The 144,179-nt window shown below is 37.8% G+C and overlaps 5 protein-coding genes and 1 long non-coding RNA gene across 6 annotated transcripts; all 6 read right to left on the bottom strand.

Annotated features, from left to right (window-relative positions):
- Positions 1–8,142: 8,142 nt before the first annotated feature.
- Positions 8,143–18,014, bottom strand: LOC104249683 (putative F-box/LRR-repeat protein 9). The gene is made up of 4 exons (XM_009806159.2): positions 17,680–18,014; positions 10,694–11,110; positions 8,557–9,220; positions 8,143–8,409 (listed from the first exon to the last, which is right to left on the bottom strand). The coding sequence occupies exons 2-3, from the start codon at positions 11,047–11,049 to the stop codon at positions 8,608–8,610; spliced, it is 969 nt and encodes a 322-aa protein (XP_009804461.1). The 5' UTR covers positions 11,050–11,110; positions 17,680–18,014; the 3' UTR covers positions 8,143–8,409; positions 8,557–8,607.
- Positions 18,015–63,387: 45,373 nt separating this feature from the next.
- Positions 63,388–63,933, bottom strand: LOC138882805 (uncharacterized). Its single transcript, XM_070163438.1, has one exon. It carries the CDS (start codon positions 63,931–63,933, stop codon positions 63,388–63,390), a length of 546 nt encoding a protein of 181 aa, XP_070019539.1.
- Positions 63,934–69,538: 5,605 nt separating this feature from the next.
- Positions 69,539–86,982, bottom strand: LOC104227056 (putative F-box/LRR-repeat protein 9). Its single transcript, XM_070165281.1, is given in 3 exon segments — positions 69,539–70,275; positions 70,278–70,543; positions 86,572–86,982. Coding segments are annotated over 3 exon segments (915 nt in total). The 5' UTR covers positions 86,928–86,982; the 3' UTR covers positions 69,539–69,982.
- A 14,440-nt stretch (positions 86,983–101,422) lies between these two features.
- Positions 101,423–119,383, bottom strand: LOC104227055 (uncharacterized). Its single transcript, XR_011404539.1, has 3 exons — positions 119,073–119,383; positions 103,332–103,388; positions 101,423–101,881 (listed from the first exon to the last, which is right to left on the bottom strand). It is a non-coding gene; the product is annotated as an uncharacterized lncRNA (long non-coding RNA).
- Positions 111,667–113,753, bottom strand: LOC104227054 (uncharacterized). Its single transcript, XM_009779186.2, has 3 exons — positions 112,913–113,753; positions 112,676–112,846; positions 111,667–112,609 (listed from the first exon to the last, which is right to left on the bottom strand). The coding sequence occupies exons 1-3, from the start codon at positions 113,069–113,071 to the stop codon at positions 112,520–112,522; spliced, it is 420 nt and encodes a 139-aa protein (XP_009777488.2). The 5' UTR covers positions 113,072–113,753; the 3' UTR covers positions 111,667–112,519.
- Positions 119,384–127,407: 8,024 nt separating the features above from the next.
- Positions 127,408–127,926, bottom strand: LOC104227057 (putative F-box/LRR-repeat protein 22). The gene has a single exon (XM_009779190.2). It carries the CDS (start codon positions 127,924–127,926, stop codon positions 127,408–127,410), a length of 519 nt encoding a protein of 172 aa, XP_009777492.2.
- Between the last annotated feature and the right edge of the window lie 16,253 nt (positions 127,927–144,179).

The following is a 144,179-nucleotide window of genomic DNA, read 5'->3' as shown; positions in this document are numbered from 1 at the left end:
TAGGCTCATTCGATACGAGGGATAAGAAGTAATTAATTTCGAGATTAAATTTAAGAAGAATTTATTATATATTTAGTTGAAAGAAAATTACAATTTAATTAATTTCAGAATTAATTATTTCGAGATTAAAATATTTTTTATCCCCATAAAAAGGTAAAATAATTAATACAACAACAACGACCCAGTATAATCCCACAAGTGGGGTCTGGGGAGGGTAATATGTACGCAGACCTTACCCCTACCCCGATGGGTAGAGAGGCAATTTCCAGGAGACCCTCGGCTCAAAAAAACAACAGGAGCCGATATATTAGTACCATAAAAATGCATAATAAAATAACAGCAATATAAGAGATATGAAATACAGAATACGAAATACGAAATAGATGACTGGTATAGTAAAAACTAGCAGGTAAAGCCCTGCATCAATAGACGACCAATGACATTCTTAGTCTAACTCCTAGCTGGCTAGTCTCACCCTATTGTGTTGTAGAAATATTTACAACTTTCCCCTAACCTATAACCTTAATGCTCGACCTCCATAATTCCATGTCAAGGGCCATGTCCTCAGTAATCCTAAGTCGCGTCATGTCCTGTCTGATCACCTCTCCCCAATACTTCTTAGGTCGCCCTCTACCTCCTCGCGTGCCCACTACAACCAGTCGCTCACATCTCCTCACCGGTGCATCAGTGCTCCTCCTCTGAATGTGCCCGAACCATCTGAGTCTTACTTCCCGCATCTTGTCCTCCATGGGGGCCACGCCCACCTTCTTTCGAATATTTTTATTCTTAATCTTATCCATCCTTGTATGCCCGCACATCCACCTCAACATCCTCATCTCTGCTACTTTCATCTTCTGGATGTGTGAGTTCTTTACCGGCCAACATTCAGTTCCATATAACATTGCAGGCCTAACCACTGCTCTATAACACTTACCTTTTAGTAACGGTGGCACTTTCTTGTCACACAAGACTCCCGACGCTAACCTCCACTTCATCCACCCCACCCCTATACGGTGTGTGACATCCTCGTCAATCTCCCCGATCCCCTGAATAACCGATCCAAGGTACTTGAAACTACCCCTCTTGGGAATGACTTGAGAGTCAAGCCTCACTTCAACTCCCGCTTCCGTCGGCTCAACTCCAAATTTGCACTCGAGGTATTCCGTCTTCGTCCTGCTCAACTTGAAACCTTTAGACTCAAGAGCATGTCTCCAAATCTCTAGCCTCTCGTTGACGCCGCCTCGTGTCTCGTCAATTAGAATAATGTCATCAGCAAATAGCATGCACCATGGCACCTCCCCTTGAATATGATGAGTCAGTGCATCCATCACCAGGGCAAATAGGAATGGGCTGAGCGCAGACCCTTGGTGCAACCCCGTAATAACTGGAAAGTGTTCAGAGTCGCCTCCTACTGTCCTAACCCGAGTCTTAGCTCCAGCATACATGTCTTTAATCACCCTAATATAGTCAACCGGGACCCCTTTATCCTCTAAGCAGCTCCATAAGACCTCCCTAGGAACCCTATCGTACGCTTTCTCCAGATCAATAAACACCATGTGGAGATCCTTCTTCCTATCCCTGTACTGTTCCACCATCCTCCTAATAAGGTGGATAGCTTCTGTGGTAGATCGCCCCAGCATGAACCCGAACTGGTTGTCTGAAATAAACACCGTCCTTCACACTCTCATTTCTACCATTCTCTCCCAAACTTTCATGGTATGACTTAGTAATTTGATGCCCCTATAGTTGTTACAACTCTGGACATCCCCTTTGTTCTTATACAATGGGACCATTGTACTCCACCTCCACTCTTCAGGCATCCTATTAGTCTTGAATATAACACTAAACAATGCAGTAAGCCATTCCAAGCTTGCTCTACCCACACGCCTCCATAGTTCAACCGGAATTTCGTCTGGCCCGGTAGCTCTGCCCCTTCTCATCTTATGCATTGCCTCCATGACTTCATCGATCTCAATGTCCCTACAATTACTTAATACATAAATAACTAATTTTGGGATAAATTTTTTCCAATCAAACGACCCCTTAGGTAATTGAGAGGAATATTTGAACGGGTTTAGTGGCTTAGAAATATGGCATTAGGTGTTGGTATATTCCTAAACGGAGAGGAATGCCAAGTTAAAATAGCACGGTATAGCCAATTTTCGGACTGGCCATTCAAAAATAGCCATCGTTTACGAAGTCAATGAAAAATAGCCACTATTTTGCTGCAACAGAGATCGGTCCCACATAATATACGAGAGTTCGGTGCATATGTGTACGAACTCCGACATATTATGTTGGACCGGTATACTTTGCTGACTCCTGTATAATATACGGGAGACTGGAGCACCGGTGCTCCAAACTCCAGTATATTATACTGGACATTTATACTTGCTGGAACTCCAGTATATTATGCTGGAGTTCTAGTGTACTTATGCGGGAACTCCAACATATTATGCTGGAGTTCCAGCATAGTTATCCTGAAACTCCCGTATAATATGCTGGGTTCAAACATACTTATGCTGGAACTCCAGTATAATATACGGGCGTATTTTCCGGATTTTGAACAGTGTTTTCGCTCAGATTTATCTTTACATGAAAAGTGGCTAAATTTCAATTATTTTTGAAACTGAGTTATTTTTGAATGACCAGTTATAAATCTGGCTATTTTTAAATTTCTCCCGAATGCCAATGTCTAACGGGAACCTCCCTAGTAGTGAAACAATATTCCACTAAACAATATGGTTTTGAAAATCAAGAGGAAAAATTGAAGGACAAAAAAGAGAGGTAATTAAGGAATTTTAATCCATATACAATATTATTGCTTAGGCAAGTGCCTTGAAAATCCACGTTATAGGTTTCCAAACTCCTTTTAGGTTTAGAGGTCCTTTTTTTGTTAATAAATAAAATTATTGTAATTTAAAACTTTCAAGGCAGTAGGATACAGTGAAAGAAATTGAAATTTGAAGTCCACCAAATTCTCAAATGCCACTTTTTCTTTAAATAATTCTCCTCCATACGTCTCAAATCTAACCAAACAGTACTTAACGGGTCAAATAAAATCATAAAAATTAGTTCCAAATAATAAAGCTTCAACCTTTAATCAAATCTCAAAAATTAACAAAAAAATTTCACCAAATTCTTTTTACAAAGATAAGAAAATAAATGAACGAAAATTACAACGAGGAAAAAAGAAAGAAAAGAACGATTACAAAAGGGGATATTTCATAATTATACAAACTTTAAAAAGTACTGTAAATTCTCATTAGAAAAGTTTCGAACACTTTATACTTCCTTTTAGGTTTAGGAATCTTTTTTTTTGTTGTTGTAAAAATAGCACGGTATAGCCAGTTTACAGACTGGTCATTCAAAAATAGCCAGCATTTACCAAGTCAATAAAAAATAGCCACTATTTTGCTGTAACAGAGACCGATCCAGCATAATATACTGGAGTTCGGTGCACCTGTGTATACCTGTGTATGAACTCCAGCATATTATGCTGGATCGGTATACTTTGCTGGCTCCAGTATATTATGTTGGACCGGTATACTTGCAGGAACTCCAGTATATTATGCTGGAGTTCTAGTATACTTATACTGGATCCAACATACTTATTCTGGAACTTCAGTATAATATGCTGGAGTTCAAGTATACTTATGCTGGAACTCCAGCATAATATACTAGCGTATTTTCCGGATTTTGAACAGTGTTTCGCTCAGATTTATCTTTATATGAAAAGTGGCTAAATTTTGATTACTTTTGAAACAGGGCTATATTTGAACGACCAGTTGTAAATCTGGCTATTTTTTAATTTCTCCCTTTTTTTGGTTATTAAAATTTTGAGAAAACTATCCTCTATAGCCCCTCAAAATTTTAATAGCTCATATTTTTTTTAACTCACACGAAATGGCCCTCCGACCCAAACTTATTGCATCTAATAGCCCAAAATATCTATTTTGTATATTTTTTGTATAGTAACAGTCTGTTTTATATATTTTTTGTATATTGATAGTCTATTTTGTATTGTGACAGTCTATTTTATATAATGATAGTCTATTGTATATAAATTGTATAGTGACGTCTATTTAGTATATTTTTGTATAGTGACAGTCTATTTTGTATAGTGACATTCTTATTTGTATATTTTTTGTATAATGACAGTTTATTTTTGTATAATGACAGGCTATTGTATAAATTTTGTATAGTGACAGTCTATTTTGTATAATTTTTAGTGATAAATTTGTAATATATCAATATTCAAATCTATTTTCACATAAAGAAATACATAAATATCCACATAAATATATACTAATGGCGGGCCTGAACTTATGATTCCCATCAAAATCAACTAATAACATACATGTGGAAATGGAAATTTATTTGGTGAAAACCAAAGTATTTCCCTAGCAAAGAAAGTTAGCCCAGAAAAAAATGAAGCAATAATAGAGAGCTTCGGATTTTTATTCAAAGGGTGGTTGCCCCTCTCTCTTTAGCCAATGATTTTCCTTTTCCACTTTTAAAACAAAACCAACGGCCCTTGAATTCCTGGAAATACGTACTAATAACAAATGAGTTGATTTGTTCCTTCAGTTTGGTTTGGAGTTGCTCTTGCTCTGTTAAATCGTTATATTATGCTTATTGCATTAATTGCTAAATCTCTTGTAATTAGATCAAAACTGTTCCATTATTGATTTCATAATCTAACGTAAAAAACAAAAGAAGTAAAAAAAAATCCAAAGGAAAATCAATAAAATGCACATGTCTCTAAAGTATGGATTCCAATATCATTTCGCAATGCTGCATGACTAAAAATTCCAGAAAAACAACCATGTGATTATAAAGTATGGATTTATGTTAAAACCAAAGTAAAGATTAGACCAAATATATAAAACGCTACAGTTAAAAATTAGGGGGTTTTAACAGGTTGTAAGCGGCGAAACTGAGAAATAAGCATAAAGCATTACTTTTGGACTAGCCACTAGAATTACTTTTGGGCTATAAAAGGTGTATTGTAATTTGGAATTTTTACACCCTATAGAAAACCTTAGTACCATACTTATTTTTAAATAAATACCATTTTAAAATATTACATCCTATAAATACCTTTTATCTTTTATAGCAAAAAATCTAAATATAGTTACATCCTACAATTAAGGCACCATATATGCTAAATATTATTTTTCTCTCTCCCCTTTTGTATTTTCTCTCATATAATTACCGCGTATCTGCAAACCCCAATACAATCTCTCTCTATTTGCATACAACCAGATGCTCTTCTCCCACAAACCCTAGTTTCTTAACTCTTCTCCCACTCAAATTCTCAATTTTCAATCCTTAAACTATCAGAATCATCAATTACATATATGTGGAAGAGTCCAATGCAGTGAGTGTGACATATCTCTTTGCATCTGTTATCAAAGAAAAGGAGGAGAAGGAGAGAGATTGAGTACGGGGAAGTATCAAAGAAATTGACTCCGAGGCGAAAGGCTTCACGGACGGCGGCAAATGCGTCTTGTTCGGAGACATCCCCGAAGACTTTGCCAAGAGGATAACATGGAAAGATTCCTTTTCACGTACCTTTTCAATTTTTGTAGATGTGTTAGGGGGCTGACCAGCCGGAATTAATGGCTGGCCGCCGGTCGGCGAAGCCATAGGGCTGTTTCTCTCTCTAGATCGCCCAAATCGCCTGTTTGTATTCAGTTGTATTCGAATGTATTCTTCAACTGTATTCACTTGTATTCAGGTTTAATCAGTTGTATTAAACTATTTTATTCAGCAATAGTTAGTTGTATTCAAGTGTTTTATACAACTGTATTCAGTTGTAGTTAGTTATATTCAACTATTTTATTCAGCAGAAGTTAGTTGTATTTTGTTGCATTCAAGAGTTTATTCAGCTGTATTCAGTTGTATTTTTGTTGTAATCAAGTGTTTTATTCAGATGAATTAAGGTGTATTTTGTTGTATTCAACTGTATTATTCATATGTATTTCTCTTTATTCAGCTATAATCTTATTATGTATCTTTCAAATACAGATTAATGAGGGATCGTTTTAGTTCGTTGAGTTAAATTAGGAGAATATCATGTGATTTTATTTCCTTCCGTTTTTAGCGCAAATACGTCACTGTATTTAATGTTAATGTCGCTTGAATACAGCTAAATACATGTCAAACTTAGCTGGAATTCCAGATTTTATGCCTATATTTTTGGTTGTATTAATGAATACAACAGCTTAAATACATGAAATACATTGTATAAAAACATAAAAGATATCTATAACACGTAATATAGCAAATGGTATCTATAAATGACTAATTAGACAAAAAAGATGATGCTTTATGAAAAATTCTCTTGTAATTTTGGGTTACCGGATGTTATATATTTGGCCCGAGTAGCTATAAATGATATTTGCTCGGGGAAAAAGCTCTTTTTTCCTCTGACCCCCCCCCCCCCTTTTCCAATCTGTATGAATGAGTATCTTTTTATGTCTGCTGTATATGTGTGTTTGAGTTTGAATCCTCATGTGTATGGACGGGTAACTTTATTATTAAAAGAGAGGTGAATTGTGAGGAATTTGGTATAAAAGAATGGAGTAAAAAACAATTTTTTTTTTCATCAAGTAAAAACAAAATAATTCTGGTCTGTCGAGGTTAGAAGAAACTTTGGAATCTGAAAATTGAAAGAGGAATAACTGATGGGAGTATAAATGGAGGAGAATTATTAGGGAGACGGATTTCTGGGAGATTTTAAAGAAAAATGGAGCGGGGAATGGGTCATTCGCCAGCCACGGATTTTGCTTCACACATGATCAAATTACGGATTGGCAAATGGTGCGGGCGGTGCGGTTGCGGGGCAAACCCGCATAAACCCGCCCCGCCCCACATTTTTTTTTTTTAAAAGAAAATATTTTATAATTTGAGAATATTATCAAAAGACACCATATTTCAATGCATTATAATTTATATATTCTTCTTTTTAGAGAAATTTTATACAATTTTTTCTTTATTTTGCTTCTTTCGTTGGTATTAATGTACAAGTATTCTTCGTTTTGGATTGTAATGTATAAAGTTGTGTTTGAGAAACTTGCATCTTTTGACAAACCATCCACCCTTTCTTTTCCCATAATAAAACCATTAAAATCCATTACTGCATCAATGTAAACGTGAACTAACCATTCAAAAATCTTAAAAAAAAACAAGGCAACGAATTGTAAACATGTATTAATATTGTTTGCAATTGTACTAATTGCAAACACAGCGAATTGCAACGACTTTGTGTTTGGACTTTTAGGTTTTATTATGAGCGTTTTACCTTTTAATTCAAAAAATTAAAATTTCGACCCACACCCACCCCGCATCATTTAAAAAAAAAAATATTAGAACCGCCCCCGCCCCCGCAAATGCTGAAACCTGCCCCGCCCTGCATCCACACCATTGCCATCCCTAGATCAAATGTATAGACTTACACACGCCAAAAAGATAAAAATTCATGGAGTAATATAAAGATTGTTCAAATATTAATAAGACATAAATAAAGGTAAAATAATCAAAAATATAATTATTTTCTTGAGGGACGTGTAAACCAAAAACATAACAGATAATTTGAGACAAAGGGAATAAATTAATAGGGTGCAAGGTTAGGGGGATCTCAGGGATTGGTGTCTGGAGTCGCTGGTAGAGGGTTAGTGTCCGGAGTCGGAGGGTCAAAAGCTGCGGTTCAAGGTCCGGGGTTCGACGGTTCCAGGGAATCAAGGTTTGTCCCTTGACGAATAACCACTTGGTGACCCTGGTGTGTTGCAATTTGGACCTAAGTAATTGGATATCCATGCAAGCATTACAAACAAAACGTGACACTTGAGTTGGGATTCATCAACTGTGTTTATTGTAATTTCCATTCCATTGTCAAGCTAGAAACTACAATCTCCATAGTTTTTAGCGTTTTCTTTGTTTGACCATCCGTTCAACTTTGCAAACAATATGCCATTTTTAGACATCTAAAAGAACCCAATGCAATGGAAGAGTTCACGACAGACTTGAAATCAGTTTCAACCTTGATTAGGAAGAAATAACTAATGCCAGTAATTTGCTTAGCCAGTACTTAATTGGAACATTGAAAAACATAATTATGTGCAAGCTCAACCGGCGGACAAGAACGAAATTACTCTGAACATGTACAGCAGAAGTAGCTTCGATACCCAAGCTCCAAAAAGTAGATACACAGCAAACTTGAATAAGAAGGGGAACAAAAGAAGGGCAAAAGTTATCTATTAGGCCACCTCAAATGCAAAAGGTAGAGGATTAGTTTGGTCATTCTAATTACAATCAAGCAGCAAACTATGTATAAAACTAAACATATCACCTGTTACTGTTGCAAAAAGATGCCATGCATATAACCCAAAAGCAACCAAAAACCTGCAAAATACAAAATGCAACCACCAACAATGTTCTGTATCAAATAGCCATTTTATGATCTCCACTTCTCTTTCTATATCCTGTGGTGAGCAGAACAAAAGAAAAGAAAGATGAAAGAAAGCAGGTATTAAAAGATTTCGTCCTTACCATCAGTAATTTTTGGTTTGAACATGACATCAATAAAAGTAACTGGAGTCATCAATTAAAGTAATCTTCTTCTTCATCAAAGTAACCATAATCATACTCTTGATAGTCTCTGAGGCCAAGGACGTGACTATAATCATAAGCAATATCGGCGAACACAGATTTGTAGCCATCATCAAAAGCCCAGTAATGCCCAAGTCCAGAATCAAATTCATAATCATGAGTGGAATCATGAGGGAGTTTTAAATCTACAATCTGTTGCCTACATCTTCTTCCTAAATCCGCTTCAAGATTTAGATTATAACAGCGCCGCAAGTCAAGCAATTCAAGGTGTGGACAGCCATCAAGAATGGCCTGCAATCCTACATTTGTGAAGGTATTCTCAAGAAGCGAAAGGTGCTGCAATTTAGGCATACTTCTGGCAATAGCTAGAGCTTGATAATCGCCGTGAGATGATGGAAGTCCAAATATAACGGATACACTGTCATTCAATATAAATGACTTGAGCAGAGGGCAATAGCAACCAACACTTTCTATATCATCTTGAGTAATCACGGTGGAGTGGAAGTGCAACTCCTCCAACAACGGGAAATTCTTGGCAACTGCAGCCAAACCTCCAGCTAAGTTATAACACTTGACAAGTCGGAGATGTCTGAGCTGACTTGATCTGTTAGAAAGAATAACAAATTGATTACATTAAGAGAACTCCTTTTTCAAGGGTGGCAACAAAAACAAATGAGCAATTACAAAAACACCCACAAGGTAAAAAAAAAATTGATTACTCCCTCCGTTTCAATTTATGTGTCTTAGTTTGACTGGGCACAGAGTTTAAGAAAGTAAAAGAGACTTTTAAATCTTGTGGTCCTAAGCTAAAGATGTGTGTAGTGTACCAAAATGTCCTTGAATCTTGTATCTTAAATATGCCATGTGAAAAGTTGCAGTGAAAGAGTTACTAAACATAGAAAGAGGCATTCTCTTTGAAACAGAACAAAAAAGAAAGTAAGACACCTAAATTAGAATGGAGGGAGTACTATAATATCGGCCTGGATTTAAGAATTTCTCATTCAGATATTCAGGCATTTCTATCTTACAAAAAGAGTACACTTTTGGACAGAATAGAGGAAACATGCATGTTAAATTGCAACTATATTAACAGTCCTATGAATCCAAATGTCAAAACCATTCTTGGATAGAGAAGAGCATTGGAAGATCTTGCTAGTTACCTGAGACTGGTTAGTAGGCTAAATTATCTTATAGGAGTAACTAAACCAGATTTCATTTGCACTAATCGTGGCCAATAAGTACAGTGGAACATGGTACTTGCACATTCTTAGGTAATATCAAATAGTTTAACAACAAGGATTATCATATAAAAATATAGGTAAGTTTCATAACATACCCATTTAGAGGACTCACTTTCATGATATACTCAAGTTTTGAAATTACATTAAATATCTCAAAAGTATTACACTCTATACCTCCAAATCTTACCACACAGGTGCGAATGTAGCCTTTTGGCTACAGATTCAACTGAATCCATAACTTTCGACATGCAGTATGAATTTATATGTAAAAACCTACTAAAATCACAATAAGTATTAGATTTGAACCCATAATTTTAATAGTACATTGCGTTCAATGCTAAAAATCTTAAAATCTATACCCATTTAATTAAAATCCTGGATCTGCTTCTGTTCTCACATATTCTGAAACATAGCACAATATTCTAATTTGGAATACAATCCAAATCGAACATGCCACATTATTCTAATTTAGAAAACAATATTCAAACTAAACATACTACAATATTCTAATTTGGAATATAGTATCCAAACCAAACATACCACAATATTCTAATGAGGAGTATAATATCCAAATTAAACATATGACAAATTTGAAATATAGTATTTAAACCAAATGTAACTTAGAAATATCTAACTCCACGTACCTTTATATGGGAGTATTGTGCTTTTTGTGTACATATATCAAGATAATTACTCGTTAGTTCAATTGATTAAGAAATCGTTAATTAAATTTTCAATGTAATCAATTGATCACATTAATTGCCCAGAGGTGAGAAGCCAAGACAATCAACCCATTTAACAGTTTAAAAAACAATTTTAGGCCAACAAATACGAACCTCTGAGCAATGTAGTCGAGCAAATCTTTGCTACCAAAATTGTCGATGTTAATTTTGAGTAACTGGCCCTGGCTACGCTCCACAGCAATCCGACATATCTGCTCCAAAACCCTAGTCGTCTTGAAACTAGGATCGTCATATTTCAAATCAATAACACGCCACATAGCGGGGTCATGGCACACCTTCCACCACGTACTACAAACTCTCTCTGCATTCTCCAGTATCTCTACCGTTCCCAGCCGCTGCAGAATGTTTGCCGTGATTTCCATCGGAAGCTCCACCCACGGCGGTGATGACGATGGCGGTGTAATTGAGGATGAACATGATGGTTTCACGACTTTCTGTCCTCTCGGCATTTTGCTTTTTCTTCCCAAATATTAGTGTTTTGTTTTTTGTGGATAGAGAGAGGGAGTGCGCCTTCAAAGTGAAAGCGCCAGCAAATTCAGTCCTCCAGATACAGAGCCTTTTTATAGGGAGCGCAGATAGAGGGAGTACAATCCATGTGCAAGTGCAGAATACACACGAAGTTTTCTCATAGATTAACATAATTAAATAATTTATAACCCTTTATAAGATATTTGGAGTCCGTCAACAACAATAATAATAAACCCAAAATAATTTTATAAGTCGTATTTAGGAAAGGTGTGATATAACTTAATACAAATTAAGAAGATGAATCAATATTGGAATTAACGATAATAAAATAAATGCAAACCACAAAATTGAGCAACCTTAGCTTCTGAGTTTGATCACCCTAAAGTGTCTCAACTAGTGTTTGAACTGAACAATATGATAATAACTAGAAATGATCAGTATATTGCTTTCTTTTTGTGTATTACGATGTGTCTTACAAATAATCAAAACTCCCTTTATATAGTGGGAGTGTTCTACTTTTGGCATAATTCTATACAAGGTAAAAAATCTCATGATTTGCTAGTTAATCGACCTCTTCTTGATACGTGCCGAGAATTTTGTCGTGATCCTCGATCGATTGCAGATACTTTGCCTTTTCGTTATTTGGCTCGGTAAGTTTCCCTCGATCTTACTCGGTCTCGATCTTGCTCGATCTCGATCTTGCTCATTCCCTGGGTCACGAGCTCGACGATCTAATTTTGCGCCTTGGTTCGATATAACCCAAGCTCGATTTTTGTCCTGCCATGTTTCAGCCTCGATTGGTCAAACAATGAACGAACCCGGTTTCCACCGTATACAGAAGGTAGTGTGTACACAGACCTTATCCTTATCTTCAAGAGGCAGAGATGTTTTTTTCAATAGACTCTCGATTTTCAAGGACAACAACAAGCACGCGAATAAGAAAAATGAAGCAAAAATACAAAACTAATATTAGGTACTACAATCAGAAAGCCGAAACAAAAGCAACAACCAGTAATAACAGAAGACAAGGAATACGAAAATACACAAATGACACTTAGTCATGTACTGAAGTTGATGTTGCAGACAAAGACAACGCTCAGCTACCTAACCCTTTACCTTTATTCTCAACTCTCATACCTTCTTATCCATGGTCATGTCCTTAGTAAGTTGGAGCAATGTCATATCTTGCTTAATCACCCATCTTCAATACTTTTCTGGACTGCCTCTACCTTTCCTTATTAGATTATTTAGTGCCAATCTCTCATACTTTTTGATTGGTGTATTTGTATCTTTGCCCTTTGTATGTCCGAATTATCTAAGTCTCGACTCCCGTGTCCGCGAGGGATAAACAACGGTGGGATTCTAGAATGTTGAGTACTTAATGGTTAAGCATTGAAATTGATACATTAGCATCTTGGAAATTGGTAGCCGCCATTATCATTTGCATTAACTTTTCTAAAAACATCTAATGATTATATTTCATGATTAAAAATCAAGGGATTATATTGGTGGTTTGAACAAATACAAAATATATTTTGAAAGAAACCTTTAGATAATTGAGAGAGTATTGGAACAGGTTTAGTGGCTTAGAAATATGGCATTAGGGATTCGTATATTCCTAGCGGAGATGAATGCCAATGTCTAACAAGAACCTCCCTAGTAGTGAAAAATATGGTTTTGAAAATCAAGAGGAAAAATTACAGATTTGGATAGGATCTGCTCCAGTTATAAAAAAACAGATTTGGATTGGAGCCACGTATTCGTGTGAAATTTTAAATGCTTAGATCTCATTTCTTCTATCCCCCTCTTAAAACTCCTTTTTCTTCCAAATGAAAGGTAAACACGGAGCTCCACCGAATGAGTGATGAAAAGCTTCTTCGACAGATTTTTTCTTAGTCCAATATTTGAGCTGCCGTTTTTGAGATGGGTAACCCAGCTTTGTGGAAAGCAAAACTAAAATTAAAAGACATTTCAGTTATAACAAAAAAGAACACATCTTTGTGAGAATTTTTTATGGAAATAATATAGGTGTCTTCATGAATTGAAAATCTCAATGTTATGATATATAGATGTGGATACAAGGAGGAGAAGGATACAGATAATTGAGCGAAGCCAGGCTACAACGTTGTCTGGTGACTAAAAAGGATGCACATAGTGACTTCTGTATTTTTCTTCCAAGTGAGAGAAAGGAGTTTTATGAGAAGCAGAGGATCTAAGCCTTTAGAGGGACATGTGGCTATAATCCAAACCTGTATTGATACATATCGGAGCATTTATTATCGGAGCACATCCTGACCCTTTAATCTATATATATATATAGGACTACAATATTATTTACTTCATTTGACCGGGCACAGAATTTAAGAAAAAATGAAGACTTTTGGAATTTGTGATCTTAAACAAGTTAAAAAGGGACTCAGAGTATTTATGTGGTTATAAAAGCTTCTCGTTAAGGATAGAGTTGTAAGTTTATACTAAATTGTTTCCAAATTTAAAAATGATTCATTCTTTTTGGAACGGACAAAAAAGGAAATAGGTTCAGGAACGGAGGAAGTATCGCTTAGGCAAGTAGGACATGTGCCTTGAAAATCCACGTTTCGAAACTCCTTTAAGGTTTAGGGGTCCTTTTTTGTCAATAAATAAACGAAAAGGACTATATATGTTCATGTACTATCATATATATATATATTTGGGACATCTCTTTTTTACTATGATTGCCATTTATCTTTTTTCTCATTCTTTTTAGCTTTTTTTGTGCTCAAAAATATTTTCCCATTCAATGGACTTTTTACTATTAAATGTATTGCAATTAATATTGATTATATTACAACTCCTAAAGGTACGTGACTTATCTTTGTAATTACTCAATGTTTACCACCCTATTTAGTACCTACCATTATTTTAACCTTTAAGACCATGTTCTTCTCTAATTTAATGAAAATAAATATGCCACTCAAGCGTCCGTCTCCTTCAAATAGTCCATTTGCTCTCTACTAATGTTGCCATTCCTTTTGGCGTCAGGTACTTTTGGATTTTTTTTTTGCTCTTTAACTTTTTGTAATATTTTGTCCTATAGAAGATTGTTACTTTGAATGTAATATCATTTATCCTACTTTGATGTATTGATTTCCTGATAATAATTATTTTCGCATGTCGTTTTTTCTCTTCTATTTTTCTGATTTGGTGGATATAATTCTTTTGTCATGTTTTTATTTTTAGTGATCCATTGATATGTTATTTTTAGCAGATTATTATAATTTTTAATTGATATTGTTCTCTTCCTTTTTTTGGTTTCATTCTGTTTTTTGTATATAGAAGTAGAATATCTTATTTTGGTTTCTAATAGATTTGAGTTTTCTTGAAGTGAAAGCAAGTATCAAGGTATTAAATTTCAGATTTCAATTGTAATATATTTCTTTTTGAAAATTTATACATCTTATTTTCTCTATTTTAGAGTATATAAATAGCCTGGATACATTAATATCTTTAATGTATTTTATTAGATAGTATAAGAATATTTGTTTGTTAGTTGCTAAGATTGAGAACTATATCAATCTATATACAAATGTTGTTTAAGATAAGTTTTATCAGAAAATACTTAAATTTATTGAAGTATAGTTTCATCGCATAAGAAGAGTTTGGTGATTGTTTCCCATTTAGCATTTTATACCCTTCGGTGCTCTTTTTTTATTCCAATTTATAAGATTGTACTATAGTAATATTTTAGGTATATATCGGTGTTTATTTTTTCTTTAGTATATAATAACGATAATTATTTTCCTTTCTTTTACTAGTTTTTTTAAAAGGATTTTCTTAAATTGCAATGCTTTCGCTCTCAACTACTGATTAAAGAAAGATGAAGAAACTTCATTTGTGACATCCTATTCAAATGTTTGCGAGAGGAGTTGCATTTTAAATAAAGTAAATGTCAATGTGTCCTCGCTATAATCAATAGTATAATCTGTAGAACTTTGGCCTTATGAGACATTACAAATAGAGATTAAAAATTATTATTGAAAATTAGGATTTGGACGCACATATTATGAGTAGAAAACTACATGGATTATGATAATTCAAACTTATCAAAGGAGTAATTTTTTTCTAAATTAGACACTTGACCAAAAGAAGTGAAGTTGTAAAAGTTTATCTGAATAGGTTTTAATTGATACTCTATTTCACAAACATAAGTATTCTGCTAGAACTTTAGTATCCATATTTTTTTTTAATATTTGATATCTTTTACGATCGTGCAAAGCGCGGACATATATACTAGTTAGTTATATATGTTTTAATTGATAGGCTATTTCACAAACATAAGTATTCTGCTAGAACATATATACTAGTTAGTTAGTTATATACTATTCGACACTTTTTACCCTTATCATTACCTATTTAAAAATATTTACCCCTCAATCTAACAAACATGGACCCCCAGCCGTCCTGTTACACGTGGCTTTATCTTAAGCCCCCACCCCTTTTTTTATTTTTGATTTTGTAAAGCCCCATCTTAATATTTATTACCCAAATTAATAACCCACCCCAAGACCCCATCCTAAAGGTTATTAAACACTTGCCGCCGCCACTACCTCCATGACCACCAGCATCTCCACAAAAAAATTTCTCTCTTTCACCATCTCTTCTATTTTCATTCCTCCAGCAACCTTCTTGCTCTCCCACAATGAAACTTAAGACCTCTCATCACCTTCAACATGGACTATCACCCGAAAATTTGTAATTTCGCCAGAAAATTTTATTTTTATGTACTCTAATTCTAACTTCTTAGAAAACACAGAATATCAACAACTACTAACCAAATTATAAGCGGACTCATTTCGTTCCGAAATAAACCCATACCGAAGTGATCAAATCAAATTCGTGTCTCCATTAAAATAATTATATATTTGTTCGCCCAAGAGGTATTATAGAAAGGGAAAGAAAATAGAGGTTGGCGTATAAGAACAAGTTGTATAGAACTTTGAACATTTGTGGGATTTTAAAAACTTTGTTTTATTTCTGAAAAATCAAGTAGGCAAGTAGCTAAATAAAGCACCAAGGAGGAAGATAAGATCGATTGAGAAGCTACCATATTTTGTGCATTATATATTTTCCTCTGTTGAGCATTGAGTATAAATGAATGGAGTGGAGGAATATGAGAACCCCAAGTACTGTGGTCCTTGGGGTGGGTTATTAATTTGGGTAATAAATATTAAGATGGGGCTTTACAAAATCAAAAATAAAAAAAGGAGTGGGGGCTTAAGATGAAGCCACGTGTAACAGGAAGGCTGTTAGCTTGAGGGGTAAATATATTATATTTAAATGGGCAATGGTAGAGGCAGAAAGTATCGAGCAGTATAACTAGGACTATATATAACTAATTTTTAATAGTATAGGGACATGTATAGCCCTTTTCCGATAAATAAAATTGTTGTAATTTAAAACTTTCAAGGCATTAATTTCATGTCGCGAGATATTTGTATGAATTAAGTCTAAAGGATTTGAATTTCTTTCAACCGACCTATAAAGATGTTTAGCAGGCTTAGATTATGCATATTCTCATTAAACAGCGAAAGAAATTGAAATTTGAAGCCCACGCAAATTCTCAAATGCCACTTTTTCTTTGAATTCTTCTCTATACATCTCAAATCTAACCAAATAATACTTAACGGGTCAAACAAACTAATAAAAATTAATTCCAAATACTAAAATTTCAACCTTTAATCAAACTCAAAAGTCGCCAAAATTTTTTGGTGAAGATAAGAAAATAAATGAACGAAAATTACAAAGAGAAAAAAACGATTAAAAAGGGAATATTTCATAATTATACAAACTTTAAAAAAGTACTCAGTCATCCCTCTCACAGGGGATGAATGATTTCAAGAAAGTTTTTGAAGGTCACTAAAAATTACCCGAATCTTAATGTTTAAAATTGTTTTGGGAATTTTACAGGAATATAAAAGAAAATAAGAGCAATTTCACAACCGTGAAAGAAAAAAGGTTGGACTTTTCACCTCTAAAGATCAACGACATCCACCATCTAACACCAGTAGTTTGGTAGATCATCCACTGGGATGTGTTGCTTTTTTGAGATGAAAAATTCACCTTTTTACTTTCACAGTAGTAAAATTGCTCTACTTCCTTCTATATTCCTGTAAAATTACCAAATCAATTTTAAACAGTAAAATTTGGTTGATTTTGCAAACGCAACCCATTTAAAATGTTTCAAAATTTGAGCGAATGTATTGCCCATCTTTTGGATAAAAAAAATTCCTTTTTTAAGAGTTAAGTGACCTTCCAAAACATTCTTGAAACCATTCATCCCCTATAAGAAGCAGCATTGATTTTTGGTTTGAAATGTGTTTTTGAGATATTTTTCAGGTGATTGAGTGGTGACTTAAACAAGTAGAAAACTAAAGAAAGTGAGAGATGAGAGAAGAATAAGGATGCGTTTACTAGATCACCCATCCCCTTTTATTCAAACTTTAAACAAACTGGGTAAATGGAAAATTGATCTACCGTTGTGACTGTAATATCACTTTATCAATTAGTACATGGAACAGAGAAGATGAAATATAAAGAAGAAATTAAGAAAATAAAGTACAGCAAGACCTTACCGTTGTGACAGTAGAACTGATTTGGTGTAAATGACGCAACTACAGTATTATGTTTTCCGGCTTCTTCTTTTCTTCGTTTTTTGCTTTACTTATTTCATTAAGGATCAAGGATCATAACCAATGGAAGTGGTGCAATGAATGGAACTGTTATTTCCTTAATCAGAGGTTTCGGGTTCGAGCCCTAGATATGAAAAATTTCTTGGTAGAGAGCACTTTCCCCGAATGGAGCCCTACACGACGCAAAATACGGATATAATCGGACTCCAATGCGGATACCGAACACCGAATCAAAACCAAAAACTAAGGATGAAGGATCTTTACCCAAAAAAAAAGGGATGAAGGATCTATGCCAAAATATTTTATATGTAGATATAGGTAGCTTTAAACTCTTTTAGTTTACCTAAAAGCTGAAAATTGGTCATTGGGTACTGTTGATGTTGTCCTTTTGCGTTTTGCCTGCACGAGAAACTCATATAAGAGCTGTACTACAGAGTATAGGTAATCTTATATATAGTCCTATGTGTATTTAATATTAATAATACATGTGGGCATATAAATTTTATTAAAATTAAATTCGTAAAATAATTTGGACTATATTTTAAATTCAAGATACATTGGTCCAAATATATGTTATGAGCTAATATAATTGAATTAATTATATAAGTCCAATATAAATGGATTAAATAAATAAGTCTTAATCCATTGGCCTAACCTATTTAATCGGGCTAAAGTAATGAGCCCACTTCATTAAGCCCAAATTGTCATCTTCCTAGAGGCCCAGTTTCGTGCCACGTGTCAAATGATGTGGCGCGCCAAGTCAAGAGGAAGAGCCAATAGGACCATGCGCGCCACGTGTGCAAGTGACATGTTCTGGCCAATCAAATGCAGCCATGTCATGCTTCAATTTGATTGGTCGGAAAGAGTTTGTTCTTATCACAACTTCTCCCTTCCACAACTATAAATAGGGGTCTTCATAACTCAGAAAAGACACCAGAAGTTATAACAAGAAGCAAGAAAGAGCTCGTGGATCAAACGCTGCAAATTCCTCCACAAGTTTCAAGCTTCAAGTTCAATTTCAAGAAATCAAGTTCAAGCTCAAGAACGAAGAACAAATCAAGTTCAAGCTCAAGAACGAAGAACAAATCAAGTTCAAGCTCAAGAACGAAGACCAAATCAAGTTCAAGTCCAAGCAATCAAACTAAAGCTCAAGAACAAGATCATCGTTCGTGGCAACAAACATAGATTCAAGATCAAGTTCAAAGGCTCTTGAATATATTTACCATTGAAAAGAAGAATCAGAGGATTCATAGAGATTGTACACTCAAATATTTAAAATTAAATACTACGATTGTTGCGATATTTTCGGTCTTGATTTTATTTTCTTGACGCAAATTTATTATCTACAAATTCTGGCACGCCCAGTGGGACAATCTCTACCTCTCATCTCAAATTTTCAATCACCAAAGAACATTGAAATGGCTTCAAAGAAAATCAACTCCGATTCAACTTCCGCCAAGGCTGCTAACTCCAGGTTCTATGCTGATGTGGAAAGCATCCTCGATGTTACCTTTGGAAGCTTCGGACCAGTTACGAGGAGCAAAGAAAGTTCTCTAGGACAACAAACACCCCAAGTGCCGTCTGCATCAACCCCTATTTTCAGATCTTCATCCTCAAAAGGAGCAAGATCTTCCACAAACGCATCTGAAGGAGGAAGCGATGTTGCTGAAAAGATCAAGAAAACTCTTGCTCTGCTTGACCTCTCCGAATCCAAGCACTCTACTGTGAAGGAAGATGGTGATACTTCAAGTGATGGATCCTCCCCACTTACACCACATAGCGTGAGCCAATCAAGGATCAATCTGTGTGAAAATCCATGCTACTCTCCGTCGTCCACGACAATCATGCAAGCCATGGTGACAAACACTTCATCTATGGAGGAGCAATTGGCAAACTTGACGGAAGCAACCGCTGGCTTGACCAAATGCATGCAAAATCGAGAGGCTAGAATTGACAAGCTAACAGACAGGGTAGGAATCTTGATGGAAGAAGAATCCACCCATACACCCAGCAAGCTCCCAGAAGTTCTAGAGAATGACTCTCCCCCAAGACATGCAGCATCCACTAAGGCTATCCCTGTCTCATCTGAAGGGATGATTCCAATCGATCAACTGAAGGAGTTCATCGAATGAACCATTAAGAACAAATATGAAGTTGCTGCCAAATCTTCCCTTACATATGCAAAGTCGTACACTGCAAGGGTCGATATGTTGAAGATGCCTGCTGGCTATCAACCTCCGAAGTTTCAACAGTTTGACGGTAAAGGTAAGCCAAAGCAACATGTTACGCACTTTGTGGAGACATGCAACATTGCTGGAACTTATGGAGATTACCTCATCAAGCAGTTTGTCCGCTCGCTAAAAGAAAATGCTTTTGACTGGTACACAGACCTCGAGGCTAGATCTATCGATAGCTGGGGTCAACTAGAGCAAGAGTTCCTCAATCGCTTTTATAGTACGAGATGTACTGTGAGTATGATAGAACTTACAAATACTCGTCAACGAACGGGAGAACCAGTTATCGACTTTATCAATTGTTGGAAGAATGCAAGCCTCAACTACAAAGACAGGTTTAGTGAAACTTCAGGCATAGAGATGTGCATCCAAGGCATGCATTGGGGATTGCGCTACATCTTGCAAGGTATCAAGCCTGGCATATTTGAAGAACTTGCAACTCGTACCCATGACATGGAATTGAGCATTGGCCTCCGCTGGAAATGAAAGGCTGCCCATCTATGAACCTCGCAAAGGGAATGACAAGCAAGAAGTCAGGAAGTGGGGCAAGTTCGTACCTAAGTCTGAAAGCAAAGAAGCTATGAATATCAACTCGTCACCTGTGAAGTTCACGACGAAGGTGAGCAAGAAACAGAGTATGAAATCCACTTATTTTCAAGATAAGCCAAGTGGAAAGTTGACTCTAAAAGAAATGCAAGAGAAGGAATACCCATTTCTGGATTCTGACGTGCCAGCCATTTTCAAAGAACTCCTCGAGTTAAATCTTATTGAGCTTCCGGAGATGAAGCGACCAAATAAAGCTGGAAAAACAAATGACCCAAATTACTGCAAATATCACCGACTTGTAAGCCACCCTCTGGAGAAGTGCTTTGTTTTCAAGGACAAAGTCATGGACTTGGCTCGCGAAAAGAAGATCGTGCTTGAAGATGAGAAAGCAAGCGCAAACCAAGTATCTATCACCTTTGGCTCATTTAGTCTGGATGAATTATGCGGTTTTAAAGAAAGCAAAGATGAAGGATTACTGGAGAGCGACAAAGCTGAAGTCAATAAACCTGATGATGATAAAGGTTGGACATTAGTGACTCGTCGTAGGCACCACAAAAGGAGCCCACGAAAAGGATCAATAGAACAACCAACAAGGAAGATGATGGTAAAAGGACCAACGAAAAAGAATCCAGTTAGGCATTTGAAGAAATCAAAAGTGGAGATGCACCATCCTCAAAAGTCGCAAAATTTAGTGACCTTGGAGGAGTTTTTATTCCCTTGAGGGCATTGACGCCTCTTGTTGCCATGCTGACAAAGGGGAAGAAAAGAGTGATGACCTACCGTTGGCACCATCTTCGGAAAAACCCGTCGAGTCCACTCCTCAAGAAGTTAATGCTTGTGAGGAAAAGGTCACATTCACAAATGACGATCTTTTTCTAGGTGACACTCCTCATAACCGCCCATTGTACCTGGTTGGCTATATGCGCGATGAAAGGGTAAATCAGATTTTGGTTAATGGAGGATCCTCAGTGAACATTTTGCCAATCCACACTGTGAAAGAACTTGGTATTCCTATGAACGAACTCTCAGAAAGTCGTATGATGATCCAAGGATTCAACCAAGGGGGCAAAGAGCCATAGGCGCGATCAGGCTGGGAATCACTATTGAAGATATGCAATCAAGTGCATGGTTGCATGTGATCGATGCGAAGACTTCATACAATGTTTTGCTTGGGAGGACTTCTATACACGAGAATAAAGTAGTTCCATCTACCTACCATCAATGTTTAAAATACTACGAGGGTGAAGTCGAGAAGACAGTAGTTGCTGATGATGAGCCATTCACCGAGGTTGAGTCACACTTCGCCGATGCAAAGTTCTACTTGAAGAACCGCGTTGTGAAGGAGCTGAAAGCTGATGATGGCATGAAAATCAAGAATAAAGAGCCCTCAACTAAAAGAGAAGATGTGACTACTGGTGAAGCCAAAGCTGTTAGTAAGGAGGTACAACTCAATGCGAATAAATCTTATAGAGGGAATATTACGTCTTATGGAAAGAAAGTAAGTCCGGCGCTCCAATATGTCCCTAAAAGGAAGAAAGACAAAAGCGAACCATCTAATCGCCAAGCTAACATGCTAAAGGAGTTAACTCTTTCGGTTAAACGAATTGAGGTAGTAAAGTCATCCTCAATTCCGCTTTCAGGGTTTGTAGCCAAAATCGTTTGTAGAATGTGGCACTCCCTACAAAGCGAACAAATGAAGGTTTTGACCCTAACGCTTACAAGCTATTTGAAAAAGCTGGATACAATCCCAATGAGCTATCAAAGTTAGGGAAGCTCCCATCAGAAGATGCAACGAGGCAACCACGTGAAGGTTTGAGATACAAGCAACCGTCACCAGTGCGCATCTTAATAAGAAGGGCGAGCAGCAATTATATCACTGTAGAAGATGAATTAGCCGCTTCTAACAAGCCTTCTATCTTTGATCGACTTGGAAAATCACATGTGAGGACCTTTGTGTTTGAAATATTGGGTCCACTAAAGAAAGGGAACAAGTTCCGGAGAAACTTTCAAAGCATAAGAATACCCGCTTCACCCAAAATCCAGGAGATCTCTAAGGATTTCCAAAATTTGGTTCCTTCTAGAATGATGCGACAAACAAAGCTTGTGGTTCCATGTAAAAAAATACTGAAGGTAAAGGCATATACTCTGGTCTATACTAAGAAACGTGATGAAGTGAAGAAAGTGTGGGTTCTTTGTATCATGTTACTGTACAAGTCGAGAATGGCATTCCATCTTCAATGAAAGATAATATGGAATTGGAGGATGTTTTGCCGTGTTATCACATATCCTTCAATGATGGGGACCCTCAAGAAGATGAAGATGCAAAAGATGCTCCACCTGAACTTGAAGAAGGAGTGAAGATGACAGTTGATGCCTTAAAAGAAGTTAACCTTGGCACCGATGAAGAACCAAGACCCACCTACCTAAGTGCTTTACTAGAAGCTAATGAAGAGAGAACTTATATTGAGTTACTCAAAGAGTTCAGGGATGTCTTTGCTTGGAGTTACAAAGAGATGCCTGGATTGGACCCAAAAGTAGCAGTCCATCACCTTGCATTCAAAAATGGTGCTCGCCCTGTTAAACAAGCTCAAAGGCGTTTTAGGCCGAACTTGGTTCCCCTGATTGAAACTGAAGTTAACAAACTCATTGAAGCTGGATTTATTCGGGAAGTTAAATACCCAACATGGGTTTCAAGTATTGTTCCTGTAAGGAAGAAGAATGGCCAGATTTGAGTATGCGTTGACTTCAGGGACCTCAATAATGCATGTCCCAAAGATGAATTCCCGCTTCCTATTCCAGAGCTGATGATCGATGCTACTACTAGTTACAAGGCAATGTCTTTCATGGACGGTTTGTCGGGCTATAACCAAATTCGCATGGCACCAAAAGATGAAGAGCTTACTGCGTTCCACACCCCAAGGGTATTTATTGCTACAAGGTAATGCTTTTTGGCTTGAAGAATGCTGGTGCTATTTACCAAAGGGCTATGTAAAATATTTTCGACGATCTTCTCCACAAGAATGTCAAATTCTATGTTGACGACTTGGAGGTGAAATCAAGAGAGAAGGGCGACCACATAAAAGACTTGAGGATGGTGTTTGAATTGCTCCGGAGGTACCAACTTAGGATGAATCCGTTGAAATGTGCCTTTGGAGTTACTTCTAGAAAGTTCCTTGGTTTCATTGTCCGACATCGAGGGATCGAAAGTGATCAAGCCAAAGTGGATGCCATTTTGAAAATGCCTGAGCCTCGAGATATCTATGAATTGAAAAGTCTACAAGGAAAGATAAGATACCTTAGAAGATTCATATCAAACCTGGCTGGGAGGTGCCAACCATTTAGTCACCTCATGAAGAAAGGCATTCCTTTCAAGTGGGACCAAGCTTGTAACAATGCCTTTGAAAGTATCAAAACCTACTTGATGAAGCCTCCAGTTTTAGCAGCACCTATACCTGGAAAGCCATTGATACTATACATTGCGGCGCAGGAAAGCTCTGTTGGAGCACTGTTGGCCCAAGAAAATAGTGAGGGGAAAGAAAACTCTCTTTACTACTTGAGCAGGATGATGACACCTAACGAGTTGAATTATTCGCCAATTGAAAAGTTGTGTTTGGCGCTAGTCTTCTCAATTCAAAAGTTGAAGCACTACTTTCAGGCTCATGTTGTCTGTTTTGTTTCTAAAGCAAATCCCATCAAGTTCGTGATGTCAAAACCTGTTCTTATGATAGACTAGCGAGATGGTACCTCCAAATTCAACAATTCGAGATTTTGTACATCCCTCAGAAGGCTGTAACAGACTTCTTGGCAGATCATCCGATACCTGATGACTGGGAGCTAACTGATGAACTACCTGATGAGGACGCAATGGTCGTTGAAGTTCAACCTCCATGGAAGATGTACTTTAATGGTGCTGCGCATCGTGGGGGAGCTGGCGTAGTATTTGTCATTCCCCAAGGTGAAGTCTTCCCCTACTCCTTCACTTTGACACAACTTTGTTCCAACAATGTTGCTGAGTATCAAACATTAATACTTGGGCTCGAAATGGCCGTTGATTTGAAGTAATTGCAATTGCAAGTCATTGGTGACTCCCAGTTAGTGGTCAATCAGTTTTTGGGTATTTATGAGGTTAAAAAGCCTGAACTACGCCCATATCATGATTACGCTAAAAAGTTGATGAGGTGGCTCGGTGATATGACTATTCAGCATGTGCCAAGGAAAGAAAATAAGAGGGATGATGCTTTAGCTGCTCTAACTTCATCATTATCCCTGCCTGACCAAGCGCAAGTTACCGTCTGTCATAAATGGGTAGTACCGCCGCCAAATGAGGCTGAAGGTGAAGAAGACGAACTCAAGCATCTTGTTGCTGTTTCTGAAGTTGAGAAAGAAGAATGGCGACAACCCATTATTGACTACTTATGCTATGGGATACTTCCAGAAAATTCGAGGAGAAGGACTGAAATCCGTCATCGTGCACCTCACTTCCTTTACTACAAGGATACTCTATACGAAGGTCATTCGAGGGAGTACTCTTACGATGCCTAGGAGAAGAAGAAGCTCTCTAAGCTTTTCAAGAGGCACATTCTGGGGTATGTGGGTCACACCAGTCCGGACCAAAGCTCCACTTCCATATAAAAAGGATGGGATATTATTGGCTAACGATGGTAAAAGATTACTTGGACTACGCTCGAAGATGCAAGGCTTGTCAATTCCATGCGAATTTTATTCATCAACCTCCTAAAGTGTTGCACCCAACTATTGCATCCTGGCCATTTGACGCTTGGGGATTGGATGTTGTTGGACCACTGCCAAAGTCCTTTGGTGGGCACCTATACATCTTGGCTGCAACTGACTACTTCTCGAAATAGGCTGAAGCTATTGCTCTTAAAGAAGTAAAGAAGGAAAATGTTGCAAGTTTCATCCGAGTAAACATTATTTATCGCTTTGTCATTCCTCGTTACATAATAACGGATAATGGAAAGCCATTCGATAATAGGTTGATGGACAATATTTGTGATCTCTTTGGCTTCAAGTAACGTAACTCTTCGATGTACAATGTTGCCGCCAATTATCTAGCTGAGGCATTCAACAAGACTCTATGCAACTTGTTAAAGAAAATCGTCTCCAAATCCAAATGAGATTGGAATGACCGTGTGGAAGAAGCTCTATGGGCATATAGGACGACTCACCGCACGCTAACACAAGCGACTCCTTATTCACTCATTTATGGAGTCGAAGCTGTCTTGCCACTTGAGCGTCAAATATCTTCATTGCGACTGGCTATTCAAGAAGGGATCACTGATGAAGAATGTGAGCACGTAATTTTTGCCCTACAAGAACTACTCCCACAAAAGTTCAAAATAAAATAGTTGTGTGTTGCTTGTGATTTATTTGTATTTGTCTGTGCATGTTTATTCTATTTTTACTACTGAAAAATACAAAAATATATGCGTTGCATTTGCATTTACAATTTAGGATTAATTAACCAATGATTTGTTTTACGAAAATGAAAATCATAAAAAATAATGTACTTTGCATTTTTTAGCATTTAATGTTGAATTGTGTGATTTTATTGTTAATTGGCATTTAATTATATGTGACAAATGTTATTAGAAGATAATTAGTATTTTTAATAAGTTAACTTGGTTTATAATTTTAGAAAATAATTTAGAAAGTAAAATGAATGAAAAGAACAATAACTAGGAAGGAAAATCGGATTGGGCTCAAATCCCTGGCCCAATGGCATGTCCCAAACCCGGTCCAGGCAGCTCTTCTCACATTATGGTGAAACGACGTAGTATAGGGACCAAACTACGTCGTTTCAATGGCAAAAATCTCAGCCATTCAACCAAGCCACGTCCAACGGTCATAGATCAATACCCGTATCCAAGAACCGAACTCGACCCGTTTATCTCGAACCAAACCCACCTCAGTACTTAACCAAAACGACCCTGTTTGACCCCCTAACCTAATCTGGACCGTCGATCTTCACTAATCCAACAGATCACATTAATCCTCTCAATCTAATATACCAAAATACCCCAGACCCATTACCCCCTCTCATTTCCAAACCCCCCTGTTCAGTCATCTCTTTCAGAGAGACCAAACGACCGAAAACCCTAATAGCCGCCACCATACTCCATCGCCTGAAACCCGGCGGACAGTGCTCCGTTCACCCCCAAATTCAGACCCCAGCTTCCCTACGACCCCCTAAACCTAACCCTTCTAACCATTCCCCTCGAATCCTGATCAGGGCCTTCGAATCTTCAATCAAAGATCAACCAAAAAACCCTAACTAATCCAATCGATTCCAGGATAACACCCAACGTCCACATGACTTCTCTCGTCCCTAAACCACCCCTAGTTCCCCTCGAATCAAACCGTAGTTTGTCGAATCTCAATTCGAATGAACGAACGTTGAGTTCTCAGATCAAGAGCCTGTATTGAAAATTCGAGGCCGAAATAGGTTTTATTCGTGTGTTCTCGTTTGAGAACTCGTGATTAAGACCTATTCCGACCAAAATCAAAAGATGCCGGATTTGGTTCAAACCGAGCTGGTCGTTCATCTTAGGTATTTCCCATTTCCATTTGGAGTTTGTTATTTAGCTTTCATTTTCCTTATTTTTGGTTTTCTCTGTTCTCCGTTTCATCTCATTTTTTATGCGTCTTTTCGGATTAATTTCCTGTCACGTCAATTTGCTTTGGTTTGGTAATTTGTGTTGACTCGTTAATTTTAGTCAATTATTGAAGCTAGGCAGTTTGTCAATTTGTTAGAACATTTCCGATTTTGCAATCGATAAATTAAGTTTGCTCGTTTGCTAAAATTAAGGATTAGTTCATCACAATGTTTGAATCGCTTAGTCGGTCGTCTCATTGTTTTGAATTGCTTGGTCAGTTGAAATGCTTTGAAAATACATGAACTTTGTTTTGGTTGTCACCTGAACCAACTGTGTCATTCCATGTAAGGGTGTTCTGAATCATTAAAATCCTAGGCCTTTATTTTGTTGCTATTTGATTCAACCTGGTTCAAGCTTAAGTTGTTGTTGAGTTTGATGATTTGAATCCTACTGTTTAGGGTCTGAAATGAATCTGACATTGGTTTGAATTCAGTGTTGGTATGATAATATTAATTAGATAGTAGTGAGTTATAAGGTTGCATTCAGAACTTAGGAGAATTGGTTATAGCTGCAGTCACAGGTACTTCAGGGGTATTTTGGGGGTTTAAAAGTTTGGCAAATGGTCTTGCTAAGTGGGCTGTCAGTAAAGCACTTAATTAACATTAAACTAATGCATTTGTTTAGTGCTAATGGGGAACAAAACATAATAGTGTGGGGAGGCTTAAAAAGACTTGATTAAAATATAGCATTGCCCATACACCTTTAAAACTAAACAATAAAATTAGACACTTAGTAGTGGTTGTCAGGGAATATGATGGGAGACACACATTTCTTAATTCTGCCTAGTGTGAAAACAGGCTAGAAAAGGGGTCTATCTTAGGGTATAAATATGGTCATTCGAGATAGAAGGGGGGGGGGGATTTTTGGACATCAGAAATTCAGAGTTTAAGGGTAAAATACAAGCTGAGTTTTTACCCTAAAGAGTTCAATAGGTTGAGAGCTAAATACTGAAAAGTGAGGTCTTCTTTACTAATGAAAATCAGGATCAGTTTGTTACTGTTTAATTGAGGTTCTGAGTGTCTTTTTTTGAGAATCTGAAGAACAGAAATCAGAAAATCTACTCTCCTGTCTCATTTCTGAATACATTCTGTTCCTGTCTGTGAATTGCTTGGTATTTTCTGGTTTCACTCCTGGGTTTTGGACTGCTTGTGCTGGGTGTTATTTCTGCTGGTTGTTGCTCTGCTCTTTGCTGTGGTGTTGCTGTATTGTATACTACTGCTGCTGCTGACCTGCCTTTCTTCTTCTTCTTCTTCTTCTTCTTCTTTTTCTTCTTCTTCTTCTTCTGCTATTCTCGATTCCAGGTACACTACTTTGAATCATCTTGGTGTATGCTCATTAAAGCTGAAATGAAATGGCCAGAGGATTTATTGTTCAAACTATAGAATGCTTGTATTCTATTTGATATTAGTTATGTGTTTCCTGTTATATGAATAGTAGATATATGTATAATTAGGACTGCTTTTAAATCAATGATTGGCAATTAGGTGATGTATGATGTCAGACTACTGAACTGAATCCTTCAAATGGCAGTTCAGTTCAGTATCTGTGTTTAATTGGAACAAATTGTTAGATTGCTAAACTATTAGGTGTGTGTCTGTATGAATTTCATAGTTAAATAATTTCAGTTTTGTTAGTTCATATTATCAGAATAAGGTAGTTCAAAATCACATTCAACTTGAGTTGGGTTATGTATTAGATATTGACCACAACATATAATAATTTGCAAATTAGCACTCACTGTTTAGTTTACATAAATCAAAATAAGTCACTATATATTGAACCAGCTTGGACTACACTTAGGACTATCTTAGGCAGTTTTGAACAATTTTCCTCATACATGCGGCCATTTGAATTGGTAAATAGTTAATATTGAGAATCGTTTCGATTTAGTTGATTGGTAAAGTATAACTTTGAACTCACGAAAACGGGAATAGAAATAAATTGAAGTTTGTGATTTTGAGTCCTGTTAATAACAAAGATTCGCAAGTATTAGGCAAACATAATTAGCCAGTAATTTCGTAGAGTCAGTAGGTCTGCCATATTTGAAGTTTGATTTGATGTAGTAAAGCTAAGGTCATTAATTCAACAGGCATGAGTTGAGTTCGAACAAGGCATGTTAGAGTTCCTTTAAATGTAATAGATTTCTCCAAGTGTCGATCAAGTTTTAACAAACTTTCGCAAGCATTAGTAATTAAGGTTGGTTTTCATTTCAAATAGTTGTAAACAATTAATTCTGGCGGTTCAATTCATCTAGTAAGGTGGGTCTAAATTGGTAGAGAGTAATTAGTTTCGTTTTGATATTATTGTTTGTCAATTCTGTATTCTATTTATAATTTTTTTTTGTAATATTCACTTATAGAATAAGATACGAAACAATCTCCCTTTGTACAAGCTCGATTGCAATTTTCCATTTGCATTTGTCTTAAACTAATAACTAATAAGTTACGTCCTTTTTTTAGCATGTAATTAATTTGGAGATTTTATTTTATTTTAGAGACGAACTTAATAGAAAAATGTAGTCACTTTAGGGTTGTCCTTTTAAAATAAATGAGATGAGCCTCGCCAAATAAAACGCACAAATTGCGGGGCCCTCAATAGATGGTTATCTTAAATGTTTAGATTTCGAGATAGGCCGTATAGCGAATTTCACGGCCTTTTCTCAAAAATAATAACGTGTTGGCATCTTTAGGCGTGTATTTAGTAATGTTATTTCCCTAAACTCAGGTACACATTTATGTGACCTAAATCCAAATCTCAACGAAGTCGAAATGTGTCAATAACCACAGGTGCATTGATGTGACGTGGTTCAAGACCCGTTTTCACGACGTTGCAAGTCTTTTTTTAATAATAATAATAATAAAAACGGCTAAAAGTTAAAATTTGTACATAAGTTCATTATTGTATAAAATCAGATAATTAAGCCAGATATTACAGTTGAGCGACCGTGCCAGAACCACGAAACTCGGGAATGCCTAACACCTTCTCCCGGGTTAACAGAATTCCTTATCTGGATTTCTGGTTCGCGGACTGTAATACAGAGTCAATCTTTTCTTCGATTCGGGATTCAACCGGTGACTTGGGACACCATAAATATTCCAAGTGGCGACTCTGAATTAAATAATAAATCCTGTTTCGATTGTCCTTTAATTGGAAAAACTCCCCCTATGCCCCTTGCGGGCGCAGGTAAAAAGGAGGTGTGACAGCTCTGGCGACTCTGCTGGGGAACGGACCCAGAATCTCTGGTTTAGGGTTCAAGAATTCGAGCCTGGAATAATTGTTATTATTTGGCTTCATTTATTATTTGATCTTATTACATGTTTTGGCCTAAATGTGCAAAATGTTGCTTTTATCGCTTTGATATTATCTGAACTATATATAAACTGCTACGAAACCCTTTTCTTCTCACCTCCGGGGATGTGCTTATTGGTTGACTTTGCATAAAACGACCACTTGTATTTATTTTTGGATTTTTGACCGGTTGACTCACCCAGCCTCTAAATCTTCGTTTCCGGAAGTGCTGAAAGGCCGCGTTCGGAACCGGATCTTTCTTCTAATTTGTGAAAAATTAAAAATAGCCAATTGGTTGAGTCAAATAAATTTTATTTTTTTGCTTAATCACCTTAATAAATGTGCAGGATGAGCACGATGCAAAATGAACCTTTTTCAATAATGACTAAAATCCCTTTCAAGTTGCGGCTATGGTGGGATGATTTAGGTAGTGAAGGGCAAGATGAGGTCAAGAAATATCTAAAAGGTTTTACGAGTTTATTGGAAATCCAGCCTTGGGGGGATATCATAAGAGCTTTGGTCACCTGCTAGGACCCGACACACAATGTCTTCCACTTCTCCGATTTTGAACTCACCCCGACTTTGGAGGAAATAGCCGGGTATATCGGAAATGCTGAAGTTTCGTTGAGGCAAAAATACCTGGTTGCTCCAAGAGCTGTCACTGTGCATCGGTTTTTAGATTCGTTAAAGATACCCAGGACGGTCCATAACCCAGATTTGGCCGCAGGTTTTTGTAATCCGCGCTTCATATACGACAGATACAATCATGTCAGAGGATTCAACAACCTGGGTAACAAGCTATGCAGCAAAAGTAACCATCAGAAATGGGACGAGCATAGACGAGCGGCTTTTATGATAACCTTTTTGGGCCTTTTGGTATTTCCAAGGAAAGACGGAAACATTGATCTGAAAGGGTAGTCAGTACCTTGCTCACTCAAGATGAAAGCACTCTTGCGCCTATGATAGTATCTGATATCTTCCGAGCTCTCACAACCTGCAAAGCTAGAGAGAACTTTTTTGAGGGGTGTAACTTGTTGCTACAAATATGGATGACTGAGCATCTCTGCCACCGTTCCCAGCTCTTGAGATATGGTTCCTCGAAGAAAACTTGCATAGAAGAGTTCTACACAAGAATCAAGGGGATCAATCTACCCGAGGGAGTTACGACATGGACATCATTCTTTCGGACCCTCACCGTCAGCCAAATACAATGGACACTAGGATGATTGCCTGTGACGAGGTCATCCATATGCCGGCAGCTAGGACCCACTTTCTATTGATGGGGCTCAAGAGCATTCAGCCTTATGCGCCATATCGAGTTTTAAGACAACTCAGGAGATGCCAAACAGTGCCATATGAGGAAGATCTTAGTGCTCAAGTAATTGAGATTAGCCCTGACGGACAGTTCCCTGAAGCAAGAGTCCGTCAGATCTGGAGTGAATGCCAATATTTAAAAGCAGATACATGCGTGCAGGATCGGGCCAAAGGCGAAGTGGCGCCAGGATACCATGCTTGGTACAGGAGAGAACTTGAGCACGAAAAGCCGGCTAAAAGACCCCATCTCCAGGAATTCGTCAAGGCGTCGCAAGAATAATGGGATTGGTTGGCTAAAGAGCAAGAGTACAGGGTTACAATAGGCAAGTTGGAAAAGCAAGTTATAGATTTGAAATTTGAGAAAGATTTGTATATCGCTGCAGATGAGGGAGAAAAGAGAAAACTAGCTCAGGAAAACGAGGTCCTCAAAGCTCAAATACAGGAAATGAAAATAGCTACCAGAAACCTGAAGAGAAGCCGGGCTGACGAAAGGCTCATAAATGGTCTAAAGAAGAAAGTCCTCGAGTATCAAGAAGACCTGGAAAAATCTAAAGCTGGTCTAGCGAGAATCCAGGTGAAATGGATAAAGAAGGCAGAAGAACGAGCACGATCTATGCAACAAATGAAGAGGGACAATGAAAGGAACATCGCTATATTGAGAGGAACAATATCCACTCTCAAAGAGTGGATCTTCAGACAAGCCCGAGATGCCAGAGCAGATAGAAAGCACCACTATGATCTAATGGCCCGAATGGAGAAACAGATGAATGAGTTTCAGGATCAGCTCCTTTACAACGCTCAAATGCTGGGGACGCAGAATCAACAAATAGAGCGATTGCTTATGGAAAGGGACAGAATCAAGGGAAGAATCGACGATATGGGGCACTACATCACCATAAAGTGCCTAGATTGTGAGGATATGCCCCGTACCGCCCTCTTTGCTTCAATAATGATTTGTGTCCACCAGATCATGGAAGATTTGAAAGATCTGCAAAGGGGCCTTGCACCAAAGCCCGCGGCGAGGCCGAACGACGCCCCGCGGGCGCCAAAATTCAAAACTCTGAAACATTCATAGTTTGAGTCTGTATTTTCCTTGTCTTCAGAGTCTGTTGTCTGTCGGAGTTTGTATTTCCCTTTTTGGCATAAAATCTGTAGTCTGTATCAAGTCTGTCAATTTTCTTTCAAAAATGTTTTGCCTTGTAATAAAACGTTTTGCTAGTAAAGGTTGAAAAATCCAAAAAATGGTGTCTTTATTTTTTGTACTTGAGGCAGAACTACGCGCGGTATGATTCATGTGGGGACGTGATAAGTAGGCAATCCACATAAGATTCGACTACCACTAAAAGAAAAAGAGAAAAGGCAAAGTGAATAAAAGAAAGGAAAAGAAAGAAATAAAAAGAGAGATAAAGAAAGTTTCAGAAACACTTAAACGAGGCACAAACAAAGTAAGCCGGAATGACGCATGCGGTCGAAGCAAAGACATGTTAGAAATGGTTAAACTGCCTAGGAACATTGCATCCCCCAACGTGAAATTGCAATATGTGTTAAACTCTAACGCTAACAAGTTTGTTGTTTTTCTAGAGATTTCGAACCAGTTAGTTTGTTAGAACGTTCTGGCAGATTACCATTACCAAACAAGATCCAAAGGGCCCATACTAAAAAGCATGACTAGTTCAGACCAAAGTGTCGAGGATGAAAGGACGGAGAATCAAATGCTGAAGGAGGAAATGGATAAGATGAGACAGGAGATGAAAGAAATGCAGCTGGCCTTAGCTAGGGTACAAAAAGTGCCTAACCCTCCCGTTACTCCCACTCTTCCACCAGGACACACGTCGGAATACCCTCCCCCCGGCCCTTCGACAAGCTTCCCCAGTTACCAATACTATCAGGGAAGAAATGCTTATGATCCCAAGCTTCGCAACCCAATCAGAATCCTCCTCCACCAAATGTTCCTGTTTTCGTGGCACCCCCACCAGCCACGCTGCAAAGATCATCCAGCGAGCCGTTGTTTCAGGCTCACGATAACCAATATTACCCCCTGAACCAACCTTCAAAGCACCCAAGCCTCATACTTATAATACTCACTTCGGGATCCCGGTAGAGACTGAAAAGCCGGCTAAGAGCCCAAAGCAAGACAAAGTGCTTCGAAAGTTTAAAAGCCTGGAGCAGTTCTTCAGGAATATCCATGGGTTAGGCAACCAAGTCAGTGTGGCCTACATAGATCTGTGCCCATTCCCCGACATTCAATTGCCGGCAGGGTTCAAGATGCCAAAGTTTGATCTATACGAGTGGCACAGTGATCTAATGGCACAGCTGCGAGGTTTTGCAGTAAGATAAGAGGGGCCAGGGGAAAAGACGAGCTGTTGATAGCTCATTTTGGTCAAAGTCTAAGCGGGTCTGCACTGGAATGGTACACAAGACAGGATCCTAGCAGGTGGTACACCTGAGATGATCTGGCACAAGCCTTTGCAGGCCACTTCCAGTACAACCTTGAGATCGTCCCTGACCGTCTCACATTGCTAAAACTTAAGAAGAAGCCCGGGGAAAGCTTCCGAGAATTTGGGTTCCGCTGGAGAGAGCAGGCGGCAAGAGTCGATCCTCCGATGAGAATGGGGGAAATGGTGGACTACTTTCTGCAGACTCTGGAGCCAACTTACTTCGGTCACCTAGTGACGTCGGTTGGCAAATCTTTCAACGAAGTAGTAAAAATGGGCGGTATGATTGAAGAGGGACTTAAGTCCAACAAAATCCTGAGCTATTCGGTGATTAAAGCAACCACTCAGTCCATCTAGAGCGGCACGGGAGGAGCGCTCGGAAAGAAGAAAAGGGAAGATGTCGCAACAGTCGAGACAGGTACTTGGTCCAGATCTAGAGGTCCCCCCCTCACTACCAACCTAGACCCCATCACTCAAATTACCCACACATTCCATACGGCCCTCCACAGCCCTACTACCCACCACAAGAGCCACATTTCTCTGTCCATCACGCCCAATCTTACACCCAGCCCCCGGCTCGCCCGCAATGGCGTGCGCTGGCTCCCCAAAATACATATCCACCTCCACAGAACACATATCCACCTCCACAAAACACATATCCACCTCCACAAAACACATATCCACCACCAAGGGCCTACAGGAATCCTTCGGGACCAGGTTTCCGTGGGAATCAGACTTTCAGGAATGAAAGGGGTGCAGAGGCAGAGAACATTCACTCCGCTGGGAGAAACCTATACTACTCTATTCCACAAATTGAGGCAGTTAGGCCTATTGAGTCCTGTGGAGCCCAAATTGCCAAATCACCTTCCTAAAAATCTGGACCACTCGGTAAGCTGTGAATATTATTCGGGGGCTCCCGGGCATGAAGACTGCCGTACAAGATCTTATTGACACAAATAGGATCGAGGTCCAGGAGCCAGAGACACCTAACATTAATCAGAACCCGTTGCCAGAACACCATGAAGCCCACATGATCGAACTAGTGCATGAAGTAGGGAAGCTCAAGAAGCCCTCACAAACGGTAATGATGATCCGTGCCAGTCCGAAAGAAAAGTTGATCAGTGGAAAAGCGGTAGTACAGTCGGAAAGGGTAGAAGGCAAGCCAGTGGTGGTGATAGGGAAGAGTTCGTCTGATGTTTCCAAGAATCCAGAGCCGGTCAAAGTAACGGTGCAAGGGATATCAAGCAAGCCAGTAGCCGTGAAGGGGGCATGCACAGGACCAGCTGTTATCAGGCCAGTAATGCAGTTGCCGATAATCAGCGAGAAAGCTGTGCCATGGAGCTACAGTCAGGTAATGGTAATGCATAAGGGGAAGGAGTTGTGGAGGAAATATGTGAGGCACAAGGGTTAACTCGTTGGGGAAGGTGTTTTGCTCCCATAGAGTTAAGAAGGGCCAATCCAGTAGCGACAAAGAATCCAGTTACCGAGGGAGAGGCGGAAGATTTTTTAAAGAAAATGAAGGCGCAAGATTACTCCATTGTGGAGCAGTTGAGGAAGACCCCGGCACAGATCTCATTGTTATCGTTGTTGATCCATTCAGATGAGCATCGCCAGGTATTGATGAAAATTTTGAACGAAGCCCATGTTCCGGATAAGATCTTTGTGAATCATCTGGAGAAAATAGCAAACAAGATTTTCGAGGTCAACAAGGTTACTTTTTCAGACGACGAGTTGCCCGTGGAGGGTACAGAACATAATAGAGCCCTTTTATTTGACTGTGAAGTGTGAAGACTCGGTAGTCACTCGAGTACTGATTGATAATGGGTCAAGTGCCAATATTTGTCCTTTGACCACATTGAACAAACTGAAGGTCGATGGTGACAGGATTCACAAGAACAACATTTATGTTCAAGGGTTTGATGGTGGTGGTACAAATACAGTGTGTGACATCATACTTGAATTAACAATTGGTCCAGTCGAGTTCAACATGGAGTTTCAAGTGTTAGATGTGGCAGTTTCATATAATCTTCTGTTGGGGCAACCCTGGATCCACGCCACCAAAGCAGTGCCTTCTACATTACATCAGATGGTCAAATTTGAATGGGATAGGCAAGAGATCGTAGTACATGGGGAAGACAATGCAAGCGCCGTAAGTGATGCCATCGTACCCTTCATAGAGACTGATGATGATAAGGGACCGTGGGTTTACCAGGTTTTCGATACGGTTTTAGTGGACAAAGTTCCCGAAGGTGAAAGCATCCCACTTCCCAAAATAGCAGCTGCAACTGTCATGGTAGCCTCGGAGATGTTGAAGAACGGGTTTGTGCCAGGCAAAGGTTTAGGGGCTGATCTTCAGGGTATTGTTCAGCCGGTTTCTTTGCCCAAAAATCTGGATACCTTTGGGTTGGGGTTCAAGCCTACAGCGGCGGATGTGAGATAGGCCCGCAAGTTGAAGAAAAGAGTCTAGGTCCTTCCCAAGCCAATCCCGCGCCTATCCAGATCATTTGTCAGAGCAGGTATCAGAAAGTTATCGGTCCCGAAAGTTCTCGGACCATTGATTGGGCCAGATGGAGATTTGAATGAGGGCTTGGAAAGGATGTTCGCCGATATCAACATGATAGAAGCTGGAGAAGGGTCCAGTAGGCTAGATGTACAGTTTGTGGGGCCTAGGGCAAATATCAACAATTGGATGGCTACTCCCCTTCCTACCCGGAGGGAGTCTTGGTAGTGGGCTCTGATTTTTCTTTCTTGTCTTTTTGGATTATTCCAGGGTTGTAATCCAGTTTTGTTTTGTATTCGGCAAAGTGTGAAACTCTATTATCCCGTATTTTAATAAAGTGAAAGCTTTTTTCTTCTTATTTTGTTCTAATGTTGTTTTCTTCTTTTCTCTTTCTGAACAGTTCTCTTTATATTGGTTCTAATGACATGGTATGCACAACGGATCTTCAACCCAGTCTAAAAAATCAATCTGATTCCGAACTAATTGTACAAGAGGTCGATTATGATGATGAATCGGAATACGATGAGGACGAAGCCTTCGAAGAGATAAACAGAGAGTTAAGCCAGTTTGAAGAGAAATCCAAGCCCAACTTAAATGACACAGAAGCCATCAATTTAGGGGATGCAGATGATATCAGGGAAACTAAAATAAGCATCCACATTGCACCGAATATCAGGGAAGAACTAATCAAAGCACTTATTGAGTTCAAAGACGTTTTTGCATGGTCGTATGATGACATGCCGGGGTTAAGCACGGATTTAGTGGTTCACAAATTGCCCATTAACCCGGTATGCCCTCCCGTCAAGCAGAAATTGAGGAAGTTCAAAACAGACATGAGTGTGAAGATTAAAGAGGAAGTAACCAAGCAGCTGCAAGCAAAGGTTATTCGGGTCACTCGATATCCTGATTGGTTGGCTAATGTGGTGCCAGTGCCGAAGAAAGATGGGAAGATCAGGGTGTGTGTCGATTACCGCAATCTGAACAGGGCAAGCCCAAAGGATAACTTTCCATTACCCAACATCCATATCTTGATCAATAATTGTGCCAAACGTGAGTGCCATTTGGTTTGAAGAAGATGCGGAAAAGATGGCTTTCATTACGCCGTGGGGAACTTATTGCTACCGGGTAATGCCATTTGGTTTGAAGAATGCTGGGGCAACGTACATGAGAGCAATGACTACTGTGTTTCATGACATGATACACAAAGAGATTGAGGTATACGTGGACGATGTGATCATAAAATCCAAGCATCAGGAAGACCACGTAGCAGACCTAAGGAAGTTTTTCCAAAGACTTCGAAGGTACGATATTAAGCTCAACCCGGCCAAATGTGCATTTGGTGTTCCATCTAGAAAGCTGTTAGGATTCATCGTCAGTCGGCGATGCATTGAGTTGGACCCGTCAAAGATCAAATCCATCCAAGATTTGCCACCGCCGAAGAACAAGACAGAAGTAATGAGTCTGTTGGGAAGGTTGAATTATATCAGCAGGTTTATTGCTCAACTCACAGCAACTTGTGAACCCATTTTTCGGCTACTGAAGAAAGATGTTGCGGTAGAATGGACAGCAGAATGTCAGGAAGCATTTGACCAAATCAAAGGATATTTATCAAATCCACCTGTGTTGGTTCCACCTGAGCCAGGAAGACTGTTAATTCTTTATCTAACGGTCCTGGAGATTCGTTTAGTTGCGTACTGGGGCAACACGACATTACAGGAAGGAAAGAGCAAGCCATCTATTATCTTAGCAAGAAGTTCACGGCTTATGAGGTTAAGTACACTTACCTGGAAAGGACATGTTGTGCCCTAACTTGGGTAGCACAGAAGTTGAAACATTATTTGTCATCCTACACTACCTACCTCATTTCGCGTTTGGATCCGTTGAAGTATATCTTTCAAAAGCCTATGCCGACAGGAAGACTTGCAAAATGGCAGATTTTGCTCACAGAGTTTGACATAATCTATGTGACTCGGACTGCGATGAAAGCCCAAGCATTGACCGATCATTTGGCCGAGAACCCGATCGATGAAGAGTATGAGCCACTGAGGACTTATTTTCCTGATGAAGAGGTGATGCATATTGATGAACTAGAGCAGGCCGAAAAACCAAGCTGGAAACTTTTCTTTGATGGGGCTGCTAACATGAAAGGAGTCGGAATAAGAGTTGTGCTTATTTCTGAAATAGGGCATCACTATCCTGTTACGGCTCAGCTTCATTTTTATTGTACCAACAATATGGATGAGTACGAAGCATGTATTTTGGGTTTAAGGTTAGCTGCAGACATGGATGTCCAGGAAGTCTTGGTCTTGGGAGACTCGGACCTTCTGGTACATCAAATTCAAGGAGAATGGGAAACGCGGGATCTGAAGCTCGTACCATACCGACAATGCTTACATGATCTTTGCCAACGGTTTAGAACAATGGAGTTCAGGCATATTCCAAGGGTCCATAATGAGGTCGCCGATGCTTTGGCTACCCTAGCATCAATGCTGCACCATCCAGACAAAGCTTATGTCGATCCTTTAAATATTCAAGTCCGAGATCAACATGCTTATTGTAACATGGTTGAAGAAGAATTGGATGGCGAACCATGGTTTCATGATATCAAGGAATACATCAGAATGGGGATATACCCAATGCAAGCCACGGGGGATAAAAAGAGGACAATTCGACGGTTGGCAAGTGGATTTTTCTTGAGTGGAGGAGTTTTGTATAAAAGAACACCAGACCTGGGATTGTTAAGATGCATAGATGCTAGACAGGCTATGGCTTTCATGTCCGAAGTACATTCAGGAGTCTGCGGACCACATATGAGCGGATATGTGCTGGCAAAGAAAATTTCCGAGCTGGTTATTATTGGCTCCCCATGGAGCGAGATTGTATTGGTTTTGTGCGTAAATGTCATCAGTTCCAGATACACGGAGATTTGATTCATTCTCCACCATCGGAATTGCACACAATGTCAGCACCATGGCCCTTTGTCGCTTGGGGCATGGATATCATTGGACAAATTGAGCCGGACGCATCCAACGGGCATAGGTTCATTCTGGTAGCCATTGATTATTTCACCAAATGGGTTGAGGCCAAAACTTTCAAGTCTGTGACCAAGAAAGCAGTGGTCGATTTTGTTCACTCAAATGTCATCTGTCGATTTGGAATCCCAAAGGTGATCATCACGGATAATGGTGCTAATCTTAACAGCAATTTGATGAAAGAGGTATGTCAACAGTTTAAGATTACACACCGCAATTCCACCCCATATCGTCCCAAGGCGAATGGAGCAGTTGATGCAGCCAACAAAAACATAAAGAAGATACTTCGGAAGATGGTAGAAGGTTCGAGGCAATGGCATGAAAAATTACCATTTGCATTGTTGGGTTATCGCACTACTGTCCGTACTTCAGTAGGGGCAACTCCTTATTTGTTGGTATATGGAACTGAAGCAGTAATACCGGCGGAAGTAAAATCATGTCCCTTCAGATTGTCGTGGAAGCTGAGATTGATGATGATGAGTGGGTCAAAACTCGTCTGGAGCAGTTGAACTTGATTGATGAAAAACGATTGGCAGCTGTGTGTCATGGCCAGTTATATCAAAAGAGAATGGCAAGAGCATACAACAAAAAGGTGAGTCCCCGAAAGTTTGAAGTGGGCCAGCAAGTGCTTAAACGCATCCTCCAACATCAGGCTGAGGCAAAGGGCAAGTTCGCCCCGAATTGGCAAGGGCCATTCATTGTAACCAGAGTGTTGTCCAATGGCACTTTATGTTTAACAGATATCGAAGGGAAATGCGTCGACATGGCTATCAATTCTGACGCAGTTAAGAGATATTATGTATGATTTCTTTTAATTATAATTGTTGTTTGTTTGCATTTGGCATGGTACCGGAGAATGAAATGACGGAGGCAATTTGTTCTTCCATCCAAACACTTCAACCTTTGCTTCCCCTTTTGAGCCTTATTTATTCTTTCATACCCCTCTTTTGGAATAAGTAATGAAAATGAAAGGAAAAGAGAAGAGAAAAATAATGATAATAAAGACAAAAGAAAAGTCACAAGGAAAACAAAGGAATTGGGAACTACGTTTGACCTGATTCCTCAAAAAGGATACGTAGGCGCCTCATAGCTCGGTCATAGTGTAACAAAAATAAAAATCCCCAAGCAAAAACTGGGGAAGAAGTTGTGTTTGTAATTTTGGGAAGGAAGTTTGATTCCAAGAGTTGTAATGTTTTACCCATCAAAATTATTTGAATCTTTTGATACCCCTTTTCTTTTAGCCATACACAAAAACCCATATTGATGTCCAAAAAGACCTCCCGATCAGTATCCGGGAAGTGCCAAGTCATGCAAATGGAAGTCGGGAATAACACTCTGATCCCCAGCAGAGAAGAGGATCATAAGCTGGAAATGAATTGATAGCCGAAAGAATCCCCAGCAGGGAGAGTCATATCGGTAACACTCCAATCCCTAGCTGAAAAAAATAAAATAAAATGAGAAAGTCTTATCGGTGAAAACCTCCACGGGCACCATAAGGTGCGGAAGTTGAGAGAAATAAAATGAGAGAGTCTTATCGCTGAAAACCTTCACAGGCACCATAAGGCGACAAGAGTTGAGGGAAATGAGAGAGTTTTATTAGTGAAAACCCCTCGAATGGCACTATGAGGCGACAAGGGGTCAAAAGAGGCAAACAAGATAAGATTGACGGAAAGGATCCGTCGAGGCATCAAGCAGTGCAAAGATGTTGAGTCGACAAAAGAATTGGGCGCTTACATATCCCCAACAAAGTAAGGCCATCAGAAAGATTGATTGATATAAATAGACTGGGTTGGTTAATCCAAAATGCATGACGTGATCATTGGGATCAGTTGTACCATTCAGATAAGTTCTTTTCCCTTTTTCTTCTCCCCAACATTTTTCAGAAAACTATTCTTCTCTTATTTTCTTGAATTCATCATTTTTTTATTTTTTAAAGACTTTATCTCCCCAGCAGTTTGTTTTTGAAAAGGATTTTCAGAGCTTATTACCAGTTGCCAAGATGGTGCAAAAACACAATGTGGATAGGACGGGCCAAAGATAATGCAATGGAACGAGAAAGACGTTTGTTGCAAGACCAAATGATGGATTGGTCTAGGATTTCAGGGAGAGTATGGAGAAAAATGGGAAGCAACAATTGGTGAACAAAGAATCATCAAGAAACAAGAGCATCCCTGGCAGATTATCGACCAAGTTCCAAGAGGGTCGGACAACATGGAGCAGGGAAAGAAGAGGGGGAAAACCATCCCCAGCAGGTATATTATTGCCAGCAGGAATATCGTCCCCAACAAATAATCTCATCCCTAGCAAGCTTTGGTAATGTAATGGAACACAAAGCTGGGAAAGGAGAAAGAGAAAACCATCCCCAACAGGAGTGGCACGACCATTCACCACGTTTTAAACTAACAAAATTTTTCTTTGATTTGAAAAAGGACAAGAAATGTTATAGATGATGAAAAGACATCATGATACAAGAAAGATTGTCAAACTGGGGCAGAAAATTTTCTTTCATTTTGAAAATTTTCTGGAGGTCCGGTACCCATTTGGGGAAGAAAGCAAGATAACACAAGTTTGGGGAAAAATGATATCCCCAGCAGTTTTCGGAAGAAGGCCAAACAAGTTTTAAAGGAAGCAATTTCGGAAGGAAGATAACACAAGGCTTAAGGGAAGCAGTTTCAGAGGAAGGAAAACACCAGCTTTAAGGGAAGTACTTTTTGAGGGAGGAGAATAACATATTTTTGAATGAAACACCGGTGTTATCCCCAGCAGTCTTCAAAGGAATGAAACACCAGTTTTGAGGGAAGCAGTTCTGAAAGAAGATAAGTTAGAAGGAAAATGGTTCAGGAGGCAGGAAGGGACAACGGCAATAGAACGCATTTTTAAGTCGTGTTGGAAGTCATGAGCCCGCCTGGAGAATGAAGGTGTTATATTTTAAGAAGTTGTTGAAGTCAGGAGCCCGCCTGGAGAATAGAGGTATTATATTTTAAAAAGTAGCAGAAGTCAGGAGCCCGCCTGGAGAATGGAGGTGTTATATTTTTAAGAAGTTATTGAAGTCAGGAGCCCGCCTGGAGAATAAAGGTGTTATATTTTAAAAAGTAGCAGAAGTCAGGAGCCCGCCTGGAGAATGGAGGTGTTATATTTTTAAGAAGTTATTGAAGTCAGGAGCCCGCCTGGAGAATAGAGGTGTTATATTTTAAAAAAGTAGCAGAAGTCAGGAGCCCGCCTGGAGAATGGAGGTGTTATATTTTTAAGAAGTTGTTGATGAGGTCAGGAGCCCGCCTGGAGAATGGAGGCTGTTAAATTTTAAGTTGTTGTTGAAGTCAGGAGCCCACCTAGAGAATGGAGGCTGCTTTATCTTTAAATTGCTGTTGAAGTCAGGAGCCCGCCTGGAGAATGGAGGCTGTATTATCTTTAAAAGTCAAGTTGGAGTCGGGAGCCCGCCTGTAGAACAGAGGAGTACATTTCAAAACGAAGTCAGGAGCCCGCCTGTAGAACAGAGGACTACACTCAATTTCAAGTTAGAAGTCAGCAAAGCGGAGGGTTACAACAAAATATCCCCAGCATAAATTCCGCTGCAGAAAACAAAAGGAAGACTACAAGAGCAAGATAGATAAGATGTTGTAATCCCTAGTTTAGTCTAGCTTCTTGTTTTCTTTTAGCACAGTGTAATAAGGAAGTCGGAAAGCAGTAGTAACAGCATGCAGCAGTAGTAACAACAAAATTGCAGTCCCATGGTAGTCCCAGCTACCAAAACTTCCTGAACTACATTGACCTGATTCCCTTTTCGCCAGGGATATGTAGGAAACCTTCGAAGCAGAGGTTCGGTCAAATCTTTAAAAAAAAATGCTTCACGCGGAGTAGCCGAACGGGAAAAAATCGCTCGTATCCGCTCACTTTATCTTTGCACGAAAACTCTTCATGTTTCCGGACAAAGAGGGACAGCTGTGAGCACGTGATTTTTGCCCTACAAGAACTACTCCCACAAAAGTTCAAAATAAAATAGTTGTGTGTTGCTGGTGATTTATTTGTATTTGTCTGTGCATATTTATTCTATTTTTACTACTGAAAAATACAAAAATATATGTGTTGCATTTGCATTTACAATTTAGGATTAATTAACCACTTATTTGTTTTACGAAAATGAAAATCATAAAAAATAATACTTTGCATTTTTTAGCATTTAATGTTGAATTGTGTGATTTTATTGTTAATTGGCATTTAATTATATGTGATAAATGTTATTAGAAGATAATTAGTATTTTTAATAAGTTAACTTGGTTTATAATTTTAGAAAATAATTTAGAAAGCAAAATGAGTGAAAAGAACAAAAACTAGGAAGGAATATCGGATTGGGCTCAAATCCCTAGCCCAATGGCATGTCCCAAACCCGGTCCAGGCAGCTCCTCTCACAGGATGGTGAAACGACGTAGTACAGGGACCAAACTACGTCGTTTCAATGGCAAAAATCTCAACCATTCAACCAAGCCACATCCAACGGTCACAGATCAATACCCCTATCCAAGAACCGAACCCGACCCGTTTATCCTGAACCAAACCCGCCTCAGTACTTGACCAAAACGACCCCGTTTGACCCCCTAACCTAATCTGGACCGTCGATCTTCACTGATCCAACGGAGCACATTAATCCCCTCAATTTAATATACCAAAATACCCCAGACCCATTACCCCCTCTCATTTCCAAACACCCCCCCTGTTCAGTCGTCTCTTCAGAGAGACCAAATGACCAAAAACCCTAATAGCCGCCACCATACTCCATCGCCTGAAACCCGGCGGATAGTGCTCCGTTCACCCCCAAATTCACACCCCAACTTCCCCACGACCCCCTAAACCTATCCCCTCTAACCATTCCCCTCGAATCCTGATCAGGGCCTTCGAATCTTCAATCAAAGATCGACCAAAAAACCCTAACTAATCCAATCAATTCTAGGCTAACACCCAACGTCCACATGACTTCCCTCATCCCTAAACCACCCCTAGTTCCCCTTGAATCAAACCGTAGTTTGTCGAATCTCAATTCGAATGAACGAACGTTGAGTTCTCAGATCAAGAGCCTGTATTGAAGATTCGAGGCCGAAATAGGTTTTATTCGTGTGTTCTCGTTTGAGAACTTGTGATTAAGACCTATTCCGACCAAAATCAAAAGATGCCGAATTTGGTTCAAGCCGAGCTGGTCGTTCATCTTAGGTATTTCCCATTTCCATTTGGAGTTTGTTATTTAGCTTTCATTTTCCTCAGTTTTAGTCTTCTCTGTTCTCCGTTTCATCTCATTTTTTTATGTGTCTTTTCGGATTAATTTCCTCTCACGTCAATTTGCTTTGGTTTGGTAATTGGTGTTGACTCGTTAATTTTAGTCAATTATTGAAGCTAGACAGTTTGTCGATTTGTTAGAACATTTCCGATTTTGCAATCGATAAATTAAGTTTGCCCGTTTGCTAAAATTAAGGATTAGTTCATCACAATGTTTGAATCGCTTAGTCGGTCGTCACATTATTTTGAATTGCTTGGTCAGTTGAAATGCTTTGAAAATACATGAACTTTGTTTTGGTTGTCACCTGAACCTACTGTGTCATTCCCTGTAAGGGTGTTCTGAATCATTAAAATCCTGGGCCTTTATTTTGTTGCTATTTGATTCAACCTGGTTCAAGCTTAAGCTGTTGTTGAGTTTGATGAATTGAATCCTACTGTTTAGGGTCTGAAATGAATCTAATATTAGTTTGAATTCAGTGTTGGTATGATAATGTTAATTAGATAGTAGTGAGTTATAAGGTTGCATTCAGAACTTAGGAGAATTGGTTATAGCTGCAGTCACAGGGTCTTCAGGGGTATTTTGGGGGTTTAAAAGTTTGGCAAATGGTCTTGCTAAGTGGGCTGTCAGTAAAGCACTTAATTAACATTAAACTAATGCATTTGTTTAGTGCTAATGGGGAAAAAACATAATGGTGTGGGGAGGCTTAAAAAGACTTGATTAAAATATAGCATTGCCCATACACCTTTAAAACTAAACAATAAAATTAGACACTTAGTAGTGGCTGTCAGGGAATATGATGGGAGACACACATTTCTTAATTCTGCCTAGTGTGAAAACAGGCTGGAAAAGGGGTCTATCTTAGGGTATAAATAGGATCATTCGAGACAGAAAGGGGGGGGGTTGGACATCAGAAATTCAGAGTTTAAGGGTGAAATACAAGTTGAGTTTTTACCCTAAAGAGTTCAATAGGTTGAGAGCTAAATACTGAAAAAGTGAGGTCTTCTTTACAACTGAAAATCAGGATCAGTTTGTTACTGTTTAATTGAGGTTCTGAGTGTCTTTATTTGAGAATCTGAAGAACAGAAATCAAAAAATCTACTCTCCTGTCTCATTTTTGAATACATTCTGTTCCTGTCTGTGAATTGCTTGGCATTTTCTGGTTTCACTCCTGGGTTTTGGACTGCTTGTGCTGGGTGTTATTTCTACTGGTTGTTGCTCTGCTCTTTGCTGTGGTGTTGCTATATTGTATACTACTGCTGCTGCTGACCTGCCTTTCTTCTTCTTCTTCTGCTATTCTCGATTCCAGGTACACTACTTTGAATCATCTTGGTGTATGCTCATTGAAGCTGAAATGAAATGGCCAGAGGATTTATTGTTCAAACTATAGAATGCTTGTATTCTATTTGATATTAGTTATGTGTTTCCTGTTATATGAATGGTAGATATATGTATAATTAGGACTGCTTTTAAATCACTGATTGGCAATTAGGTGATGTATGATGTCGGACTACTGAACTGAATCCTTCAAATGGCAGTTCAGTTCAGTATGTGTGTTTAATTGGAACAAACTTGTTAGATTGCTAAACTATTAGGTGTGTGTCTGTATGAATTTCATAGTTAAATAATTTCAGTTTTGTTAGTTCATATTATCAGAATAAGGTAGTTCAAAATCACATTCAACTTGAGTTGGGTTATGTATTAGATATTGACCACAACATATAATAATTTGCAAATTAGCACTCACTGTTTAGTTTACATAAATCAAAATAAGTCACTAGATATTGAACCAGCTTGGACTACACTTAGGACTATCTTAGGCAGTTTTGAACAGTTTTCCTCATACCTGTGGCCATCTGAATTGGTAAATAGTTAATATTGAGAATCGTTTCGATTTACTTGATTGGTAAAGTATAACTTTGAACTCACGAAAACGGGAATAGAAATAAATTGAAGTTTGTGATTTTGAGTCCTGTTAGTAACAAAGATTCGCAAGTATTAGGCAAACATAATTAGCCAGTAATTTCGTAGAGTCAGTAGGTCTGCCATATTTGAAGTTTGATTCGATGTAGTAAAGCTAAGGTCATTAATTCAATAGGCATGAGTTGAGTTCGAACAAGGCGTGTTAGAGTTCCTTTAAATGTAATAGATTTCTCCAAGTGTCGATCAAGTTTTAACAAACTTTCGCAAGCATTAGTAATTAAGGTTGGTTTTCATTTCAAATAGTTGTAAACAATTAATTCTGGCGGTTCAATTCATCTAGTAAGCTGGGTCTAAATTGGTAGAGAGTAATTAGTTTCGTTTTGATATTATTGTTTGTCAATTCTGTATTCTATTTATAATTTCATTTTTTTTGTAATATTCACTTATAGAATAATATACGAAACAATCTCCCTTTGTACAAGCTCGATTGCAATTTTCCATTTGCATTTGTCTTAAACTAATAACTAATAAGTTACGTCATTTTTTTAGCATGTAATTAATTTGGAGATTTTCTTTTATTTTAGAGACGAACTTAATAGAAAAATGTAGTCACTTTAGGGTTGTCCTTTTAAAATAAATGAGATGAGGCTCACTAAATAAAACGCACAAATTGTGGGGCTCTCAATAGATGGTTATCTTAAATGTTTAGATTTCGAGATAGGCCGTATAGCGAATTTCACGGCTTTTTCTCAAAAATAATAACGCATTGGCATCTTTAGGCGTGTATTTAATAATGTTATCTCCCTAAACTCGGGTACACATTTATGTGACCCAAATCCAAATCTCAACGAAGTTGAAATGTGTCAATAACCACGGGTGCATTGATGTGACGTGGTTCAAGACCCGTTTTCACGATGTTGCAAGTCTTTTTTTAAAAATAATAATAATAAAAGCGACTAAAAGTTAAAATTTTCACATAAATTCATAATTGTATAAAATCAGATAATTAAGCCAGATTGACAGTTGAGCGACCGTGCCAGAACCACGAAACTCGGGAATGCCTAACACCTTCTCCCTGGTTAACAGAATTCCTTATCCGGATTTCTGGTTCGCGGACTGTAATACAGAGTCAATCTTTTCTTCGATTCGGGATTCAACCGGTGACTTGGGACACCATAAATCTCCCAAGTGGCGACTCTGAATTAAATAATAAATCCCGTTTCGATTGTCCTTTAATTGGAAAAACTCCTCCTGCGCCCCTTGTGGGCGCAGGTGAAAAGGAGGTGTGACAAAGAAAATGCTCGACTTTGATTAGAAGAGTTGGAAGCTCTTGATGAAAAGAGATTGGAAGCTCAACAGAGTCTTGAATGTTATCAAGCTCGATTATCTCGCGCCTTCAATAGAGTTTGCCCGAGATCCTTTAAAGTAGGAGATCAAGTCCTTGTCGTACGAAGACCCATAATTACTTCCCATAAACCTGTAGGGAAGTTCACTTCAAAATGGGATGGGACATATATCGTACAAGAAGCTTACTCAAGTGGGGCTTACAAACTGGTTGATGCAGATGGTATGAGAATCGGCCCTATCAATGGCAAATTTTTGAAAAAGTATTTTCCTTGAAGTTGCAACGCTCTTTGACGTAAGAGCCTAAACTACAAGTCATGATGCTCCTTGACGCATGAGCCTAAACTGCATGTTGCCACACTCCTGGCCCGCAAGAGTATAAACTGTGTACGACCCAAAAAAGGTCCGCTAGGTTGAAAATCTCAAAAAAGGCGGCCTAGGCAAAAGTTAGGACGTAACCCAGTCTGAACTACGGTATGACTTGATCCTTTTTACCGAGGTACGTAGGCAGCTTAGAGTTTCATTCTAAGTTCAGTCGCATAAGTTCAAAGATACATATTGCCCCAATTGTTGTTCGAATGAAGTATGAAAGAATGTAAGATCAAGCTGAAATGCCACCCTCCTACTGAACTTTGACCTCATTTGATTTAAAGGGGGCAACCCTCCATAGTAAATTGATATATTCGATGGGCCGATTTTAGGAGGATGTCAAATATTTGCATTGAAGTCCAGGGATTCTCAATGTCTTCAGGTTCGCCAAACCTTCAAGTTTGTTGGTCTCCAAGTCCGCCCTCTGCCTTAAAAAAGGAAGAGAAGAGAGACATCAAAAAGAAACACAAGTATAAGGAAATGATTGCTTGGCACAACGTTTCAAGTTCAGTGAGACTTGAACTCAAGATATTTATGAGAATATGGCTCTTAAATTTTGATTGATGGCAAGTAAGACGTCTTCCGATCTCAAGGCTTCCATACCAAGATATGAATTTTTGTGAGACTGCACAAACCTGGAATTGATGGTGGGGTGCAATATAAAGTTGATTTCAAAATATTATGTTGGACGATTCTGAAGTTGTTTGATTGAGAATTTTGGATATGTTCTAAATCTGGAAGTCTAGTTTTCTTGAAATCAACAAAGTTGAAGTATTCAAGTCCGTCGGTCTTCAAGTTGAAGTCTTCAAATCAGTTGATCTTCAAGTTGAAATATTTAGGCCCTCCAAGTCTCAAAAGTTGAAGTCTTCAAGTCCGTCGGTCTTCAAGTTGAAGTCTTCAAATTCGCTGATCTTCAAGTTGAAATATTTAGGCCCTCCAAGTCTCAAAGTTGAAGTCTTCAAGTTCGTCGGTCTTCAAGTTTCAGTCTTCAAATTCGTCGGTCTTAAAGTTGAATTGTTTAAGACCTCTAAATCTTCGAGTTGAAATCTGCAAAGTCCGCCGAATCTTCAATGTTTTCCAAGTGTTCAAGTCGATGTCGTCTTCAAGTTGAAGCTTTATAACTTTCCAACCTTAAAGTGGACATATAGGTCCCTTTGCACCTTAAGTTGGCCTCGCCGATAGTCGAGCCATATTGAGAGTAATCTCTCCGATAGTCAAGCCACAATGAGAGTAATCTCTCCGATAGTTGGGCCATTTTGAGAGTAATCTCTCCAATAGTCAAGCCACATTCTATGAACATTTGAGAGTAATCTCTCCAATAGTCAAGCCACATTCTGTGGACATTTTGAGAGTAATCTCTCCAATAGTCAAGCCACATTCTGTGGACGTTTTGAGAGTAATCTCTCCGATAGTCAAGCCACATTCTGTGGACATTTTGAGAGTAATCTCTCCGATAGTCAAGTCACATTCTGTGGACATATAAGTCTTCCAATCTTAAGGTGGACATATAAGTCCCTTTGCACCTTAAGGTGGCCTCTTTGCGGGTTTGTCCTTAAAAGGAACTATAACTTTTCAATCTTAAGGTGGACATATGAGTCCCTTTGCACCTTAAGTTGTCCTCGCCGATAGTCGAGCCACATTGAGAGTAATCTCTCTGATAGTCAGACCACATTGAGAGTAATCTCTCCGATAGTCGGGCCGTTTTGAGAGTAATCTCTCTGATATTTGGGCAGGGATGAGTATACATCCCCTCATACCCTAAGAACGCCTTTTTCATGTGTAGATCATCTTGTTGAACAAGAACATATCTTTCTCGTTTGACCTACAAAAAAAAAAGACAACAAAACAAGAAAAGCACAAGAAAAGAAGAAAAAATTTCCTTCGCGTTAATGCTTCCGAGTCACAAAAAATAGACTCAAGTGGCTTGAAGATACTTCAAATTGATGCTCAATAAATACGAGCATATGTATTTATATAGATCTTCATAGATGATTTACTTTAGCATATTGACGATGTGGGAATCACAGAATCAGTTCCCGAAAAGAATTTGGACTGCTAAGGCAACGGTGTAATTTCATGGAATTACCTAGTTGGCTCTAATCTTATGACTACTTAGCTTCTTCGAGTTCAAGTGGGAATAAAAAACTAATATACGACAAAGTTCAAGTTAACTGAAGCTCATGATTTACTATTTTCTAGTCATATGGGAATATGCAAATATGATGTTTGTATGCTATGTGTACGTGGGTTCCTCTGTGTTACTTTTCCATGAGAACAAATATTTGGTATAAGGTACTAATGTGAGGAAAAGTTCCAAATTAAATAAAAGAAGCTTGGCCTACGTGCTTAACTAGTCCACGTGATTAATATGTATTGTGAAATACAAATATATTTTACATTACTTGAATATGTTTCCAGGAGTATTCATACTAAAATAAATATTTTGCTAATACTTCAAGCCTCGTCTTTTGGAGTTGGATACGCTTAAACCCGTTAAGTCTTGAAGTAGAGGGCATTTGTGGGCATATAAATTTTATTAAAATTAAATCCGTAAAATAATTTGGACTATATTTTAAATTCAAGATACATTGGTCCAAATATATGTTATGGGCTAATATAATTGAATTAATTATATAAGTCTAATATAAATGGATTAAATAAATAAGTCTTAATTCATTGGGCTAGCCCATTTAATTGGGCTAAAGTGATGAGCCCACTTCATTAAGCCCAAATTGTCATCTTCCTAGAGGCCCAGTTCCGTGCCACGTGTCAAATGATGTGGCGCGCCAAGTCAAGCGGAAGAGCCAATAGGACCATGTCATGTGTCAAAATGACAAGGCATGTCCAGTCACACTAAAAGGCCAATGAAATCGCGCCACGTATGCAAGTGACATGTTCTGGCCAATCAAATGCAGTCATGTCATACTTCAATTTGATTGGTCGGAAAGAGTTTATTCTTATCACAACTCCTCTCGTCCACAACTATAAATTGGGGTCTTCATAACTCAGAAAAGACACCATAAGTTATAACAAGAAGCAAGAAAGAGCTCGTGGATCAAACGCTGCAAATTCCTCCACAAGTTTCTAGCTTCAAGTTCAATTTCAAGAAATCAAGTTCAAGCTCAAGAACGAAGACCAAATCAAGTTCAAGTCCAAGCAATCAAACTCAAGCTCAAGAACAAGATCATCGTTCGTGGCAACAAACATAGATTCAAGATCAAGTTCAAAGGCCCTTGAATTTATTTACCATTGAAAAGAAGAATCAGATGATTCATAGCGATTGTACACTCAAATATTCGAAATTAAATACTACGATTGTTGCGATATTTTCGGTCTTGATTTTATTTTCTCGACGCAAATTTATTATCTACAATATGATAGGTGAAAGCACTAATAATATTATACGATATATACTAAAGGAAAGCTAACGACGAAAGTAGTAGGAAATTCTACTGACAATGGTCTTTTTATTATATAAAGAACTGTTATAGACAAAAAGAATGATAATATTAATATGACAATAGTAGCTATAGTACTAATTAGTAGATAGTAATAGTATTAACAGACACAAAGCAACAATATAAAGTTCTCAAATTTGTAGCAAAGTATGAAGTAGATGTAGGTAAATTCTTAGTAATGGCGTCAAAAATTTGACGAGGCTAATGTATATAGCATTTTCTTGCTCATGATTTGTCAAGTTATACTATAGATATCGTTCTATAGAGATTGAAATATCTGTGTTACAAACTTGTAATATTTGAACTACTATTAGAGAGAATCAAATTGATAAAAAGTGAGTGAGATCTAAAATTTGTTAATTACTTAACAAAAAAAAACGGCTTTCAGAAAATTTATAATTTAAAAGAGTTAGGAATTGTTGAATTCACTTGATAACATATTATAATAAAATCTCAATTTCTACATGTGTTTTCCTAAAGAATAATTACTTCTTACTAACAAAATTATATTTAGCTCTCTAAGAAGTAATCAATTAATAACACCGTGAAGTTATGCAATTAATTGAGTTACAATTAATGAAAATTAAATTAAAATATTTTTCTTGCTTGAGTTGCGCTAAAAGGTAGTAAAAATTCATGAGAATATTTTTATAAATAATCAATAACATTGTCTATAATAATTCCTCCGTAGGAATTAAAACCGAGACAAACAAGCTTATGGACTTGAAATAATAGTTTATTACAAATTACTCTCACTTTACCATTTTATTCATTGGTTATTATGTATTAATTTTGCTCCATGAAAATAATAAAATTAATATAAAAATAACCTAGAGATAAAATATATAAAAGTGATAATAATGATTTAATTAAAAATCATTATAACAACACAATACAAAATGTAATAAGAAAGTTTTAAGTCAATGATGTATTAAAATTGAGATAATATTTTATATATATATATATATATATATATATATATATATATATATATATATATATATATATATATATATATATATATATATATCAAGCTTCATCAATTATTCCTACAAAAGATAGTTACTCCATTATAAAGTAAGAAAAATTAATTTAGAAATAAAAAGTAGTTATGAAGAAATATTATTCTTCTAAAATGATAATTACTAAGACTTGGAAATATTAAAAGCAAAAGAGAGAAAGAGACCAAAAATAGTTTTTTTCCATGTTAAAAAGACTCGATGCATTTAGTCATTTACTAACATTAGTTTCTATTTATAGAAATTGTGCGGGCAAAAGTGAATTGACATTGCAACTTTAAGTCTTGGTGTTGTCACTTTAAGGTTGCATCCACTCTTGATTTTCATATGCATTGTTGAATCCTTTTTGTTGTTCTTTTTCCTTCTTATTTTACTTGTTGTCATTCATCAATTTATTTTTTTCCCTGCAAAACTTATTAGAAAATATAGGAGAATTGAATATATTTATTCAAGCATTTATTTAAAAAGATTTATTTATGTGTATAAAAATACATAAATAATTTATATTCATCAAAACATAAACATAACATTCAACTGACAGAAGAAACATCTTCATTGAACCGTTGAACAACAACATAAGGCTTCAATATAAAATAAAATACAAAAACCAAGTCAAACTAATACTAACATCATCCCCCCATGGAAAGAACACAACAAATTAGCTATTTTTCCAGCATCAATCACAACTGAAGACTCTAAGTCAACCACATTCTTCATCTTTCAAAGCCTCTATCCCTCCGCGATAAATTGGCAGAGTTCATTATTTAAATGGTCACTCAACTATCTCAAATTATCTCCTAAAATTACTTTCTTTTTCGTTTGTAACAACAAAATCACTGAACTATGCCTATTGCACTCAGAAGGTCACTCAACTATATTTTTTAAATTTTGGATTGTCAAATACCTATTTTACCCTCTAAATTATAAACATTTATCTTCTTTTTAATTTTTAAAACTTTTTAATATTATGATTTTTCCCTTTTTAATTTACATTATGGACCTATAGAATAAATAAATATTATTTATAAATTAAAAAAAATAAAAAGTATTTAAGCATATATAATGCTGGAATAACAAAATAATGAGCATAATATTAAAATTAATTAGAACAATTTGTTAGTAATAATAGTTTTAGTATTAACAACAAAAATTCAAAAATTTATTTATCACAATTCAGAATGAAAGAAAATAAAGGTTATAAAAATTTCATGCACGTAACATAAAAATAATTATTTAAATAAAGGTATTTTTATAATATACATTATATATTCTTAAAAATTATGCTCAGTTATATTATATATATTCCATGCACGACTTAACATAGCATATTTTACCATATACAGATAGTCTCCTGCTTCCCAGTGACATCACTTTGTATCGTCAGAAAGTTGGTAGAAACATAATAATATATTTGAGCATAATTTTCAAGAATAAATAATGTATATTATAAAAATATATTTATTTAAATAATTATTTTTATATTACGCGCATGTAATATATATTTTACAACCTTTATTTTTTTTTTTTCATTTTGAATTGTGTAAATAAATTTTTGATTTTTTTTTGTTAATACTGAAAAGTTTAAAAAAAATAAAAAGAAGATAAATGTTTAAAATTTAGAGGGTAAAGTAGGTATTTGACAATCCAAAATTTAGAAAATAGTTGAGTGACCTTCTGAGTACAATAAGCATAGTTCAGTGACTTTGTTGTTACAAACAAAATAAAAGTGACTTTAGGAGATAAGTTGGAATAGTTGAGTGACAATTTGAATAATTGCAATGCTTTGTTTTTTTCACGATTAGTTATTTTCTTTTGGAAAGCATTCCTTTCACGAATAAAAGCTTTGTTTTCCTTCTTTAAATTGCATATGAGACTTACAAATATGGGAGAAAGCTCTTCGTGCAAATGCCATTCCCAATAGGAATGTTTTCATCCTGCAAACACGAAATGAAACAACTTTACACCCAAAATCAAACAAAAAAGAGAAAACCCCATAAAAAAACATCCCCCGACATCATAAATGATTGAGACATTGTCTTCGACAATATACAAAATAAATTGAGAAAGATAATCGAAAATTAAACCCTACATTTGAACCTACCTCGGAATTGAAAAAAGTGATTGAAATTAATGAGGCAACTGGCTGTTTAATTTTGCCAAAAGGAGAGGATTTCGGGAAAAAAGGGTCATGTAATTTCTGAATGGGAGTGATGAGTTAACATAACAGCTCTTTTTTACAAGAGTTAACAGGGGGTGTGATATAAAAAAAGAGTGGGGGATGTGGTGGGGTATGAGAAAAAGAAGGGGATATTTCTTAATACCACGTGAATTTGAAAAAAAGGAAAAAATAAATTTTACTATTTAAAATATTCGAAAAATATATCCGTTAGTAGACAAGTGTAGGGATGATCTCAATTAGTCATGATAGGACCAATTATGCTACCAACTTTAGATGGAGGATATAATTGGTCTATTTCGTATAGTACACGGACAATTTTGGCCTTTTTCTGGAAAAAAAATGAAGTCCAAAAAATGCACGAGTTTAAATAAAAGAAATTAGCTTTATTTAAAATTTCAAATGCCACATGCATAGTATTTAAAAACAAAATTAGAGAAATTTTCAGATGTTTTAGTGATTATTAGCTTGCTATAACTATCATTTACTAAATTACTTCCTATAGCTATGTTTTTAGTTGTTATAGACTGTATTCGATATATTTTTGCCAGAAAAAAGAGGAGTCCAGCTAAGCAGAGGATATATTAGACTGTATTCGCGAGATGTATTCATGAATACAGTAATGGAATTTGCGAAAAAAAATATCTTCAGCTGTTTAAAAACGGTAAATGAATCAATTAACGCGATAGACTCCTAATATAACTCAATTATAACACACAAAATTTATTTCCAGTTAAATAAAAGATTCTCAACCGAAAAACACCCCAAAAACAGAGCAATCTTCAGAGATTCAATCCATCCTTTCTTTTTTTAGTGGTATATTTACAAAATTATTTTTTAGCGGTATCTTTACAAATAGATTTATATATTGAAATTATATAATTACATTGAATACAGTTAAATACATAAAAATACATTGAGTACATGAAGTATAGCAAGTCATCGATAGTGCAAAAACATATGAATACATACTGCAAATACATTTGAATACATATATACATCTGAATACATAAATTATATTAATTAAAAAATATATGAATACATTCATGGAATACAATGAGACAGTGAATACAATGAAATACATGGAATACAGTGAGATACATTGAAATACAATAAAAAAAGACAGTGAATACAATAAAATACATGGAATACAACGAGATACATTGAAATACAATGAAAAAAAAGGTAACAGACTCTTCAAGTTCCTCAACCCCAAACTCCGTCCCCAATCCACCGATATCCAGGCCGCCGCCATGTGGGGCGTCGCCGCCGGTTAAATGAAGACAGTTGTTGAAGAAACACCAATTTAAAGGATCAAATGAGAATTAGAGACAGAACTTCTTCATATCTCACAAGGCAAACATGAACAATTAATGCAAAATCTAAGAAAAATTGAGAATGTGTAACACAACTGTATGAAAGAAATCGCCAGCCGGAGAAGGGGGTTAGGTGTTACACAACAAGGAAGGGGGGAAGTGGTTGTCGACCGGATCTGTCGTTGGCGGAACACAGCCCCTGCTAGGGTTTCTAAAAGCAAGGGAGGAAAAAATCGGGGAAAAAGAGAATAAAGAGGAAAAAGAAAGGAGGAGAGAGGGAGAGAGAAAAATAATACACAACTTATTTAATGGCTTAAAGGTAGGAAGTGGTCATAAATAGATATTTTGCTATAAAAATTAAAAGGTAGCTATAAGAGATAATTTTTTAAAATGATATTTATTTATAATAAATAAGGTATCAACCTTTGCTATATGAGATAAAATTTCCAAAAAATTACTCGAAAAAATTGCACGGGCACCCTATTTGGTCGCCCCCATTTAACCTATACCCATTTTTTTTTTAAACTTTTAACTTGTACCCGCTTTTTAAATAACTTCAGCCTCTTTCTCCTCCTCTTTCTCCTCCTTCATTTTCTCTTTCTTCTTCTTACGCTAATAAAACATCTGATAGCGTCATCTTGTCAATCTAAGCAGGGTGCCCTTGAGTTTAAAACTGAGATTGAGATTCTCTCTAGGTTTCATCACAAAAATATTGTCAGCCTTTTAGGCTTTTGTTTCGCGCAACGTGAATAGATGCTGGTCTATGAATATATACCAAATGGCTCCTTGAAAGAGAGTTTTTCTGGTATGTGAACTCCTATTGACTGTTGTTATGAAGCTGTAGGTTCACTACACAGAGGGTTACATGACCCATGACTAATGTCAGTTTTTGTAGGAAAGTCTGGTATTAAGTTGAGAACTGGGCCAAAAGAATCTAGGTAAAAATTATGTGAAAAGAGTATCATTTGGGTTAGTAAACATACAATGAACTAAATAACTTCAGCTCTATAGCTGAAGTTTCCCAGTTATAAAGACAAAAACTTCAGCTCTAGAGCTGAAGTTTTTGTCTTTGTAACTGGGAAACTTAGCCATAATTGCTGGTTTAATTATGGAAATTATACCACCTTGGGCAGTTCTTGCTATAGGTGCAATCTTGAACTTTTTTGGTTACTTCATGATATGGTTGGCTGTAACGGGACGATTTTCAAAACCCCATGTTTGGCAAATGTGTTTGTATATATGCATTGGTGCAAATTCTCAGTCATTTGCAAATACTGGTGCAACTGTTACTTGTGTCAAGAATTTCCCTAGTAGTCGAGGCATCGTGTTAGGACTATTAAAAGGTGCAGTTGGCCTAAGTGGCGCGATTATGAAACAATTGTACCCGCTCCAGAGCTGAAGTTTTTATATTATACCTGGCGAACTTCAGCTCTATAGCTGAAGTTTCCCGGTTACAAAACAAAAACTTCAGCTCTAGAGCTGAACTTCAGGCCCGGCTACTAAAATGCTGAAGTTTTGCGTGATTGCCTTTGCTACTTCAGCCCCGTATGCTGAAGTTATGCAAAAAAGCGGGTACAGTTGCAAATGTTTTTTGCAAAGCGGGAATAAGTTAAAACATGACACAAAAAGCGAGTATAGATGCAAAAGCCCCAAATTACTTCTGTCAGCTCGCCCAATATTGAAACCAAATTAGACTCATCTTTTACCTTAGCCCAATATTAAAGTCTCGTAAAAATTTTCTTTTTTTTTCTTCTTCCTTCTTCTCCTCTTTGTGGACGACTCTGCACCCAAAATTCTTTGCCATTAATGTTCGATTTGGTTTGTTGTTTTGAATCTCGATAATGCGAGTCCAAAACTAGAGTTGAATTTTTTTCATTACGATCTTAAACATCTTAAAGTCAAAAGCATCAATTTTCCTTTTTGAAAAAAATAATTGAAAAAGCACTTTCTGTTATAAAATATAACCCAGAATAATAATATAGAACAAGCAAAAACAAACTAAGAGATATAGAGAGAAAGAGAGGAAGAAAGATTCTTATTTCTTCTTCAATTGTGTATATTTTCCTATCTATTACAAGGCCTTTATATAGACATTAAAAGTGAATAAAATATGTCATGGAATATGTCATTGAACATACAAAATATGTCATTGAATATGTCATTAAGCATTTGAGATGAAGATCATGGAAGAAGAGTAGACATCCACCATAATGTGATATTTATCATAACACTCCCTCTTGGATGTCCAAAGATAATGTGCCTCGTTAAAACCTTACTAGGAAAAAACCCTATGGGAAAAAAAATCCTAGTGAAGGAAAAAGAGTACACATGATTAGAAATCCGCCTTTTTATTGCCTCGTTAAAAACCTTGCAAGGAAAACTCAGTGGGACAAAACCTTGTAACGGAAAAGAATACAACGCGTATTAACCCCCGCTGATGAGAGCATCAACTCACATCCTTGAGCCTTCGCATCCCAATTTTGTACACCAGTTTTTTGAAGGTTGATGTTGGTAGAGATTTGGTGAACAAATCAGCCATATTATCACTTGAACGAATCTGTTGCACATTGATACCACCATTCTTTTGAAGATCATGTGTAAAAAATAACTTTGGTGAAATGTGCTTTGTCCTATCTCCTTTTATGAATCCTCCCTTCAATTGGGCTATGCATGCTGCATTGTCTTCATACAAAATTGTGGGTAGTTTTTCACACTTCAAACCACATTTGTCTCGGATAAGATGTATTATAGACCTCAACCAAATACATTCTCGACTTGCTTCATGAATAGCAATTATCTCAGCATGATTAGAAGAAGTAGCCACGATTGATTGCTTAGTCGATCGCCAAGATATGGCAGTGCCGCCACATGTAAACACATAACCTGTTTGAGATCGAGCCTTATGCGGGTCAGATAAATACCCAGCATCGGCATAACCAACAAGATCGGGATTGCAATCATTGCCATAAAATAAGCCCATATCGGTAGTCCCTTTTAGATATCGCAATATGTGTTTGATCCCATTCCAGTGTCTCCTTGTAGGAGCAGAGCTATATCTTGCTAAGACATTAACCGAAAAAGTTATGTCAGGCCTTGTAGTGTTAGCAAGATACATTAGTGCACCAATTGCACTAAGATATGGTACTTCAGGACCAAGAAGCTCTTCATTCTTTTCTTGAGGTCGAAATGGGTCCTTATTCACATCAAGTGATCGAACAATCATCGGAGCACTTAATGGATGTGCTCCATCCATGTAAAACCGTTTCAATACCTTTTTAATGTAGGCAAATTGATGAACAAAAATCCCATTTGTCAAATGTTCAATTTGCAAACCGAGACATAATTTTGTCTTTACGAGATCTTTCATCTCGAATTCCTTCTTTAAATAATCTATTGCCTTTTAAAGTTCTGTAGGAGTTCCAATAAGGTTTATGTCATCGACATATACGGCAAGTACAACAAATTCTGATGTTGTTTTCTTTATAAAAACACATGGACAAATGACATCATTTATATAACCCTCCTTTAATAAATACTCACAAAGACGGTTATACCACATTCTTCCTGATTGCTTTAGACCATATAAAGATCTTTGCAATTTGATTGAAAATATTTCCCGGGACTTTGAATTTTGTGCGTTAGGCATTTTAAATCCCTCGGGAATTTTCATGTATATCTCATTATCAAGTGAGCCGTAAAGGTAGGCTGTAACTACACCCATTAAATGCATGTCAAGCTTTTCATGGACATCAAAACTAATGAGATAACGGAATGTTATAGCATCCATAACAGGAGAATATATCTCTTCATAATCGACACCAGGTCTTTGTGAAAATCCTTGTACAACAAGGTGTGCCTTATATCTTTGTACCTCATTTTTCTCATTCCTTTTGCGTACAAAGACCCATTTATAGCCAACAGGCTTAACACCATTAGGTGTTTGGGCTACAGGCCCAAAAACTTCACGTTTTGCAAGTGAACTTAACTCTAATTGGATTGCTTCTTGCCATTTTGGCCAATCAAGTATTTGTCGACATTCTCCAACAGAATGAGGTTCAAGATCCTCACTTTCTTGCATAATGCTAGATGCAACATTATATGCAAAGATGTAATCCACCACTATATCCATTCGATTCAAATTTGTCTCAATATCGATTGGATTTATTGATAGTTCCTTATTTTCTTAAGTCTCAGGCTCATTGATTTCCTCATGAATCTCAGGATTGGTTAAATCGTGAATTTCATTATGAGACTCTTTCGTAGTGTCATCTTGATCATTTATTTCCTTTTTCTAGGATTTCGATCCTTAGAACCTAATAGTCTGCCACGTTTTAGGCGTGCTTTGACTCATTAGCTATAACACTAGAAGATTGTCCAATAGGGACATCAATACGAATTGGAACATTCTCTGCAGGGATATGTGATATTGTTATCCTTTTCAGATCCGTAAATGCATCTGGCATTTGATTTGCTATTTTCTGCAAATGGATAATCTTTTGCACCTCTGTGTCACAAATAGAGGCACGTGGATCAAGATGAGACAATGATGTATTTTTCCACAAAATTTCACGTTTGGTTTCACTAATTTCTCCCCCTAATTTTGGGAAAAATGCCTCGTCGAATCGACAATCTGCAAAACGAGCAGTGAACAAATCTCCCGTTAATGTTTCAAGGTAGCGAATAATGGAGGGCGATTCAAACCCAACATATATTCCTAACCATCTTTGGGGACCCATCTTGGTACGATATGGGGGTGCTACAGGCACATATACAGCGCATCTAAAAATTCTTAGATGAGATATATTAGGTTTATGACCCAAAACTAATTGCAACGGGGAATATTTGTGATAATTTGTCGGTCTGAGACGAATTAGCATTGCTTCATGCAAAATGGCGTGACCCCAAACAGAAGTGGGCAACTTCGTTTTCATGAGTAACGGTTTTGCTATCAATTGCAGACGTTTAATTAAAGACTCTACAAGGCCATTTTGAGTGTGAACATGAGCTACAGGATGTTCCACTTTTATCCCAATTGATAAGCAATAATCATTAAATGCTTGGGATGAAAACTCAGCAGCATTATCAAGTCTAATAGACTTAATTGGATTATCGGAAAATTGTTCCCGTAATCGGATTATTTGCGCCATTAATTTTGCAAACACGAGGTTGCAAGATGACAATAGGCATACATGAGACCATCTAGAAGATGCATCTATTAAGACCATAAAATATCTAAACAACCCACTAGGTGGGTGAATAGGTCCACAAATGTCTCATTGTATACGTTCTAAAATCGCAGGGGACTCAATCCCAACCTTTGTTTGTTATGGTCTTATAATTAACTTGCCTTGATAACAAGAAGTGCAAGAAAATTCATTATTTAAAAGAATTTTCAAATTCTTTAATGGATACCCATTTGAGTTTTCTATGATTCGTCTCATCATAATTGATTCAGGATGGCCCAATCGATCATGCCAAAGTACAAAAGTATTGGAAGCAGTAACATTTTGGTTTAAGGTAGAATGTGCCTCAATTGCACTAATTTTTGTCCAATACAGGCCACAAGATAAAGATGAGAACTTCTCAATAATTCTTTTCTAGCCAGAGACATTCTTGGTAACGACGAGATATTTCATATTATTCTCATCTATTGTCTCAATATGAAATTCATTTCTGCTGATATCTTTAAAACTCAACAAGATCCTCTTGGACTTGGAGGAGAACATTGCATTCTCTATGATAATTATTGTTCCCATATGCAGAGTTATAGTAGCTCTTCCAGAGCCTTCAATTAGATTACTACTACCAGAAATTGTAGTAATATCTGTCTTACACATACTTAAATGAGAGAAATATTTCTTCTCTTTGAATATTGTATGTGTCGTACATGAATCAATTAAGCAAATATTTTTACAATTGAACTTTGATCCAAGTTTGCTTTGAAAGATATCCATATTTGCTTCCCGTAGTTTGACATACAAAAGAAGTATATGAATAAATATTAGTATTTTTAGAGAAAAATGGAAAAGAAATAAAGTTAAACCAATAATTCATATCAGCCTTTAATGCATTTTCTAGAAAATTCTAATTATTATACAAATAATTACGCAAAAAATAATACAAGTACACATATGACTAATACAACTACAACAAACATGTATAAATTATTTGCATTTTTCTACATATTGTATGAAAAATAATTGATCCGTGTAAGAAAAGAACATACTCATAAAAAAAATTGAGAGTGAAGTAACAAAAGTTGTTTCAGGGTGCTTGTAAGCCTTTTCTTAAAGAGAATTAAAGCAACGTAGAGGAAAGTTAAAATTGTTAAAAGATCACTGAGACTAGAATACTAATTAATAGGATATTACTCCTTGTTTGTGAAATTTATAAAATTTCGAAAATAAAAATATTCTTAAGAACTACATAAGAAGAATTATAAAGTGCAATAAAAATTACGAGATGTTTATTCATTACATACTACGAGTAGGAAAGCATAAAAATTAAATTGCTCAATCATCTCTAACCACAGATCCATCACCGATCAAGTGGTTTATTTTTTCATTAGGGTGCTCAAAAAATCTGTCACATCCAAGTGGGTGATGTCAAATTCATTGTCATAGACAAGATTGACTTCAGGGCCTTTATTCTTCAGAGATGCTTGATAAAGCTCAACCAAATATTTTGGTATGCGACAATTTTTTGCCCAATGCCCTTTTCCATCGCAACGATAGCATTTAGTTTCTGAACCCTCTGCGTTTCACTTCTCATCTTTCCCTTTCCATTTTTGGAAGTTATTTTTCGGTGGAGGATGATTAACACCATGAAATTTTCTTCCTTGGATATGGCCACGACCACGACCACGAATATGACCACGACCACGACCACGACCACGATTAACATAATGGGAATACACCTCATCCTCTTTAGGCAATGGTGTAGATCCAATGGGTCGATTTTCGTGATTTCTCATAAGCAATTCATTGTTTCGTTCAGTTACAAGTAGAACAGAAATCAACTGAGAGTACTTTGTGAAGCCTTTCTCTCGGTACTGCTGTTGCAAGACCATATTGGAGGCATGAAACGTTGTAAACGTTTTTTCAAGCATATCATAGTCACTGATATTATCTCCACAGAGTTTCAATTTAGAAGTAATTCTAAACATAGCAGAATTATATTCAGAAACAGACTTAAAATCTTGGAGCCTAAGATGAGCCCAATCATATCGTGCTTGTGGAAGAGTGACCAACTTTAAGTTGTCATATCTTTCCTTTAAACTATTCCACAAAACAAGTGGATCTTTCATTGTGAGATATTCAATTTTCAACCCTTCATCAAGGTGATGGCGCAAGAAAATCAAGGCCTTAACACAGTCTTGGGTAGATGATTTATCTTTATCTTTAATGGCGTCTCCAAGACCCATTGCATCTAAATGGATTTCAGCATCCAATACCCATGTCATATAGTTCTTGCCCGAAATTTCAAGGGCAACGAACTTTCTTTTCATAATATCAGGCATAATTTAAAAAATACAAATTTGAGAAAAATTATACCTTAATTTTCTCAAAGATCTTCTTGAGATGGTATAGTCTCATGCTGATAACGTGTTATAAAATATAACCCAAAATAACAATATAGAACAAGCAAAAACAAACTAAGCGATATAGAGAGAAAGAGAGGAAGAGAGATTCTTATTTCTTCTTCAATTGTGTATATTTTCCTATCTATTATAAGGCCTTTATATAGGCATAAAAAATGAAGAAAATATGTCATGAAATATGTCATTGAACATACAAAATATGTCATTAAATATGTCATTAAGCATTTGAGATGAAGATCATGCAAGAAGAGTAAACATCCACCATAATGTGATATTTATCATAACACTTTCTGACATTTTGAAGTGCTTGACCAAAAATTAGAGTATTTTTGAGCAGCAACAAAAACTATTTTCTATTGTTGGAGAGTAGCTACAAATCCAACAGCAGAACCAAAAGCAAAAGATTAAGTTTTTTAAGACAACAATATCCATACCAAAATAGTTAGTGCTATGTTTTAGCAAACTATATTTCATTAATTCAACCCATATAAATAAAGCCTTTCCCCCTTTCTTTTTTTGTTTGTGTTTTAACTGTACTTAAATTAATGAAAAACCTTGACATATATTTTTACATCTAAATAAACAAAACACATAAGTAAATTCATTTTAATAAGAATATTTAAAATTATTTCTCCATTTAAATAATACTAATTGTAAAATAAATCTTAATAATGTCCTTTTCGTAATTTGACACTTCAAAACACTTCATGAAAAGATTGGCATATTTTTATCAAATACTAAATAGAAAAGCGCTTTCTAAATGAATTTTTCAAATACAAAGCGCTTCTCTCCAAAGTACTTCTATGAAAAACTATTCTGATAAAAGTGCTTCTTAAAATATGCAGTATTTAAGAATTTGGCCAAACAGACGAGTAAATCCTAAAACTCTTAAGTAAATGCTAGGATTGAAGCATAAAAGCATGTCAAGAGATACAAGATGAGGACAACAATCAACAATAGCTTGAAGACCTTCATCGGTCATAGTGTCCCCCCAGTGAGCAATGAGCCGAAGTTGGTGAAATAGCTAAAGCCGCATCTATTTTTTGGGTAGTAATAAGATATTTTATTAAAGAGAACAAGCACTAAGGTAGTGCTTCAAAACATAGTTGAAGTTGTGCAATCCACCCGTTATATCTAACAAGGCATCTCTATCCTGCACAAAAACTAGTTGCACCAAAAAGTTAGCAAGTAAATAGTTCTAAACTTAAGGCTAAAAAAAGGCAGCCCGATGCAGTAAGCTCTCACTATGCGCGGGGTTCAGGGAAGGGCCGAACCACAAGGGTCTATATTACGCAACTTAAGGCTAAGAAAGTTTATCTTTTTACCTTCAAAAATTATCTTCCTCCCTTTGAACCAGACAGCCCACTATAAGGCTTCGGATATAGTACTCCAAATTTTGAGGGACTTTTTTGGTAATCCGACCCTGTTCCAGAACATAAGAAAATCTTGAGTGGAGACAAGGCATAGTCCAGCTAATGCCAAATATAGCATTATTGTACCAGATTTTCTTCCAAGGTCAAGGACTAATGTTGTCAGTAAAAGACGGCATTTTGTAGCATGATTTCACTGAAAAAGGATTGTTTGGATGTCCTCGTCGTGTTCTGAACTCCATTTCTGGATGGTCTAAGGAGATGTTTCGCATAAATAACAAATCACAAGTCCTAGGCACTTCCCAACCATTCAAATTCCTTCTAAGAGAGATTCCAACCTTGAGCAGTGAAAAATCAGCGATCACTGCATTGTGAAGGGAGGAGATGCTGCAGATTATTCGGGAACCAACCATGCATCCTCCCAAAATCTGATTTTTCTACCATTACCGAGGAGAAAATCAGAATTTTCAGAGAATTTACATCCAAGAGACGGATATGCTTCCATATTCCTCTACCATGTGGGGCATTAGAACCATCGCTGAACCATGGATTTTCCAAAGTAAACTTTTCGACCAGTAATCTCCTCCAAAAAAGCATTTTCTTCCTGGTTGAATCTCCAGTGCCATTTCAGCAATAGGCTTTCATTATGGCGCTTCAATTCTTAATTCCAAGACCCGACTCCACTTTCTTGTGACATTGTTCCATCTAGCTAAGACAGATGGAATTATTTTGTTTGTTGCCACTCCATAAGAAATCTTTTTTCAACGTGTCCAGACGCTTCAATATTGCAGATGGAGCAGAGAAGAGAGGGCACGTTTCTCATCTATGTTATAACTTGAGTTATTTAATTCAGAAGACTTCAGTTGTGTGCAGGAGCGTCCAACAGATCCAACACCTTCTGTTGTGATACTGTGTCTCAGACTCAACTCTTCTAACAATGGGAACTTTTGAACTACTTCAATCAAGCCTTCACGTACCATTTCGTTGCAAAATGCAATACTGAGTCATTTCAATTTTCCTATTCTTGTGAAAAAAAAGCAGAAATGAATTAATGGTAGACTGAAGCACAATTACTGGATTGCCTAATACAGAAGATTAGTGCAAGTATACCATAGGATAAAACAATTTGCTACCTTACTTTATCAATCATAAACATAAAAAGAGATAAGACAATAAGCAATCTCTGCTGACAGTTATAGCAAAAAAGTACTATCTTTTTGGTGTTCTATTATCTTACTTTCTGCTGTAGGGAGTGGAGGAAGGGACGCCAGGGAACGGAACTTTAGAGGCAACACAAACAAAAAGAGTAAAAAAAAATGCCACAATAAGGAACTCAGAAAGAGAATAGAGAGGCCTAATATACATCTTCCAACTCTTTTTTAGAGCAATCTCCAGCATAGGAACTTCCAGAGAACAATGATTCTTTGATGGGAGGTAGCGGTTGGTTGCTAGCTATCTCATAGACTAATCATTTATCTTCTTTCATTTATCCTACTAAAGGTCCGATTAATATTTACACTATAAACAACTTTCAGACAATGTTTAGACTCTTGCCTATGGCGAAGCACCATAGGAATACAAAGTGCTTTACAACTAAACGACTGTTGTAGCCATGGGCAGCAGGTGAATACATATTACATATTCCAGAGTATACTGAAAAGATGATAACACAACAACCAGACATCAGCAGCTCCAAGAGCAGCATAATCGATGCTCAATTAAGCTTATTTCAGGCGGAATATCAACATTAAAAGAAAAACACAGACTTATCTCCCTTTAATACACTCAATCTTTCAACAGGCAGACGATCAGAGACTTGGAACCTCCCTACCACTGCTTGAAAGCTAACGGTTTCATGTTATATTTCACTCACCGATGGAAGTTCTTTCCACCTTTTTTCACAGTACTATTTTGCCCGTGGCCAACCAGGACATCCGTGCTAACCCTTTGGTGAGAAAAAAAAAATGTAGACAAGTTATCAAAAAAAAGCAAAAAGAAGAATAAGTGACCCCCCCCCCCCACCCACCCACCCACCCACCCAAAAGAACACAATGACAGTGGTATCACAAACTGAGGAAAGCAAGAATACCTCTCTGCTAGGTACGCAATCAACTTGTCCATAACAAAGGACTTGGCTGCGATCAACGACATGGCGGCAGATTTCCTCCAAGTCTTAAGGCGTGTCAGAGAGGTTCCACATGTCAATGACTAGCTACATGGGAAGATCCTTGCACACTTACCCCAAGTATGCACACTTTCTCTGTGGTCTCCAGTATTTATATAACACCCAGCCTGTGTAATATGTTAGCCCATGTAACTTCTGGTAGTTTCAACCATGGCAGCTTTTCCACCATCACCCGATTCTCGTTTTTACCATGTCTCCTTTTCCTTTTCCTTTTCTTTTTCCCTTCCAACTTATTTTCTCGGGAAAGTGAGGAAGAATTTGGATATGAGCGCGAAAAAAATTGACATTCTGGCCAAACTTGTTACACATTTGGCAAGGAAAAAAATAAATTCCATAAATTGCAAGAGTTTAAGCAAAAGAAATTAACCTAATTTAAAATGAAATGCCAAAAGTTTAAAATTTAAAACCATTGCTACAATGGAAGAAGGAGCTCCGGCCAAGCTTTACAAATCTGGCCGAAAAAAGTGATCCCGGAAATGTTTGAGTCTTAAACAAGAAAAAAATTTATTGAACTTTAAGAAAATTCCACGTGCATAGAAATTATATGTGTTTGGCGTGTGGAAAGCACCACTCGCTAAATTTCGGCGCAAGGTAATATAGATGCCAAAAAGAGAAATTCAGAAAGGTGATACAAACACATCATAGTTTAGGCGTGCAAGTTGCACACCAAATCAATTTTAGGGAGATTTTTATGCATTATCCCTAACTTGGAGTTGGACATGATATTAAAGTTTACACCAAAAAAAAAAAGGAAAGAAAGACAATTCATGTATTTCATGTGTGGTGTTATACACCAATATTTGACCCGATGGTCTCCCGAAAACAGCCTCTCTATCCCTCCGGGTAGGGGTAAGGTCTGCGTACACTCTATCCTCCCCAAACCCCACTAGTGGGATTCTACTGGGTGGTTGTTATTGTTGTTGTGTTATACACCATTCGCTAAGTAATGCACAACCAAGTTACTGGAACTCTTATGTACTGGAACCTACTGGAAAAGAATTTTCTCAAGCTAGTGAAACTTTACTGAACGAAGTTAATACTACAACATTTAAAAGGAAAAACTTGAAGAAAGAAAAGGAAGGAGAAGAATATCTCAAATAAGCTCGAGTAATCTTTCTTCATTTTAAAATATACAGATTTCAATATCGAATATAGAAGAATAACCAGAGTAAAAATGTCGGTCATTCTATTCCAGAGGTCTATTTTGGAAAACAATATATTTCAGAGGTCTATCACACAACAACAATTTAGAAAGAGAAGAAGTCTTAGAAGTCCTTTAACTTCGAAGTAAAAATCCTGCAAAATTCAAGATTTACTTAAAATCAATTTTTTGTTTTCAAGATCTTAAAGCCTCACCTCATGCTCTCTTCAGAAATAAAAAAAAAAGTCCAGAGGTTCAAAGAGAAGACCTGGAAATTGTACACCCAAGCGGATTTCTTTTTGCTTGTTCTCAATATGTTCTTTGTTTTCGGCCATCCATTCAAGGAGAAGTTCCACTTGACAAACGATATGCCGTTTTTAGACATCTAACAGAACCAAATGCAACGGAAGAGACTAACTGTAAATATGAGGTATCAACCAACAAATTATCATCAAACTTTTACAAAGAAGTTCACTAAAAGATATAAGTCAGATTCAACCATGATTACGAAGAAACAAGTAATGCCAATAATTTGATTGGAAGTTGAAAAGCATAATTAGGTTAATTTGAGTCACACTGAACCAGCAGCCAAGCTTACCACTATCTCAAAAGACATTAAGAAAAGAAGAAGATATTACTCTGAACAAGCACAACAGAAGTAGCTTTTATACACAAGCTCAAGAAAAGTAGATACAAGATACATAGCTTAGGGCGTTCCAAGACCCTTTGAGGTATGAACAAAAGAAGGGCAAAACCACAAAAGATTGTCTAGAGGTCGTAGACGTCACCTCAAATGCAAAAGGAAGAGGATTGCTTTGGTCATTCTAATTACAATCAGCTGCAAACTATGAACAAATCTAAACACTTCACCTGTCACCGTTGCAAAAAAATGCCATATCACCCAAAAGCAACCAAAAAACTGCAAAAATGCAACCACCATTTAAGTTCTGTATCAAAGAACGATGAATAATATTTGGTTCTTACCATCAGTAATTTCTGGTTTGAATATGACCTTCATAAGGGACAACATTTCGCCAAGATACTTGCTGCTAAATGGATTTAGTCGTAGTAGTCATTAAAATCGTCATAGACCCGATGGAACTCACCATCAGAAGACGAAGATTCAGTAATTCCACATGGGCAGTCTGAATCAGGAGACAAATAATCATAAATCTCAGCATTGAATTCATAACCGTAAGTGGAATCATGAGGGTCCTTTAGATCTACAATCTGTTCTTTACATCTTCTTCCTAAATCCCCTTCAAGATCTATATTGTAACAGTGGCGTAAGTCGAGCGATTCAAGGTGTGGACAGCCATCAAGAATGGCATGCAGGCCTTCATTTGTCAAGACATGGAAAGGTGCCGCAGTTCAGGCATATTTCTGGCAACAGCTAGAGCTTCATCATTGCATTCATATCCTTGAAATCCATGGGCATTCAATGTAAATGACTTAAGCCGGGGGCAAGCATGACCAATAACTTTTATAAGATCTTTATTAATGCCGGAAAAGTATATCTGCAACTCCTCCAACAGAGGGAAGTTCTTAGCAGCTGCAGCCAAACATCCATCTAAGATATAATAGCACCCGACAAGTTTGAGATGTCTAAGCTGGCTTGATCTGTTCAAAAGGGTCCCAATTTGACTACTTTAAGAGAACTTTTATTTAATGGAGGAAACAAAAAGTAATGAGAAATTATAAGAAGACTAAAAGGTAAACAACAGCCAAGCTCACTGAAAAGCAGACAAGTGGGTGTCGGACACACCAATAGCAGCAAATTAGTTCACACTATACATTACTCCCCTGTTCCAATTTACGTGAACATGTTGTTGGGAATATAGTAGATATGCCCTAGATCCAATATCATATTTGATGATTTGAACATATTTTTGTGAACGTTATTTGATATAAAATATATATGTCATTTGATATTCTTTTATCATTGTTATTAATTGCTTGATTAATTTGATAAGGTCCTTGATTAAATTTTGAGACTTGACATTGTGATGGATCATGATAATGAGAGTAAAGTTTCTTATAATTTAATCTAAATTTGTTCTTGATCGTGGGATTATTAATTTGGACATTAGTAATCCGGTTAGATCAATATTTATGTGATCGTCTTTATGAGATAAAAATTAATTGATCTCATTAACTAAATTACATAGATAGATGATGCATATAGAGATATGATCATTGAACCGACTCATTGGATAATTCCTAATGGTTAGAATTAAAATAAACTGTCAATAGGATATTCTCTTGAAGAATGTGATGTAAAAGTTTCCTTTGACCTGAGATCGTCATAGTAATTGACAAGTTATTTATTGTGCTTTGATACCAGACACCTATGGCCCTAGGGCGATAGTTGAAAGGATATTAGGTATGATTAAATGCTTGTAGAATTAGTGATTGATCAAGATAGAATCTGTTTGGTAATGAGTTTAAGCTTCATGTCGTCATGAATTATAAACGACCAAACTAAGACCTTGGCCAGGGCAATTGAATGAAAGAAGAAATGTGTTTCTTAGGTCATTCAATGGTCGATTATATTTGACATGAACACATAGTTGGTCGCCTATTAGGATTTGATAGTTGAACCATATCCTAGGGTGATCCAGAGCTATAAGGACAGAAGGAATTACTACATTATTCTTCTACTGGTTCTTGAGAGTAAATTGTATACTTCATGCTATCCGGTCGTTAAGGAGTGTTGCTAGACGCCACCCTTGATTAGTATATTGATGTGATCAATTTACTACCGGTTTAGTATTGAACCTATGGGGTCGCACACTAACGAGTATTCTGATCTTTGCTAAAGGATTAATTAACTTATTATTTGATAATTAAATTAAGGAATTTAATTAGTCAAATAGATTTAGTTATTAGTCCAAATAAAATATTATTATATTTTTTGCTAGCACAGAGGATATAATTAATATTATGAACAAATTGAAGTTTTCTATTTGGAATAGAAAATTAAATTATATCTCTTGATTGGAATATATATGTGATATATATTTAGTACTCATAATTAATACTATGCATTTATATATGGGATGTATAAAAGTATTAATAAAGACTATTTGATCCAATTTTGAATTGGACATGGAATGTCCATAAAGGAATTCCTGCGGCATATTTTATGGTAATTGAAGACTAATGAATCGAGTTGGATTCACGTCTAAAGTCCGTAAAAAGGACTGACGACAACCTCAATCCAATTTGCAATTGGATTGATATAATATTTTATTAGGAAAATATTTTGCCAATGCACTTAAACAATAGGTCACGACCTTTAGTCTTTTCTTAACCAATAGGAAAAGGATTACTAAAGGTGATATATAAATATCAGTATATATGTGACGAGGAAGTGCAAAAAAAAACATAAGGCATCCATGAGCCGCACAATCGAGAGAGATATGTTTGACACAGAAAATTGTTTACTTGTCCTATTACTACTACGCCGAAGTTTTTGAGAAAAATTTCAGCTTCTTTTTCATTCAATTTGTTCGCGGTTTCATTGATCAAAGAGTTGATAGCAAGAATCGGTCTAGGTGTGGATACGCATAGAGTCTTTGCACTATCGAAGAATTTTGAAACGAGACTATCTTCACCAGGTACGCCTCAGATCCAATCTTTGACATGTAAATAAATTTTAAACACGAAAAGATCTGTCTAGGATTGTTATTGTCTTCCGCTGCGTGTTACGAACACCTATACGCAATCCTTCAGTGGCATCAGAGCCAGGTTTCTCGTGTCTAAAATTTATTTAAAAATATTTTAAGATAATATTTGAAGAGTTCAAACCATAATACATATGTTTTATGCAATAGTCAAATTGTTTGAATGCATATGGATTGATATAATTTTATTGTGAATAAAATATATATATACATATAAGTTAAACTATTGAGATAGTTCGTAACTTGAATTTGAAATTTATGTATTAGATACGACGGGAATCTATAATAGGTTAAATGATTCTATTGTTATTTTTAATTGTTATTAGTTGATGAGATGTTAATTATTAATGATATTCTGGCATGAATTACTTTTTTGTGATATATGTGATATATAGATTAAACATGTTAGAAGAATGTTGAATTTTGTTTTTATCTCACGTGCTAGTTCGTTACATAATTTTGAATTATTTATTACATGTGATGTAAATTAATTTAAAACTAAGCATGTAGACAACTTGAACTAAATTCACATGCTATAAAAGATTTGATCTAATTCATGTTATTAAAAATTGTTTTAGTAACAATTCTCTCTTACTAAAATTTGAGTTCTTAAATAATAAAATATAAGATATTTTATTATAGAGCTATCCATCAAAGTAAATAATTTTACTTATTTCTTGTTTATAAGGAGCGGCTTGACTACTAGGAGACTTATAGTCCGAGAATATGTTAAAATTATTTATTGCATTAGATGCATGGATTGCAAGAATTATTCAATTTTTTACTAGACGCCTGGACTACCCGAGGAGTATAAAATTTAATAAATTCTTTGCTATCATGATGGTTGAACTCAATTATACCAATAGGATCGACCTGACTACCAGGGGACTATTTGACATAGAGCTAAATAAGGAAATTGTATGGGGATACAATTGGTAAGAGTACCTGCCTTTAAAATATATGTGAGAAACGACTTGACTTCCAAGGGGCTCATACATATTATTAAAGGATTCTTTTACTCCACTAACAGAATAAGGATTTCGTAAACTATAATGAGGGTAAATAGTTTAAAATAATTAGTGGAAATATCATTTAGATAAAAGTCCATGTCTTTATGATACATGTAAATATGTTCTTATATTATTGCCTTTTCTTTTCTATATTTTAGATTTCTCAATATGTCTATTATATCACTGCGTGAAATACTTGAGACCAACAAGTTGGTAGGACCAAACTTTGATGACTGTTATAGAAATTTGAGAATTGTTCTCATGCATGAAAAGCTCATTGATGTGATCGATAAGCCCGCAAAGCTAATCCCACCAGAGAATGATGTTCAAAGCACCAAGGTTTATCAGAAACACTTGGAAGAATGTCTTGCTATTAAACACATCATTTTTGCTTCTATGAGTTATGAACTCCAGAGGAAGCATCAGAATATGGATCCAACTGCAATCATTGAATATCTAAAGAAGATGGTTGATACACAGTTGGACATTGAAAACTAACACTTCAGTTGGACCCCTTGTCAAATCATATGATTGTTCTTACTAAGAAGATGAGAAGTTGGGGTACAAGCTTGGTAAAGAGCTTTCTGAAGATTTGATCTTGCAGTCAGTATATGATGCTGTATGTTTTCACTGTAAGAAGAAAGGGCATTGGAAGAGAAACAGCAAGGAGTATCTTGCAACTCTAAAGGACAAGAAACAAGGTGAGACATTAATGAAAAATGTTTTCAAGGTTTCTTTAGCTACTACTAATTCTTCACTGTGGGTATTAGATACTGGCAGTGGCTATAACATCTGCAATATGTTGCACGGGTTCAAGATAAATAGGAGACTAAAGAAAGGGGAAGTTAATCTACAAGTTGGAAATGGTGCAAAAGTTGCGGCCGTAGCTGTAGGATCAATTTCTTTAATAATGCCTACGGGCAAAGTACTTATGTTGGATGATTGTTATTACGGTCCTAAATTTGTTTCGAACATAACTTCAGCTTCTATGTTAGACAAACGTGGTTTTCGCATTAATATAGACAATGGTATTTGCTCTATTTATTATAGTGATAATTTATATGTGAATGACTATCTCCAACATGATGTTTATGTCTTACCTAATGTGAATGCTAATTCGATTATGCATGTTTCAAGTCTTCAGAGGAAAAGAGATGATCAAGTAAATTATACATACATTTGGCATTGTACGCTTGGTCATATTGAAGAGAAAAGAATTAACAAGTTGTACAAGGAAGGATACCTTGACAAGTATGATTTTGAATCATATTCAACTTGTTAATCTTGTCTCAAAGGAAAAATGACCAAATCTCCATTTAATGGAAGTGGAGAAAGAGCTTCTGAATTATTGGGACTAATTCATACAAATATTTGTGGGCCTATAAAAATTCAAGCTAGAGGTGGATATTCTTACTTCATCACCTTCCCTGATGATATGTCAAGATATGGATTTGTATATTTTATGAAACACAAGTCTGAGTTCCGTAGTGAAGTTGAGAAGCAGACTGGTAAAAGTATCAAAGTACTAAGGTCTGATATAGGTGGAGAATATCTTAGTGAAGATTTTAGATATCTCAAAGAGAATGGAATTCTCTCACAGTGGACACCTCCAGGAACACCACAACACAATGGTGTGTCTGAAAGGAGAACTCGAACCTTATTAGATATGGTGAGATCTATGATGGGGTTCACTGATCTTCCAAAAAAATTTATGGGGATATGCTTTGGAAGCAGCAACATACTTACTTAATAAAGTTCCCACTAAGTCAGTCTCTACAACACCATATGAGATATGGAAAGAATGTAAACCTAACCTTTTTTTGATAAGGTAAATTGTATTAATCAAAGGTAGGGGAAAACTCCCTTATACAAGATTTATACAACAAAGTAGAGAATCTACATCATAATATGATTCTCTATGAAAGACGCCCAATCTTCCACACAAGTAGGGCCTATATGGGTACACCAAAAAGCAATCAAAGAAAAAAGCCTACTCTTAAGATCTGAGAAAGGAGACTTAACCCCTTCAAAAGCTCTCCTATTTCTCTCTCCCCAAACTATCCACATGAGAGCTAGCGGTGCAACTTCCACGCCTTTCGTTTTCTTCTTCTTCGTAGACCGGCCCAACTGTATAGCATTTCCTTTATAGAGCTTGGCATCACCCATTGAACACCAAAAAGATTCAGAATTGCCCTCCACAAGGCCGATGACACAGGGCAGTGCAACAAAAGATGATTGACTTCTTCCCCCGAGCTTTTACACATGTAGCACCAACTAACAAGTGTAATTCCTCTCTTTTGCAGATTTTTCGCAGTTAAAATCACACCCCTCACCGCTAGCCATGCAAAAAAACACACCTTTGTGGGTGCTTTAGGAACCCATACCGATGAGTAAGGGAAAGTTGTCTCCCCTCTCACCAACATACTCTGGTAGAACGACTTTATGGAAAACAAACCATCGGCACGCAATCCCCATTTCCAAGAATCACTAGAGGGTCGGGGCAAGTCTTGCCCGTACAGAAGTGTCAACAAGTCTTGGAGTTTTGCAATCTCCCAATCTTGCATGTTTCTTTTAAATGATAGGTCCCAACTCCCCCCCCCCCTTCATGCTCCTTACGAATCTGATGAACCATTAACTCCTTCTGGTTTAAAACTCTGAAGACGTGTGGGAAAGAGGCGCTCAGAGTATTCTCTCCACACCACCTCTGATGCCAAAAGCTTATTCTCCTTCCATCGCCCACCATGTAAGTTATGTTGCCATTGAATACTTCCCAATTCTTCATGATGCTCCTCCACATGCCACAACTGAAAGGTGCTGTGATTGCCTTGGTCCTCCAACCCCCTTTTGTGTAGTCATATTTTTCTGCGATGACCTCCATCCATAGAGCGTGGTCTTCCACACCGAATCTCCACATCCACTTCCCCGGCAGAGCTCGGTTGAATACCCTGAGATCTTTTACTCAGTGACTGACTGCCAATTCACAAGGTGAAACTTTCTAGTTCCATCAGTCGCATCCCATAGGAAATTCCTTTGAAGCCGCTCCAGTTTTGCTGTGATGCTCGCAGGGGCTTGCAACAGGGACAAGTAGTAGGTGGGAATACTCGATAAGGTGCTTTTAATAAACACTTCCTTACCGCCTTTTGACAAGTACCATTTCTGCCAACCTGCTAATCTTTTTTTTACCCTTTCAATCACTGGATTCCAGACTATAGTATCTTTATGCGAAGATCCCAAAGGAAGTCCCAGGTAGGTAGTAGGAAGTGAGCCAACCTTGCAACCAAGGACACGGGACATAACATCGATGTAGTTCACCTCTCCCACCGGAAAAATCTCACACTTGCCGAGGTTGATTTTCAGTGCGGATACAATCTGAAACCACTGTAGTATGTACTTCAAGTGTGTCAACTGATCCATATCTGCATCACAGAAAACCAGGGTGTCATCTGCAAAGAGCAAGTGGGAGACTCTTCTGCCACTATTAGCCCCGATTGGAGCTGAGAAACCTCTCAAGAATCCTCCTGCTGCCGCACGATCCATCATTCTACTCAGAGCATCCATCACTAGAATGAATAGCATTGGGGATAGAGGGTCGCCTTGCCTGAGACCCCTGGAGCTGCTAAAGAAGCCACACGGGCTACCATTTACTAGGACCGAGAATCTGACTGATGAAATGCAGTACTTGATCCATCCTCTCCATCTTGCCCCAAACCCCATCCATAACATAATGAAATCCAGTAACTCCCAGTTGACGTGGTCAAACGCCTTCTCAACATCCAGCTTGCAGAGTAAGTCGGGTTCTCTATTTTTTCTTCTTGAGTCGACAAGTTCGTTCGCCACCAAAGCGGCGTCAAGGATCTGCCTACCTTCCACAAAAGCATTCTGGGATGGCAAAACAATAGTGTCAAGAACCTTTTTGAGTCTGTTGGATAACACTTTGGAAATAATCTTGTAAATGCTCCCCACAAGACTAATAGGCCTGTAGTCTCTGATAGAAGATGCACCTTCTTTTTTAGGCACGATGGTAATAAAAGAAGCATTGATACTTCGCTTGAAGACACTGTTCTCGTGAAAGTATTCAATTGTTTCCAACAACTCCCCCTTAATAATGTCCCAACAGAATTGGAAAAAGGACATGGAGAAACCATCAGGTCCGGGTGTCTTATCACCATCACAACTCGACACCGCCTCGTGCACCTCCTCCTCCTCGAAAGCCCTTTCTAACCATACACTGTCTCCCTCCCCTATGTGGTTGAAATCTATTCCCCCCCAAAGTAGGCCTCCAACTTTCTTCTTCTTTGTATAAATTCTCATAAAACCCCACTATCGCCTCCTTCACCTCCTCCTCACCCTCAGTCCTCACCCCATCCACATCTAAAGAGTCTATGTCCCTATGAAAAAACTTGGTGTTCGAGTCCCCTCCTTTAACTAGAGTGCCCTCGATTTTTGCCGCCAACTAGTCTCCTGAGCTATTGCTAAATCAACTACCTCTTTTTTCACCTCCCCCAGCCTTGCCTTCTCGGATTCATCTAACTCCCTCGCCCCTTCCACTCTCTCTAATTCCCCCAATTCATGCATGACCTCCCTCATTCTAACCTCTACCCTCCCATAGACCTCCTTATTCCACCTAATGGTATCTCTCTTAAGCAACTTAAGTTTCTTTGAAAGACGGAATGAAGGTGTCCCTGTTACCTCGTAGCTTGTCCACCATTCTTTCACTTTGTCGCCAAATCCTGGCACTTTCAACCACATGTTCTCAAAACGGAAAGGAGCGCGCACCCCTCTCCCTTTCCGTCCATCAAGCATGATGGGCAAATGATCCGAAGTCAGCCTCGGTAAAGGAAGCTGAAGCGCATTCGGCAGCAGCTCATCTCAGGATGTCGATATAAGAAATCTATCAAGTCTAGACCTTGAGTTTGATTCCTCCGCCCTGGCCCAAGTAAACCTTTCCCTTGATAGAGGAAGATCGATGAGAAACTGATCATTAATGAAGTCAGAGAACTCCTCCATGGCCCTTGAAATCATACTAACCCTAATCTCTCCTCCGGGAATTTGATAGTGTTAAAGTCTCCCCCTAAAACCCATGGAATATCCCATTCCCCCATAACATTCACCAGTTCCTCCCAGAAGACCGTCTTGGACCCTTCTCCCACTGGGCCATACACTCCCCCAAATCCCCACTCTACCCCACTCCCTCTATCTTTGACAAGAGCTGCTAGAGAAAATACCCCTTCCTCCCAGAAGACCGCCTTGGACCCTTCTCCCACTGGGCCATACACTCCCCCAAATCCCCACTCTACCCCACTCCCTCTATCTTTGACAAGAGCTGCTAGAGAAAATACCCCTTTCTTAATCTCATTTACCTCCAGACTTCTATCACCACGCATAAGAAGGATGCCCCCGGCACTTCCCACTGCTGGGACATAGTCATAATTTACCCAACTACCTCCCCAGACACTCCTCACAATTGCATCTGACAGAACTTTCATTTTGGTCTCCTGAAAACAAACTAGGTTGGCACCCCACTCTCTAACTCCCACTTTGATGATGACCCTTTTGTTTGGGTCATTCATTCCCCTCACATTCCATAAAAGGATCTTAACTTCCATAAGCAACAATATCCCCTTCTTCCCCACCCCCCATAGCCGAACTTCCTTCCCCCCTGTCGCACACCCGGCCCCTTCTCTGATACACCACTACATCCCCTAAATTTTTTTGCCTACCCCCTTGACTCGACTCACCATGAAAGAAAGACTGTTGCTCAATCTCCCTCAACAGTTCTAACACCCTATCCTCCTTTCCTTCAAAAGAAACTCCCAAATTTTTTCCAAAGTTTAATAGTTTCTCCTCCATCCAGAATGACAAATCCCCTCCACTACGTGACGAAATTAGACATGCATCTCCTATAAGTGCCCCTTCCTTGCTCCCGCCTGAGGAATACAAGACCATAGCATTGCTGACAGTAGTACCCTTAGGTGTCGGGATATTCACACTAGTTTCTTGAGAGACGCTGACCTCTGAAGTTAACACCCCACTTCTGTAGGAAGAAACGTCAGCAAGTATCTGTGGCTAAGGAGGGCATGGAACCCTAGGTATCACTTTGGCTGTAATTGCAATTCTAGCACAGTTGGCAGCAATCTCCTCAGACGAGGAGGATGAGGGGGTGATGAAACTGGGTCCATCAGAGATGGTAGGCCGATGAGTAGCAGCACTTCCTTTAGCCTGTGCTACCTCTGGAGCATCCGCTGTCGAGGAGGGGCGTATTCCACTGGAGCCCGTAGAAGAAATGCCATTGTGGGAACCAGCATTGGCAGCAGAAGAAGGAACATTTGTTCCCAAATTATTAGGAGTCTTATCATCCACGGCATTAGATAATTTGGGCCCCTAAGGATCGATTCTAATAGTATTAGGAAAAGTTGCTGGGCCCTTTTGTGAAAGCACGGACTTATACTTGTTGAAAGCTTGCCCGACCCTGTTATGCTTAGGGGAGGACCGACCCATTCTGCCTTTCCATCTGTCGTGCCTGATCCAGGGGCATTCACGTCTTCTATTCCTGATAAAGTTTTGTCTTCTCCTCCCAAATTCAGACCCCTCGTTTCTTCTCACTCTTATTTGTGGTTTTGTCGTTGCCCAATGATCCGGTGAGCTTCTTCCTCCCTTCAATGATTAATTTTCCCTACCCTCCCTTCTATTTGGCATTCCCTTTTCTTCCGCCACTACCACAGGCATAAAGATAGGGCGAAATTCAGGGCTCAACCAAACTCTGTAACTCAAGTAGCCATCTTCCACTACGATGGAGACCGGGATTCTGCCCCCATTTCTCACCACAATCCTCACTCGAGATAGATCGTGTAGGCTACAAGTAACATCGATGAAGCCCCCACGGATTTCCCCAATTCTTGAAAAGGTCAAGACACCAAAGATGCACAAGGAGACCAACCATGTTGACCACCAAGGTTTTGCTTGCGAAACGAGGATCGAGACACCCGTCGTGCTCCACCCATCTGTCTAACTTTAGGAAGTTCCCATCGAACAATCTGTTTCCTCTGATAAGAATTTCTGAAGCTTGAGACTCGTCAATGAAGCAAAACAAGTATTGAGTGTTCCCCAGTTGCGATATTTTCAGCCCGTTCTTGACGTTCCAAGCCTCTGCTGTCCAGTTCCTAACAGCCTCCGGGGAGCCAACCCATTTGGAGAAAGACCCGATTAGACAAGAATCCAAGAAGCCCTTGCGCCTGAGAGTGTGGTCCCCAGCAGCGTAAAATGTGGCTCCTGCCCCACGTCTAACTTTCGGTGACATCTGCCCCCTAATTCTAGGGCTGGCCAGGAAACAGCTTTGATGAGACATATTTTCCAATTTTCTGGATTCTAGAGAGAAAAAGGAATTTCTCTCTGAATAATCCATCCTATCTAGGTGCGCCTACCCCAAACTAGGAGGCTATCTGAAAAAGGTAAAATGAAATCCGGCCAGAGGTGACTCACCCGTCGCCGGAAAATAGTGAAAGAGTTTGGAATTTGGAGGTCGGAGTAAAGGCTGGCAAAGAGGTTTACAGAAGAAAAATATTGAAATCTGGCCGAAAAAAGCCACTTCCGTCGCAGGAAAAAAGAAAGAGGTCAAAAAAAGGAGGTGGTGGAAGAGGAGCGGTCGAAACAGCCTCACGAAGAGGTTGTCTGAAGAGAAGAAAGTGAAAGGAGGCCTGTTGTGGCCTCACGCGCCGGCGCATGAGAGGAAGCTCGCCGGAGCTCGCGTGGCTGACTGTACGCCGGTGAGATTTCTGGGGAAAGTTTGCGGCAGGGTGATATCTCTGGTGGTGGTGGTGAAAAGCTAGGATTCATGGTTCTCGAGCGCCTCGGGGAGAGTGCCTGGGAGCATTCTCAGACCAACTTGAGTTTATTTCAAAAAATTTAAGCCTAACCTTAAACATATTAATGTTTGGGGTTGTCCAGCTTATGTTAAGAGATTACAGTCTGATAAACTTGACTCAAGATCTGATAAGTGTAGGTTCACTGGGTATCTCAAGGAAACAATGAGATATTATTTCTATCACCCTTCTGACCATAAATTGTTGGTGGCCAGAGGAGCATCCTTTTTGGAAAGAGAATTTCTTTTAGAAGGAAATTATAATGGAGAAATAGAACTTGATGAAGTTCAAGAAACTGATGAATCAACACAATATAAAGATCATAAGACGCAAGTTGAAGAACCTTTATTGGATGTTTTGAAGTTGCAAAGGAAGTTGCCATCTTCAACGGTTGAAGTTCAAGAACTAAATGAAGTGCAAGAACAGGTTAATGAACTAGTTCCAAACCAAATTGAACAACAACCAAATCCAGCACAACGTGAACAGGTTGTACAAGTACCTCTTAGAAGGTCTACAAAAGAACGTCATGTACCAACTAGATTAAATTTAATGGTACAAGATGATGTATCAAATGAGGTTAATCATAATGATGATGACCCTAAGACCTATGAAGAGGCTATACTAAGTTCTGATTATGAGAAGTGGCAAAAGGCCATGGAATCCGAAATGGAATCCATGAAGGAAAATAAAGTATGGACTTTAGTTGAACCTTCAAAGGATATAAAACCTATAGGTTGTAAATGGGTTTTTAAAAAAAAGATTGGAGCAGACGGAAAGGTGGAGACCTACAAAGCCCGTCTTGTTGCCAAGGGATATCGTCAGAAAGAAGGAGTCGACTATGACGAGACTTTCTCTCCCGTGGCAATGCTCAAATCAATTCAGATTTTGCTTGCTATAGCAGCATACTATGATTATGAAATATAGCAAATGGATGTGAAAACAACTTTCCTTAATGGTGAGCTAGAAGAGGATGTGTGCATGACACAACCTGAAGGTTTCACATCTTCGTCTGATCATAATAAAATTTGCAAGCTATAAAGATCCATTTATGGACTAAAGCAAGCTTCTCGAAGTTGGAATATTCGCTTTAACAAGATAATTGAAAAGTTCAATTTTGTTAGATGCGAAGAAGAACCTTGTGTGTACAAAAGGTTAGTGGAAGTACAATTATATTCTTAGTGTTGTATGTTGATGATATATTGCTCATAGGGAATAACATACCGGCATTGCAAAGTACCAAGATTTGGCTATCTGAACAGTTCTCAATGAAAGACTTGGGAGAAGCAGCTTATATATTAGGAATAAAGATCTATAGAGATAGATCTAGGAAGCTGCTTGGACTTTCCCAGTCCTTGTACATTGATACCATTTTAAAGAGGTATAATATGGATAATTCCAAAAGAGACTATCTACCGATAGGCACTGGAATTACTCTCGGTAGGGAGGATTTTCCTAAAACACCGGAAGAGAGAACGGACGAGTAGGATCCCATACGCTAGTGCAGTGGGAGCTATCATGTATACCATGACATGTACACATCCTGATATGGCTTATGCACTTAGAGTGACTAGCCGATATCAAGCAAATCCTGGTGAGGAACATTGGAAGGTGGTGAAGACCATTCTTAAGTACTTAAGGACTAAAGACCAATTCCTCATCTATAGAGATACTGAGTTGAAACTTGAAGGTTATACTGATGCAAGTTTCTCTTCAGATAGAGATGATAGCAAATCTATTTCTGGTTATGTATTCACCTTAAATGGTGGTGCAGTGAGTTGGAAAAGTTCCAAACAAGCTACAGTAGCTGATTCAGTGACTGAAGCAGAATATATAGTAGCTAGTGAAGCTAAGGAAGCTGTGTGGATGAAAAAGTTCTTAACTAAACTTGGTGTGGTTCCTTCAATAGAAGGTACGGTTCCACTGTTGTGTGACAACACTGGAGCCATTGCTCAAGCAAAAGAACCAAGATCACACCAAAAGTCCAAACACTTTCTGTGAAGGTATCACTTGATAAGAGAAATCATTGAACGTGGAGACGTCTAGATTCAAAAGGTTAATGGAAAGGAAAATTCTCCATACCTATTCACTAAAGCTCTTGGCGCAAAGTAGTTTGACAAGCACAAGTGGAAATTGTGAATGAAGTACAAAAGCGATTAGCTCTAGTGCAAGTGGGAAATTGTTGGAAATATAGTAAATATGCCCTAGATCCAATATCATATTTGATGATGTGAACATATTTTTGTGAACGTTATTTGATATAAAATATATATGACATTTGATATTCTTTTACCATTGTTATTAATTGCTTGATTAATTTGATAAGGTCCTTGATTAAATTTTGAGACTTGACATTGTGATGGAGATCATAATAATGAGAGTAAAGTTTCTTATAATTTATTCCAAAATTTGTTCTTGATCGTAGGATTATTAATTTGGACATTAGTAATCCGGTTAGATCAATATTTATGTGATCGTCTTTAAGGGATAAAGATTAGTTGATCTCATTAACTAAATTACATAGATAGATGATGCATATAGAGATATGATCATTGAGTCGACTCATTGGATAATTCCTAATGGTTAGAATTACCATAAACTGTCAATAGGATATTCTCTTGAAGAATGTGATGTAAGAGTTACCTTTGACCTGAGATCGTCATAGTAATTGACAAGTTATTTATTGTGCTTTGATACCAGACACCTATGGCCCTAGGGCGATAGTTGAAAGGATATTGAGTACGATTAAATGCTTGTAGAATTGGTGATTGATCAAGATGGAATCTGTCAACTCTTGGTAATGAGTTTAAGCTCCATGTCGTCATGAATTATAAACGACCAAACTAAGACCTTGGCCAGGACAATTGAATGAAAGAAGAAATGAGTTTCTTAGGTCACTCAATGGTCGATTATATTTGACATGAACACATAGTTGGTCGCCTATTAGGATTTGACAGTTGAACCATATCCTAAGGTGATCCAGAGCTATAAGGACAGAAGGAATTACTACATTATTTTCTACTGGTTCTTGAGAGTAAATTGTATACTTCATGTTATCCGGTCGTTAAGGAGTGTTGTTAGACGCCACCCTTGATTAGTATATTGATGTGATCAATTTACTACCGGTTTAGTATTGAACCTATGGGGTCGTCACTTACGAGTGTTCTGATCTTTGCTAAAGGATTAATTAACTTATTATTTGATAATTAAATTAAGGAATTTAATTAGTCAAATAGATTTAGTTATTAGTCCAAATAAAATATTATTATATTTTTTGCTAGCACAGAGGATATAATTAATATTATGAACAAATTGAAGTTTTCTATTTGGAATAGAAAATTAAATTATATCTCTTGATTGGAATATATATGTGATATATATTTAGTACTCATAATTAATACTATGCATTTATATATGGGATGTATAAAAGTATTAATAAAGACTATTTGATCCAATTTTGAATTGGACATGGAGTGTCCATAAAGGAATTCCTGCGGCATATTTTATGGTAATTGAAAATTGAAGACTAATGAATCGAGTTGGATTCATGTCTAAAGTCCGTAAAAAGGACTGACGGCAACCTCAATCCAATTTGCAATTGGATTAATATAATATTTTATTAGGAAAATATTTTGCCAATGCACTTAAACAATAGGTCACGACCTTTAGTCTTTTCTTAACCAATAGGAAAAGGATTACTAAAGGTGATATATAAATATCAATATATATGTGACGAGGAAGTGAGGAAAAAACATAAGGCATCCATGAGCCGCACAATCGAGAGAGATATGTTTGACACAGAAAATTGTTTACTTGTCCTATTACTACTACGCCGAAGTTTTTGAGAAAAATTTCAGCTTCTTTTTCATTCAATTTGTTCACAGGTTTCATTGATCAAAGAGTTGATAGCAAGAATCGGTCTCGGTGTGGATACACATAGAGTCTTCGCACTATCGAAGAATTTTGAAACGAGACTCTCTTCACCATGTACGTCTCAGATCCGATCTTTGACATGTAAATAAATTTTAAACACGAAAAGATCTGCCTAAGATTGTTATTGTCTTCCGCTGCGTGTTACGAACACCTATACACAATCCTTCACATGTTTGACTGGGCATGAAGTTTAAGAAAAAAATGAAGACTTTTAGAATTTATGATCCTAAACAAATTAAAAAGGGGTCCAGAGTATTTGTGTGGTTATAAAAGTTTTCTCATTAAGGATAGAATTGGAAGTTTAAGCTAAATTGTTTCCAAATTTAAAAAGGGGTCATTCTTTTTGGAACGAACTACAATAGGTTCACATAAACTGGAACAAAGGGAAGGGAGTACCATTTCTCATTATCCTTCTCGAAAGCTAAAGAGTAGCCGTTTTCTAGCTACCTATCAAAGGAAAGAGTTCTTTTTGGTTGTCCCAATTTTTGGAAGTTGAATTTCTCAGGTGCCCTATTTCAGCTTGTCCCTACAGTATAATTTCCTCCAGATGTGTATGATGTTTACGCCGTAAACACAAAGTACAAGTTACTCACAAGTTTAATGATATTAGTTCAAAAAGTAATGATGTTTCTGTACAAGTACTTCAGCCATGAATTGACATTTGAAATGTTGGGTTAGGAAAAACGAATAGAGGAAAAATAAGCAAGCACAGATAGCTTATTTAGTCATGCCCAGATATCTCCAAAAAAAGATGCTAGGCTCCCCTATTTATGAAAGAGGTAAAAGATTGTCATTGCATTTTGATAGGTCAAGGAGAAAGAGATGCAAAACACAACGGGGATACAATTTTAGAATGTAGAACAACAACAAAAACAACAACAAAAACAACAACAACACAGTGTAATCCCACAAGTGGGGTCTGGGAGGGTAATATGTACGCAGAACTTAACTCTACCCGAGGGGCAGAGAGGCTGTTTCCAGGAGACCCTCGGAAACAGAAAAAGGCAATTTGTATTTCATGAACCCAACTTGCTGAGTACACTAATTAATTTGTTCATCTACTCCCTCTTCCCATTTACTCCAACACAATGCATGCTAATTCAAGATGAAATTCAAGATGATTCATTGTTAAATCAGCTGATTTAAGATAAGATCTAGTGTACCTCTCAGCAATGTAGTTGAGCAAGTCTCTGCTACCAAAATACTCGATATTAATTTTGAGTAATTGACCCTGGCTACGATCCACCGCAATCCGACATATCTTCTCCAACACCCGAGGCATTTTGATATCATTCTTCAAGTCAACAACACGCCACATAGCGGGGTCATGGCATACCTTCCACCACGTACTACAAACTCTCTGCGCACTCCACACTATCTGGACCGCTCCCAATCGTTGCAGAATGTTTGCAGTGATTTCCGGTGGAAGCTCCACCCATGGCGGCGACGGCAGTTGTGGTGAGGAGGAAGATGATGAAGCTTTTAGTTTTTTCTGATTACGCCTTTTTGGCCTCGGCATTTTGCCTTTTCTCCAGAGCAGGGGAAGGGAAGCAGTCTAGAAGAAAGGGTGAGTGTCAAATATATCATTGTCTAGTACATTCGAGAATGTCCCACAGATTACTTTAGTATTAACTCCATGTATAAATTTATATTATACTCTATGATAATCCTGATTTAGTTTGTAACGTCTACTTTTTGTGTTTTGCCATATTGTATTAACTAATTGCAAATGATAAAATTTATAAAATATATTCCAAAATCGTATCTTTAATTATTTGATGTTACTAGGTTGGTGTAGCTCGTGCCAAGAACAACTTTTTCTATTGTGATTTTTTTGGCGAGTTCGGTCAGGAGGGACAAAAGAGAGATACTTTCTATCAGTCAAAAATAAACGGTAGCTACTAAAGCGTAAACTGCTCGTTTTTCCTTCCCCGTGAATATAGCATGATGAGCCCAAGTTACGGCAATTCTACGCCTCATACCTACTCCCTCAGTAAAGAAGAAGACATCTATCTAATACCATTCTTATCTTGATCTAACGGACTGGGAAGACCCATAAAGAATGAAAGAGAGAACTCAAAAAGCAACTGCAATCTAAGAGCGGATAATAGAAGCGGACCTTTAGCTTCTATTAATTGTTTTGTTTCCTTTACTCTTCCTCCTCGACATCCTTTTCTATGATGTAGCGGTCGCTTGGATGCCTGGTGTGATTCCGAACCTCGAGACCTGGGTTCGGACCCTAGCTTCGACCTCCTCGTACGCTGAGCGCTCATGGCGTGATTTAGCAAGGGGCCGATGGGAAGCCAAAAATCACGGTAATCCTTTTCTTTACGTATCTGATGGCTTTTGTTAAAATATTTTCCTCTTATACTCACTTGATTTCCTTTCATACAGGCCTCGGGAAAAATGCCATCATGAGGCCCCCGTCCGGGGAGGAGGAGGTTTCGCCCCCGGTCCCAAAATCGTCGAAGGAAAAGAAAAGAAAAAGGGTCTCGTCTTCCGATACTCCAAAGCCCAAGAAGAGCAAGGCTCGCAGGTCGAAGAAAGACACCGCCGTCCTGCCTGCTGATGTAGCTCAGCGACTAAGGGAGGAAGGAGAGGAAAATGAAGATGCTGGCTTCGAGCTAGTAGCCCGAACGAAGAGGAATGCCAAGGCCCCAATGGCCGCTGAGCCGGTGATGATCGAAGAGGTTCAGCCTCGGACCGAGGAGATCTCAGAAGATGGCCCGAGCAAAGTCCCCGAGTCATCAGAGGTTGAAGATGCCTCCGACCGTGATGAGCAATCGGTGGATGTGCTTGAAGGGGCCGGTTCTGAGGCCCTTCGAAATGAAGAGAATGCCCCAAGTGACTTGCTTGGGGCATACGATCTCGGCGGGTATCCCGAATTGGCATATGATGTGATACCAAATGAAGTCTATAACTTCTTTTTCTCTGAATTTCTCGAAGCTTGTCCTTCAACCCACGTATAGAAATAGTCAGTCATAAATAAAATGAATTTAGCTTTACCTAGGGTCGATGGCAGAGGGCCGATGATATCCATTCCCTATTTCATGAACGACCATGGGGATAGGACTGAATGAAGTTGTTCTCTAGGCTGGTGTATCATCGGTGCATATCTTTGGCATTTGTCACATTTTCAAATGAATTCCTTAGTATATTTTTTCATATTGGCCCAATAGTACCCCGCTCTGATGACTTTGTGAACCAGTGATTCAGCACCGGAATGGTTCCTACAAGTACCCTCGTGAATTTCTCGTAGGACGTAGTCGGTGTCTCCCGGACCCAAACATATTGCCAACGGTCCATAAAACATCCTTCTGTATAATGTTCCATCTTCGGCCAATATGAAGCGTGCAACCTTTGTTAGCAATTGGTTCCTTCGGGTCTGATGGAAGCTTCCCGTTTTTTAGATACTCGATATATTTGTTCCTCTAATCCCAAGTTAGGCTTGTGGAGTTTATTTTGGCGTGGCCTTCTTCGATTACTGACTTTGAAAGTTGTACGATAATCCCCGAGCTAATTTCGTTGTCTTCGACTGATGACCCCAAATTTGCAAGGGCATCAGCCTCACTATTCTGCTCTCGAGGTACATGCTGTAGGGTCCATCCTTTAAGCCGGTGTAGGGTTACCTGCAGTTTTTCCAAGTACCTCTACATTCGATCTTCTCGAACCTCGAAGGTCCTGTTGACTTGGTTAACCACAAGTAGGGAGTCACATTTGGCCTCGATGACCTCTGCTTCCAAGCTTTTAGCCAGCTCGAGACCTACAATCATGGCCTCATACTCGGCCTCATTGTTAGTCAACTTAGGAGTTTTGATAGATTGTCTAATTGTATTGCCTGTGGGCGGCTTCAAAATGATGCCTAGCCCTGACCCCTTCACATTCGAAGCACCATATGTGAAAAGGGTCCACACCCCCAAAGATGTACCCGTTTTTAACAGAATACAACCTTAATGCTGTCCACGACTGATGTCTTCGATTACCTTGATTTTATCGGGGTTGATCTCGATCCCCCAGTTTGACACCATAAAGCCGAGGAACTTGCCCAAACCGACCCCGAATGCACATTTCTCAGGATTGAGCTTTATGTTGTATTTTCTAAATAAGTTGAAAGTTTCCTGCAAATGTGTTAAATAGTCATCTGCCTGCAGGGACTTAACTAGCATATCGTCAATATATACCTCCATTGATTTACCTATTTGTTCTTAGAACATTTGATTCACTAGGCGTTGATAAGTAGTACCAGCATTTGTTAGCCCAAACAACATTACATTATAGCAATAAGTGCCATACTTAGTGATGAATAAAGTCTTTTCCTGATCTTTCGGGTTCATCTGAATTTGATTGTACCCGGAGTAAGCGTCAAGAAAACTAAGGATCTCATGGCCGACCGTGGCATCGATCATGCAATCGATATTCGGCAGAGGAAAAGAGTCTTTAGGACATACTTTGTTTAAATACTTATAATCTATGCACATTCTAAGTTTGTTCTCCTTTTTAGGAATTACAACTACGTTTGCTAAACATTCGGGATATTTTACTTCCCGAATAGATCCCATTTTGAGAAGTTTGGTTCATTGTCCTTGATGAATGCATGTTTTACCTCGGACTGGGGCGTTCTCTTTTGTTTTACCGGTCTGAACTTTGGGTCCAGGCTCAATCGATGTGTTGTGATCTCCAGTGGGATTCCTATCATATCCGGGTGGGACCAAGCAAAATAATCCATGTTATTTAAAAGGAATTAAACGAGTTTTTTCTTGAGCTCGGGAGTTAACCCCGTCCCCAGGTATACCTTTCGATCGGGAAGATGCTCGATCAGTATGATTTGTTCCAGCTCCTCGATCGTTGACTTTGTTGCATCAGAATCATCAGGGGTCATGAAGGTTCGAGATATCATAAAATCTTCATCCTCGAAGATCTCCTGCTCCTTCGATGGGGCCGAGGCTGGTACCTGTGGTTGCTATTTGACTTCCTATTTTCCTTTTGGCTCCGATCCCTTTGTTGACGAAAATGCTGATACTGGTACTACTTTGTCGATTTCAAATATCTCTTTGGCGGCGGGTTGTTCGCCATACACCGTTTTGACTCCTTCCAATGTTGGGAATTTCAAGACTTGATGGAGCGTCAAAGGTACTGCCCTCATATTATGAATCCAAGGTCTTCCGAGTAGCGCGTTGTATCTCATGTCACCTTCGATTACATGGAACTTTGTTTCTTGGATAGTCATGGCCACATTTACTGGCAAAAATGATTTCCCCTTTGGTGGTTTCACTTTCCATGTTGAAGTCGTTGAGTACTCGAGCTGCAAGCACGATTTGATCCTGGAGGCCGAGTTGTTCTACGACCCTCGATCGAATAATGTTTGTCGAACTACCTGGATCAATCAACACACGTTTAACTTGAATTTTATTCATAAGGATAGATATTACCAGTGCGTCGTTATGAGGCTGTTGTCGTGCCCCCTTTTTCCTTCTCGAAGTCCGGGTTTCGACATTCATGGGGGAACAACTCGTTTCCTTTTAGGAATGAGTATTTGAAGAGTCGTCACCTAACAGATTAAGGTGCGTTAGGGAACCTAGAGAAATTAACTCATGTAACTAGTTTTGCATTACTAGAGATTAGGGTAAGGGCTCGAAATAACCTTGAGGGGAAGGTATTAGGCACCCCTCGCGGTCCATAACTGTGGGTCCTGGCCGAACTTAAACTATGCGAATTCGTCAATTAACAAGTAAGCAGTCTTAGCACATATTTACAAACAAAGGTAGTTTTCACAGTCTAAATACATATATTATCAAGGAAGTTGAGATGATCCAATTCACATGTATGAAAGAAGTTTAGATAGTTTAAACACGTATAGGAATTGGGAAAGGGAAGTCCTAGGTTGATTAGCCTATAAGATCAATCTGTACAATGCCCGGTAATCCTCCTCAACTAGAAAGGCTACACGTGACATTAGCGCGCAGGTCATCATATCCTTTTACTACCCATTACCCTCCCCTTAATGGTTATATAAGCGAATTTGATTAGCGACCTCTAAGCGTGCTGTTACCCGTCCCTTCCTTGTGGCCCCGGAGGAGTTTGGGACCTCTAGACTTGGGCAGTTCTAGACAATCATAAGGTATTAAAAAGGGAAAAGTCTAGGCGAAAACAAATAATACATAGGACTGTCAATTAAAGAAGTAGGTAAAAGGCTCATATTTACCTCCACATATACAAAGGCAAAATAAACAGCACGTCTCAAACAACCGATTTTGAAGAAATTCAAAAAGCCTAGGAACATGGTATCTAGATGAATGTTACAGATACAGAATATGCAGAGTTTGTATTAAGGGAAGTGGCAGAATCCTAACCAATTTGCCTACTGATTTTCAAAATCTATTAGACTTAAGCAGTTTATAAAAAATCAGAACACAGTTTTCAGTTTTATACAAGGACATTAATCACCTAAGGCTTGCCTAGGCATAGGGTTCTACACAATCACAGTTGCAGGAGCTGAGTTTGAGATTATTCTACCTATAGGCATGCTGGATCTGGGTGATGCAGATTATAATAGGCGATTTATCAATTTGTGTTTAGAGACATGATACCTATGTGTGAGTCTGTTTTAAACCTTTTCATGGACAACTATTGATTTAATCGAAATAGATGTGGTTCAAACTAACGCAAACAGAGTTACTAAGAACATGGTATCTAATACATACAGGAATGACAGTTTTTATTAAGATTATTTAATAGCAGGATGTCTAGGTGACAGTACTTGCGAAGAACCAGGAATTGAGCATGCAACATGCTAAAGCAGTAAACATGAAGGCTTTAAAAAAATATGATATCTAATGCACAAGTTTAACATGGTTTAAATGTAAATGAACACATCAATCCTATAACATGGCTTCTAATGCAGATTTGCAGAATATAAAGCCTATAACATTTTTTCTACCTAGTTTTACCCACAATATTATACAACAACCCTCCCTTCTTATTAGTTATCCAAATATCTGTTTACAAAGATTATTATAGACCAGGATTGAATAAATTACACAAATACAATATAGATTAAACTATAGGGAGCCTGATGCAGGCCCAAAGCAAACCTGGGAATACCAGGCCTTCAGTAGTCTCAAATGCCAAGGGTTTCATTGCCAATTTTTGTGTCCATGTGTGTTAGAGTTCCCTAAGGACCTCAAGGATCCCGGACAGTGCTCACACCCAGACTTTCTTAAATAGAGACTGGTTATGTGCAGTATGGAAGAGTCAGCCCTGATATGCCAGAGTTCAGAGAGATCTCAAGGATCCCTAAGCAGTACACATACAAAGGGGAAGATCTTAATAACCTAAGAGTGAGTGAGAGTGCTTGACATAGTTTGAAAGACTTAGTGGAAACAGTTTAGGAGTGAAAAAGATTTTTCTAGAATAGACCAATTTTGAGAAATGCTAGGAATGAAACCAATTTTTAGAAGAATACTGATAACATTTTGAAATCTATTTTGAAGAGAGCAAATTCAGTAGAGAGCCAATCAATCATAGAAGGTTCAATTCATAGGCACTTTAGCAAACAGGTTTGCACACATGGGAAAGGGATTGGGAACATATATGAGTCTCATTGGGGGTACATGAATAGGGTGCAGGGAGGCATATAGACAATAATGTGCATAGAACACTTAGGAGCTTCATAGCCCTAACAGATTAACTAGGATAGTAGGCAATTAGGACATGGAGAAAAAATGTAGAAGACAGAATTAGACACGCAAGTAGGATCAACCAACATGATCACATAGTTAAGGGATTAAACATGAATTACAAACAGGAAAGCATTAGATAACAGGTGAAGTGTAGACATAATAATTATACATTGAGTAGGGCAGAATTTAGGCATGCTAGATAAAGCAGTAAATAGACAAATATGGTTAGACATGCTAATCACATATTGAACAAGACAGTGCTAAGCAAGACAGTGAACAGGAACAAGAATGGAACTTATAATTGATGAACTTAATGCAGTAATAAAACACATAGGGTTTAAATTTTAAAAAATAATCAGTGACATACCAGTTAGGAAGAGAAAACACAAAATGCAAAGCAGATGTTGTGCAATATCTAGCCTTGGCTTACAGCCGGATAGACTAATGAATACCATAAGTAGTAGAGAAGAACATATATCTTTTAGAGTGTAAGAGTATTTTTGTGAACTAATGTCTGTGTAGAAGTGAGAACAGAGGAGAGTATATATAGTAGTTAGGAGCAAAACAAAATAAGGTAAATGAGATCAATCAGTCAGCAATTAAGGAAGCTTACAGAATCAATTATGCACAAAATCAGTATAGTCTCCCTTAACTAAGGGGTAGGGCAGGACAATATTTAAGGAAAGAAAATCGAGTAAGACTTAAGTACAGAGTGGGCAATTAGGGGTAAATAAGCAGGAGTTCAATTAAGGAAACAATCTTGGGGAATCAGTAAGTATCACAGTTAATCAATTAAGGTAAGAAACTAAATAAGGTCGCAAATAAAGGAATAATCAAAAATCAGCCCCTAGGTTTTTACGGAGCAAATACGTAAATCAGGAATCCAAAATAATACTGATTTAAAGGAGAATAATATATATTTTCACAAATACACAAATAGGCTAAGTATAAATACACAGAATCAGTGGAGAAATCAAGTCAGAAACCTTAATAGAGGCATACTAGGGTAAAAATCACAAGACGTTTAAATTAGACTAAGGAGAAATCATGAGAATCAAAACATGGAATGAAACAGTGCCCAGGTAACACGGTCAAACTCAGAATCAAAGCAAAAATGTCAAAAATTGAGGGTTTAGCATAAATCAACTAGGGCTAAGGCAAACTCAACATAAATAGACCAAAAAACACATAAGAAAAGAAGGTTAAACATTCAGAGTCAGAAAACGTTTGGAGAAAAAGGATTTCCAGGAAGCCCTAACTTTAGAAAAAAGGAAAATCACTCAAAAACCAGAAGATTTTTTTATGAAAACATGTGAAATATGTCCGATTCTTCTCAGATCTGTACAGATCTGAGAAGATTAAAGACAAAATTTAGAGTTTTCAGAAGTAAATCAGAGATGAGAACACAGACTTAGGAACCCACGAATTTAAGACGAAATAAGAAGTTCTTACTCAAAATCGAGCCACAATGGCCTGAAATAGGCAAGAAAGACCCAAAGGCGTAAGCAGACTAGCCCTGGTCCCTTGAGAATCTTCTCAAGGACCTTAGAGATGGAAGTACCTATCACACCTCCTTTTTGCGCGCCCCGCCCCGAAGGGTAAATGCGCGAGGGAGTTTTTCCAATTTAAGTGACAATATTCTGAATGAGATTATTTATTTAATTCATAGTCGCCACTTGGGAAAAGTTTGGCTTTTGGTGTCCCAAGTCACCGGTTTATCTTGAATCCCAAATCGAGGAAAATATTCGACTTTCCAAATGAAGTCTGCGAACCAGAAATTCTAAGTAAGGAATTCTGTTGACCCGAGGGAAGGTGTTAGGCACCCTCGAATCCCGTGGTTCTAGCACGGTCGCTTAAATTGTTATAATGACTAAATATCTGATTTAAATACATGTTGTGACTTACGTGCTTTTATTAAGTTTAAACCGCTTTTATTATTATCATTTTTTTATGGAATTGCAACGTCGTGAAAATGCATCTCGAACCACGTCACAATCAATGCACATGTAGTTTTTAACACATTTCGACTCCGTTGAGATTTGAATTTGTGTCACATAAATGCGCACCCGAATTTAAGGATGTAATTTGATTAAATCGCGCCTAAAGAGTCTGACGCGTTATTATCTTTGGGGAAGATAGTGAGATTCACTAAACAGTCATTCCCAAATTCTAAGTATTTATTATGATCGATTATTGAGGGCCCCGCGATTTGCGTTTTATTTGGCGAGGCTCGTCTCATCTTATGAAGTGGGTGAACCTACAACGACTACATCTTTATTATGTTCGTCTCTAAGAAATGGAAGAAAGAAAATACATCTTAATTAAATTGCATGCTTGGCCAACTCTGGATTCTTGTTAATTATCTGATTAATTGTTTATGAGACGGGAATTGTTTCGTGCCATATTCCATGGGTGAACATGCTTTTAATTTGGTAAAAGGAATTGCATACAAGATTGATGAAACGCTAAATTTACTCCAAACGCTTCTCAAGCTGAATTCAAACTAACCCATTTAAACAAGATTAATGGAATTACTTATCAGAGGATGCTACTAATGGTATTCGAAACTTATCCTATAAACTGCCTAAGCGGGATTCAATAAAGTTGAAACTCAAAAGATTAAAACTGTATTTCATTTGGCAAGGTTAAAAACCACCTGCCCCACATATTCAAAGCATAACTGGAGAAGGAGTTCGAATTAACAATTACACTAAGTGATTTACACATTCCATGAATTATATAGCTACATCATGTATACTACTAAACAAACCATATATCACAGTTTTAGACCAAAATAGTTTCAATTAAGTACGAGCTCAACTAATGTGTTCTCTATTGAGCTACAAATTAAAGAATTACACAATTTTAACAATATTTATAAAGCTGTAAGTAGAGCAGCGACTGATTAAATTCCTTTGCATCTTCATTTCATGCTTTTAACTGTTACATCAGTATGAGATTCAAAGTGTGTACCTGGATGTTGAATACAACAGAAGAAAAGAATACAGAGAAGTCAGCAACAGTAGCAACAAGAATGGCAGCAACACCAACAAATACAGCAACAGTGACAGTAACAAAGTGCACCAGGAACAACTCAAACGAAACCCGAAAAGATTTGTGATGACCAGGTAGCAACAAACAGCATGCAAAACTCAAAATGGACTCGAACTCAAACTAAGGTTGGACCAGTAGATTGCATGGGAAGTTTCAACGAATTGGAGTCAAACCAAAAAAAACAGTATCAACTACTGAGACTTCACACTAAACCAAAGCCTGATGGAATTATGTTGCCAACCAAAACTGAATTTGTTCTCTTTTTAGGACTGTTTTATATCTCAAAAAAAACCTCCTGTCACTAATCGAGACCCTTCTCCTTTTATAGCCTTGCATCAGACCATCTACAGCCTGTTAAACCATTCAAACTCCCTCCCATCTCCTGCTGTTTTTCCACTCAACCATTTGAAAATAAAACCCTTCCCATGAGATTCCCTTGACAACAAACTCTTTTCATTATTAAAATGCTTTATCATTTATTAAACTAAACCAAACATGGGCAGCAGGAATGTATCCTGACAGCACATGCTGTCCAATTATTCTAATCCCCTAACTTCTGACCAAACACATGCTGCCCAGAGTCAAAAGTGAGCACACATGCTATTAAATTGAACTATAATCTGTAATTCTTGCTAACACCAACAGCTATCCAATCCTTAGGTGATTTCTGATTCAAATAAACACACTAACAAGCAGCTATACTCAATTCTTTAATTGGATTCAAACAAAGCTTCAGCAGAAAATGAATAACATGAGTCAAATTATTACCATTCAAGGCTGAGACTAATTGACGACATATATTGAATTGACTACGCGAATCACAACACATACAATCAATAGCTAATGATCAGAATCAAACAGTATTGAACAGGGGTTTCAGATTGCACTGTCAAAACCAGAAATGACCCTGGGAACCAATTAATCGATCGAATATTATTTCCATTGATTACACTGTCAAACACATACACTCATCAATGAATAGCAAAAGAGATTCGATCAAATGAGAAGTCTGGGCGAGGACAGAACAGTCGACACACAAAAAAAAGAAATTCAAAACAAATCAACTAATCATTTGGACATATGAACAGACATTTAACAAAACAACAAAATGGACTGACAAGGAAAAGGAAAACAAAAATACCTCAAAGGCTTGAAAAATCAGAAGGTCCTATCTCGGATTTGAATCGACCTTTCTTGGGGTTGAACGAACTTTAATCGAAGTGTTCTCACTGAGAACACTCCGATTAAGGTCCATTAGACCCTAATCCTCTGGCTCAAACGGACAAAAATCGGACTCAGGGCTTCTAGGGTTTTTTAGGGCAGATTTGGGATTCAAGTTTTCCTAGTTAGATTCGGACCAAACCAAGCCTGGTTTGGTCACGAGAGAGGTCAGGGGAGTGTCTAGTGTGAATCTGGGGTAGGTCTGGTGTAGGTCGAGGTCTGGCTCGAATCTTCAAATGAAGATTCGAGATGGTGGGGGAAGATTCAAGACCCACGTCTAGTGGATCTGTGTTCAGGGGGTCGAGGTGGTCCTAGGGTGTTAAGATGGTGGTCACCGGCGTCCTTGCCGCCAGGTTTACGGTGAGGGGAAAGGGGGGCGGCGCTAGGGTTTCGTGGGGTTTAGGTCTGGTGAAGACGACCTAAGGGCGAGGGGGGGGGGTTGGCTTAGGGCGCGGGTTGAAGGGGGAGGGTTTATATACGGGACGGGGGATTGGATTTCTGGCCGTTGGATCATTGGTGATCAACGGCCGTGATCTCTTGACTTAAAGAGACGACACCGTTTGGATTAATGACGGGCCCGAACTGGACCGTTAGATCTGTTTGACCAACGGTTCAGATGGGGGGTGCCAAAAAATGGCGTCGTTTCCTTTGTGTCTGGGGCCAGACTGGGTTAGTGAGTTTGGGCCTAATTTTTGGTCCAATTCATTGGCCCAACTCCGTTTTAACTTATTTTCTTTTCCCTTCTTTTAATTTTTGATTAAAAATAAAATTCCTATTAAATTGCAAAAATCAAAATAAGATCACACAAATATTAATTAATACTCAAACAACAATTATCACTCACATTAAACATCCAATTAAAATAAAATCCCTTAATGATGAAAAATAGAATTAAAGATGCATATTTTGTGATTTTCCCTTTAAACCAAATTGTGGTTTTGATCAATTCCTAATAGTAGAACAAAATCCCATCTTTATGTGCGACATATATATTTTTTGTATTTTCAATTGATAGAACTAAACAATCACAAATAAAAACTACAAAAATGACCGGCAAATTTACAAAAATTATACACGAAGACAATTTATTGTTATTTTGATTTCTCTTGGAATAATTGTCGTGTAAACAAAAATCACGTGCTCACAGTACCCAGCATAGAAGGGGCCATTATAGGCCTGAGGTGGTGAAGAACCATCATGAACGACAGTAGGTGAGTGACGACGGGGGGAGAATTAGGGTTAGAGTTAGAGAGAATCTAAGAGACGAATAGGAGAGTGACGACGGGGAGGGGTGGAAATGAATTAGGTTAGGAGAGGGGTCGTTTGGAATTAAAATGGTAAGAACCAATACGGGCCGTTGATCTCAGAGATCAACGGCCAGGATTAGGAGTGCCTGGGTTGAGTCTAATTGAATTTAGGCCTGGGTAAATTGGGTTAGGGACTTGGGTTGGTATTTAGGTCCGAAATAATTGGGGAAATTAAAAGGCTATTTGTTAAATACCCAAATAATTGAATAAAAATTATTTTATAAAATAATTAACAATGAGAAAAGATAATTTTCATGCATAGAAGTGCTTAAAAATAATTATTCAACATTTTAAAAATAAAATGGACCAATTTCTAGTAAAATAATGCAATGAGGCATGCATGAGCTATAATTGCAAAATTATTGCAATTGTAACCAAAAGGTGTAAATCTGGCCGTTTATGAAATGATTTGAACTTAATAGGGCTATAAATAGCAAAATTAAATCAATGAAGTGTTATAGAGCCATTTGTGATGCAATTTTGTAATTATTTATATAAATAAAATACTAAAATAAATTAAATTAAAATACAGAAATTATGAAAAAATATCAATTGATGCTAATGCATAGTTTTGGGTATCAACAGCTGTTCGATCCTTTCTGCATCCCCATCGTTGAAAGACAAGGTATCTTCCGGTAAGTAGTCCCGGGTACGCTTCTCCCTTGTGATTGTCACATTGGTGCGTTTAAATATCGGGCCTTGAGGAATATTGACCCTACTAACTATCATATGAATAACGTGTTGTGGTTCTCCTGTTCGTTTTTCCTATTTATATCCCTGTCTCTAAAGTGATTTTTAGCTCGGACACTTAGGAACTCTCGAAGGTGACCCTTGTTGAATAAACGAGCTACCTCCTCCCTTAACTGTCTGCAGTCTTCGGTTTTGTGACCATGGGTTCCATGGTATTTGCATATTTGATTAGGGTTCCTTTGAGCTGGATCGGTCTGTAGGGGTTTGAGCCACCTAGTATCCTTGATTCGTCCAATGGCTGATACAATACCTAATGCATCGACGCTGAAGTTGTATTCCGATAACCATGGTGCTTCGTTAGGCTCGACATGATTATTGAAGCCACTCTTACTCATGAGCCCGCGGGAGCTTTCTCCTCGGTAATTCCTCCGATCATTTCGAACAGATTATGTCCCGGTCCGTTGTTTCTATGATCTGCGATGTACGGTTGGTACTGATCTCTGTTTGATCGGGGATCTCTGTCGATATCCCTTTGAACTCTTCCGTCAGATCTATTTGGGTAGACAGATCCAGAAAGGCTCCTAACTGATCATCCTTGACCCTGATTTTTCACTAGTATCGGTTATGTACATTGGCCTAGGTCACAGCTGGATATTCAGTCAAATTCTGCTTTAGTTGTTGTGATGCTATCGAACGTTGCTCGTTCAGACCTTGATTAAAGGCTTGGACAGCACAATCATTGGTCACTGGGGTAGGTCCATGCGTTCCATTTGGAACCGAGATACGAATTCTTTTAGCATTTCATTGTCCTTTTGTCTCACTTTGAAGAGGTCTGACTTCCTAGACGCGACCTTTATTACTTCGGCTTGTGCCTTTACGAACGAATCAGCAAGCATGACAAAGGAATCGATGGAATTGGGTGGCAAATAGTGGTACCATATCATCATCTTCTCCAAACTTCTTCAACAGAATAGATTCGATTTCATCATCTTCTAAGTCATTTCCTTTTATTGCGCATGTATAAGAAGTGACATGCTCATTAGGATCAGTGGTTCCATTGTATTTGAGAATTTCTGGCATGGGGAACTTCTTTGAGAATGGGCTTCAGAGCCACACTTGGAGGGAAAGGCTTCTGCACAAACTTCTTCGAATCCAAACCTTTTAGAATCGGGGGTGCCACGATATTTGGTCAATCCATGAATTGTATGTTTCTACCTTTTTGTCATTAGCCTCGATTTTCTTTTCTCCCGATTCGATCCACGTAGTGAGCTCCCCGATCATCTTCATGTTGGCGGGTTCAGTTCCCAATCCATTATTGTTCGATTTCTCCGGTACAGGTTCGACCCTGTGAATAACTTCCTGTGATGTATCGAGCTTAATTCTGCTTGGTCCTCGATTCTTACTTTGGAGCTGCGCTATCACAGCTTGTCGAGTCTGCAACATTTCAAATATCATTTGAAGGCTAATCCTGCCTTCTTCACCGCTCTGTGCGTTCTGCTCGGCTGCTCGGGCGTCTATACGGACATTGTTTTCAGGGTCGGTGCCTAAATTTCCATGAATGGAAACACAAGAACTAACATCGACTAGATCTATGGCCAGTGGTCCATCGGGATTGACTGGAGGTACTCTGTTTCCCGGGGCAACTATGTTCTCGTTCTCGCCATGAAGATCAAGGCCGGTGTCTGTGTGAGTAGGCGCTGCCTGAGAGTTTGACATGTTGATTCCTAAAATCAAAGACACTTACGAGAACAAGCGTAAAGTAGTGTGTTATGAGGATTAATACTAGGGAATCACTATTATCCTTAGCCCCACGGTGGGCGCCAAACTGTTTACCCTAAAAACTGGATAACAATTAAACTTATAATGTGGTTTTAAGGACACGTGATTTTACCTAATACCAATTGATAAACGTAGAAATTAACAATAAAGATTAACAATGAGATAAAACAAACTAGTCTTGAAACATGATTCAACCCTCGAGCTTAGGTGCCCTCGAACTAGTCAGTACCTAAAATAGTTAAGAAGCAAACTGATGAACAAGAATATAAGCTAGAAAGTATGTATTGCTTTGATATGTGTGTATGTAAGATGGTTACAAGATGATTAGGACACTTTTTATATAGTAGAGGAATCTTATTTATGGTACAATTCTAATTACGGAAGTAAATCCCATGATTAACTAAATAACCACCCTTTTTGTTCTGTTCCTAGATTTATGCCATGATCTTCGGCCAGTCATGGATATCTCACCTTTCTGTTTTTGTGCTTTGCTCGATGTTTGTCCCCTTTGGTCTCGATCGCTACTGGGCTCGATCTTCGATAAGTTCCTCGGTCCTAGAAATTCGGTGCCTTGTCCTCGTACCTTGTTCTGCTCGGTTGCGAGGCCGACCGATACAATTCCTTAGCCTCGATCAAATAATAAAATCGGGCCTACCCGATTTTTATCGTATACAAATTATTTACATATGCAGTCTTTGGTCTTCTTTCTTGTCCTTTTTCTAGTAGTTCTTGGCCAAAAATATCTGCAAACAAATAAACATGTTATAAATTAGAAGGTTACATATTGTTACGGGAAAATATGATAACGATCACATGCTTGTTATAGAAGCGCAGAAGTTGAAATATATAAGAAGGCAAAAGTCGTGAAATTAGCATATTATAGATTTATAATATATGTATTTGTTGTCAAGATACATTCATCAAAGATATGATACCTTATCAGTTTCAAGAAGACTATCAGCTATAAGCACCTCTCTCAATAGTATGTTTCAACTGTACACATAAAAAGCTCTCTTCTGGAAAATTCTTTATCAAATTGAATAACAAATAAATCAGAGGATATTGCAGAAAGTGATGAAATTAAAAAGTTACTATGACAGTTACTTTGTTGTTGCAATTGCCACCCACACATCAAAGCAATAAACACATAAGTTTCTTCTGAAAGATAAAGCCAAAGCTAATAGGTCACCAAAAAAAAGAAACCATTATCCCCAATAAATTAAAGAAAATGAGAAAGAGTTGTTTAAATTTTTTTTATCTTTATCGCAAAAACTTAAAATTACTTTTATTACAGCATCTAAGAAAAGAAAAGGCGCACAACCTTAGCATCTTTGGAGCAACTCAGAGCATATGTCGCTTAACTCTCTCACAAAAATGATGATTCTCTATTTCATTTCCTTCATAAAATAAGTAACGTATAGGGGAGAGTGTCCACATAAAGTTGCTGGATTTGGAATGGAATCTAACATGTCATCAAGTGTGATTGGTCTTTCCACTATTGCTACCTCAAGAATATGCATCAATTTGCTATTTAATCATATTTTGAATGAAGAGCAGTTCAGATTGTACCCAAAAATTTCTTTTTCAAATTATACCTAACATCAATATCAGTATCAGTATCGAGTTGAGATAAAAATTTCTGTGAAAAGAAAACCAACAATGGGGAGAGAGAATAGGAAAATTAAGGTTGAAGATGAAGAGATGGTTCTTATATCACATTTATAGCCTTTCATTTGTATGAGCTAAGATTTGTATTCATCTGCAACCAATGAAAATAATGAAGCAGATGCGTGGACAACAAAGAGAATTACTACTATATCTGGAAGCCTCTCCGCTTTTTCCGTAATTTTGAACTCACTCACAAAGACACCAACACCATGGTTTCTTGACTCTAAGTTTGAACTTAGAACTATTATTTTGTTTCATTTTCCATCGATTTTGAGATCAGACCAATTTCACACAAATTAGCCATAGCATGTCAATAAAACAAAATCAATTAGAAAGCTAGAAAAAGCAACCATGTGTATTAACAAAGAACGATTAAAAGATCAAAGTCAAAAGAAATTTGCAGAGAAGTTTAAGACCATAAGGAGCATATAAAATCAAAAACTTACAAGAACAAAGATGAAGCTTCGCCGTTCAAAATTCAAAATAAAAATATAGATCATAAACTAATTTTGAAAATACAATTACCTCGATGAGCGACAAAGACCCTTAGCTGAAACCTCAATTTCTCTTGTCAAAATATTGCTACATATTCCAGACATCAGAAATGTAAATTTTGAGGGTGTATGATAAATTTGTGCATGTAGACAAACATTATGGGGTACATAGGTGACAAAATACAAAATAGAACAAAAGACCAAGCAATAGACATCAAAACAAAAAAAAGGAGAATACTAACAAAGATGAAAAATAAACAATAAAGAATAAATAAGAATACCAGACAATGGATCAAAAGCAAAATAAAATGAACAAAAGACATAAACCTGAACACTGTGACCACCACCAGCATAACCTAGAGGGCAATGAATGAAAGATAAGAGAGAAGAGCTCTATAGAACACTGATGCAAAACAACTTTCATTAATAATAGTTTTGTGACAACACCTCAACACACAACTACATTTTACATGCTTCAAAAATATTACAAGTTTTTTCACTTGTCATTTCATAAATAGCTTTGTTTACTCCAATTAAGAAGGACAAAAAAATAGAACCTTTATGCATTCTTTCCAAAATATTCCTTGGACCATTGCACCAAGAAAAAAACATAGAAAATATTCAAAAAAGTTTTGATCAATGTCACAAGTAGATCAACTAATCAAAGCAACAAAATTTTTCATAACCAAAATATTTTTCAATCTCACGATGTGAATATGTATGTCTCACCATTTATTCATTCTTTACTCTTCATCAAAGAGATTTTATTTGTTAAAATAGAAAAAATAATATTTTTTATTTCTTTATCCAAGTCTATTAGATTGTCACCAAAGTAGAGACAGGAGATAACCAATTTCATGAACTTCTAACAATATCTATATATGGATAGGACGAAACAGACAAATGCCAAAACATAATAGTTTCAAATACTTATTTGCTATCCATATCAGTAGTTTTCTCATAAGATTCAACTTCTAAAAAAATTCATTCGGCTTAACAAATGATGAGTTCTCAAACTCATCCTTATGTTCCCCCGATTGGATTTGTGAGCCCTGAAAAGCCAATCAATTAAAGGATGTCCATTTAGATAGTTGAAGTCCATATTATATTATTTTCTAGGTTGCCACCAACTGCCTAGGGAAGGTCCTTTCGGTAACTTCTTGAAAACCTTCACAGACATGCTGAGATACTTGGGCACTTGTGCCATTAAAAGGGGCAAGATAATTTGCATTGGATAACTTTGTTTCATAATTATGGACATTCTCAATATGTCTCGCGGATATAAAGAGGAAATTCCAAATCTAATATTCTCTAATTGTGTGTTATGCTATTTCTTATATGTCTTTCCTTCAATTAGATTGCTTCTTGTATGTCAATAAAGATAATCAGAATAAAAGAGTGGTGCATCAGAACAAGCTGAAGATGATATTAAACCAATTGAGAGTAACATAAATAGTGAAGAGCCAACATCTCAGGCAGATGGTTATGATGAAAAACTTGACATCAACGACATGCCCATGGAAGAGATTCAGGTACTTTAATATCTTTGCGATTGCTGTATGAAAATTGTGGAAAAAGAGAGCCAAAAGAAAAAAGATTTTAAAAGATGTAGTGTGATTTTTTGCATTTTCATTTGTTGTACGAATGGCTTGGAGCTTTTTTAAATGAGAATTGGAAGATATATGGCAGTTGTAGGTTCCATCTTTTCTTAAAGAAATAGGATTCACACTATGATTTCATACAACTAATATTTCATTTATTTGGTTCTATTTTTCTTTTTTTGGTTTTATTTGATCTTTGTTTTGTTATAGTGCTTCCTGACCTGCCAGATTTTTAGATTCTTAACCTTTTTTTTTCTTTTTTTTTGTGTCGATGCCATTATTTAGCTTCTCATGAAGTGTTTTTGAGAAAATAGGTCATGATTTCTCTCCCCTCACTTGTTTTTCTTGTGTTTGAACTTTCATTTGGTTATGCACTCCTATTTTCTAGCTCCAAATGCAATACAGATTTCATGAGTCTAATGATGAACACACGAGATAATGTGCACGAGTGTCTGAATTGTGTTTCTGTATTTCAGAAGAAGATTAAATTTCAAAAAAATCATTTCCGAGCATAAATATTCCCCCCCCCCAAACTAATATGAAAAAATTGCAGTAGTTTTGTGCCGGTTGGTGTAAGGATTTTGAAAAAAATCTGGATTTGTAATTAAGTACACTAACATCATGTCGCCACGATATATTCCGAGTAGAGGAATATCCAGAAAGCAGTCACAAAATTAAGCTTAACCGCATTCAAAAGCAACAACAAGATGTGGCTTCACTTGCATCCCAAAATAGTAGCAAAAGATGTTTCACTGGCGAAAGTGCTAACAAATGATAGTCGTTTAAGTTATCTGTTTTTTCTACAAAGTTGAATCTTATATTAAATTTAGAAGGAACAAAAATTTCAAATACCTCTCAGCAGTTTTTCGGAGGAGAAATTTTCATTTCCGTCTTACATTTGTTGTAGGAACCATTGCCTTTGCTTGTTGTGTGTGGGTGCTGTTATTTCTCTGTGGCAACATGTTCAATTTTTTGTTTACTTCCTTCTGCAACGTCTTTGATGGTGGCTGGCATTTGTGAGATAACCAAATTACTTTTGTTCATGAAAGACAAAATAACTAACTTTCCTGGCAGTGCCTCATTGTTTCTTGTAAACAACTTTTTTATTTGAATCTTGAAGATCTTGCCCGTCAGTAGCTTTTGCGCGTTCATAAGAGGCAACAGTTCTTTCTAAAAAGATAAAATTGGTTATTTATGTGTGAGAGGAGGCTTAACTTGGAGAAGATACTTGTTTGTGATTTTTTGAAGTTAACAATGTACCTTGACATTACAGTTATCATAAATCTCTTTCGAAGTGAGAAGTAATATTTTTTCTGCATGCTCGTTGGAAATAGTTGATGTTGTAGAACCGCTCTAATCTGTGAGCGTGACTTCAAATTGGCACCTAATTATAAGATAAAATGATAGTTGGTGGAGGCTGAAATTCATAGTCAGCTATCGATAATAGGAAAGACCTATTTTTATACTATTTTGTCCAGAAAAAACAAGCAACAAGAGCATTACAAGTATTAAAATAGAAAATATAATTATCTTACCAACTTGTACTTAATAACTTTTTATCTTTCTTTTTTATTCTCTTTTCTTCAAATGCTTCTTATTTCTTAATAAAAGCTTGGGCTATTTTTATCTTATGTAATTTGATTTTTAATTCATCCAACTAACAAGCAAGGAATCAAACTAAATTTTGTTTCTATATCCAGCAGTGTCTTCATCCTCTTGACTGACTTTTATTTATAGGTTATCTAACATGGTGATTACTTTTACAGCCTTTCTTTGGTATGTTTGGTTATGGAGCACCTGTTGCATCTATGCATTTGGAAAGGTATGTCTTGCTAAAGTTTATTATGGCTTCATTTTGGACAAAATGAAGGACTTATTTTTCATTATGCTGCCTTTTTGTAGACGAGCCTTATGTATGCGGCGAAATCAGAAGACTTAATTTCTCGCTATCAAGCCACTTCAGAAGAATACCTCGAGGCCCCGAGGACGTGGAGCTGCGACTAAGTCCCCTCCCTCGGGGCTCGTCGAGACCCGACCCAAAGAAGATGAAGGACGAGGCTACAGCAAAAGGGGAAGTTCTCAAGGCACACGGCTAAGTCTGACAAAGCCGGCCTATACAGAGCCTATGCCGAAGCATCACGTCTAGCCGTCCCATCCATACTTTACAATTAATCCATGTTGTACTATAACCGGGTTCCCCTCCTATATAAAGGGAACCCACACTACTTTGTAAAGGGCGGATGTTGCTCCAACTATTCTCCACAAGATCAATAATATCTCTCTCTCTTTTCTCTCTAACTTGGTCGTTCTTATTAGCTCGAGGCCACTCTTAACATTTATTGCTTTCATACTTGTTCTTCGTTTATTGCTTGGTATTGGCCATAAAGAACCTTGTTTGATCATATCTTAACTGTTATCACATTCCCGACTATCCCCGATAGCTCGAGCTCGAGCCAGATATCGACCTCGAGGTCCTTCATCGACCAGTCCGATGCTCGGGTTGCAAGCATCTCGGTTTTATTACTGCCCCGCTTTAGCTCGTATTTCTTCGTTAAACTTCATACTCTTAGCATCAACTACTCTAACAACTAGCATAAAAAGGGATCACATATTTTTAGAATCTCATTTACAAATTTAATTGTTGTTACCATTTTCACGGTAAACAGTTTGGCGCCCATCGTGGGGCTAAAAATAATAGTGATTATTTTCTTGCTGATTTCATTGCACAAAAGCAAGTTATCTTTCACACTTTTTCTTGTCCAAGATCCCTTGATTTCAAGTTGAAATGTCTGGCTCGGTAAACGGGGTTAAGAACGACTACCTCGAAAATCATGAAGAAAACGGTATGGTTGTTCCAGTCATTGGCACGCCACCGCAGAACCCCGATAACGCACCTAGACCGATTCTAGCAGATGCGGCTTTGCAAGACGCGTAGCGGGTCGACGAAACCTCGCGCACCAACGGAAGCATACAACATGGCGACCAACAGTGAACCCCAAAAGACCCCAGCCCAGGAAGAACAAGAAGTTAGTCTTCATGTTATTTTTGAAATGTTGCAGGCACAACAGTTGGCTATCGCTCGGTTACAAAGCCATCCGAAGACTCCCAGCACAGCAGCGCCGGAAACAACTCCCCCTGCTGAGAAAGTAACCGAGAGATCAAGCAATAACAGATCGGTAGCCGACCTTGCCATAACAAAGATGCTTGGGGATCTCTCCAAAAGGATCGAATCGGGTTCGTGGAAGTTCGTGCAACGGCCGTTCCCCGAGGAAGCGGCCCCGGAACCCATTTCAAAGAAGTCCAGAATTCCAGAACTCCCCAAGTACAATGGGACCTCAGATCCCAACGAACACATCACCGCCTATACGTGCGCGGGAAAAGGCAACGACCCAAAAGATAATGAGATCGAGCCCGTCTTATTGAAGAGGTTCAGGGAAACACTCTCGAACGAAACCATGATGTGGTGTCATAACCTAGTGCCCGACCCCATAAACTCGCTTACCATACCGGCAGATTCCTCCATAAAGACACACGCCGATGCAATCGAAGCAGCGATGAGAGAGCCCGACACATCCGGGGCCGAACAAAGGAAGAATGAAACGCCACGGGAATTCGCACCTCATTCCCTGATGGAACGAACGAGATTACCCCAGTCTCAGATGACTGGGCAATACAGGCCTTCACTCAAAGCCTAAACAAACCAAGCCCGACGATTTCAGGGTAGTTCAAACAAAACTTGATCAGGTACCCAGCCAAGACCTGGTCGGATGCCCGTACCCGGCATCAGTCGCAAATCAGGGTAATGGATGACCATCCGGGAGCCTCCTCGGGCTCAGCTTACCCAAACAGGCTCCTGGAAAAGAAACCAATGCCAAACAGAGGGAGGTACCGCCCGTGCACAACAGATAAGAGAAACGCCCCAAAATGCAATCTACCTCGCAACGATCGGGGAATGGCCCAAGGACAATATCCTCGAGGAATCGTTAACAAAGCCAGATTCGACGAGGATGCCTGGCCGACAAGGGCGCCTCTCCCATCAGAGTACAATTTCCACATCGCTATACCAAACATCGTGTTCCCCGTGGGCGAAACTAGGGACGTCAAATGGCTCGGACCAATTCGGTCGAATTCCTATCAAAGGAATCACATCCTAGCGCGGGAACTACATAGCAAGTGCGGTCGCGGGGTCGAAGATAACCACCAGCTCCGAAGGAAAGATACCAAGCCACTCGACAAAAATCACCGCCGAGAATTCACGAGCGACCAAATTCAAGTTCAGTCCCTGGTATGGAAGGCGGCCAGGAGGAATGAAGCAAACAGGCGGCAGCGCATTACCACGATAATGGAGGAGCGACGACCCTTTCCAAGAACTTGTAAAAGGGAGAGCAAAATTTCTCGTCACCGGAGAAAGGCAGATCTGGGGATATACCCCAAGGACGCCCTTACATTCAGCAAAGAGGGTACCAATACCTCATCTCGACCTCACAATGACGCACTGGTAACCTTCTTCCTCACTCGATCCATTTTAAATAAAATATGTGCACATGAGTGCAGGTGGCTCGATCAGCACTGTCAGGCCAAGGATGATGGGGCGATTCAAACCGCCGGGTCAAAACACAACCACCTCTCGAATCTTTGACGGACTCTAAACGGCGATTGCTACGACAAGGAGAAAGACCATTCTCCTAGTACAACATGACTGGCCCAGACCGGAATGCCGAGTTCCATGTCATCAAAGGAGGCGCAAGGCACGGACGCCTTATTCAGATGACCGCGGGCATATCGCCCGAAGATAGGGTCGTCCCCACTTCGCCAAAAGGATGAAATTCCATGCAAGGGATGAAATTAAAACCGTTGGTAGGAAGCGATACGTGACAAGGGGAAATTCCGCATCACATGAGGCATTGCTGGAACCAATATCTCCACTCTCAAAAGAGTCAAAGGGTAAGCGAACCACATCTTTGGCCAAACCCAATTAAACACAGCGGAGGGCTGTACTGGAGTCCATATCCCGAAACAGCAGGAACACACCAAATCTTAGAATATCGCCTGCACATCCGGCGGTAAAGAAAAAAACTACCTCCCTCCTTCTTTATTTTTCACTAACATGTATGCAGACACCCTGTTAGGGCATTCGGGAGTGCTAACTCTATCCGGAGACCCCAAGGCCTTAACAGAACCCGCCACGCTCTTTTCCCTTGATCGGACTTCTACCCCGAAGAGGGTCTAACTAGCAAGGTTCTTAGCAGAGCAGCGTACCCACTGAGGAGTATCCGATAAGATCGCAGGCCTTCTTCAGCAATCAAACAATGAAGGGCACCCCCCTTGAAGGCGTTGTCTGCTCGGAAGGGCCGGGGAATGACAGACTGAGTTTTAATAGGGAATCATGTACCGGACCAAACAATCCAAGGAGCCGCACCCGCGTGAGCCGAGCTCACAACAATGAAACGATATGTATTTACGCCAAGCAATAAAAGAATATATTTCAGCATCTTATACTCCAAAAAAGCAAATTTCAGCATACTCTCGGCAGGTATCCCTCCACCAAATGCATCCCGAAATACTCGGAGACTCAACGTCAATAATTTGGCACCCGCACGACCCTAGGGTCGGAACTCCGGGCTCATGAAGCCCCAGCAAGGGAACTCCGAGCTCATGAAACCCCAACAAGGTAACTCCGAGCTCAAAAATAGCGGCCTTCGAGCCTAAGCAAACTCGATGACTCGGAGACTATCACCAATCACCATACACTGGAAAACCCGAGGCCGTAAGACCCCAAGTGGGTAGACTCGGTCTAGCCAGATCTATTTTACACAACAACAAAACTGTAAGACCTCAACAGGCATGCCAAACTATAAGACCTCAACAGGCATGAAAATTTTGTAAGACTTACTACAGGCATACAACTCAATCCCAAAGTTTACGCTATACGTCACATTTGTAAGAATCCTGAAAGGGCATACCTCGGTGTAGACGCCTAAAATATCACTCGGGATAAAAAAAGGCTCCAGCCAAACACATATGACTGGGGTCAAAACGGTTGCTCCAGCCAAATTAACGCGACTCGGGGACGCCCGACTGTCACTAACATAATCGCAGGCCATTACTTCGAAAAGAACCGGTTAAAATAGGCTTCCCTCAACAGGCAAACGAGCTTCGACCATGTCTGCTCCAAATCACAAGGTTTCGAGATACTCATCCTACAAGCTAAGAACCTTCTGAGGTGCTCGAATATCGCCGCTAACAACTTGAAATTGAGGTTCTTCCCGAACCGACGACGGGTCAGGCAAAATCATTTCAAAAAGGCCTTAACGAGAGGAAAACAAAGCCTACAAAAATGCCCACAAGCAAAAGCGTAAGAGCCATTGTTGCCAGCCAAACGATCCTCCGGGCCGCACACTAAAAGGTCTCAACGATCAAACAACATAAGAGCCACTGTCGCCAACTTGAAATTTGAAAACTTGAGGATTAAAATGAGCTCGAGTCATAACCCGATTCGGAGATCGGATCCAAAATAGGTAACTACAAATGCCTAAGGGCACAGCGTAAGTGCTATTGTCGCCAACCAAACAAGCCTCCGGGCCACACTCTTAAAAGGTCGCTTCGACCCGAAACACAAGAGCCATCATCACCGCCCATGCGGGCACGAAAAAACTTGAGGGTCAATTAAAGCTCGAGTCGTAACGTGACTCGGAGACTGAACCCAAAATAGTTAAAACAATAAATGCCAAAGGGCAAGGAATAAGAGCAAATTATCATCCGCCCATGCAGGCACAAAAAAACTTGAGGGTCAGTTAAAGCTCGAGTCATAACACGACTCGGAGACTGAACCCAAAATAGTTGAAATAACAAATGCCCGACAAGCTCGAGTCATAGCCTGACTTGGAGAATATGCCTAAACAGCTGAGCAAAGCACAAAGGCCCTGAAGCCTACTCGCATCAAAAATCTCACTTAAGAGTATCCGAGCCTATCTAGAGAGCTCCGGATCCATAGGGCTCCTGCCAGATACCGAAACCAGCCCGCCTGGTCAAAAGCAATGCATAAAGAAATACAAAAGAGATAAAGCTTCAAATTTTCTCTTATTTACATATGCAAAAGGCACGCTCTCTATCTACAAACATGCTTTGCAAATATCAAATACAAAATGCAAAAATGGCGAAATCTATGCTCCGCTCCAGAAGGTTACAGTCTACCAGCCCCAGATTTGCTCTCCGTGACATCAACGAGAAGTGACCGAGCATCGCGCTCGTCCGCCCTTGCTCGAGCCAACTCCTCCGAGAGAACGAAGCCCCTAGCGCCGATCTCTTCGAGTACCTCCCTTCGGGATCTGTAACGAACATATTCCTCGATCCTATTCTCACGATCGAGGGCTCGCTTCAACTCGGCTCGAGCATCAGCAACATCCTTCCTATGAATCGCAATCTCCTGATCAGCCTTGGTCTGACTTAATGCTACTTCAGCCTGGGCATCGATTATCTCAGCCCTGACCTTCGAGAGATCGGACTCGAGCTTCGTGATCATATCTGCTTGAACTATAGCATTGTCACAAGCCAAGCGGAGTTGGGCCTCGAAGGCGGGAACCTTGGCCAAGGCGCCTCTCTCTTCTAAAGCTTGAGCCTACACCTGAGCCCTCAGTTCACTGCAAGCATTTCTGACTCGGTCAGCTTCGACTTTAAGGTACTCCAAAGCCTCCATCTTTTTCTGCAGCTAAAATAGGCAAAGAGATTAACCTTAAGGATTAAAAAGAGCGAAACATGTAATACGAAAGGTTACCTGCTCCATCAAATAGCTCTCGTAATTCGAGCTCCGATACGCCTCATATCGCCAGTGCATCAATTCAACCTCCTTCTCCTCGTTAAGGAGCCTAAGGGACTCACCCTTATCCAGAGCTTTCCGAAGCCTAGCCCCATGACGGAGAAGCTCAGACCTGAGCCTATCAAAGGCCTGCAAAAGAAAAACTCGATAAAGAAAGAAAGACGCGAAATACGGAAAGACTGCGCCGAAACTCACCATGAAGTGAAGCCGACGGACTTCCTCGAAGGCGGAGCATACTTCTGTTGGTCTTGCCCCTTTGGCCCCGGAAGAACCAACCTCGGGCAAAGCATATTCACTTGGAAGAACCACCGTTCTGGAATCAAACACTCCGAGAACAGTAGGCTCGGGCAACATCCTCTTCTCGAAGACACGGGCCAATTGAGCCCATTAAAAGCCCCACCACACTATGGGTGCAAATACCGTTTATCGCCATCGTCCCTCAGCTCGGAGGCCGACGACTCTTTCCCTTCTCTGAAAGAGCGTAGCCTCGCCCCAAGGAACCGCCCGATACCTACAACGGCAAAGCCGGTACAAAAGAAAAGAGGAAAATGTCATCTCAAATATATGAAGACCAAGGTAGGTGTAGCATACGCGCATACGCTAGTATTTCGCTTCCCATCTGTCACGGGACACAGCTCGCCACCTACGCTCATCGCAAGCCGAATGGGTCGCCAACTTCCGGACCTATCCGGGCAGATCGAGAACTTTGCCCGGTGTTCATGAAGTTGCTGCAAAAAGGGAGGAGACACAATTACCCAACTGGTTTTCACTATAAGCAAATCTAAGGAAGCACAAGACACTCCACTCACGCGCGTAATCCCATTCCTCGGGAAATGGCATGAGCTCCACGGGGATAATGTCAGCCGTCCAGACCCGAACGAATCGACTGACCCACTTTTGATCCCTATCTTCTTCATCATCGACAACAAATGGCATGGACGAACGACACCACAAGGTTAACATGCCTCGATGATGAAAGGGTCGGTACAGCCTGACGAGGTGGCTGAACATGAATTCAAGCCTAGTCTTCTCTACAAAGAACCTCATCATCAGCACCAGTCACCAGAACAACGGATCTGCGCCAAAGTAACCCATACTTCAAGCATAAATTAAGCACGACCCTATCAAGAGGGCCAAATGCAAAAGGATATATGTATGCGTTCAAGAATCCATCAGCAGAGTCCGTAATACTCTCATCCGGGGAAAGCACCTGCAACATTATCCCCTCGCTCCATCCGCAGTATCTCCTCACCATCTCCATATGTTCTTCTCTTATCAAAGACGTAGTCTTTAGAGTGAACTCCCGCGGATCCTGAACGCTGGGAGTGGAACTCTCCCCTCCCTGTCGGGCCGGCCCCGAAGTAGCTGCCATGGCTATGGTAGAATTGACAGACTAAAGCAAGGACGTGCGCCAATGCCTTTTGTGCCTGAAGAGACGAAGGACCCGATTCCAGGGCGGAGGGATTGCTATCTAAAATAATGAGATCTCCCAAAGAAGCAAAAGCCACCCACATATTTGTGGAAAACAACAACGATTCACCTATCCAGAGTAAGCCCTGGGAGACCAACGGCCTTGGTACAAATCCTGGGGTGGTACCCGACCCCAGAGGCATCCATCGAAAAGAAGTTAGGACTCAAGAAGTCAATTGTATCATTTCCAATCTCGAGGTAGTGCCCGACCTCGAGGATCTCCGCCAAAAAAGAAGTCAGGCTTCGGGAAGCCTTCAACGCCATCATAGAACTCGAGGCGGTACCCGATCTCATGGTTTACCTTTCTAAAAAGAAAAATAAGCACACGAAGCTCCGATCATGAAGGCTCTAGAAGGGCTTGAGGCATCGCCTAAGCATAGGCAACCCCTCAACGAAAGTCTATCCACTACGCTTTAAAAGGCTATCTGCATCAAGTTCAAAACAGACCCCCCAAGTACCCGAAGCTGACATTCGCTCAGGATACCACTCTCGAAAGCTCCAAAACTCAACGTACTATCTCCATGCAACTCGAAGGGCCCGACAGCCCGAGTCTATCAGATCAATTCAAGCTTGGTCCGAGGTACAACGATGGGCTCTAAAAAGAGCCATGTCAATCGGCAGAGGATTGGAAAGAACGCTCGCATCCAAGTTAGATGTCAGCGGTCAACATCAAAGGAATTCAAAGGCCTCGCAGCGCATGGGACATACAATAATAGGGCAAAATTCAAAAACAGAAATCAAGGAAATATCTTTGTATTCATAAATATCCATGTACAACAGCCCTCGAAGGGTCCTCACATATAATTACAAAAGCCTACAGAGGATCTCTACACAAAAACGGTGGAAGGATGTACATGTGATGAAACCCGAGAATGCGGTCCATCCTCGAAGGTCCATCTCCGGTATCAGCATCCTCGAGCGCCGCCCCCTCGAGCTCGCATCCTCGAGGGCGATTCCTTCAACCGCCATCTCCTCTAGGCTCGCAGCTCAATCCCGCGGAAGGTCCCCGCCGAGGGAAAAGATGAAGAAGAGGAAAAGAAGGGGATGCAGAGGAGGCAAAGAAAAGAGACATGGCCCGCCAAAGCTCGGCGGCCCCCAGCCTCAACGGCTGGTGGTGCCATTTTATCCCTTGGGAAAGGAAAACTCCAAGGGATGAAGTTCCACACCAGGCCTAGGTAGGAGAGTGAGCAGCGATGCATAGTCCGAATAACTGTCTATAAAAAAGGGAGAACCAATTCCCCGTCTATCTCTGTCTCGGGCCAATGACAACAGCAACAATAGACGTAACAACAACCACAACAGTGACGGGACAACATGGTCGTGCTCGACAAAGAGAAGCTCCGGCAAAAGGCCACAACACAGCCTACGGGAGCTCTACCAATCGGCCTTGAGGCCATGAGCCCCAAACATAATGTTCAAGGATAGAGGAAGATGATAAGAAAAAATGGGCAAATGAGCCAACAAAGGTACATGGATAGAAAAAACAACGCCAAAGCACCCCCATTTATAGGGGGTACCGACACGGTCATCGAGGCTTTGGAAGATTGACCGGCGAACGCAATTACTGCGTTCTTGAAGAACCGAATCGACGGCGGAGCATTCATCTTGGAGAACGGGAATCGACAGTGCATTGAATGATGTCAAATACACAAGCCCATGGGACACCCCGGTTGCCGCAAAAGCTTGCACCACAGGTTGGAAGCTCGTGGAGTCAGGTGTCAGAATCATTTCCTATCGCTTCGTTCTGGGAAACGCGGAGACTATCTGTATGCGGCAAAATCGGAGGACTTAATTTCTCTCTATCAAGCCACTTCGAAAGAATACCTCGAGGCCCCGAGGACGTGGAGTTGCGACCAAGTCCCCTCCCTCGGGGCTCGTCGAGACCTGACCCAAAGAAGACGAAGGACAAGGCTAGAGCAGAAGGGGAAGTTCCCAAGGTACACAACTAAGTCTGTCAAAGCCGGCCTATCCAGAGCCTATGTCGAAGCGTCACGTCTGGCCATCTCATCTCCATACTTTACAATTAATGCATGTTGTACTATAACCGGGTTTCCCTCCTATATAAAGAGAACCCACACTACTTTGTAAAGGGTTGATGTTGCTCCAACTATTCTCCACAAGATCAATAATATCTCTCTCTCTTTTCTCTCTAACTTGCTCGTTCTTATTAGCTAGAGGTCACTCTTAACGTTTATTGTTTTCATACTTGTTCTTTGTTTATTGCTTGGTATTGGCCATAAAGAGCCTTGTTTGATCATACCTTAACTGTTATCCCATTCCCAACTACCCCCGATAGCTCGAGCTCGAGCCAGATATCGACCTCGAGGTCCTTTATCGACCAGTCCGAGGCTCGGGTTGCAAGCATCTCGGTTTCATTACTGCCCCGCTTTAGCTCGTATTTCTTTGTTAAACTTCATAATCTTAGCATCAACTGCTCTAACAACTAGCATAAAAATAGATCACATATTTTTAGAATCCCGTTTACAAATTTAATTGTTGTTACCTTTTTCACGGTAAACACCTCAGTTTCTTCAAAGACAAAGGATTCTAAGAAAGTATTTGTGTTACATCTTGAGAGAGAATCTCTGCTCAGCTGTTCTTGTGCTCATCGGAATAAGATGGAGATCATCTATTGGAACTTGCTTTGAAGAGGCGTTAGGGCCTATGTCTACTCCAAAGAATATGATTGTACAGAATAATGTGAGAGAGTAAAGTTTTGAGGTGGAAGAAAAGACTGCTTAGGCCGCTCAATATAATTAATAGTCTAAAGTTAAAGTTTAATAAGAGATCTTAAATCTTTTAAAAAAAAATTATATATGTACATATACACATGTTGCCTGACTTTTTTTTTACGTAACTTTACATAATAATATAATTATTTATATTAATAAGGGTTAATTTGAGTTATAAGACGTTAGCTATATATTTTGCAATATATTGCCTTGGATCTTAGTGTAAAAAAAAATTATTTACTAATATAAAAATTTAAGTAACTTAAATTAAAGTTTTAAAATACATTTACTATGAAAGCAGACAATTTTTCTTTCTTGATAAACTACTAAGTTTGGTCTTTCAGAATACAAATACTATCAATATTAGCTAATTCATAAAATATTATCAATAATAGCTTAATTGGCTATCTGTATTCTTCTCCTTCTTTTCAATCTACCTTCCCTCTCGTCTTTTTTCCTCCCGTAGCCTATTGGCAGAATAAGAGCAATTTTAACAGGTACTTATGGGTGTGTTTGGTATTATCTAAATTCTTATATCTATCTATAAGTGTGACATAAGTGATACATAAACGCGTTTCCAATACAATTTTGATATGGGGCTAAAAACTTAGTCTGACAACTGAGACTAACAACTAGGATTAGGGATGTTTAAATCGAACTGGAAAATCGCACCAAACCAAAAAGTCAAGTCAAATCGATTAAAAAACCCGATTAGGTTTGGTTTGATTTGGTTTAGTATTGAGTAAAAAAATCTGAACCAACCCGACATATAAATACATAATTTTTATATATATTCTTAAATTTTTAGCCGAGGGTCTATTGGAAACAACCTCTCTACCTTCGGGGATAAGGTATGCGTACACTCCACTCTCCCCATACCCCACTTGTGGAAATTCACTGAGCTTGTTGTTGTAATCAAATCTAAGAGACATTTCCTTAAATATTCGACTTTGACACCAATATTGTTAAATTCTGAGCAAATTAAATGTGATGGACTGAAAATACTCAGAGTATACTTAAGGGGACTTTTTGAACCTATACGCAAACATAAGGGACCATTAATGTCATTTTCTGCTGACTCATACATCTCATAAAACTAGATAATTTTCGGCCCGTGCAAAAACGCGGACCTGACAATTTCAGTTTTGATATAATTCGTTTGTAGGGGAACAGTTAGCCACTAAATAGAAATGGCTTAACTATTTAGTCACTGTTTAAATGTATTTACTCTTTAATAGTGCTTTATAGTTATATAAGTCAAACCCTTAAAGCAATTTAATACTTAGAAAATAATAGCTATAAGTTCCCAAATACAAAAGTGAGGCGCAATCTGTCCTCGGGTGAATAACAATCTTTTTTATTTGAAAGTTCAGGCAAATAACACTAAAGAAAACTATTTCTTATACAGATGCAGGAAATAATTTCAAAATATGTTTCAAACAAGAGGTTGCGAGTTCAAGTCACCCAAGAACAAGGTGGGGAGTTCTTGGAGGGAATGATGTCAAGGGTCTATTTGGAAATAGCCTCTCTACCCCAGGATAAGGGTAAGGTCTGCGTACACACTACCTTTCCCAGACTCCACTAATGGGATTATAGTGAGTTGTTGTTGTTGTATGCTTTGGTTTCAAGCACCGTGAACTTTGCTCCCTTTTCTAATTACATCCACAAAGACAACCACGCAGTGTCAGACAAAAAACAATTTTCGTCCAAAGACACTGAATTGTTTTCTTGATTTCAATTCATCTTCGCCAAAATAAAATTTGAGCTGCAAACAATTCCATAAAAAAAAAATCCTAAATTAAGACTTGCTGAGTATCAGCCTCCCATTTAGCGCCTACAGGACTCGCAGCCTTCGATTTAGTATATATCAGCCTTGAAATTGTATTAAAAATACAATTTTACCATCCGATTTAACACACACTTGCCATAAGATTGCAAAGTTAAAAATCATATAGAGAACCCAAAAGAAAATAGGGCAGAAATTAAAAGAAGAGAAAAAGGATCTGGAGAAAATCAGAAAAGAACTACAACAATCACTGAACTTCAGAATCAAAACTAACAATGATGAAGAGAACCTAGAAGAAACCGAAAATGGAAAAAGAAAGAAGGAAAAAGTAGAAAAAAGATAAGTGCAAAATTGATTGAACGCATACCTGCAGCAAGATTTGTACGCGAAGAGAATTAAAGAAAGGAGCAAACAAATGGAGTACAGTCAAACCTCTCTATAATAACATCGTTTGTTCTGAATATTTTTGGATGTTATAGCAAAGTGTTGTTATATAGAGCATATATTATAACATAATTTAAAAATTGGTTCCAAAAAAGTTTGACTTTTATAGTAAGGTGTTGTTATACAGGGAAGTTGTTATAGAGATGCTCTCACTGTATATCTTTGAGAGAAACTGAAGAGACCTGAGAAACAAAATAAGGAATAATATACGCGGCTAAGAAAGAAAGGAAAGAAGATGTGTTGGCTGCAGAAACAAAATCCACATTAGCTAATAGATTAAATAACTAAATTGCCCACAGATCTGAATTAAATTCCACTAAACACACCTATCGAAACCACTAGCTTCTCTAATATATAAAAATAATACATCACCATCTAATCACATTGTTAGTATGTCAACTAGTGAGTCATATTTGATAAATACCAATTAGAGTGTTCAACCAAATAAGAAGAAATTTTTGAGACCAAATAAACAAGCTAAAACTTTCTCTTGATTAATAATTGATTAATGTCACGACTCAAAATCTGGCCATGTCGTGGTAGTGTCTATCGTGATACTAGGCCAACCACTTATTTTCAAATACACCCTTTTCAAGTGAAACTTAAAGAAAATAATAGTTTTAACATAAGTTCAATAAGATAAGAGTAGGAATCCAAAATCCAGCGGAAAGAAATACAATCCCGACATCGGGTGTCACTAAGTCATGAGCCACAACTAATACAACTGTTCAAAATAATAATATGACCAACACAGTCTGAGAATATCCAAAACATATAAACTAAAGGAAGATAGGGAAAGGAGAAGGCAGAACTGCGGTCGCCAAGCAGCTACCTCGCAATCTCCAAGTGAAAGTAAACACAATGTAATCAACAGCCGCTACCGTGCCCCGAGATACCTGGATCTGCACAAGGGGTGAAGGGGGTAACGTGAGTACACCAACTCAGTAAGTAACAAATCCCAACTATGGACTGACGGTAGTGACGAACCAAACCTCAACAAGTTGCAACAGTTAATTGTACAGAAATGTAGACATGCTTACAGTTCAAGTAAAGTTCAACAGAATTTCAATGCAACTGATAGTACGAAGTTCAAATCTCAGGGATTTTACATATACAAATGCACAACTAGCATGATCAATGTTCTATGAACGTCCACTCACAAGTACTCAACCTCTCGGTACTGTTTATGGCCATCCGGACCTGGGAAGATCCATCCCAGAATATATATCACTAACCACAGTCATCCAGTACCGAGTACACCGGCCAGTCCAGCCTCACGGACAAGATCCATCTCCCTGTATAATACTTCGGACAAGATCCATGTCCAGGGAAGATCCATCCCTAAATGTCATCATCTGCGCTCACTGGGGGTGTAAAGACTTCAGAGTGGCTTCTCTCATTAGCTCAAGCGCTATAACAAAGCCAATGAAGGCTTGTTCAATATCTCGCTGCGATGTGCAGCCCAATCTCATACTGTCAATCAATATCAGGCTCTCGGCCTCACTCAGTCAATACTCTCCAGTCTCACACACACGGGCAAACAATGTTAGGATACGAGCCCAAACAATGATATGATATGTCAAATAACAATAATCGAGACTGATGCATGATATAATATGCATGAACATGAATGAGTATATTATAGATGAAACTAATGACATGACAACAAGAAACGACCTCTCGGGTCTCAACAGTATTGGCGTGAAACCTTAACATGATAGTTAACATGATTTGCAGCTAATTAGCTTAAGCACATAATTTACAACACAGCTATCAACACAAAAGAGTCACTAAGCGATGCAATGGAATGACCCAAGCCGCATTTCTCACGGTGCACGCCTACATGCCTGTCACTTGGCATTGCGTCACCTCAATAGTAATCATAGAACACATAGTTCGGGGTTTCGAACTCTCAGAACCAAGTTTGGAAGCATTACTTACCTCAAGCCAAGCCAAACTCTAGCCCGCGACGCCTTTTCCTTTCGATTAGGCCTCCAAATGCCTCGAATCTAACCAAAATCAGTATATAACCATCAAAATATGCTAAGGGAAAAAAGCTCACTCGAAAATAATTAAATTACAACACAAATTTCGAAATTGACCAAACCCGACCTCCGGGCCCACGTCTCGGAATCCAACATAATTTACACTAACGGAATCCTTATTCTCCCACGAGTTCATTCATATCAAAAGTACCAAAATCCGCCCACAAATGACCCCTCAAATCCCTAATATTAGGTCTCCAATTTTCCAAGCCCTTACCCCCAATTTGCTACCGATTTTCCCATATATTTCAAGCTTACAACCTTAAAAATCATCATAAAACGAGTTTAGGAACCAAGGACCTTACCTCTAAGAAACCCTCTTGAATTCTCTCTTCAATTAGCTCTCCAGATCTTTCTCCCGAATGAAATATGGTGAAAACCCACTCAAAATCGCGAAGGGTGAAATATATATGTTCTAGCCGAGCAAAACCGCATCTGCAATCCAAATTCCCGCACTTGCAGGACTGCTTCTGCCCATAATCAACCGCTTCTGCGGTTTCTCATTAATCCCCCTTATCCGCACCTGCGACCCAAGCTCCGCATCTGCGGGCTCGCAGGTGCGACACACCTTCCGCATCTGCGGCTTCTCACTTCTTCTCATGTGGCCGCATCTGCGGCTGGATCTCGCTTCTGCGGTCATCGCACCTGCGATTCCCTTACCGCAGGGGCAGTTATGACAGAAGAATCAGCAGCTGGAGCTGCTCCAACAATTTCCCAAATTCCCTGTCAACCATCCAAAATCACCCCCAAGGCCCCCGAGACCTTAACCAAAAGTACAAACAAGCCATATACCACTATCCAAACTTATACCAATCTTCAAAACACCCCAAACAACATTGAATCAACCAAATAACATCGAATTCAAGCCTAAGGTTCCAAAATCTTCCGAATTTCGCTTTTGATCAAAAAGTATATCAAACCTCGTCCGAATGACTTGAAATTTTGCACACACATCACAATTGACACCACATGCCTACTTCAACTTCCAGAATTTCATTCCGACCCCTATATCAAAATCTCACATATCAACCGAAAAATGCCAAAATTTCAATTTCGCCAATTCAAGTCTAAATCTACTCCGGACGTCCAAAACACATTCCGATCACGCTCCTAAATCCCAAATCACCTCCCGAAGCTATCTGAACCATCGACAAATCACCTCCCGAAGCTATCTGAACCATCGGAATTTACACCTGATCCCTCTTTCACCTAAATCAACATCCGATTGACTTTTCCAACCTAAGCTTACTCACAAGAGACTAAGTGTCTCATTCCTTTCCGAAACCTCTCTGGCGAACCAACCAACCCGATAACACGTAATACAGCTGAACAAGACAATAAGAAGCAGAAATGAAAAAAACAGAGTGGTTACTCATGAAACGACCAGTTGGGTCGTTACAATTAATTAGGGCACCTCCAACCTTAAGAACTATTTTTATACCAAAATGATAAAAATTAACTCCAACTCATTACACTATTTTTTATATCAAACAAAGAATATCCCTTTTATATTCTTCTTCTATATTATATTATTTTCTTTTATTTAAATTTTATAATTTTATTTCATAAAACAAATCCTTTCGTTTTTATATAAAATATTGTATACGCAAACTAAATTATAAACATTATACACCAAAATTAAGATCTAAATTAATATTACAAAGATATTACATAAAAATAATTAGGTCTATTAGGGATCTAAATGAAAAAAGCAAACTTTATAATATATTAAATTATAAAGTGTTATATAATAAAAAAAAATAATAAAATATTAATAAATAGTAATGGTGTTGATGAATAGTGTTACACCAATTTGGTGTAACACTATTCACACACCAATTTGGTGTAACACTATTCACACCAAAATGTTGTAAGAAATGGTCTTGAGTTGGAGCACCGAAACATCAAATATTACACCAAAAGAGGATTTGGTGTAATATTTAGTGTAAGATTGGAGGTGGTCGTAGAATATTGGTAAAAGACTTTTATTTCCATCAGCTATTAGCCATTATCATGAATTTGAGCGTTGAGGGATTTATCTAATATAGAATAGGTTGATTTATCTTTCTTAGTAGGCATTTGGACATAAAAATTATAATTTTTGAAAAAAATAGTATATAGAGTCAAATAATACAAGATTAGGACAACTATTAAGAATGAAGGGCTTCATTTGACGGAGGGGTAGCTTTAATATTAGCCTCGACGAAGCCTCGAGTGGTAGAATTTCTCGACAGGTTAAAGACGTGAAGTATCCTCGTGATTCCATCACATACTCTAAACTTTGATTTGATCCTTAGGGTTTCTTTGGGTTTGGGGGGGGGGGGTTACAGTTGATAAAATATAACATGTTTGATGATATTATATTTTAAATTTTTGAAAAACTCATTTTCGAAATTTTATCAAAAAATTGTAAAATTTTATAGGCAAACATACTTTATTTTAAAAAATCATAAAAAGATTTTTTTTTAAGGACAAACGGGTCCAGAAGTCATTCTGTTCCTAACATTAGCCTCAGTAATTCTGAAGTTGTCTTTTGTTGGTCATTGGATTGTGAACATCTTTTTAATTCTTCACTCTTTAATTTTATCGAGCGTATCTTTATTATTTTCGTTTTTGAAACAGTGGAAATGAGTCACAATATAAAATGGCTACGACCTTAAGTTTCAAAAGAGTTAGAAATTTCTCAAGTGAGCCGAATCTAATTCAAATTTGTACACAAATAACTACTTCTCGAGTGAAATTTCTCAATTTTGACTGCAGATTTGAATATACTATCTTCAAGTTTTTACAGAAAAATTACTTATTTGAAAACTACATAAAAGGTACTATTTAGTCACAATAATTAGCAATTCAAAATATTTAAAAGGCATATGAAAAAATCGCAGTAAAAAGAACTCATTTGATTCTCGAAATCAGAACTGAACAAAACAAATTGGGATGAAGGGAATAATATATGTACAACGAGTCCCTTCAAGGACATCAAATCTATATATATATTAAAGCAAGAAAGTTATCATATATAATGAACATTATGGTTATGCCAAGTGGCAAACTAATAAATGTCAATAATATATGGTAACTTTATTCTATATGTGACTATTTTAGTTAAATAAAAATATAATATTATATATATATATATAATTAAAATATAATTTTGAATTTATAGATAAAGTTTTAAAATTCGAATTTAAATTAAAATAAAATTTATCTTTTTTATCATATTATCATACTTAATTCGGTTAATGATCATATGCAATCATGTTAGGAACTTTTGTTATTTTTCTAATTATTTAAATACTACTTCGCCTCTAGCAAAAAAAAACTACTCCATATAACTATAAAACTCTTTCACATTTAAAACCCTATAAGTATAGTTCTTTGAAATACTATAACTAGATATGAATAAAATGAATTTCTTTTAAAATAAATGTAATATATAGCGTACACGTTTATGTTTATCCAAATAACAAAAAAGAGTTTACAAAACCAAATAAAAGTTTACTTACATATATAATAAAGTAAATATACATGATGGAGAAAGAAACATCACAAAATCAGTCAATATTAAAAAAAAGTTGTTGTTTTTTTCTTCTTGAAGAATATTTGTTTGAAGAGTCAATTTGCATAAATGGACATCAAACAAATAACAAAATTTTGGCTATACAATTGCTATCATTAATTTCAATTTAGCACATTCAAGGAATTGAAGGGTATAAGCTGAAACCCTTCATATAGTTGTAGTCAAGCCAATATTGCAAGGGTATAATATTTTTTTCGTTGAAGAATATTAATTTTGAATCATTAGATTATGTGAAAGGTTTTTTTTTCAAACTTAACAAGAGAGAAATTGGTTTCTAATTGATAATTTCTATAACGACTTTTTAAGTGTAACAAAGAGTATATAAGAAAAAAGTGGTATGACGTGAAATAATTTTTTTTAAAAATGTAAACAAATTATTTCGATTCAAAGATAATAAAAAGATACGATATTTTTGAACATTAGTAGAGAGTTTTAAAATTATTATAATAGAAGTTATATCATGGATAAACTCAAAATACCGAAATCTTATGGAATATTTACATAATATCCGGCCATATTTATTGTTTACTTTTATAGCTAATATAAATAGATGATATACCGACAACGCACAATTATACATATATTATATATGGATTATATATAAATTACATGTCATTCAATTTATTAATTTAAGTGGTCGGGTGAGCACCTATTTAGGTTGATTAGATAAAGCCAAAAGAAAAATATAAAATAATTTTAACCTAAGACTAAAAATATAATTAAAGTTCATATGTAGACAATTTTTATTAAAACTCATCCTTTTATAGTGAAATAAATTAAATTTTTTGTAATAAAAGAAATAATGACATAAAAAATAAGATAAAAGAAAATAAATATTGAAAAAAATGTTAGAAAGATCTAAAAACCAGAAATAAAAGATGACAACAAATTTCTTCTTATGTTTCATCTTTGTTGAGTATAAAAAATTTGAAAGTTAATCTCATCCATTTCATATATGTTTTTTTTCAACTCAAATACATAGATTATAAGATAAGGATATCTTAGAATATTTTTTTTATTTACATTATGTGTCGTTCTTAAACAATCACTATTACTAACAAACTGATATGATATTCGAATTTGAATTGGAATGCAACTTGAGTAGTTTGCATTGGGGTTAAGCCAAGTATAGTGTCGAAAATTAAGCTGCTTGACAATTTTAAGACAATATATGTAATGTTTTATATTAATAACCAACTAACTTAAACATTTAATGATTCAAAGAATTTTTTTTTGTATATATAGGGTATTGAAAATTCAAATTCTGGGGCTAGAGATATCGATAAACTTAAAGTGGAGTCATACTGAAATAAATCCGGCCAAAGAATCATTTAAATTTTTAGACAGCCGATTAAAGTGAATTTTAAATTAAGAATAATATCTTTACTTGCATCATTATAAAGATAATCATTATTATAATATACATAAAGTTTTAGAAATTAAAATTTCAAAATAGAAATAAAATTATCACTACGAGAATTGAGAAAATATTTGTCCTTTTTCATGTAGTGTTTCTTAATTAATATCTGACAATTATCTATAATTGTTTAGAAGGTTTAAATGTTAAGGTTATCAAATGACTCATATATTTAACATGGTTAATGTCAAATATAAAAATGGAGTAAAAACAATTCGCTAGCTAAAGAATTTTTTTTATATTTTTAGATAGCCAACTGAGTTTTGAATTAAGAATAATATTTTCAATTACATTATTATAAAATAATTATTATTGAAAAACAAAGTTTCAGAAACTGAAATTTTCAGAAAGAAATATTTTTTAAGAGATATCAACACACCAAATAAAAGTTCAATGTAGTAAAAGAGTTAAGTCTTATCCAAACAGTCATTCATTGTCTCAATATTTGATTGTTTTGCCATAAATATGAGTTATTATTTTGCTTCGTGACTATTTTTAGGATCCAATGACACCGGCAAGAATGATATAAAAAAAGAAAAATAGAAGAAATGGTTAATTTTTTTTCATGTAGTTAATATCCAATGGTTATCTATATTTACTGAGAAAGTGTAAACTTTAAGATTATTTACATACAGTCTAAATAACTTAAATATTTGACATGATTAGTGTCCGCGCATCCGCGCGGGTACTAATACTAATTTCATAATAATATGCTACCTCTGTAAAGCAACAAGAAAAACCCAGTTTTTTCTGATGTAATATTATTTTATTTCGTGTTGGGAGAGAGCGGAAGAAGGGGGAGAGGATTTAAGAGGCAACACAGATAGCAAGAGTAAAAGAGTGCCACAACGAGGGATTCAGAAAGAGAATATAGAGACCTAACATACATTTTTCCCATGAGATGAGGTAGAGGTTGGCACAATAAAGTATAAAACGATATATTATCTATCAAAACAAGGCTTACAATTCCCACGAGTCAGGGGGAAAGAGAAAGAAGATGGCCAAGGCCAAAATACGTTAATTGAAAATATCCATTAACTTGACAGAAGAACTCATCGATTTATTTGTGGAAGGAATTTGTGTTTCACTCAAGACATTCCAATAAGGCAATAAAGCTAAACTTGATAAAACTTAATCAGCAACGCCCCCAAAGAATTATTCATAATCCAATGAATAATTCTTTGGGCTAGTGCTAGAAATAGGACAACTAGAGATTTCAAAACCAAAAGTAACCATCATATATGTCATCATTTGAAGACATGTTATTTTCATCAACGTCATCCCCCCAATGCTGAAATCCAAATGTAAAACCTCTCATAGAGTCATTAGGGTACTTCATATCTTTAATATGTCGAGAAATTCTACTACTCAAGACTTCATTGAGGTGGAGGTTGAGGTTAGAGCACAGCCGCAAGTCAAGTGATACAAGATGAGGACAACCATCAAGAATAGCTTGGAGGCCTTCATTTGTCATGCTGTTACAAATGAGCTGTAGGTGGTGCAAGGCGGGCAGGTTTCTAGCAATAGCTAAAGCCTCTTCATTTCTTCCATCTTCTCCATCAGAGTAATAACCTGTCCCCATATAACACGAGTTATTCAATTTAAAGGACTTCAACCGTGGGCAAGAATATCCAAGAGCTTCAATTCTCTCTGTGGTGATATCAGTGTGCGTGAGACTCAGCTCCTCTAACAATGGGAGCTTTGGAAATGCTTCAACCAAGCCTTCACAGACCATACCATAGCAACATGCAATACTTAAGTCTTTTCAGTTTTCCTGATCTGGTAAACAAAAGCAAACATGAGTTAATGGTTGTGCCCATGCCAGTGACTGAAGCAATATCCCCAAACACAAGTTATATATATAATAGAAGGATAAAACAATATGCTACTTAATCAAAAAAGAAAAGAAAACAAAAAAGATAAAATGATATGCTACCTCTGCAGACAGATTAGCCCAAAAACAAAAACAGTTTTCTGTGTATTATTTATACTCAGGAAGCAAGAGAGGGAACGGAATAAACAAAAGGATAAAGTACTACCACAATAACAAATGTAAAAGGAGAATATAAAGGCCAGCATACATCTTCCCTCTCTTCTTATTGCAATCTTGGGAGATGGAACTTTAAGAGAATAATAATTCTTTGTTCCATGAGATATATAAGATTATGTCAACTATACAAGTAGTCAAGATTGCGGGTATACAGGCTCTCTTAAGCTTTTCTGTGAATAATTTTAAGGAAAATTAATAATGGGACATGTCTCTTCTATTCTATAACATAAACCTCTAGTCTGTAAAATGATTATGAAAACGGCTTATGACTAGGTTTATGCCAGTAGTCTCACCCTCTCTTTTCCTATTACAAATCTGCAGCTAAGCAGAACTCTCTCACAAAAGGCTGGGTCCAAAACTAAAACATTTGGTATCTCTCTTAAAAAGTCATCAAGTTGTTATTATATAGCATTATAACGCAACATCCAGTTAAACAATGTCTATAATATAGGATGGATGGAGTAACTTATTAGGAAGTTGTTCAAACTAGTCCCATCCTAGTTTAACATATATGCACTGATATAATAAAATAAACTGCAAGCCACTTAAAGCAGAAACTCTTTAACTCAAAAACATCATCTACATTTTCTTTAAACAAAGAACTGAATATAAACAGAAATAACCACGATGGCACAAGAATAAAAGCCTAAATAAAAGTCTCGAATATCAACTATAGTGTGCCTAAGCAAGTAGCTCAAACCCAAGTAGAGGTTTTCGCTTAATAAAAACCAAACCCAAGTAGAGGTTTTCGCTTTTAACTGAAAATAGTCCAACTTGAAAGGTGCTCATGATATATCCTTTATAGCAACTGAATTGAGCCGAAATTCTTGCGCATAGACATTCATCCAACTACCTAATTGTCTTGACCCTTAAAATTCTTCCATAAGTTCATCAATTTCTAATATTTGGGCCATTTGCATCTATACCCGCTTTTTGGGTCACGTTATAACTTGTGCCCGCTTTGCAAAAAAAATTGCAAGCGTAGCCACTTTTTCGCGTAACTTCAGCATACGAGGCTGAAGTAGCAAAGACAATCACGCAAAACTTCAGCATTCTAGTAGACGGGACTGAAGTAGCAAGTTTTTATTTTTGTAACTGGCGAACTTCAGCTCTAGAGCTGAAGATTTTGCTTTGTAACTGGCTAGAGCTGAAGTTTTTGTTTTGTAACTGGCGAACTTTTTGTTTGTAACTACTTCAGCTCTAGAGCCTTCTTCCCTTCATAATGAAACTGTCAAGAAAATAATCTTCCTTATGTAACCAAATATCTGCTCTAATTAATCAACATTAGAAGTAATTTTTCTGTGTTAATGTAGAGCCTTCTAAAGTTTTTGTCTTAAAACAATTGATCATTTTAAATAACAACCCAGCTTGAAATTAGATCGAAAAATATTTTTGTTAGCTCATATTTCCTTTTCTTTTTAGACATCTGAATTTATCCTAGTACTTGCAGACTTTCATCAAGGAATTAGAAATCAAAATCTCTTCGTAGTACTAATAATTGTGTATATTAATATTAATATTTCCAGCTGCAAACTTATTTTTCTTAGAATCCCCTGTTGGTGTTGGATTTTCATACACAAACACCTCTAGTGATATCACAGAGCTTGGAGACACTGTTACGGACTTCAGAAAGAGGTTGAGGACGGATATAACTTTGAGGAGGAGAAAGGGAGCTGGAGTTGTTTAAAAAGTAGGTACAAGTTAATTTTTTTTTTTAAAAATGGGTATAAGTTAAATGGGGGCGACCAAATAGGGCGTCCCGTGCAATTTTTACCTAATATTTGAAGTTAAAATTGAAAAAAGAGCAAATGAAAGTTTCATTGCTTTCTCTTTTTTACCCCTTGTGTTCATGGTACAGTATGATAATTTACTGAAATTAAATCTTAGTTTGGTAATTTCGGTTTTCTATTTTTAAACATACACATATCATTACCATACCAATTTTTTTCTGTATGATTTGGTATTTTTTTTAAATTTGTTTGTGTCAGAGCTAGGCATATATCAAATAAAACCGACACCTTAACGAAAAAACTTATTGGGTCAGGTAGCTTCTCAATTAGCACTCCAGCAACAAACTTTTCTGGTAATAACATTCCCTCGATCTTCAAGTTTTCTAGCAATTATTGATATTCATTGATTTGCACGTTCTCTCATCTGCCATTGATAAAAAATTTGCACTGCAAATTTTTGTTTTGTAGCATCTTCAGTATTAATTTTTTTAATTAAGGCTTCCCATATAGCTTTTGCTTCCTTATAACTGCAATACACGTCAAACAGTTCATTAGAAATAGTTTGCAACATAGTATGACGACATATCTTGTTGGCATGTTGCCATGATTTCAGTATTTTATTATCAGCATCTGTACTAAGTTGTGGATGCAGCAATGCATATGCAACACCATGGACATCAAGCAATGAGAAAATAGTTTTTGCTAATGCTTGAAATTTTCATTGGAGAAAATTTCAATATTTGACACATCTGAAAATAACCTGGCATATGATAGTGCATTGGGATTGGAGCAGTGGAGGTAGCTTCAATATTGATAGTATCAGTAGTATTTTTAGTATTAGTGTTGTTTGCCATAGTTTCTTAGATTGTAGTAAAATAACAATAATACTGCAATAATATTATTTGTAAGCAGATACATGAATTGGTTTGAGTCGTGTTGGGTATTGTCCTAAGAAATTATTTCAACAATGTAAAATATTTCCCCGGAATTAAATAAGTCTATCTCTATTTAAGAAGATACAGAAATCAACAAAACTAAATTGAAAATCCAGCTAGTTGGAAAAGGAAATAAGAAGGGAAACAACTAATATTTAATAGTAGATAACAAAGGAAGAAAAGAGGCGTAAAAGTAAATGAATGAATGTTTCTTCTGTGTTGAGGTTTGATGAAGGAAGTCCTTTTTTATAGGCAACAAGCTAAAAGCTTTTCTTGCCATTTGTCAAGCTTATTTGTCAAAAATATTGCATGCATCTTGCCGGAACATGGTATCAATTTTCACTCCTTGTTGCTTGTAGAACACATAAATAGAATAAGCCATTTGTCCATAATAGCTTTGAAATACTCCCACACTCCCCCACTATTTCAAAGGTTTATAACAAAAAAGAGTAAGACTTGCTGGATTTGAATGGTCCAAATGCAATTGATTTGGTGTCTTTTGGACTATGAACTAAACTTAGACTGATACAATTTGACTTAATGAATTACTGGTAAAATATAATATTTTTATGAATCAATAATTCTTATTGTAAGTCAGAGATTTTATCAATCACATTTCGACCTCCACAATTTTGCTATTCAACGCGGTTTTGCGCCACTAGGCCATGCCCGTGCTTGGTTATTCATGAGAGCTCTAGAGACTAGGCCAAAATCTCATAAAAGTGGCCACACTCCACTCTCATATAGGTGAACTCATCAAGTATATACTGCTTTTAAATACACCATCCATAAGGAATATGAATTCATTAAGAGTTATAACTCATCCTCTCAATTAGTAGTGCTTCAGTGTCAATATTGACTTGTTATTACCCTTATGAACCTATTTCATGGGATCTCCAATCACATAGGTTGGGTTACCATCTCTATTGACAACATGTCTGCCTTAACTCTGTCTCTTTTGAGGTTTGAAGAATTAATTTTCTTCTTCCCATAGGTTTAGTTAGAGGATCGACTAAATTAACTTCTAACCTCACATAATCAATGAAAATTATTCCATCTCTTAACATCTGCTTTATGACATTATGTCTTAATTTCATGTGTCTACTTTTACAATTATAAGATTTATTATTTGCAATAGTTATTGGCAAATCACAATGTATAGATACAGGAAGCAATACGTCCTTTATTAAAGGAATATTAGCTAAGAAGTTTCTTAGCCACTCAACCTCACAACCAGCTAACTCCAAAGCTACAAACTCTGATTCCATAGTCGATCCAGCAATGATTATCTGTTTAGCTGATTTTCATGATATTGCACCACCAACAAGTATGAATACATAACCACTAGTGGATTTTATCTCATTTGAATCAGAGATCCAGTTTGCATTACTGTACTGTAACGATCCGGTCGGTCATTTCAAGAGTGGTAGTCCCGTTCCCCTATTTCCTACTACTTATGTGCTTTACAATTGTTATATGACTTACCGAGTTAGTTTGTTCGGGTCCGAAAGAATTTCAAAATGAATTGAGATAATTAGTCTCATAATTGAAAGCTTAAGTTGGAAAAATTGACCAGATATTGACTTATGTGTAAACGATCCTGGAATTGAATTTTGATGGTTTCATTAGATTTGTCAGGTGATTTTGGACTTAGGAGTGTGTCCGGATTGTGATTTGAAGGTCCGTAGTGGAATTAGGCTTGAAATGGCGAAAGTTGAGTTTTTGGGAAGTTTGATTGGGAATGGACGTGGACTTTTTGATATTAGGGTCAGATTGTAATTCCGGAAGTTGGAGAAGGTTTGTAGTGTCATTTATGACTTGGTTTCGACCTCGTTTGTAGAATTTTGAAATTTCAAAGTTCATTAGGCTTAAATTGAGGTACGCTTCGTGTTTTTGAAATTGTTTGAGGTGATTTAAAGGCTCGACTAAATTCGTATCGTGTTTTAAGACTTGTTGGTATGTTTGGTTGAGGTTCCGGGGGCCTCAGGTTGATTTTTGGTGGTAAACGAATCAAGGTTTGAAGTTGAAGAGCCATTGAAGTTTGAGGACTGCTGGTGTCATCTCACCTGCAGAGTGGGCACCGCAGGTGCAAGCCCACAGAAACGGGAAGGGAATCGCAGAAGCGGGCCAATGAGGAAATGGCAGAGGTCGCAGGTGCGACGTTCTTCCCGCACCTGCGAGGCCACAAATGCGGCGAAGAGGAAGCAGAAGCGGAGTGTGAGGGATTGGATGGTTGTAGGCTATTTCCGCATAAGCGGATCATGGGCCGCAGAAGTGCCTCCGCAGGTACGAGACCTGGAGCGCAGGTGCGAGTCCAAGTGCGTTAAATGACTTCTGCAGGTGCGGAGTTTTGACCGCAAAAGCGGGACCGCGAAAGTGGGTTTTGAGACCGTAGGTGCGGTTTGATTGGGCAGAACATATAAATGATAGGGTTCACTATTTTGGCTTCATTTTAACATTTTGAGATCGGACTTAGGCGATTTTTTCTTGAGGTAAGTCACTTATGATTAAATTTCTTCAATAATTATATTTTTCCATTGATTCTCTCACCTATTTGGTGTGTTTTTGAGGTGTAATTTTGGGATTTGAAAATTATTTCCATAAGAAAAATATTCTTTTTAGGCCTTTTGCTCCTTCTCAGTTCCTCGTTAGAGGTAATTTCATTATTTGTTTCAACATGCGTATGAGAAATTTTATCAGATAATGGATACATATATTCAAAGAAGTCATCATTCTTTGTCTCAATTATAATATTACAATCAAGCACATCACTTTTTAAATAAGAAATCTATATGCAGTATTATGTTCAACATATCCAATAAGCATACAATGATCAGTTTTATAACCTATTTTTCTCTTTTTAGGTTCAAGCCAAAAACTTTAGCAAGGCACTCCCACACTTTTCAGTATTTCAAGTTACGTTTATAACCCTTCCAAAATTCATACGGAGTTTTGCCAGTTCTTCTATATGGTATTCTATTTTGTAAATGACAGGCAGATAATATAGCTTCACCCCACAAGTTATCAGGAGTATTAGGATTAACTAACATAGAGTTCATCATCTCTTTCAATGTTCTATTTTTTCTTTCAGCTACTCTATTTGACTCAGGTGAATAAGGGGGAGTTACTTCATGAATTATTCCTTCTTTTTCACAAAAATTATTCAAGGATATATATTCTCCACCTCTATCAGATCCAATTCTCTTGATTTTTCTATTAAGTTGATTTTCAACTTTAGTTTTATAAGAAATAAAAGCATTAAATGCATCATCTTTATTTCTAAGTAAATACAATTTAGTATATTTGGAAACATCATAAATAAATGTCACACAATATCTTTTAACACCTCTAGTCATAGTCTACTTTTAATAGCCTAATTCAGTATGAATCAAGGATAATAATTCAGTTTCTCTATTTACAGAAAAATAATTCTTGTTAGTACGTTTAGCTTTAGCATATATTTCACACTTATCAATAGTTTTTGAGTCTAAAGCAGATATTAGGCCTAGTGACTGCATTTTTTTCTTATACATGCGATATTACTATGTCCTAATCTAGCATGCCATAAAGAAACAGGCTCAACCATACAAGTAGAAGCATATGCATCTTCATTGATAACATTAGAACATTAAGTACAAAGATTCCTGATTACTATAGCCCTTATTCACAAACACATTATTTTTGGTCATTATAATCTTATCAGATTCAAATGACACTTTCACTCCGGCTCTCTCCAACAAGGATACAAAGATTAAGTTTGCCTTCATAGTAGGAACATGCAGTACATCAACAAGTGCTAAAGTTTTTTCCGGAGTGAGTTTCAGGAGAAATTTACCTTACCCAAGACTTTGGTAGTACTTGAGTCTCCAATGTAGACCTCTTATTTATCATCCTCTATAAGAGTATAAGAAGAAAATGCTTCTCAATTTGCACAAATGTGCCGAGTAGCCCCAGAGCCTATCACCCATTCTTTTACATATGCTACAATATTTACTTGAGAAATGATAGCCGCAATAATATCACTTTCTTCAGCTAAGTTAGCCTTAGGAGTATTAGTTTTTTTGTTATCATTTCTTGCTCTGTACTTTCACTGTGAGGCATGATGTGCTGGTTTTCCACGAACAAAACAAGAGCCTTTTTTTTTCTCTTAAGGTTGGGATTTTTAGGCTTGTAATCTTGATATGTTCAAACAGTGAGAAAATACGTTCTTGCCAACACTTGAAATTTTCATTGGCGAAAATTTCAATATTTGACACATCCGAAAATAGCATGGCATATGATAGTGGAACTGGGACAGGAGCAGCAGAGGTAGCGTCAATATTGGTAGTATCAATAGTATTTTCAGCATTAGTGTTATTTGCTATAGTTTCTTAGATTATAGTTAAATAACACTGGAAAAAATAATAATATTACAATAATATTATTTGTAAGCAGATACATGAATTGGCTTGAGTCGTGTTGGGCACTATCCTAAGAAACTATTCCGCAATGTGAAATATTTCCCCGGAATTAAATAAACCTACCTCTATTTAAGAGGATAAAAAAGTCAGCAAAAATAAATTACAAACCTAGTTAGTAGGAAAAGAAAATAAGAATGGAAACAACTAATATTTAATAGTAGACAACATTTGAAGAAGAGATGTGTAAAAGTAAATGAAAGAATGAATGTTTGTTATATGTTGAAGTTTGCTGAATGAAGTCCCTTTTATAGGCAACAAGTTGAAATCTTTTCTTGTCATTTGTCAAGCTTAGTTGTCAAAAATATTGCATACATCTTGCCAGAACATGATATCAATTTTCACTCTTTGTTGTTTGTAGGACACATGGATAGAATAAGCCATTTGTCCATAATAGCTTTGAAAATACTACCACAAGTAGCAGTAGGTTGAGGTCAGAATAAGTCAATTAACACTTAACACAATTCTAATAAAATAAAAGTGACCAATAAATGATATATTTGGATTCCATACTACATCCTAAGGACTGGTAGTACAAGACATGAGCTATTAAGACTGGATCATTTCAAAAATAGATATGGAATAAATATAACTTCTATTTGAAATGTACTTAAACAGAATTCAACTTTACATAACAGAATAGAGTACAAAGAAATAGATATGCGAAGCAATAAATGATTTTTAGAAGAACCAAGATTAATATTCCTCAATGTCACGACCAATCCTTTCCTTAGAGTGATAGCCAACAAATTACGGTAATAAATCCATAACTTTCATAGTGTGAGAAATATACTCTAGACATCAAATCAAATGGCACAACAACACACTTCGTGCATTTATCTCTCCTCACCAAATATATGTATAACAGTACCAACCAGGTGAAAAAAATGCCAATAATAGTAATAACACAGTAGGAAATATACAAGTAGCAATGACGAACAATGTAGTACATATGGAGAACAATAATAGATTAGGTAGGAGGCATAGGAGTAATGATATTAATTAGGAAAAAAGAACATAATTTCACCTAACTAGCATGGTAGAAGGCATAGATGTAGATATAACAAATAAGAGGGTAAATCATAATCTTTATAAGCTAACAAATAAATGCATGAATGACTAACATGGTAGAAGGCTTATACTAAAGTGAAACAAAATAAATACAACATGGATATAGATATAACAGTAGGAAGGAAGATATGATATTTGCTAGTTAAACAGATAGAAGGCATGGACAAATCAACCACAAAAATCGAGATAGCGGACAAAGACAAAACAACAATGACAAGTCACGTAGATAACATAGGTGCAACAATAACAAATCCAGGTAAAGGCATGAAGGTATACACAAGGAAAAGATATCACAACATAAGACATATCCCTCGTCCTCGCCTGCACGGAAACACCCTCCATGCCATGAACTCATAATAATATAAAAGCATGATAATATAAATGAAATGGAACGACATCACCCTCAGTGCTTTTACTCTCATCCTCACATGATAATGTAAATGAGATCAGGATAATACAAATAAAATGGCACATCATCACCCTTCGTGCTTTTACTCTCAATGAATGGCACGTCATCACCCTTCGTGCTTTACACTTTTCTTCACATGATAAAGTATATGAAATGGCACTGCATCACCCTTCGTGCTTTATACTTTTCTTCACATGATAAATTATATGAAATGGCACGGCATCACACTTCGTACTTTACACTCTCCCTCACATGATAAAGTATATGAAATGGCACAACATCACCCTTTGTACTTTACACTCTCCCTCACATGATAATATATATGCAATGGTACGATATCACCCTTTGTGCTTTACACTCTTCTTACCAAGCATATGTATATCAATGACAAGCAAGGTAGGAAACACAAATAACATTAAGGAGAGTAGTTAAACGAATGTTCCAAATGAACCTCAATCGCTACTTTCAAGCCAACAATAGTTCAGTAAACCCTCAAGAACCTTATTGTTCAAGTATGCCAACAAGTCTCTAAATGGTCTACAACTCAAGTATAGAATCTAATATCTCAAGAATAACGGTCGTGGTGATGTATTAGTGATTAATCATAATGATGACCGAATTAGACACATCAATGTTTCTAAAAAATTCCGTCAAATTTTAATCAAGTTATAATAAACTAAATCTTGGTTTGTAACACTCAATTCTATATTCTTAGTAATTTGGAAGTCAAGTAAAACATGAAGGAATAAGGTCACGAAATTCTACAAGACACAATTTATAGTATAATTAACCCCCTAGCATGATTAACCCTGGCACATGCATATACGCTCGTCACCTCATATATGTATTACCCCCGCATGTAGTAAATAATGACAATTAGTAGGAAAATTACCTCAACAAAGTTAGGCAAGACACTTATCTTAAACGAGCCAAATCGATACCCTAGAAGTTCCATCCCGCTTAAATTATCCCCCGAATGGATCGAAACTAGCCAAAAGAAACTCAAAGGCATCAAATAATACCTAAGAAAATAATTCCAAATGATAAAGGTCGAATCTTTGATCAAAATTCCGAAGTCAACTAAAAAGCCAAACCCGAGCCCACACCTTAAAACCCGACGAAACTCATAAAATCTGATAACCTATTCAATTACGAGTCCAACCATACTAGTTTCACTCAAATTCAACTCCGAATCGATGTTCAAGACTCAAAAAATCACTTTATGAAATTTTAGGCAAACCCCCCCAAATTTCTCTTTAAAATTCATAATCCAATTACCAAGAACGAAGATAGAATCACGAAATATAATCAAAATCGAGTAGAATACACTTACCCCAATCCATGTAATGAAAATCGCCTCCAACATCGTCCAAATCCAAGCTCCACAAATCAAGATGTGATAAAATAACTCAAAGGTCCGACATAGAGTACTTATGTGATATGTCCAATGGTACTCTACATGATCGCGGTTGTACCCATGAGATTGCGATGCACAGAATGAGCTCAGCCAAAAAATATGCTTCGCGATCACGGAACTACCCTCGTGAATGTGATGAACACAAGCACCAACAATATATGATGCGTCCACAATCATGCAAATGCGAAGAAGGAATTCCGTAGTTCCCAGCTGCTCCGCAATCGCAAAACTCCACCTGCGAATGCGATGTACCAACCCCTCAACCTTCCAGGAATGCACTTCCCCTCTTGCGAATGCGATGAAGAAACAACCAGCAGCTCCTAATACTTTACACGATCGCGTTTGTTCCTCCGCGATCAACGAAGAATGCCTGAAACACTAGAACCAACAGAGAATCAACTACGGGAAACATGAGGAAAATGGTCTGAAATCAACCCAAAACTCACCCGAGCCCCTCGGAACCCCACCTGAACATACCAACATGTCCCAAAACATAATATGGATCTACTTGAGACCTCAAATCACGCATAACAATATCAAAACCACGAATTACACCTAGAATCGAACTTAATGAACTCTTAAACTTTCAACTTCCAAATCTCGTGCCGAACCACAACCAATCAACTCGGAATAACCTCAAATTTTGTATACAAGTTCCAAATGACATAACAACTCCAACTCCCGGAATCAAAATCCAAACTCGATATCATCAAAGTTAACTTCCGGTCAAACTTAGGAATATCCAAATGAAAATCCGGGCATAAGACCACGTCCAAAATCGCCATCTAAACCTAACAGAACTATCAAAACTTCGATCCTTGGTCAAATACACAAAAAGTCAAGCTTAGTCAACTCTTCCATTTTAGAGCTTCCTAGTTGAGAATCATTCTTCCAAATCAACTCTAGATCACCTGAAAACCAAAATCAACGACTCACACAAGTCAAAATGAACCATATGAAGCTACTCAAGACTTTAAACGGCTGAACAGAATGCAAATACTGGAAAAGATCGATCGGATCGTTACAACAAGAGTGACCAAAAAGAATAACTATGAGATATTTTTAGGTAGTAGTGTGTGTCAGACTTAACTCTTCTAATAGTGGTAGCTTTCGAGCTACTTCATCCGAGCCTCTATATAGCTTACTGGAAAAATGCAATACTAAGTGAAGAAAAGCATAAATGAATTAATGATATACTGAAGGGAGATTGCCAAATCCCTAAAAAAGAAGATTAGTGCAAGTATACCATATGATAATACAATTTTCTACCTTCCTTTATCAACCCAAAAATAATAATGATGAGACAACTACTTTTGCCTAGTAAAAAGTAGTTTTTTTTGTTTTATTATTGCATTTCTTGTTGGGGAGAATTGGATTTTAGAGGCAACACAAACAAAAAGAACAAAAACTTCCACAATAGCAAAATCAGAAAGAGAATATAGAGGCCTCACTTGCATCTTCTCCAATGCTTCTATCGCATCCAGTCTCTGTAATATATAAGGCCGTATTCCTTTCTCCAGTTCCAATCATCATTTTGTTGGAGCTCATGTGTGTATAGGCTGCCTTAACTATGTAGAGTCATGAATCCTCAACAACAACACAGAGATACTACGACAATACTTTTCCATCTTCAACAACAATAACACAGAGATACTACGACAATACTTTTTCAAAAACCTGGTAGTATGGAGTCATGAGCTCTAAAATAAGATACAATATAATCTCTCGATAATATAAATGTTTTCTAAAAATGTAAATAATAGTATGGTAAAAAGAAGGAAGGGAACTCCACGACTCTACATGAAGTCTCCTATATCAACTCCTCGGCACCCTTCTGAGGTTCACTCGAGCCAATGCCAGAGTCTGCATAAAAATATATAAAAGTGTAGTATGAGTCAAGAACAACCTCAGTAATGTAGTGACGAGGTTCAAGTCACATGATACCTGCTAACAAATAAACATGTACTCCTTCCGTTCCAATTTATGTGAGCCTGTTTGACTGGGCACAAAGCTTAAGAAAAAATGAAAACTTTTGGAATTTGTGGTCCTAAACAAGTGAAAAGGGGCCCAGAGTATTTGTGTGGTTATAAAAGCTTCTCATTAAGGGTATAGTTGTAAGTTTAAGCTAAATTGCTACCAAATTTAGAAAAGGGACATTCTTTTTGGAACGAACCAAAAAGGAAATAGGTTCACATAAACTGGAACAGAGAGAGTATAAATTATATCTATTGCAACTCCATTTCAATCTGTCTCTAGCATGATCAATATAGTACAATCCTCATATTGCTTAAGCATGGTCAATAGGTCTTCATTACCCAATCTTGTAACTGTATAAGGTAAAATTGATTTATATGAAATGCTCGAATGATTACATAACACATGGAACTGGAAGCAGACAGAATATGAAGCGAGTGGGAACCAAGAGCGGGGACAACGACTTCGGTTGGTATCGGGTAGATCCCCAAGGGAACGCAGTCAACAGAGGCAAATAAATTTTTTTCATCGGATGTCATTTAATGAGAAATATTCCTAATGATTAAATATGCAGCCGTTGCAAAAGATTTTTAGCATTCATGGCATGTCGTTACACATTCATCAATCGCCTCCATTATTGTCATTGAAGAGGGGTTTAATCCTAGGATCTTGTTCCCTAGATATAGCTATAAAAGGGGACTTGAATTACCATTGTAACATACGAAATATCTAGAAAAACTTATGCTACATCTTACTATCAAGCAGAATAATATAACTTTATTTTTTGTCCAATATTGCTCATGTCGCTGTCTTCGGAAGCCTTGCTCTCGGAACCAGGCTTGCTATTTCTTTCGATTTAAATGCTAAGTCTTACTTTTCATTTAATTTATTTATCATTTCGGGATTAAATTAATTCGCTTGTTATAAATCACATAACAATTTTACTTGTACTATTTTATGGGTAAACAGTTTGGCGCCCACTGCGGGTCTTAGACAGTTGCGTAATTGAGTTGATCCTTGCATCTGTTTCTAACTTGTTGGGTTTATTATTTCATAGCAAAATCGAAAAAATAGGAGCTATTGATGTCAACGTCACACACAACGCTGAGTCACACAGAAATTTTCCTCAACATGAGAATTAAATCAGTGACACCCACAATGAGGGGGACGTAACAACTCCATTCCATGGTGGAAAATATCCCCGACATGTGTGCGAGATGACTTCTGATGACGCTGAGGACGAGCACATTGCAGAAACGGTAAGGATCTTGAGAGAGCATCAAAAGGCCATCATGGGCCATCTCTCAAGACAAGACCAGGTCATGACAGAACTAAAGCAGGCGTTATGGGGTGCTTCTAACAATGTGAATGAAAGAGGCTTTGTTCCTCCCGGCGCTCCCGCAAATCAAACAACTCAAAGAGTTTATAACAACACACCGAGAGGTGTCGACTTCGATGGAATCAGGGGGATCGGCAGCGGATACAGTAACAACAACTGCAGTGATCCCTTTAAAAATGGAATAATGAGATTTATGAGGGAAATGAATGAGCGAATGGATCAGAACATGAAAGAGTTCCCCGCTCAAATGGATCCCACGCTCGAATGGATCAAGTTTCGGGTGCACCACTAGTGTTGAAGTGCCCAGACTCGAAGAAGTACACCCAATTGCCATTCAAGTCGAGTGCAACACTACAGTTGATTCCGAAATAGTTCAAAATGTCAAACATACCAAAGTATGATGAGACTTAAGACCCTCAGGAGAATATCATAACTTATACAATGCCGGTGAAAGGAAATGACGTGGCCCAACATAAGATTGAGTCGATCATACTGAAGAAATTCGGAGAAACCCTCACGAAGGGGGCCTTGACATGGTATGAGCTTTTACCCGAACACTTAATTGATTCTTTTAAGATGATCGCAGATTCTTTCATCAAGGCCCATGCTGAGGCCAGGAAGCTCCAGGCCTGGAAGGCGGACATATTCAGAATTTCGCAAGGAGAGTCTAAATTGTTCTGCGAGTTCATGATCAAGTTTTAGAAAGAAAGGATGTTGTTACCTGCCGTGCCAAATGAATGGGCAACTGAGGCATTTACTAAGGGGTTGAACCCGATGAGCTCCGACACCTCCCGGAAGTTGAAAGAAAGCCTGATCAAATTCTAAGAAACCATATGGGTGGATTTCCATAACCGTTATGAATCAAAGATAGGATAGAAAATGATCAGCTCGGGTTTCAGGCATCAAGTAAGAGTTATGATCGAGAAAAGAACAGGGACAAATCTAAGGATGATTTCGATGCAGATCGGCGATCTTCTAAGGGCTCTTTATCTAAGAGAGGGCCGAAGGACATAGTGGCAAATTATACACCTTTGATAGAAGAACTGACCGCGGCTAGAACAACAGGTCGTTAGGATAAAAGAGGTATCGAGTTACCGAGATTCCACTTATCTAGGATATCAGAGTATAATTTCAACGTTAACATAGTGGAGCTAGTATCGGCAATGAGAAACATTAAGGAAGCATAGTTCCCGAGGCAAATTAGATTCGAGCCCAGCCAGAGGGATCCTTATTTATGGTGCAAATATCATGGGACTCATGGACAGTGAATTGGGCATTACCGACATCTGCGTGAAGAAGTGGCAATGCTATTGAAGAACGACCATCTCAAGGAATTCTTAAGCGAATGAGACAAGAACACTTACGGCCGTCGAGACAACACAGAACCCTCAAAGATAGGGGAAGACCCTCCTCGACTAACTATCAACATGATTTTTTGGGGGAACGATATCAATGTTATAATGTTCTTTGCGGCCAAAAAGACAAAGTTATCAGTGACTCATAGCAAGAGACTCTAGGAAGTCACCTAAGATGACATCACCTTTATGGAAGAAGATGCTGATGGACTTCTTCTGCCGCACAATGATGCCCATGGTAATTTTTCTTAATGTTCTACATTTCAAGATTAAACGTGTTTTGTTTGACCCAGGAAGTTCAGCCAATATCATTCAATGGAGAGTGTTGGAACAAGCCAAGCTAACCGCAAGTATCATTTTGGCAGCAAAGCTCCTTGCTTCAACTTAGCGAGAGTGACAATCCAAAGGGAAATCTTGCTGCCCATGAATGTCGAAGGGGTCAAGAAGACCACCTTATTCAAAGTGGTCGACGGTGACATGGGCTACAACATAATTCTCGATAGACCATGGTTACATGAGATGAAGGTCGTACCATCGACATATCACCAACTACTAAAATTCCCGACTCTTGAGGGAATCAAACAAATAAGAGGAAATCAACTGGCATCAAGGTAAATGAACGTGGTATTAGTTTCTGGTAGTAAAGGGAAGGAACTCAACACATAGCAATTACAGGAACCGACGCTTTCTTCCCAACCAAGCTAAAATAACAAAGGGGAGGAGTCATCGGAATCCCACCAGGTACCAAGATATTTCAGGTAACGGAAGAAATAGACACGACCAAGTCCACGCCAGAAGAACTAGAATAAATGGCTTTGTTCGAAAAATTCCTAGAGAGAAATTTCACTTGGGGACATGACTTAACCCCGAGCTCAAGTTAGGATTTATTGATTTCCTTAAAACTAACATTGATTGTTTCGCATGGTCGCATGCAGATATGACAGGTATTCCACTAGAGGTGGCCGTTCACAAGCTAAGCCTGGACCCAAGCATTCCACCGGTAAGGTAGAAGAAGCGTCCAATAGCCGAGGTTAGAAACAGATTCATTAAAGAAGAGGTAACTCGGTTATTTTACATCAGTTCAATCTGGGAGGTAAAGTATCCTGACTTGCTAGCTAATTGTGACGACCCGACCCATCATCTCGTGAGTTATCACCCCGTTTCGCCCATTTCCTATTTATTTATGCTTCATTATCAGTGTTGGGTGTGAACGAGTTGATTTGGATTGGTTTTAGTAGGAAATGAGACACT

This window comes from Nicotiana sylvestris, chromosome 12 (assembly GCF_000393655.2).
Source record: "Nicotiana sylvestris chromosome 12, ASM39365v2, whole genome shotgun sequence".
Lineage (NCBI taxonomy): Eukaryota > Viridiplantae > Streptophyta > Magnoliopsida > Solanales > Solanaceae > Nicotiana > Nicotiana sylvestris.
This window is presented reverse-complemented; position numbering and strand designations above follow the sequence as displayed.

Excerpts from the sequence above, each read along its gene's own strand:
- LOC104249683 (XM_009806159.2), bottom strand. The coding sequence starts at position 11,049 with ATGCCGAGAGGACAGAAAGTCGTGAAACCATCATGTTCATCCTCAATT. Across the intron at positions 9,221-10,693 it reads CTCGACTACATTGCTCAGAG|ATCAAGTCAGCTCAGACATC; the intron begins GTTCGTATTTGT and ends TCTTTCTAACAG.
- LOC138882805 (XM_070163438.1), bottom strand. The coding sequence starts at position 63,933 with ATGAAAGATCCACTTGTTTTGTGGAATAGTTTAAAGGAAAGATATGAC.
- LOC104227054 (XM_009779186.2), bottom strand. The coding sequence starts at position 113,071 with ATGTTGCCCGAGCCTACTGTTCTCGGAGTGTTTGATTCCAGAACGGTG. Across the intron at positions 112,847-112,912 it reads TCCGTCGGCTTCACTTCATG|GCCTTTGATAGGCTCAGGTC; the intron begins GTGAGTTTCGGC and ends TTTCTTTTGCAG. Across the intron at positions 112,610-112,675 it reads AGAGCTATTTGATGGAGCAG|CTGCAGAAAAAGATGGAGGC; the intron begins GTAACCTTTCGT and ends TGCCTATTTTAG.
- LOC104227057 (XM_009779190.2), bottom strand. The coding sequence starts at position 127,926 with ATGGTCTGTGAAGGCTTGGTTGAAGCATTTCCAAAGCTCCCATTGTTA.